At 29.1% G+C, this 144,179-nt stretch overlaps 5 protein-coding genes across 5 annotated transcripts; 3 read left to right on the forward strand and 2 right to left on the reverse strand.

The window, feature by feature from the left end:
- Positions 1 to 33,969: 33,969 nt before the first annotated feature.
- Positions 33,970 to 34,909, reverse strand: LOC134834886 (uncharacterized). The gene is made up of 3 exons (XM_063849689.1): positions 34,828 to 34,909; positions 34,545 to 34,765; positions 33,970 to 34,360 (listed from the first exon to the last, which is right to left on the reverse strand). Exons 1-3 carry the CDS (start codon positions 34,907 to 34,909, stop codon positions 34,040 to 34,042), a joined length of 624 nt encoding a protein of 207 aa, XP_063705759.1. The 3' UTR covers positions 33,970 to 34,039.
- Positions 34,910 to 38,450: 3,541 nt separating this feature from the next.
- LOC134834977 (protein artichoke-like) lies at positions 38,451 to 39,784 on the forward strand. The gene has a single exon (XM_063849814.1). It carries the CDS (start codon positions 38,469 to 38,471, stop codon positions 39,735 to 39,737), a length of 1,269 nt encoding a protein of 422 aa, XP_063705884.1. The 5' UTR covers positions 38,451 to 38,468; the 3' UTR covers positions 39,738 to 39,784.
- Positions 39,785 to 49,579: 9,795 nt separating this feature from the next.
- On the reverse strand, positions 49,580 to 52,237 carry LOC134833032 (maltase A3-like). The gene is made up of 2 exons (XM_063847186.1): positions 50,967 to 52,237; positions 49,580 to 50,352 (listed from the first exon to the last, which is right to left on the reverse strand). The coding sequence occupies exons 1-2, from the start codon at positions 52,128 to 52,130 to the stop codon at positions 49,633 to 49,635; spliced, it is 1,884 nt and encodes a 627-aa protein (XP_063703256.1). The 5' UTR covers positions 52,131 to 52,237; the 3' UTR covers positions 49,580 to 49,632.
- Positions 52,238 to 59,256: 7,019 nt separating this feature from the next.
- On the forward strand, positions 59,257 to 118,932 carry LOC134835030 (uncharacterized). Its single transcript, XM_063849881.1, has 5 exons — positions 59,257 to 59,800; positions 77,332 to 77,379; positions 105,636 to 105,689; positions 108,857 to 109,132; positions 118,226 to 118,932. Exons 1-5 carry the CDS (start codon positions 59,633 to 59,635, stop codon positions 118,799 to 118,801), a joined length of 1,122 nt encoding a protein of 373 aa, XP_063705951.1. The 5' UTR covers positions 59,257 to 59,632; the 3' UTR covers positions 118,802 to 118,932.
- Positions 99,226 to 100,901, forward strand: LOC134834398 (putative serine protease F56F10.1). The gene is made up of 3 exons (XM_063849046.1): positions 99,226 to 99,552; positions 99,666 to 99,962; positions 100,022 to 100,901. Exons 1-3 carry the CDS (start codon positions 99,248 to 99,250, stop codon positions 100,827 to 100,829), a joined length of 1,410 nt encoding a protein of 469 aa, XP_063705116.1. The 5' UTR covers positions 99,226 to 99,247; the 3' UTR covers positions 100,830 to 100,901.
- Positions 118,933 to 144,179: the final 25,247 nt, after the last annotated feature.

The raw sequence follows: 144,179 nt of genomic DNA on the forward strand, positions 1-144,179 counted from the left end.
TCAGCAGATAAGAAACGTTATAAATAAACAAAAAAGACGAAGAAATCAATTTCCTGTCATTTTTCTTCCTCTCTTGGAATGAATGAAGGAACAACGAAGAATATTTATGGCCACATGTCACAATGGGCCTCGCAGTGCAAAAATCTCCATATGAATCAATTAACCAGACGTAATTAGAATAAATTTATTTTTTTTTTGTATTTTCTTTTGTGTCTTCGTTACGCATAAACATTTTAGCCGAGAGGAAATCCCCCCAATGGACTTTTTAATTGTGAAAGATTTAATTAACTTAAAGCTCTCAATTGCATGCGTTGCATGTCCACAAAGGACACAAAGCATTCGCGCGCATAAATAACGACGACGCAGGATCATAAATTTTATTCCGAAAAAAAAAAATGCGAAACATGTTAAATGTATTTTTCTTGTTGTTCATCTGCAAGAACGAAAAAAAATAAATTCAAATGTAAAAGAAAAAAATTGAGAAGAAGAAGAAAAAGAAGTGCAAATGTTAATATTTCATAAAATGCTGGACGACTGAAATTTTATGATTGCTTAACTGCCAAGCAACTGCCAAGTAACCGTCAAACAGGAGGCGAAATATCTTAATAACTGTTACAGCTTTACTTTCTAGCATTCTAATTGGCATGGCGTCTGTTGTTCCGTCGTTGCATTCGTCGTGCAAACCAGCTGTTTTGCATTTATGTAAAATGTAATAATTACGTTGGTAATGAATTTGAATGTCTTTGAAACAGACGCTAAATTTGCAGAATTTTGTGTTAATAGAAATTCTTGTCGAAATATAGGTCACAAACTTCTTGCAATGTGCAGGGATGTAACTTTTGGACAAAAATTTATTTTTTTACTGAAAATTAAATTATTTTAATAATTTTTATTATTTTATTCAAACAAAAATTATAAAAATATTTTTTTTTTATTTTTTATTTAAAAATTTATTTTTGTTTGAAAAAAAAATAATAATATATAAATTCTTATTTGAGTTTAAATTTTTAAAAATTATTTTAAAATTATTTATATTTATATTTTAATTAAATAATTTTTATTTTTTATTAAATAAAAAATTAAATAAAATTTAAATTAATTTTAAAATAAAAAAAAATAAAATAAATTATATTTAATTCATTTTCATATTTTTACCAATTTTAAAAAATATTTTAAATAATAATTTTTCTAGTGATTTTTTTTTAAATTAAATACAGAAAAATATTTTAAACTTTTTCAAATATTTATTTATTTTCTATATTTGATAAAATAAATTCACTCTGTCACACAATATTTCAACACCCACAAATATTTATGCCTCTGTAACGAAATTGCATATCAAATATTTATAAAATAGTTTAATGCTTTGTATTTACATGACAATGTAAAGTAATTAAAATTCAAATATCGTTTAGTTTTCTACTGATACAATACGAAAATAACGGAACGAATGGGATTTTGCGTTATTGATTTCCACTAAATATCCTTTATCATGGATCACAAGCCAAAACTAGTGGTCGTAAAATGTCGCATGAAAGCCCGATAAATTCCATGTGTTTCCATCGACGACGAACAGTGAGCGAAATTTAATTTTTTTGTGATAAAAAAAATTAAATTAAAATTTAATTTAAAAAAAAAATTAACTAAAAAAAAATATTTAAAAATGAAATAATATCAAATTTAGTACAAGAAAAAAATCTTGAAAATAATTTTCGGAACTTTCCCATAGTGCCTCTTCGTTCGCCCAGTTTAGTTTCTGTGTAATTTATTTAATGACGTCAATAGATGCACGCACACAACATATTAAACCAAAATATAATTTGTAAATTGATTGCTGGTTTAGTTTTAGGTTTCTGCAATAACAGGATAAAATTCACTTGCATAGCGGCAGAGGCATGGCAGACACAAGCCGACAGCTTATGGGAATAGTTTGAGTTTGGGATATTTAATTTATGTTTGTGTCATATGTGTGTGTATTTGCACATTGAAATGACGAGAATGACGCTGACGACGATACCGCATCGAGCAGGTTGTCACGTTAAATAATGATCATCATTATTATAATTTATCGTAAATTCATTAAAATAATAATTATAATTAAAATTGTGAATAATTTTTGGTATTGGTTTCACGTCTCGTCGTTGTCTCTTTGTTGTCGTGGTTTGTAAGCTGTTTGAACCATTTTTCACGCAAACTTTTGGCGACAGCGTGATTGTTTGTTTATTGATGCCAAATCAATCATTATTATTATTGTAAATCAAAAAAAGGGGGAATAAATTTGATTTTTTTATTGATGAGTTTTATTTTGACTGATTATCTGCCTGATTTGTGAGTATTTGATTTTTATAAAAATATTTAGTCGCTAGATGGCGCTTTATTTTAATTTTCTCATTTAAATTTCCCAAAAATTACTTTTTAAAAATTGCCATAAATTTTTTTCATAGTATTTAACCTTAAACTTTTGGATTAAACTTCCTGTGAAAATAAAATTGTGAAGAATTTAGCCTCCAGGTGGCGCTTTAATTTTATTTTCTCAACAAATTGTACCAAAAGTTTAAGTTTAATTAAATTATGAAAAAATTTAGTCGCTAGATGGCGCTTCATTTTTATATTTTCAATAAAATTTAGCAAAAATTACCGTTTAATAATATTTTTATCAAAAATTAAACTTTAAGCTCCAGCCTTTTGTCATTTAATAGAAAATATTTTAAAAATTGTGAAAATATTTGTCATTTGAAACAAATCAACTTTCCATCAAATTTTTTGTACAAAGACATTTTTGACATTCCCCAAATTGGAGAAACAAACAAAATTAGCAAACAATCATAAAAATGTTGCAAATTCCGTTGAAAATTGCTCATTAGCGTAATTGATTGTGTTGAATGATTAAACAATTTCAAACAAAGTTCAATTACCGGAATGTAGGCGCGCATTGTTAAATATGAGTTGAAAACTGAGTGGAAAAGCATGGCAGGGAAAATTAATTAATTACTCGAGTCCGATTGATATTGGAAAATTTATTTGTATGAGGCCCATCCCATTTCCTGTTTATTTATAGACAACCCTTTTTCTGCTTCCCATGTTTATTGTTTTGAAAAAGTAAAGAGTTGAGACACCCCAGTATTTTTTTTTCTTCCTTTTCTTTCTTTCTCTTGCAAAAAAAAGTACTTGAAAAAGTGCATGTCATGCATGTGCAATGCACCGAAGGTAAATAACATAAAACAATTACTTAGCAAAAAGGGTGTTCTGCCATATAAATACTTCTGCCATGAAAGAATTGTTTAATCTGTCTTGCATGGGGGCAAAATTATGGCGTTTTTATAAGTGCTTTTTCATTAGAATCGTTACGAACTTTTCTAAGCTTTAAAGCAGAGTTCTCGATAAAAATTTCAAGTGAAGTGAATCTTGAAGCAAAATTGAAAGACGTTCAAAAGGAGCATCAAGAGAACACACACTAAGAAATAAAACGCAGGGCAAAGCATGCATGTCTACACTTTTGTGCATTTTTGTATCTCTCTCTCTTGCTTTTTGAACAAAAAAAAAAGAGGAAAAAAGGCAAGAAGAAGAAGATATTGAAGTCGTCATGACCTTTAGCATTAAAATGTAAGGCGAATATCGTGACCCATTTATTTAACCGTTAAAAAAAAGAATTTTTTTGAAATATTTTTTGTCCGTAAAGACAAAAAGACTTGTAGCAATGATGCGAAGACGATGATGATGAAGGAACTTCCATAATTTTCATCATCTGTCGTTCCTTCATCTAGCATGGAGGTCTAAAACGTAACAATATTCTCAGGTATTATTCCTCTCTTCTTCTCTCTCATTTCATGTTGTATGCGCTGCAAAACAGAACGCGTCAATCAAACTTGAACAAACTGTAATCTTCATTACTTTTGTTGTTGCTTTCAACTATTCTCGCTCAAACCATGACATAATAATTATATCATTCACCACAAAGCTGGCGAGCTTGTAAATTTTTCTCGTGTGTTTGTTTAATGTTTATGCAATATAATAAAAATAATAATAAGGCTCGATCGTTCGTACTGTTACAGGTGAGATGATGCTCGTTGCTTCGTTCAATGTCTGTGATAAAAAAAATACTTTCATTATTTTACATCGATTTTTAATACAATTATTTATTTCTTCTTCTTTATTTGCAGTGCTGGGACCAATGCGCACAAAACAGCAAGATAAACACAAATTTGAATGCCTGGCCATTACGCACAGTGTCAATGGTGCGAAACGAGTCACTTGTTACCGCGGACGTTGCCTGGCAATTACTGAATACGCCGTGCCAGTACTTGGTTACCTGGGAGATTTCGGGTGGCGGTCTCAAAGGAAACTTAATTACGGAGACGCCGAACGTGCAGCTTTCGTTATGGCCTGAAACGGTGTATCGTGTGCAAGTTACCTGTCGTAATAAGGTGAGTTACTTCCTTTTGATTTTAAAGATTCAGAGCCTTAATAAGCTTTGAAAAGTCTTTTGTACGCTTCTTCTTCGAAGTTCGTAAGGTTGTGATTTTTCCACCGTTATCAATCTTTCTGTCAAGTATTCCGAGAGCAGACCATTCTTGGATTTGTCTATTAGTTTCAGCGCATTAAAATAGACTCTTTGCTTCACGTCAAGTAACTCCGTTTCATTGAGCATTAGTATCTCGATCCTTAAGCTGAATTGCTCGCAGTGCTTTATTGCATGTCCTTTGAATAGCCTTCATGTCTTCGTCCTTCATTAGCATCATTATCGTACTGCAGTAATCAATGTGAGGCTACTTGAGGGATTTGTACAGCATGATTTTAGTGTCTCAGTCCAGCATCCTTTTCATACGTATCATAAAATAGACTTTCTTTGCAATTTTCTTCATAACAAGCTATGCATGCAGGTTCAATCGAAGCTTTTCATCAATCAAGATTTTCATTTGTCGTATTTATTTCCAAATTAAGCTTCAAAGCTTCTGACCTAAAAAAAAATATAAAAAATTTATTTAAAATAAAAAACTTACCTTTAATTTATTCTTTTCTTAACAGGAAACTGAAGTTGTAACTCACTCCCTTCCTCTCACCCTCGACACCGCACAAGCAATCAGTTTAACGCAACCTCAAACCGAAGCTCCAGTAGCCATTCAAACCAAAGACAAAGACACCAGCAGCCAACATCCCCAGTTCCACGCAAACTTCCACAGCGTCAAAAGTCACGCTTTAGGCGTCTGGACCATCTACGAAAGTCGTCGCGAAATTGTTCTCGGCATCTGCATCGCCGTGCTAGTTTTCTTCACAGTTGTCGCCACAGTGCTCGTGGTCCGACGCCGAAAAATCCGTTACGTGACAGACAAGCAGATCTTAATCGAAGCTGACACGTCATCAGCATCATCGTGTGAATCGAATGCTAGCACGCCCGTGCACTCGCCGCAAATACTACACTTCTGATCTGTGACAGATCTACTCTTAGGTATTATTAACAATAATTAGGTAAACCAATTTAAAAGTTTTTTTCTGTGCGCGCGCGGAAGAAAAAATACACTATTAAAATAATTACAAGAAAAAAAAAACTAGAAATTACAAAAAATAAGAGAATGATGTTCCAAAACTAATTGTGTGAGTGAGTACTTTTCGGCGGTACTTTTGTCGGTCAAATTATATTTTTTACAGTTATTAATTGAGTGACACAGCTTCTTTTTAGCGATCAGAGAAACTTTTTTTTTATAAAAAATATTTTCTCGCGTAATTCTATTTTTTCTCCTGATTCATCAGAAATGCAACAGTTTTGAAATCAATCAACACATGAAACAATTACATGGCATTACTATGCGTAAAGCATTTAACGTAGCTACACATCACAACACAACGTTTTGATAATAATTTTTTTTTTGTTGCTGCTGCTCTGTTACAGAATCCGCAGTTGTTAAAGTAATAACAGGTCATAAAAATGCAGTAATAGTAATTATTATTGTGTTGAAAGTATTTCTTTTATGCACTTTTTGTTGTTTGTTGCTGTTTTATGTTCGCTTGCAATCCTCCGCAAAAGTACACGGACGACAACGGAGACGCGACATGTAGTAGTAGTTAGTGCCCAGTTAGAAATATAAGGGATAGTGAGGTGATTCTCATTGATCTCTAAGATTTTGAACGTAAGAACCTAAACAAAAGGATTGCAAAAATTTATGAAATTATATTAAGCTTAGACTTAGACTTAAACTTAAACCTGAATAAAAGTGAAAAAAATTTCTTTGGTCAGGCACATCACCCAATATCAGCATTTCATCGAAAAATAAATGGCATTAGATTTTTTTTGATACTTTTGTATTAGTTAGGCCTGAAGTAGTCCAAAATCCTAAATTCAAAATTCTAGAACGATCTTTTGAGATCTTAGACATTTTTTAGTGCATTTGGGTATATTCAAGTACCTATTTGACATACCCGATCTCACTAAAAATGCATAGAAAAACTTTGGTTCGTTCTAGAATTTTAAATTTAAGTTTTTTGGACTACTTTAGGCCTAACTAATACAAAACTATCAAAAAATCTCATTCCATTTATTTTTCGATGAAATGCTGATATGCCTGACCAAAGAAATTTTTTTCACTTTTATTCACGTTTAAGTTTAATTCTAAGCTTAATATAATTCCATAAATTTTTGCAATCCTTTTTTTTATTAGGTTCTCACCTTCAAAATCTTAGAAATTAATGAAAATTAGTTTTAATTTTTAACTTAAAAATAAATTTTTGAAGTTAAATCAGTACTTACCAATAAACAATACGCCTCCTAAAATTTTAAAGTGTCACGATAAAAAGTTACTTTCCACAAAAATTTCCATCTGGGCACTTTTCAAGCAACATAAAATTGTATTGAACAAACATTTGAAAAGAAATGTGATGACAAGCTACTATTATTTTTATATACTTTTTTTGTTGTTGTTGTTATTATTATTGCCATGTGTATGTTACACCACATCCCTGTTCATTTATCTCTGCGATAGATCCGAGAAGAGCAAAACATTTATTTGCGTTGCATTCTTATTGCCTATTATTTTCATTTTATCATGTATTTTTTTGTGCTGCTCGCTGCTCGTCAAAATTATTAAAAACGTCGTTCCTATGAATGTATACAACAAATGCCGTGCGTTATTTGTGCATAGATGAAGCAGAATAAAAAAAGCTTGTTTGTAAATATATATAGAAAATAAATATAATGTACTTGTAAATACTTTTGTAATTATTATAAAGAATATAGTTTTTTGCGCTTAATTTTTTTTTTGTAAACGAGTCAAGAAGCGAATAAACTTAAACATGAACGCGAATAAAAAGAGTACAATTATTATTATTATTTGTAAATAAATATAATCATAAATCTTACATAAAATAGGAAAAAAGGAAGTTACGTGCTATTTTTAAAATTAAAAAAATCTAGATATTTTTTTCGATGTCAAGATAGATTTTATATTAAATTCTCATCCGTCATCGTTGTATTTATAAAAAAAGTAGAAAATAATTAATAGTTTAATAAGAAAAAGCTTCCTATTAAAAAAAATGATAAAAAAAACTTAATAATAAAATAAATATTGCTCACGATTTTTCTTATTCAGACTTTCTATGCTAATCTATAGATCTATTACAATTATATTAAAAGGCTTGATATAAAATGATTTTTATTTTCGAAATTATTATTATCAAGTACGCGAAAGACTGATTTTATTTTAGAGCACTACTTTTTTCTATAATTGGTTCGAATCTGATAAAATTAATAAAAAAAAAATAGCATAAATTTAACTATTAAATTTTTGAATGAAAACTACTTAGAAATTTAACATTAAGAACTATTAGATTTAAAATAAATTAAATTAATAATTGTATTTAAAATGAAAAACGTTGTAAAAAATTAATAAGAGAAAATAAAAAAAAATAATTGGCTAAAAAAGCTAATGAATAATTAAAAAAAAATATTTTTTTTTTGTTTAAATTAAATTTTGGTTAATTTGGAGGTTTTAATGGGTAAGTTTTTCCTAACTTTTTTTATATTTTATAAAATTATTTTTTTTTTATAATTTCTATAGTTGAAAAAATGTCTTCAAAAAATACCGTTAGAATTTTTTTTCTGGCAACTAAAAAAAAAATAAATTGCCAGATAAAAAACTGTTTATTATTATTATTTAACGATAGAATAAAGAATGAAAACAGTTGCTCATAATGTGTTATGATGACGGTTATGATACATATTAACAAGAAAAAAAAATCGAAACATGAAACAGATGCCATGGACAAGACATTTAGATATCCCTTAAAATATAATGCATTTAATGGTCTCACTGCATATACGAGCCAAGACAAAATAAAAGAACATAAATAAATAAAATACTTTTACTTGGAAATCCCTAATCTAATCTAATCCCAAACAAGAATAGACCATTTATTGCGTTTTAATAATCGTTTTTTCTCGTTTTTTACTTTCACTGGCGGCGTCAAATGCGTAGATAATGCGAAAAAATTGAAGAAAAATATGAGGGTTGACTCCCTCATACTAAATCTCTCCATAGACTTCTAATCTTACGTTATGATGATGAACTGATTAGAAGTCTCGACTTTCTCTGCATCCTTCATGGTGCAATAAAAAGGGAATTAAACTGGTGACAAGCGTCGACAAGTGAAAGAAACAAATGTGAGATAAACGAGTCGCCATGCAGTAATAAAATGTTGGAAGTGTATCCAATGTAACATAAATTGCGCAGAAAAAAATCAAGTGGCAATTTATCGCATTTTATCAAACGCACGTGCAACTCGATCCAGTTTACTATTCAAAAAATCAACGCAACAATAACGCCTTTTCCGCTGAATTTCCTATAAATATAAAGTGGCGATAACGTAATGCGACTCCGTTTATCGAATTTCACCGGCTGTGGTGAATTTGTGTTTCGCAACTTGATGAAATCGAAAATTTGCTTCGTTTCAATTTCCGTTAGCGAAGCGCTAGTTCCTTACAATGAAGACTTTTTTTATTTATTCACTAGAAAAAAAGTTTTTTCGAGTAGGTTTTCTTGTTTACCGTCTGACGTATGGCGTGTGTTTAGCATATATATTAGAACTACTAAAATGATGTTTTTTATAAAAGGATCTACCACACAATATAAAAATGCAGTCAATTTAGAATCATTTGTTTGGAGATCCTCCTCTATCTTCTTTTATATTTTTTTGAAGTTTTCATGTTTTAACAATAACATATGACGAGAGAAACTACCTGTTTCATCGGCATTTTTTTATGACTCGTCAAAACTTAGACATTTCTACAAAAAAAAAAAAATCGTAACAAAAACTTCAAAACAGGTAAAGCTGAACGAATAAATTGTTCATATATGGATTGATTAACGATCTGTTTTTGTTGATTTGATTAGTAACGCTCTACTAAGATACTGAGAGAAAGAAAGAGCCAGAGCAGGAGATCCATTGCCATTGTTTCCGCTTACTTACTTACTTAGTTAAGAACACAGCAGAAGCAGATGCACAAAAAAAGGTAATAATATTATTTCAAACAGAGGCTTACTTTGTAAAATTGATTTGTAACACTCAAATTTTATACTTTTTTTCCTTCTTAATGTTCTAGGCGATAAATAAAGTTTGAGGTAAGTAAGTAAGAAATATTAGACAGCAATGCAAATTGATTACTTTGATCAATTAATCTTACTTTACTGATTCTCCAAAACTTTTTGTCTTGTTACGAAAATTTTACCACACAAAAAGTTTGTTCAAAAGAAGAGCCAAAAACTGATGTTTGATGGATAGATGATAACTTTAGGAGGAAATAAAGATCATAATCAACGGAGACGAGACGAGGCAAGACAAGAGTAGACGACAATACCCTTTTGAAAAAAACTTTACCTTAGATTATCGGGTGTGTTATCTCCGTGTTCCGTTCAGTATACGTATAATTATAGGTGTGGCAGGAATAAAAGGAAGAAGCAACGACGGATATTGCGTCCCAATGGACTGTGTGGTTTAAAATGTAGTTTGATGAATTTTTGCTATTCTATGGTTTAATTTTGTCTGTCTGAATTTTGTAGTTAAACTGCTGTAATTGTTCGGGAACTTCCGAAGACGATACAACTTCGAACTGGTTGAAGAATATGGCGACGCAACTATCATCAGCGTCGTAAAATCTAGTCGGCTAGCGATGGCAGGCCATTTAGCCCGCATGGAAGAAAACAGACCACCATCACAACTGTTCCGCAATGATCCTGAAGGCAGACGGGGAGTAGGTCGGCCAAAAATGCGATGGATCGACGGAGTCCAACAAGACCTTAGGGCTCTGGGAATCAGGAATTGGTGGAACGTGGCGCAAGACAGACAACGTTGGAGTCTCATCTTAAGCTCGGCTAAATCCAAGTATTGGATGTAACGCCAGCTAAGTAAGTAAGTAAGTATGTTATTCGCACATTAAAGAGCTCTATCGTGGAGTTCCTTCATAGACACATCCTTTGACAAACCTAAGTAGAAGTCGCAGGAGGAGAGAAAGCCCATGTAACACTTGGGTAAGAACACAACTTAGCAAATATTAGATTATTCTGATAGTATGAGGACTTTTTATAACGAGGGGTCTAGATTGTTCCATTGGACTTTTTATAAACTGGTCAACCCTATTTTTTCAGTACCACATAATTCACTTTTTAGATCAGATTAAATCAGATATGGGCTTTTTAGAAATCATAGTCTTGGAATTATATTATCATTTCTGACGCTATATCTCACTTTTAAGTTCTACGTAATTGATGTTGTGACTCATTTCCGACAACTGTGAATTATTAGCAGGTGAACTACCGTTTATCTTATCGTATTGAAGTAATTCCATCTTTATCAAGCCTTCAATTTAAATTAAGTAATCTAAAAAAGACACATTTACGCTGAAAAATTTTCATGATAGAAACAAAACTTTCATTTTAGTCAGTTTCTGTTTCTTCAATTGAAATTTTATTTCAAAACTTACCTTAATCCTGATTTGTATTAATTTTCTTCATCAATTTTGAATCTGAAAAATCAAAAATGAAAAATGCGCTTTAGTAATTAATTTCATGAAAGTCATTTACCTTTGTCTTTTGATAGGTTGATCGAAAAGCATCTTGCAAAACATAAATTATTAGCGCGAATTCTAAACTTTATAAACTTCTCATATATGTTGCTAACCCATAATTATCCTTTTAGCCAACAAAACATTCCTTTGCACACCCATCTTCTATACCTACATTTATGATTAAAAAAATTTAAAATTCATAAATTCACAAAAGTTTTATAGTTTGTTGTTATTTATAAAAATCGTTTTTTATTTTGTATTTATACATATTTAAACATAATGAAAAGACGCACGAAACTGTATAATTTAGATACAAAAGAATGTTTTTTTTTTTGTTAATAATAAATTAAAGGAAGGACGAAAACGATCACAGATGGTGCTAAACTGGGGCTAATCTTTTATTAATTGGCTTGTGCATTTTAATACCTGTCGAACCAAAAAAAAAGTTTGATGAAATTTGATGCGCGGAAACTACTGAAACGAAACGAAAATAACATAGATAATAACCGTATAAAATATTTTATCGAAATTTGACTGACGTTCTAATCTTCTTATAGATACATTTTTTCTTTTCATAAAAATAAAATTGGAATAAAATTTCTTAAAGTGCTCTTCTCATTCTTTCTATATTTTTTTTTTCAAGTACGTTTCAAAGTACGTCGAATGTGGTCGAATTCGAAAAACAAGCAAACAACTTTTAAACTTTTACATCTGTTTTTCATAATAATTAATGGCATTGGCAACTTGAGATTCGGTTTTGACAGTTTTAGGTTAAATAAAATATCTTACCCACTTGTATACATTTGGTGTCGTCCTTACTCATTCGCTGCTTGCTTATCTCATATACGCATGGAAGGTCATCTGTCTTGTGAATTTAATCTCTCTTTTCTCTGTATGTGATAATTTTTATTTTTTTTTCTTTCTGAAACGAAGAAATATGATAATTGGTTGATCCCTTTCATCGTTAATATCTCTTACTGGTTTACAAGAAAATCCTTTTAAAAGTTGGTTTTCATCTTTCATCAAAACGAAATGAAAAAAGTGTATCGTCTTCAGTTTACGCTTCATTTGATTTTTAGCATTTGTCATCTTTTCTGTGGTTAAAAAAAATAAATCATGAGAAATTTATCTGATCGAAAAAAAAAGTTTTTAAATAAAAATGAAATTTAATTGTTTTTTCACAAAACGATAGGATTGAAATATATATTGAGTTTCCATTTATTATTGATTTTCACAAAAGGAAAGTCCTTAAAAACTCTCCATTGTACTTCAATACTTTATGATAATGGAAAGAGGTTTTATTAAGTGAACCTTTTTCCATTATTTAATATTTTTTGTTGTGAAAATATGTTTTTATATTGAAAATGAAATGAAAGTTAAAAAAAAGTTAAAGTGTTGATAAGAGCTATTTTGTAGTTTTAATAACGTGACAATTAATCACTTTGATGATAACTTTTGTGATCTTTCACAAAAAATACTTCTAATCTACAGATTTATCAAATTCTGTGAAGTGTTTAAAACTAATTATTTAATGATAAGAATTTAAAAAATTCTACAAAACATGTGACTAAATTCATTAAGAAATTTCACAAACCTAACTGTTTTTCAAATGAATCTCAACCCATATCAACTCGTTGTTGCTTTAAAATAAACTTGTTCTTGTCATCCCATAGAGGCGTACTCGGTGTGTGGTTGCATCAAATTTGACACATTTAATTATATTTTGAAGTCATTTTATTAGATTTAATTGAACATCCGACAGAGTTTCAGTGATTTTAAATTTTTTCGACAAGAATGAGGGAATAAAATATGGCAGTGGACCAAAGACTGCTGGTGTTACGAATTTTTGGCTGAGGGCATTCCAAACTTAATTTAGGTTTATTTGTTGAATGAAGAGTTTTGCCGAGATTTTTAAGAAAATGGTAAGTGAAATTTTTTAACATAATATTTTTTATTAATTTTCATATCTTTTATAGGTCTTGTTTATAGGTAAGTAAAAACTTTTAAAACTTTTAGTTGGTTATCCTAACCACTAGACAATATGGGAAAAAACTTTTATTTTCAGGTTATTCTTTGAGTTATGAAATTTGTTTGAAGGCTTTTAAAGCTAAGATAAACAAAAAAAAAGTTGATTGTGATTTTAAACTGTAGCAAATTTATAAAGACAAGTAAAAAAAAATTTAATCGGGCTGTATCTAATGGTGAAATTAAATTTTTTTAAATTCTATCTTAAAAATAACTTTAAAAGACTTAGAAGTTTATTTGGAAGAAATTTGTCTTTCTGTGGAATCTTTTAAATAAAGCTTTACTTTTGATACGCTAAAGGCTGTATTAAATATTTTGTTTAATTTTTATAAAATTTATGTATAAATGTTAAAATTCTGATTTAAAACAAAGTTAAATAATTAAGCCACAACTTCCTTGTGTATATTGTTTTCTTTCAATTTTAACTTTGAAGTTATTTACAAAAAAAAAAACTTTTGTACAAACCCCAAAGTAGTTTTATATAATACATGTGTACTTTTGTACATGTAATACAATACAAACAAAGTGTGCTTATTGATTTAACCATTTTTTTTAGTATTCCATTTTTTACATTAAAAACCAAGTCTTTGTACTGCACTCTTCATTATGCAAAAAAATGCATAAAGGGGTAATTCTTTTTTGTTGTGGTTCAATTTAGCAGCACTTTTGTTCTACATTTTAAAAAGGTAGTTAATTTGGAACAATATGTGTAAAAAAAATCCCTGATGACGAGAATGATGATGAGTTGAAGCAAACAAATAAACATTCAGAGAAAAAAGAGATGGAGTTACACATGAAAAAATTTATTATGGCGTAGAATTAAGCGATTATTATTATTTTAATTTTAGAGAGAAGCCATTACTTTAATAAGCTTTTTCTTTTGTTTTTATGTGAAGTAATAACAATAATACGACTAAATATCAAAGAGAAGGCCGTTTCCTGTATAAATGTATGCGACTTCAATTGCATGCAATTATTCATCCATTTTTTTCCTTTTTTGAAATGATGAAAAAAAAAGATGAATTTATCATTTTAAATGATGATTATGTCGGCATTTTATTTCATTTCCAGCAAAAAAGGGTTCTAAATTGTGTCTAATAGTGATGAAACTTTGCTTCGGAAATAATTTTTTATATTTTTGGTGAACTCTCAATTAATGTTGAGTGTCGACATTCCTTTTGTTCTCTCTCTCTGTTTTTTCATTCGCTTCATCGGCATATTTTATTTATGTAACAAAACAATTATAATTAAGAAGAGTTGTTGTTATAATGTTACTCGAACGTAACTTTATGAGTTAATAAAGAAGTCCGCTCCCTGTTTGTTGTTGTTATGTTATTTCACTTTCTCTATTTTTATTTTTAAAAATAAAACTTTTTTGAAAAACCCCTCCTTGTTGTCGATTTTGTAGTATTTAACAGATTCATAAAGTTCCTAAGAAAACAAAATTTGTTCATTGTTTGACGCGCTCGAAAAATTAACACATAACTACACCTTTGTTTTCGTTTGGCGCATTTCGACGAGTTGTGAAAAAAGTGCGATAATGAGCCGTTATGTTAAGGATTTTAAAACTTAAAAAAAAATTAAAAAAATATTATATGATTTAAAAATAGGTTAACTAACGAAATATTTAAAAATTAAAAAAAAATGTTACAAAAAAAAAACAAATTATTTAATTAAATTCTTTAAAACAAAATATAAGAAAATTTGAAAAAAATTAAAATAATTATATTATGAACATTTAAAGATATTTAAATAATTTTTTTAAATTTAAATAAATTCTATAAAATGATTTCAAAATAATTTGACTTACGAAATATTAAAAAAAATTGTTAAAAAAATTTAAAACTTTAATTTTTTTTTAAACAAAATTAAATCTTAAAAAATGTTTCAAAATAAAAATAATAAAATTAATATTTTTTTTTTAATAATTAATTAATTATAAAAAAATTTTAATTTAATTTTTTTAATTAATTAAAAAAATCTAAATACTTAATTGATTATAAAAAAATTATTAAAGTAATTAAAAAACTTTATAAAAAAAATTACCTAAATTAGGTATTTAAAAAAAAATATTTTTAAAAAAATTAAAAATTTTTAAATAAATTTATGAAAATAGAATTAAGTCATTTCACGAAAACTTTCAAAATCTTCAATTTTTTCCTTTTGACATGAAATTGTGATATCTAAGAGTACTGTACAGCACATAATATTGGCAGACACAATACTCGTGATGTTGTCTGACTCCACGCCATGGCACTTTCGAGTCAATGTGTAGACAAATTAATAATTTTAACGCGCGGAGTAAATGCACCAAACATAATATAATAATATAACAATTTGATGTTAAATCGAATAAAACAATATTTTAATGAAAGGTGTGGCAGGCGCTTGTTCTGTTCAATAAACAATAATAATAAAATGGCAAATATCTAAATTTAAAATTGTGTATCGATTTTTTTTCTCTTTCTCTATCATCGTCGTCGTCGTCGTCGTGATATGTTTTATGTTGTTGTGTAGGATTATTATTAGTTGAAAGAATCGTTGTTTTCTCCATTGCCATGCCGAGTCGATCCCAATAATAATAAAAATTCACATAATGATGATGTGAGGGAACTTTTTTTTCTGTAACAAGTCCCATGAGACACACACATAATTTTTTTTATGATGATGCATGTTATACACCCTCAGCCTCGTCGCACACGAGAAAAAATGAAGTGCTAAGTAACTTTTTGATGTTCTAAAGAAAGAAAATGCATGTGACCATATTTTGACATCACGGCACGACGTGATGATGTTTGCTCGGCGTTGCCTTTTTATGCGTTTCTGCGGTGGTGACGTGAATTTTAAGTGGCGACGAGGGTAGAGAATCACTCATAAACAAAAAAAAAAGAAAAGTATAAAATTACAAGAAATGTCTCCTTTCATCACATCAAAACATAAAATTTCAATTTCTAGAGAAAAAGTTCTTTTCAATAAATAATAAAAATGTGTCAAGAAACATTTTATTTATTAATGAATAGAAGTTATTGCGATGAGTAGAGCAGATAGTTGGAAGAACAAAGACGCTATTGATTTATTTCTTCGTATCTGGAGCAGTAATTGAATTTAAATCAATTTAAAATGAAATATATTTGACGCGTGAAGCATGGAGCGAGTTAGTATATTACTTGAGTTTGTGCCAAAAGTAAAAAAAAAGTTTAAAGATTTACTGTCTTTACATGGAAATGTCCTGAAATTTAAAATTAAAAAGGACTATTGACATTTTGAACCTAAAAAATTAAATATTAAAATTGTATTTTGGGTCCAGTTGATGAAATTTAATAATTTTTTTAAAGAAGAAATATTTTTGTGATCAAAAATCAATCAAAAATTATCCAAAATTAATTTTTATTTCTATAATTAGGGAATTTTAATGTAATGAATTATTTTGAAAAAAAATATTCAAATCTCATATTTTTCAATCAGGGTCAACAAAAAATATATTTAGATTTAATTTAAAAAAAAATATTAAATAATTTAAATTTATAAACTAAAAAGCTTTGATTGTTAAAACTTCTTGGGTAAAATTCATTTTCTGTAATTTTTATCAAATTAAAAAAAAAAATTACAATAAAAAAATTCATAAAATTATTTAAATTCCATTAATTTTTTATTTTTTTTTCACGTTTTTTTTTTTAATTTTCTGCCATCTGGAGACCAATAGTTGAACTTAATTGAGGTACCAATAAATTTTTGATAAGATTTCGCAAAAATACCCGATCAATAAAACGATCCGAGTTTCTCAATAAGTTCAATTCCACAAATTTATGAATTGATTGCTCTTATCTTTCGCACTAATTTCGTATCTGCGGTGATTTTTCAATTAAAAGAATTTTATAAGCCATAAAACAAAATTTTTTGTAATCTTCAATACAAATCTTATCTTTTCTACTATAAAAACGATTCGGTCCGAGGCAACAATCATCAGTTTTTGTTCAAAAATCAACCAAAAAACAATTAAAACCTAAAAAAAATAAAACATCATGAAATTCACAATTGCCTTAGTTTGCTTATTCGCTGTTGCCGCATCAGCCTGCGTTCACGACGATGGAGACGGAAGACCCTTGTGCAACGACAAAACCTCATTCGTGGGACAAAACTACCGCAACAACTTTGATGCCACCACATATTGGAGATGCGAATCGTTGAATAATGCTGTAGCGGTCAAGTGCCCCATTGACCATCCGTTGTACTATTCCGTGTTGGATCAGTGTGTGACATCGGGCGTTTGGAGATGGACTCCTCCATGCAAACCAGATGCTTAAATAAGGATTTTTTTCATGAATATTTTTCAACCAAATTTTTTCAAAGAATATTTTCAAAAAAACCTAAGCTTAGTGGTAATTAATGATAAGGAAAATAAAGGAAACAACAAAAAATGAGATAAAATTTATTCATTTTGTATTAAATTCAATTTAAATGTCGCTATCGTTAGGTACATCGACTTCCAAAACTTGTCCTTGTTGCTCGTAGAGTTTATCGATGTCATTTATCGTATCTTGAGCAATTGCCTTCATAGCGGCATGAACCATGTCCAAGATTATTCCACGACGTTCTGGAGTGATTTCTTCAGTTTCTAAAAATTAAAATAAATTCAAAATAGGATTAGATGGTCTGTTTTTTTTCGCAAAAACTTAAAAAAAAATAATTTTAATGATTTTTTTATGAAATTTTTTGAGACTCTCAGAATCTAAAAAACTCATACTTTCTGTAACATTCATTTTTGCATTTTCTGTTTTATTGGAAGCTTCTGACATTTCTAGAAAAAAAAATAAATAAATATAAAATAATGAAATTTTTTAAATTTTTTGATTGAAATTTTGCACTTACCTTCTTTATTATTCATTTCTGGAGATTCTGTTGCATTTTGTGACATGACAAAATCCAGCAAAAAGGCAAAAAATATCACGTAAAGAATTTTCATCGTTTTTGTCAACAACTCTAAAGTTCATGAGAGTAATAAAATTTAAAATATTTCTCCAATGTCGCATACAGAAGTAATCAATAAATCGCATATCCAATCAATTTAATCGATTAATTCTTGCAAAATTGGAATTCCTTGAGTAATACAAGAAGTTTATAACGATAAAAGTTATTTTTATGTAACGACAAAGATGTGGACGATTTTTTGTTTGATTTTTTTCATTGGACTTGTCAAAAGCTCTCCAACAGGAGATGAGGCTGCCCCACGGATTGAAACCGTATGTGATTATGCTTAAAATATCAAATTTTAGGAGCTAGATTAAATTTTTAAAGTCAATTTTTGAACTCTTGAGTCAAAAATCTAACTAATGAAAAGGTCATCTTAATTTTCTTAGAATTGATCATCTCCAGTTGACCAAAAATTATTACTTTAGGAAACTAAAGTAATTTAATTAACCTTCTAAGAGATGCATTTTTGGAGCCGCAGATGGTCAATTCTAAGAGAGGTAAAGGTGACCCCAAAAAATGACTTAAGAGGTCAAATATTGACTTAAAAAGTTAATTAAACTACTAAGAGGTATCCCTAAAGCTTTAAGGGTCACCCTACGGACAAAAAACGGGTTCTTTAGGATTCAAATTGATCCCTTAAGTTCCCAGTGGGACGAAATTACCTTTTCTAAGGCCCTGGGGTCTGAGGGCCTTATTTTCAGGACCCCATGGCCTTAAAAAAAGGTCATTTCGTCCCACTGGGTTATTTTTCTGATCTCTTAAGCCTTAAGGGATCATTTTTTTCCATAAAGAGATCCACCTTACCCAGGCCGAAATAATCAATCCTTATAAGAGGTCAATTTGATACTTTAGAAGATATCGAATTGACCTCTTCCAATGATTGATTTTTTGGGCGTTAAAAGAGATCAATCTGTCCCGTTCTTTGCCCGTAGGGTGAAAGGATTAACCTCGTGCTTTTTTAATCCATAGGCTAGAGATTTCTTAACTGACATGATCAACAAGGAAATTCATCAATCCTTTTCTGAAGCAAAAGCTGAACTCGAGAAAAAAGTCCCGAAAGAAAAAGTCTCTGAAGCTCTTCAAAATGTCGACATTGCGGAAGATGAAGTTAAAAAGGTTTCAAGACGCTATTTAGGAACACTTTTTGCTCAGTTCGCAACCATGTTTCAACAGTCAAATTCACTTTTGCAACAAACTAATTCGCTGCTAGAGGAAAACAAGAAAATGCAATCGTTATTCAGCGAAAACGCTGGAATGTAGGAAATTATGAAAGGAACAACTTTTTGCTATTCGTTGATTTTAATAACTGCACACCTTCACTTATAAATTTGTTTAACATCAAAATTTTCCTTTCATAACATAAATAACGTCGGGACACCTCAAGTGCAAGCAAGTATCACTTCTTCCTCTCATTCGTGAAAAGTTTCATAAATAAAGTATACGGGAGAAAATTAATTACTGAACTTTATGTTCCAAACACTCGTCGCTTATCATTTTATGTTTCGCTCTTCAGACGACTTTGTTGCAAAGAAAAATTTTAAATTCAAATAAATTTTTTTTCTGTATTTATTTTTTAAATTACCTCGAACTGTTCATTTATTTATATATAAATTGATGATTTTCACAAATTTTTTGAAAAATTTCGCAATGTCGAAAGTCACGTAGGTCCGTGAGATGAGATGAGCGAACATTTAATCGGTCAAAAAGTATTTTCAGCAGGAACGCACTTAATGGACAAAGTTAAGAATGCCGCCTGCTTGTAACGATGAACAATTAACCAGCAACAAGAGGCACAAACAAAACGAGTCACAAAAGTTTACAATGAATTTGAGAAGAATACCGAGGAATGTTGAAAGAACGCGCGCACTCAGCAACAGAAAATGAGTAATTGAAAAAAATAAAGAGTGACATATGAATCGTTAACTGATTGAGCGTATTTTGTTAAAATTTTACATTTTTTTTTTAAATTTCCATTTTATTTTTTTTTTATAAAAAAAAATTTTAAAAGTGATAATTTATTTAAATTAAAAATTTTTTTTTCATTTTTTTTAAATTTAAATTTAAACTTAAATTTAAGTTTTAAATTTAAAAATTAATTTTCAAATTAAATTAAATTAAATTTTTTAATAAAAAAAAAATAATTTAAAAAAATTAAATTAAATATTTAAACATAAAAAAAAATAATTTTAAAAAATTAAAAATTTTATTTTGAATTTTTTGAATATTTTTTAAAAATCTTTGAAATTTTTTAGTTTTTTGCTCAGACAGACATTGAAAAAATTTTCTCATATTTTGTCAAAAAATGTTCGAAAAAGTACACAAAAAAATTTGAAACAGTACTCGAAAAGCAACGTTGTTGATTTCGTCGTTTGAATTAAAAATAACACAAAGAGAGATTATTTAGAAAAATTTTTGTCGACATTAAAAAAGCATACCGACATGAACTTCGTCATTATTGTAAAGTTTTTTTTTTATTCACAGAAGTATTCTTCGCTCGACTTCCAAAACACGATGACGCTACCTGGGTGGCTCGTCAATTATTGCTGCTATTTCAATTAACGATTTTTCATTGTGTATTTACATTTTTGTTATTCGAGGGAGACCACCCTTTCGATTTAATTCCATTTTGACGAATGAATCAAAATTATTTTAATGAAAATTTTGAAGTGTTTCTAAGTTAATCTCCTCGAATGTCATCGAGTCCAGTTGATTATAATAATCGATAACTTAATTATTTCAACAGTTTTTTTTTTCATCTTAAATGTTGAGTAAAAAGGAGAGAGAGACAAAAATTAACGACAGATAATGGCGTCATTTTTCGAATAAATCGGCCTACACACACATAAAAATGCATTAAAATTTTAATAAAGCAAGACAAATATTTGTATAAAAGCGTGCTTGCTTACTTGTGACTCGCTCTCACTATAAATCTTATTAATATGTACAGGAAAAAAGCAGCAAACAATCGCGTTTCACTCGTTTTTTTTGTAGTTTAGTTCTTTTTTTTTCTTTACTTTACTTACAAGACAAGACACAATCTCGAGATTTTGCATTAATTTCAATTAAATTATATCTTGTTTTATGTAAAATCACAAAGCATCTACAAATAACGTCCTACGACGACGACAACAACTAGAAGAGAGACACCATTTAGTAGTGAAATGCAATGTCAGCTCAAAGAGTTAAGAGATGATGGCGTGGCAGAGCAGAGCAGCGATGCAGTGTGTAAACAATGGGAGGTTCGATAAACACTTGAGAAATGCATTAAAAACTCATTTTGGGTTTGTTTTGATTACGTGCGTAAGTTGTTTTGCTTACGAACAACAATATTTATCTTCACTCAACTTCACGTTTGTCGTTTGCTCGAAGAAATTTTACCCTACCTAATCACGCTCCGCCGAGAATGAGAGATGAGCGACGATGACGACTCGTCGCAGAACGACGCTTTACAATAATAAATTTCTTTTATTTTAAATACATGCGAGGAGCAAATTAAGAAGATCAAATTTCATGAGGTTTATTGTATTGTTTTGTCTGCTTTTTTCGGTTGTACAGACCTTCGGTCGTAATTCTGAATAATTTTATTTCATTTAATTTTTTACTGCATTCATAAGAGTTTTACGAAAAATAATGAACGGTTTCTTGTCCGTCAGTTGGAAAGAAACTTAAAAGATTGAGGAGTATGAAAATGATGGACAGAACTTTGGAAAATGTTAAACATTATCTCGTTAATAAAATACTTTGTTCTAAATTTGTAAAAAAACGATTTTGATAGAACGACAGCTATCACAAGCTATCTTAAGGAACATTTTAACCCATCACGTCATGGATTTTCTTTAAATACAAATCAATTTGGTCCAATTTCATTATTTTCAGTAATGATGATGTTGCCATGATATTTCTGAGGATTGTATGGACGTTTTTATAGACGTGATGTTTGCAATTTGTTCTATCAAAGACCGTGACATAGCTTCCATGTAAACTAAGGATTTAAACATTCCACAAGTAGTTAGAAATTGCTTGGCTCTTCTTGTGCGCCGGCAGTTTATTTAAAGCCGGGATTTTTAATTGGTTTTTATTCGCAATATTTTAATGTTTTTTTTTACTAAAACCATGTCCACGTCCTTTTCAAGGGATGACATGTGGTTCTAAACCAGGTAATATTTTTGTAAGAGATAGTGACTTGGTCGTTGGTCAATTTGTTGTTTTCCCCCATTAAAACGTATTGGCAGCAAAGAGCTCTGTGCAGTCAAAGCTTTGCAGATTTCAATAATATGTTTACTTTTTAAAGCATTTAAGTTAAAAGAGTTTCCAAGTGAATTTATACCTTAACAAAATTTTTCTTAGTAGATATTATTTCTCTTTCTAAACCAGCCGAATTACACAAGCTTTCCTAGAATTAAAAAAAAATGTTATATCAAATTAAAGGATTGACTTTACTTACTAGAGACTCCAATTACTCGACAGTTTTCACTACCCGGTTTTCGAATCCAAAAAATGCGAGTACCCGGGTACCCGAATCCGAATATCTCAGAAAAAAATGACTTGATTACATTACCATAAGCCTGTATTAAATTGTTTTTTTAAATAAAATTTTTGAAATTTTGAGTTTTCTCAATAAAAAATTGAGATGGAAATCAATAATAAGCAATGAAAGAAAAATTAATTTTTTTTTACTTAAACCTTTAAAAGCGAAATTTCTCAAACAATGACAAAAACAGTAAAATTTTAGTGAAGATAATTTCCCAAAACCCTGTCACGACATCAAAAATGTGAAAAATAAGACTTAAAGAATTGTAAAATTTAAAAAAAAGCTTTGAAAAATTACATTATTTTACATATTTATAAACTTATTGAAAAATAAAAGAAAAATTTCTAAAAAAATTAAAGTTTTAAGCACTGATAATCTTTACAAAAAAGACGTATTGCATCAATTTTGCACGAAAACTTTTGTTGAAATTTCGAAAAACCAAAAAGTTTACATGGAAAATGTAGTTTTTTAAAGTATTTTTCACATTTTTTTCTAAAAAATTACTCGACTCGAGTAATTTGAGTAATACCCGGTTTTCGAGTCTTAACAAAAACCGGGTACCCGGGTTTCGAGTACCCGATTCTGGAGTCTCTATTACTTACTTTAAAAATGGTTTTTAGAATTTTTTAGATAATTTCAAGATTCTATAAGTACTTACAAAAACTTCAGCTACAAATGCACTAATGTCTGTCGTCTCACAGGTCCTTGTTTACTTTCTCCTTTGTTCATGCTCTCGCGTACTGAAAAAAAAAATAATAATAATAAACAAAAGCAAGCCAGTTAAAGAAAACAACTTGTGAGCTTGAAAGAGAAGAAGAGACAAAGAATATAATAATAAATAAAAATACATAAAACGTAATAAAATAATAAACAAACATTTTATTATTCATTGACATGTTTCTCTGTTCTTTCATCCGTTTTGTTAACTTTGCTTGATGATGATGATGCTGCTGCTGCTTGCCTTGCCTGCCTGCCTGCCCGTAGTTCTCTTTTTATATTTTTTAAGAAATGTGATTTTCCAAGTCACATAAATTAATTCTCTCGTTGTCGTCGTCGTCGTCATCATGAAGCTACGAGATTAATGACAAGAATATGATTATGTGAGAGACACTGGGAGGATGAAACATGATGAAGACGAATAATTTTATGGATTGCGAGTCTTTTGATTGACAGTTGTTGGTTTTTTTGTTCTTTATTTTTTTTGTGTCCAAGAAAAAACAAAAGGAAGAAAGAGTTTTTTCGGTCAAATTCACCGACGACGACTCTTATTACAAAAATCGTTCATTTTCCGTGCTGGTTTCAAGTTCAAAGAGACTTTCTGTGTCGCTAAAAAGCCCTTCTAGCGTCGGTGTCACGATGCGATCTTCATCTCGCCGGAATCGATCCATGCATTCAACTAGAAAGGCATTAATTTGATGCAAATTTTCCAGAGATCGATCATCGTTGAAGAATTGTTGCGTCACTTGACATTCGTGCAGGAGCTTTCTGAACTTTGATTCGAGGATATTTCTTCGTTGCCGGAAGATGACAAGATTGTCGCAGGGCAGGTGCTCGAAAATCGTCACGAACGTAATTGTGATGGCAAAAAGTGCTATAAGGACTTCCAACAATCCACTGCTTTGTTGCAACTTTTTGATCACTTCGCCCAGTGTTTTGTGTGGTGACGTGCTAATGTGCGCCGGCAAGTGATATGTCATGTAGGAAAATATCGTGAGAAACCCAATTATCGTTATGATTTGGTTGTTTTCCAACACAAATTCGTGCAAACGACGAAACAATTGTTTGATCAACATTTTTTTTTTTTCGTCGTCGTCGTCGTATATTTTGACAAATTAATGAATGGCTACTTATCTGAAATCTTATTAACCCACAATTGACACTCCATGATGTGCAAGAGCAAACGGATCTCTTATCAAATTCTTTTGTGCAACGTCTCACAATAACCATAAATTAACTTTAACGTTTCCTCTTTGGTGCGCTGCAGGCTTTTTCTGCGAAACAATCAATGCACTTTTTAATTTCACTGTCCCACAAAATTGTGGCTAATTGTAAGTTTTCTTGAAGAAGTGACCACGATACGCGACATAACACGCAAATCGATAAGTTTTTTTTTTTGCAAATTGGTGAAATTAATGTCGCATGTACTTTATACTTTGTGAAAAATTTGCGTTTCGCAAAATCAAAAGTCCGCGAGACACAAATACCTAATTTTAAAAAATTAAAGTTTTTATAAAAGAATATATTTTTTATCTCTAAAAATAAAAATTTTGTATGAAATTATGGAAAATATATTTAGTGATTTTTTTTGGTTTCAAATTGAAGGAATTCAAAAGGATCGAAAAATATATTTTGTAAGATTTAATAATTTATTCTTCAAGCGATTTAAAGTCACGTGGTTAAAAAAAATCACCTGATTTGATTTTTTTTCAGTTCACATGATTTGATAGATTTTATAGGCCAAGTGCTTTGAAACATTTTATTAGGTCACGTGGTTCAAAAATGTTTCTTCAGCTTATCTAGTTTAAAATTTTATAGGTCACGTGGTTGAAAAACATTAAGATATCGTGGTTTGAAAATTTTTTATCAGGTCACTTGGTTTGAAAATTTTTTATCAGGTCACGTGGTTTGAAAAATTTTTATCAGGTCACGTGGTTTGAAAAATTTTTATCAGGTCACGTGGTTTGAAAAATTTTTATCAGGTCACGTGAATTGATTTTTTTTTCAGCTCATGTGGTTTGAAAATTTTTTAAGTCACGTGGTTAAAAAAAAATTAAGATCACGTAATTTGTTAAATTTTATCAGGTCACGTGGTTTGAAAAATTTTTATCAGGTCACGTGGTTTGAAAATTTTTTATCAGGTCACGTGGTTTGAAAAATTTTATCCGGTCACGTGAATTGATTTTTTTTCAGTTCATGTGGTTTGAAAATTTTTGAAGTCACGTGGTTGAAAAAAAAATTTAGATCACGTAATTTGCTAAATTTTATCAGGTCACGTGGTTTGAAAAACTCTTTCTGTCACCTGATTTGATAATTTTTCAAGGCTCATGATGGTTAAAAAATTATTTAGGTCTCATAATTAATAACACATACAAACCACGTGGTTCAAAAAAAAATTTTATATGTAAGTTTTTTTTCAAAAATGAAAATGTTCTAAAAACCACGTGGTTGAAACAATAATGTTAGATAATGAAAATTTTCTCTAAGTTCCTTTGTTCTAAATTTTTCCGTATAACTTTTCTTGAAATTTTACATCTCGCAGATTTTTTAGCTTGCAAAACTCCAATTTTTCACAATGTATAAAGTAAACGTTGAACGCAGGGCGAAATCCTGTTTGGTTAATTTTCAGACGTTTATTAAGTTAATTTGTGAAGAGTTAAGACGTTTTTACTTCCAATGACACCTGCCAAACTTTCTACTGCGAATCTACTAAAAATCTTGTTCTATAGATTCTGCGAAACCTGAAAAAGACTTGACAACTTGTGAAAATGTTAATAACTTACCAAACAATGGACTACAAGCAAATTCCTTTGTTTCTGTAGAACAACAACTAGAAACACCTGTGTACATGTGTATCGTCACACGAGAAATGATCCAACAAGCAAAGATGTTAACGTGAATGATATTTTTTGGCCTGCGGTATTGATGGTTAAATTTTTTTTCATTTTTTAACATTTTACCTCAGTTACGTCTTCTTTTGTCTGCCATTTATATTTCGAGCGTATTTCGATGCGTGTTTGACTAATTGTTTTGTCGAAATATTTTTTTTTTTAATAATAATTTATTCAACCTCATTCGTTCACGGATCAACGCATAAAATGTGCGCTAAAGGTAAAAAGTTGGCATGACACATGATTGAGAGGCGTACTGTCACCTATATATTTGTTTGCCAGACAGATTTATTAATTAATCAGTTGTTTGAGGAGACGCATGTTTTAATTCACGAAGACTCATGTCGCCATGAAGATGAGATTCTCGTATTTATAGACGAAAAAACACACACTCAGAACTTTTCTTATTATTATAATTATTCATGAAATATAATTTTATTTTTGTTCAGATATTTTATTCAGATTATATGGTGCGCAACTTCATTCACAAAAATGTAGTGTAATGTAATAATAAGAGGATTTTCTAAATGAATGTTCTTATTCAATGAATGCAATTCGCGTTTTATTTTATTTTTATTTGTTTGGAAATGCGATGTGATGTGCATTTGTTTGAAAATAAAGACTGTCAATTAATGCATACTTTAGAGTTTTAATTAGCTTATGTGAGTCGTCAGTTTCTCTCTTTTTTGTTCTGTTTTTGGAAACGCTGCGTTTGACATCGCTTTTATTGAGTGCGGAATTGTTTGTGAAAGGTTGCATGGGAAACAGATGTGCTTAATGGTACAATGCGATTTTATGAGAAAAGTGGACGACTATTTTTTGAGCCCATTTATCTCAACCGATAAGAAAAATTTCAGCTAATTGAAAAAAAAGTAAAAAAAATATTATTTAAATAAATCAGCTGATGAAATAGAAGAAAATATTTTTGAATAAAATACAATCCAGCAAAAAAATTAAATTTGTTCCGAAAATCTAAAAAAATAAATTCTAAATAAAATTTGAATATATTTCCTTCAAAACATACGAAAAATGACAAAAAATCATCAAAAATTGGTTGAAATCTATAAATTTTGTTATATTTTGCAATTTTTCAAAGGGTTAGACTAATTTTCACAGAAAAAAAATTAAAAAATTTATAATTTGGAATTTGCCAAAAAATTTTAAATTTCAAAAAAGTCGTTAAAAATTTTTTTAAAATTTTTAATGTTTTTTTTGTTTCCAAAATTGTCCAAATGTTAAAATAAAAGATTTAAAATGTCTTTAAAGCACACAATTGAATATTAAAACTCTTTAAAAATAGTGAAAAAATGGAAAAATCATTAAAATCATTGTTTTTCATTATCATTATGCATTACTCCCACCTCCTTACTTTTTAAGGTTCAAAATAATGTGAAACATTTTTTGAAATTGTACCTGCCTAAAATTAAAAAAAAAGTTCTAAATAAAATTTTATATTTTAAAACTCAAAATATTTAATTAAATTTTCTTTAATTATTTTAATTGCTTAAAATTTATTTATTACTTAAAAAAAAAATTAAAAGTTTTTTAATAACTTTAAATAATTTTAAAATTTCTTAGCTCATTTTTCAAAAAACATTTTTTTATCACATTTGTTAAGTTTTTTTAAAATTAAATACAAAATATTTCACATTCGTTCCAGTTTTTAAAAATAAGTGACCTACCTCCGATAAGATTGAAGTCAAGAAAACCTTTCAGAATTCAATTTGAAGAATTTTAGAGCTTTGACATTAAAACAATTTGAATGAATGAAACTCGTTAAATGTACAAAATTTGTCAATTGTGATGGATTGTACTGCCGCATTGAAGGATTCGATCAACCAAAGGATATATGGACGAAATTAAATAGATTCAGGACAAATTGTGGTCGTTGTAATTTTCTCCTCAATTTTCCGCAAATGACATCTTCGCCTCTATGTGATTACGGTATGCAACATACAGTCGAAAAATGCCCAAATCGTAATTTTTCAGGAGGAGTTTCAACACTCAATGAACTAAATTAATCATCCATACATTGGTTAAAAATTTTAGACTTATAAATATAAATTTTGAAAATCCATAAATTTATTGAGAAACAAAAATTACATATCATACGATAAATAAATAAAAAAATAATAAAAAATTAGATTTCTCTAAGCCTGAATTTCCTTCAGACTATCAATTTTACGTAGTGAAGAAAAAAAATATTTAAAATTTTATTATGTAAAATACTTAAAAAAAAAAATAATAAAAAAAGCTTTGTCGAAAAAAATTTTTTTTTTAGTCCAATAGTTTTGCAAAGCAAAAATATCCATTACCAAACCACTAAAATTCTTCTGAACTCAAGAGCATGAAAAAATTTAATTAAAAATAAAACTTGTAAAAAATGGTAAAATTCCTCACAATTCTATTTTTAAAAAATTGCTTTTGATGAATTCACCGTTGGATTAATTGCTCTACAAAAAAGTAGAAAAAAATTCAATTATATTAAATTATTTTAGTAACATGAAACTTTTCATTCAAAAAATATGTTTCTCTATTCAATTAACTAAAATTCGTCTTTTCTTCAAAAACTCACAACATACTAGGTAAATTTAAACTTTCTTCTTCATCTTCTTCGCAAAAACTTTAAGTATTTTATTTATAATGAAAATTTTTGTGGTGCATGTCTTTTGAAATTTAAATGTTTTATTATGTAATTTTATTGTGAACTAATATTTAACTTTACAATAGTTTTGTTATATCTTGTCAAACTCACTCACACACTCCGGTGTCTCACTCGGTGTTCTATCTAAAAAGAAAAGAAAGAAAAAAGTTCTTACAGCTTTGTATTTGCATGCTTGAGCAAAATGAAAATAAATTGAAAAGTTTTCCGTTTCCAAAGTTTTATTATTTTATTACTGCTTTTGACTTAATTTGATAGCTAGCTAGAGTTCTTTCTCTCCAACTATCTTTTGCTCTTTTGACTGAAGTTGAAGACTGTGCGTTGAGTGAATGAAGAAAAACTTTTACGTCTCGTTTCTTTTTCTGTAACTTATTAATTTTAATTTAATTTAAAAGTTGTTGATTTCTTACAAAAAAGAACATTGATTAATCATAGTTTTTAAGTTTTTCCCATTTTTTTTGAATTGTTTCATGGGAAACATCCAGCACGACACACTTTTTACATTAAATCGTTTTCTCGCTAAAAATGAAATAAAATAAAACAAACAAAGCATTTTGGTTCAAGTTGCAAGAGCGACGAGTATGTGTGCATGCCGATGCATTCATTGCGAGAGATGTAAAATAAAATAATATCTAATTACACAAAGGATTTTAAAATAAAATAAATTATGTGTAATACAAATATTATATCTTTTCAAACAAAACGCAGTCACATAAAAGGAAAAAAAAAGTACAGAAAAAAAACGACGACGACGAGGAAAGACAAAAGACATGGCAATAATTAGCATGGATTATGTTTTTTGCACAAGACAAAAATCTCGGTGTGTGCAAGCAGGCAAGCTCGAGTTAATGGATAATTTTTGTAAAACTCATTTTTTTCCTTGTATATTGCAAATTTTTAATATTAATTAAAGCGAATGAAGTGAACGTCCCTTCCTTTCGCAACCGAATGAACCTTATGGATTTGCCGGGCAGCATGTTACAAACGCTCATTCGGGCAACTTCTTGCCATGATAAAAACATAAGCTGGATGGCATGGCAAGGCATCAGGTATGCAAATGGAATAAAATACACACACTTTTCTGTTTGTTTTTAATTTCCTTTTATTTTACGGCATTTTTTGTATTATTTAAAATGTTTAAGAAACGAAACGAAATGTGCGTTACAAAAGAGCGATGAAGTAATTCGGAATATGTGTGACCGTTGTTATGTTTGTGCAAATTTTTTTTTTTCGTTATGATATTCAGAAGAAATACAATATATGTGAAATATTCGAATTAGAGTTGCTATGCGCGCTGTCTATGAGGCTGTGAGGGAGATGATGCGCTTGCAAGTCATTTGAATATAAAGCTTTGCAATACGCGACTAAATTAAAGGAATTTCATACATTTTGCAGTCCCTGCTGTTTCGTTATTGTTTAAAAGAAAAGAAATAATAAAAAAAAGTAGCTGATTAAGCAACACGATACGTGAATAATATTTATAAGTAAAAAAAGGAGAAAAACGCAAGTGGAATCTCGGTTACATCTCTTAAAAAATGAGAATATGAAAAGTTGGCATGAGAAAAAAGATTTGAGTGTATTTTTAATGTAAATAAATTAGAAAATTATTTTTTTTATTTTTAAGAAAATTTTATTTATTTTTTTTTAAATAATTTTTTAAAAAATTAAAATTGAATTATTTATTTAAATATATATTTTTTTTTGAGTAAAAATTATTTTTAAATTTTTTATACTCAAGAATTTTTTTTTATTTTTTGTTTAAATTTTAATTTAATTATTAATTAATTATTTAATTATTATTCTAGTAAAAATTAGTTTTTTTTAAATTATTATTGTTTATTTAATTTTAATATTTTTTTTTAAATTTTATTGAAATTAAAAAGATTTCTCACTATGAAAATTTTAAAATACAACTAAGTAATTTTTTTTTATTTTGATTTTCTTTTCCTATTTATTTTTTATTTTTAATTTATCATATTTGTAGTTATGCAAAAATGTAGAAAAAAAAATTTAAAAAGGAGAAAATCAATTCTTAAATTTGCATTTATATTTGTAAAAAAAGTTTTTTAAGTTTTTTTTATATAAATTATATTAAATATTTTTTTTCCCTACATTTTAGACAAAAAAAGTTCTAGAAACTTTAAAAAAATAATTTTCAAAATGCAAATTTTTCTTTAACTTTTTTCCTGATTTTTTTTTTTAATTATTATGAATTTAATTTAATTTATTTATTTTATTTTATTTATTATTTTGAAATTGAACTCCAGAGTAAATACCTACCAAAAATTGAAAAACAAAGATTTAAATAATTCAATAGTTTAAGATTTTAATATTTTTTTTTTGTTTTTAAAATATTTCTAAACCCTTTAAATATTTTTAAAATTTTTTATAACTTATTTAATTTTTATAATTAATTTTTTATAATATAAAATTTAATTTTTTTTAAATTTTAATAAAAATTTTTAAATTTTTTAATAAATTTTATTTAATTTATTTTTATTTATAAAATTATAAAAAAATCTAAAAAATTTAAATTAATCATAAAAAGAATTTTTAAACTTTGTATCCGAGATTTTTCTGACAGACATCCATAAAAGCGCATTTTTATTTAAATTTTCAAAATGTCCTTAAAATATGAGAATAAAAGCCTGATGTTGCAGCAACAGTAGCCGCAGCACGTATCCAAGCGAAAAACAGTAATAATAACAATGATTAACAAAAAATTAGTACTCGGGGAATTTTTCATAATTGCTTAGAATAATGCAAATACAATCAGATTATCATCAGTGGCGAGAATTTCTTGGGAAATTTGACAACAATGTTTGCTCATATTTTTTTTCTCTCTCTCTGCTTTAATATCCGAAATCTTTTAATGCTTTCAATAAAACACTTATTAAAGCCGTTCGTGGATTAATGCACGGACATTGTTCCACATAAAGTATTTGCAGAAAGTGTTGTCGTGGATCTACACTGCCTTGGGTCGTGCTTGTTGTGCTAGACGTAGAAGGCGATGGATTGCCCGGAGGACAAATTGTCGGAAAGGGCGGACACGTGCTCGTGCTTGGAGGAACAGTTTGTGGCGGAATGGGAGCAAAAGTGAACTCGTCACTTTTTGTCGAAGTTGTTTCCATTGTTGTTGTTGTTGTTATTGGCGCAAATGTCATCGAAGAAGGCATTGTCCTCGGTTCGTCAGTAAAAATTGTAGTTGTTGTCGTAATTGGCGGCGGCTCTGTTACTGTCGTCATTTCCATCGTTGTCGTCGTCGTTACCTGTAAGGAAGTCGTTGAAGTAGTAATCGGTATCTCAGTTGTCGTAGTCGTTACAGGTGCATTCGATGACGTACCCTCCGTCGTAGTTGTTGTCACTTCTTCCGTACTCGTCACCATTGAAGTGGTTGTAATTTCGCCACTTGTTGTCGTCGTCGTCGTCATCATCATCGTCGAAGTCGTCGTCGTCACTTCTGCCATCGGTGTTGTGGTGGTAATTGGACCGAAAGTGTTAGAGGTTTCTGTCATTGCTTCAGTTGTTGTTGTTGTTGTCATTGGGGTTGTTGTTGTCGTAACACTCGACGCCGGAGTAGATGTTGTCTTTGTCGTTTTCTTCGTGGGGAACGTGGCATTCGGCTTCAACGTGATGATCGGAAATTGCGTCGTCTTGTGATGATGCTTTAATTTGAAAACCTTAAGCAACCAGAAAGAATTTGCGGTTTCTAACAAAACAAATAGCATCAGAATTCGATAAAAATGCATTTTCTGTATGAACGTTCGACCGTAACTGATCCAAATCGCAACCAGAACATGGAGAGAGAAAATGTTGCAAAAATTTTGCAAGAGACACGCAATTAAAAATCGCATTAGATAAAAATCTGCAAATGACAACGTCAACAAGTATTGCACCGTAAAATAAATATTTATAATAATTATCAATGTCACAACAGTCACTAACTGATAAACTGTTTGAGATTAATTATTGTAATATGTGTCATCCTCATTTATCGGTTCGAAATTGTTTGTAGCTGGAGTTGCAGTTGGAAGTTTTGGAGTTGCGCGGATATTTTCATCTTGCTGAATTTCTTCTTCTTCTTCAGAGTCGTATTCGTCATATGTCACAGAAGGATTTTCATTGTAATAGTAATGATCATCTCTGGTATTACTTTTCAATTTCTGTGGAACTGGAATATGTGCTTTTGAAGAAAATCGATCATTTTTGAAATTTGTAGTTTCTTCTTCAGAATTTAGTTCAGATGATTCATAATCCAGACCTTGATATTCGTCGTAAGGTAAGTTATCATCAGATTCTGATTCTTGATCATCCTCATAGTTTGATTCTTCTATATTAGAGTCCATATTATGTGATCCCTCTTGATCTTTATAGCTTTCATCTTCACTTTCTTCTAAGGGAAACTCATCAGATGAGCTTTCATTGTTTCTTTCAACGTTCATTGATCTTTTAGTGCCACTTTCTTGGTTACTCTCATCATAGGTCTCCTCAGAGATTGAATTTTCTTCCTCTAAGGATTCATTTTGTTCATCAGAATAATTTGTAGAAATATTTTCGGTCACTTCAGATGATTTTTCATGACTGCGTTCAACACTTGGTGATCCATCAGCGTAACTCTCATCATAGATCTCTTCACTAGCTGAATTTTCATGCTCTACTGGTCCATTTTGTTCATCAGAATAATTACTAGAGCCATCTTCTCTATTGGATGAATCATTTTGGTCAATCAAATCCGTGTCACTTCCTTCTCGAATATCATCATAATAATAAACCTGATCATTTTGTTTTTTAATAATACATCGATATTCACACTCATCGAATGTCCCAAATCTATTGAAGCCTGGACATGTATCGTCATATACTTGAATGCACTTCTTCGCTACAAATTTCCACTGAAACCGCTTTCCACACGTGGATAATTTTCGAGATTGTTCTTTACATGGAAAAGCGTGAGGATCAAAAATTGCATTTCCAACAACGCTTGCTATTACAAGAAGTGAACATGTGAATAATGTAACAGTCATTGTCAACTAAGAAACGCTTACTGAACAATTTTGAAGGTAGAGCAAGAGTTATATACAATCTCCATGGAAGAAAAATACTAGAGAGACATGATTTGGTAATTAATCAATGACATAAATTTGTCTTCGTTTCTCAATTAAAATCAAAACAGATTTACAAAAAGCTTCTGCTTAATGCTTCTTTGCATTGTCTGCTCTTACAATGTATCTGTGACGACCGGATGACAAATTCCAGTTGCACACATGAACGCATTCCTCTTTTGATTGGAATCGATTGCGTCCAAGGCAAACATTGTCTTTCGCTTCAACGCATTGATTGGTGTCCTTGTTGAATTTGTATGTGGGTGACTTTGTTGTTCGACCACTTCCCTTTTGGACACCGAGTTGAGTGGGCTCTCGACAACGATTGTCTTTGACGTCATCGGGAGCATCACCACGACTTACTACACGAATAGGCTCGGACATTTCTTCCTCAGTTATGGGATTGTTGCACTAAAAATGTGTAAGTAAACTTTTTTAATTTTATTAAAATTTCAATTTTTTGACTTCAATAAGCCAAAAAAATTGAAATTTTATACCCTTTGGGCGAAAAAGGGACAAGATTAACACCTCATTGGATAAATCTGGTCCCTTTTACGCCCATAAGGTAAAAATTTTATTAGAAAACCATACTTACTCCATCCACGTTCCTTTTATCGAACATCTTACGATAATCGTAACATTTGTAAACGCATTCATCTAACGTCGTAAAACCTCCACGGCCTAGACAAAGTCCTCCACGAGTTGTTGCGCTTACTTCTTGACAAATATTTTTCTGTTGAATATAGGCGAATCCAGGTTCCTTCTTACATTTTGATCTTTGTTTCAGATTAGGCGATGTACAATACCGAGGAAGACCTATATTTAAAAAAAATCACATGTAAGTCTTTAAAAAAATGTTTAACACTAATTTTTAATACTTGGATTTCTTTTTGCAGCCACATCTCCAGTACTAAGCAGGACTATAGCAGTAGTTAACAAGAAAATCGTTGCAAAATACATTTTATTGCTCTTACCTGACGTGGAATTGCAGTTACTTTTATATGGAATGGTTTTAGTAAAAATCGCGACAAAACATCAGTCAGCTGTGAGAACTTAATTTTTCTTCAATCCAAGACATTTATCACTTCATGGTAAGTTAATTAACTGCAAAACAAAGGTTAATTACTTCACGAGTCCTCAAAAAAGGCCATTTTCCATGGTCCATTGATTAGGTAGTCCACAAGTGAAAATCTATCGCAACCTTTCTCTCACTATGCCATCGCACAATGTATCCATTATACCGAAAATGCAACAATGTGAATAATTCACTGAAGCGAGATGTAAATACAATTTCATTCCAGTCGTTGTTGTTGTTACAAGTAAACGATAACCATGTTCAATTGAATTCATAAAAAAAAACAATAATAATAATATTGTTTAAGAGCGAGCAGCGAGAGTGCAGTGTGGAGAATAAACATACATAAAAAAATAGATATATTTATATAAAATGTAGAAAGGTAAACATTTCGTGACCCATAAATTAAAGAATCAAATTACTGGGTACTGAATGGGCACAAACGGGCAATTGGACAATTATTTTAACAATACACATTGCGGTATAGAGTCGTGTATGAGTCACATACACAGAAACCAAACACAAAAAAAAAATACTAGATAATCTCTGTTTTTAGTTGAAATTCAATTGTTTTCGCTACAAATATATATTTTGCTTATCGGCAAAATGCGATGCTCGCTTATGTTATTTTTGCTGTGGTTGTTGTGCTGTTGTTCCATGTCAATAATAAAATATTTCATGCAGGTCATGAATAATTGTAACGTGTGTGCGCTTCAGATTTATTCGTCTTGATAAAGTCATCTTCATTTTTCAATTGAAACTTTTTTATTATTATTACATGTTTTGTTTACTTTCTTCGGTATTTTTTTCTCTTTCTCATCATCATCCTCCTCCTCTTTTCCCATCCTCCGTCGCTTCATCATCGAGTTGTCGCATCAGCAAACACTGCATCTCATTCTGCGAAATTGGTGAAAAATTATGTTTCGCAAAGAGGAAAGTTATGGAGAGGCACGTGCGAGATTGATTTTTTTTTTTCAAAACTTTAGGTAAGATTTTACAAATTCTTTATTTTTAATTTTGAAACAGGCCGGAAAAATCTTTTGACTGAAACTTAAGCTTCAAAAACTGAATTAAGTTTTAACTTAAGTTTTAGTCAAAAAAACATTTCGGCTTACTAGACTTTTGAATATATAGATTTTTAACCAAATTTCGGTAGAAAAACTATTTTTTTAATTTTTCAAGAATTTTGTAAATTAAGACAGTTAATTCGACTTAAGTCAAGTTTTTGCGATTTTTGCTCAAGCTTAAGTCATAATTCAAAAGCTTTGACTTAGAAAGTTTTGTAACCTTATTTTTAAGTTTTTTCTTTATTTTTTAGATTTTAACTAATAAATTAAAAATATTTCTAGATCATCATTCAACGAAGTTTCTGTGAAGTTGGACAATTAAAAAACATGTAAGTATGACTTTCAAAAAATTTTTTCCTGAACTCTCAAAGAACAGATTTAAATCTAAACGTTAAGTCATCTTTGTAGAGTTCAGGTCAGTAGATTTGATGCTACTTTCACGTGCTATATGATTTTTAAAGTTTTCTTCGACTTCTTATATTTCCGATGCCGCAAAACGTGATTTTTCCACAATTTCTGGCATTGCACTGTCATAAATTATATTTTGGCGAACAACTTTTATTATTATTATTATTATTTGGAATGTTTATTTTTTTGTCCGTATTTTAATGAAGATTTCATGAAAAATGAAAGAAAAGAAAATTGTTTCGTTATAAATTTACGAAAAAACACACACAGAAATAAAGGCAAAAATATGTATTTTTATTCGGAATCAATTGCATGTTTGTTTGTTTTTTTTTTGTTCTTCGTAAAGTTATGCGCGGTGTCTGTTCGTGGTCAAAAGGTTACGTTCGATATATACAAAAAGAGATACTTTTACCTCAAAAAATATGAAAAAGTTTTCGCTGCATGTGGGAGGTCTGCGTTGCGATGTACTCTCAACCGCTTGAATGACACCACATTTCAACTCAATGTCGGACAAAACAAACAAACTGCCTTGGTATGCGTTCGGCAAGGAAAAGCAACAGAACAGAAGACGAAAATCAATAATTTCGAGTCTCAAACACGAGTTAATTGCTAATCATTTGTTGTGGATGCTGACACTCGAATGTAGTTAACGCACGTAAAAATCTATAAATAAAATGTCCATTTATATCCATAAAAACATATAAAAATAATGAAAATAAATTCAAATAAGCACCCAGCTACATATGGACAACAACATACATATCAAATGAAGCAATAATAATGAATGCAAAAACAGGCGAAAGAGCAAAGAGATATCGTTCTACGTGGATACTGTGTAGGAAAAAAAGCAAAAAAAAAAAAAAATTCGAGCACCCAGGTAGTACTTAAACATATTTATATAAATTTTATAGTTGTCAGATGAAAGATTTATTTGCTCATTATTTTATTTAATACACAATCACTTTTGTAAGTCTACGTGAGTCGTTTATAGAATATGTTCTTGCACTTTGCTTGCATTTTATTCTTCTTTTTTTTTTAATTTCTCAATTTATTTATGACTATTGCGAATGTATTTGTAAAAAGGTACAGATATGGAAATAAAAGCCTCACTAACTTAGATACCGGACTACAACAAGCATCGCGACGGAACGAACGTGGACGACGACGACGACCAAGAACGAGATTCTAAATTATTATTTATATTTGCAAGAAATAATTTTGTGTATGAATAATAATAATTTACCATCTCGCTCTGTGGTTTTTGCTCGAGACTTTGTTAATCACTATTTTATTCTGCAAAACGAATAATAAACAAGATAAAATAGTTTTTTATAGTTTATGATCAGGCTTGAGCGTATTTCGTTCTATTTTAATTTTGTATATACTTGATGGAACTCTACGAGTTGAAAAGTGTCCAGCCTAATCCTTTAAGGGGTGAATTTAACCTCTTCTGTAGTTGGTCATCAAAACAGCTAAAAAAAAATTGCTTCAGTGGTTATTTTAATCCCTGTGGAGGTGAAATTAATCCCTAGACTTTAAATAATATTCTAAAGGATTAATTTAACCACTTGAAGGGATTAATTGTTTTAAGGCTGTTGATGATCAACTCCAAAAGAGGTTAAATTAGTTCCTGATGTAATTAGATTAATCCTTTTTACAAAATAAGGGATTAATTTAATCATTAAAAGGGTTAATTTAAACACTTTCAAATCCATAGAAAACTATTTTTTTTTAAAAAGATCAGTTTTAAAAACTTAAGACGACAGACATCCGAGCCAATATTACAAGTTTTTGTTTTCAAAATGCTTACAAAACATGTTAACTGCTTACAGCATCATTTTTCATCAAAAACAGAGCACGTTCAGTCATTACCTTGCTAATCAGCAGTTTTTTTCAAACTTATCTTAAAACAAAAAAGCTTCATTTAGTACCGCTTTAAACATCTCAAGAATCAGTCAATTGTTTCAAAATGTTCCATAAATTATTCATAATCTTGTATTTGTCGCTGTTAAACCAAAGTGTCCTTGGAAAAACCTTCAAGTGCACGGAAAAGGAAGAAGGAATTTGTCTCTTCAGTCATGTCTTCTTAGGAGGACCTGACAACACCTTTTACGCCAACACAGATCCCGAAGTTGTTGAAACTATAATTTTCCAGGAGAGTGACTTGCAAATTTTACCAAACTCGATTTTCAAAGCGTTTCCATATGTGGAGACTTTTGTCGCTATCAATGCTTCAATTAACGCTTTTAACTATCACGCGTTTGAGCATGCGACTGAAATGAAGACCTTGAATGTGAGTCACAACGAGATTCAATCTTTGGTGAAAAGTAGCTTTGATGGGGCACGAAAGCTGGAGGTGATTAATATCAGTAACAATGAAATTCGTTCGATAGATCAGGATACTTTTGCGAGTCTGAAGTTCCTGAAATGTTTGGATTTATCCTCGAATCTACTACAATCTCTTCCTAAGAAAGTTTTTTGTCACAATTCGCATTTGATGCATCTTGAGTTGGGTCATAATCGATTCCATAGCATTGAACCTAGCATCTTCTTTGACAACCCGAATTTGCATTATCTCTTTCTGGAAGGAAATCGCATCAAAGACTTGTCTCTGATATTTTCCGTTAATTCTTTGTATCAAATTGAAACTCAAGCAAATGGGATGAAACATTTAGCTCTATCTGCAATGGAATTTTCCTATCCAATGCTCAAGCTGAATATCATAGCTTCCAATAACGAACTTGAAGGAGTTGCTATAAACAATTTCCACGTCCAAGAAGTATCTTTATTCAACAATTCCGTGAAAAATATCAACTTTTTGTGTGATGATGCCTTTTTAACTTTGGAACGTCTTGACTTGGAACAAAATGAGGTGAAATACATCAACTACGACTGTCTCAATCGGATGACTGGGCTAACTGAATTGAATCTCAGTGAGAATCAAATTACGGATTTTGAGCCAAAACGTTTGAACTTGCTGAGAAATTTGCAGATTTTCTACACTTTTGGTAACAAGTTGCCGCAAATGAAGGCGAAAGAAGTTGTAAATGCCTTTCCAGACATCAAGGTCATCGATATCAGTAGCGAAAAACTTCATAACAAGCCAATTATTGTCCATACCGAGTACCGTAACGAGCCGTTGATGAAAAAGACAGCAGCAGCAATGAACGTGGCTTCGACGAAAGCAGCAACAAAAATACTTGTTAGTATTTTTATTTTGCTGAAGATGTTTTATTAACAATATTTTCGTATATAAATATTTTTTTAGATGAAGGTTAATTTGCATGACACAGCAATAAAAAACTAATAATTTTAATGCATGTTACATTTTTTTTCGCTTGATATTTATTTATTTAAACATTCTTTTGATTTAAAAAATATTATAATATCGCTTCATAAATCAAGCGAGATGGTGCGCTCATTTTTTTTTTATCTTTCGCGCAGTTATTGTGTTTTCATGATAAACTTTTTTTTCTTAATTTTTTTTTTTTTTAAGATGATAGAACCCAATTTTGTCGTCTTTCAATTTTGTGTCTTGTACATTTTTTTCTCCGTCTTGCGGAATAAACAACGAGGACATAATTTATATAAAGTGGCACAAGTTAGTTGTTTCTTTTTTTGCACAACTAAAAAGCGAAACATTATAAATTTTAATTTACGCAACTAAATCCTTTGAGTTATTTAAATGGCATGCAACTTGTTCGCTTGATGAGGAATGAGGAGCAATAAAACATCGAGACTTCATAAAATCACTTTATTATTTAACATTACATTAAATATTTTTGAGGTCAAATAACAATGACAAATATCTCATTTAAAATTCATGTACACGAAAAAAAAACATTTTTATTATGCCATTTTGCAACGCTAGATGCAAAAATATGCATTTACATAATAATAGTGGTAATCGGTGCCTCGTAAGTCAAATGAATGCACCGATCCCGATAAATAAAGTTATTATATATATTTACTATTTTTTTTTTCTACTAGCATGTATGTAAATTTAATAATAATAGAAGTTCTATATGTCGCGTCGTCGTTTGTGATCGTCGTCGTCGACGTCGATGTTGTCGTTCGTTCGTTTGGAGCTAGTTGTTGTTGTTGTTACTCTTGTCGTAAAATCACATAATTTATAAAAAGCAACAAAAATTTAATGAAATTTTCTAGTTGGTTAAATGGACATGAGCGTATTTTGGCTTTTTTGAACATAAAAAAAATAATTAGAATTTTTCACATAAAGTTTAAATTATTTTTTTTAAATAAAATTTATAATTTTTATTTATTATTTTTTTATTAAAATTTAGAAGTTTTCAATAATTTTTATTGAAATAAAAAATTAAATAATTTTTTAATGATTTTTAAATAATAAATTCTTTAATTAATTTATAAATTTTTTTATAAATAACATTAATAAAACAAGTTGACTAATACTATTATGTAGATAAGCCTATAAGAATTATAAAATATGTCCTCTGTTCGAAATTTTAACTACCTAATTCGTATTTTTATTCTAAAATAAAATTTAATTTATTTTTTCAATAGAAAATGGAGAATTTTTTAGGAGAAAAATTTCAACTTCTCGTAAAAAAATAGAAAAAAATAATTTTTCTTCTATAATTAGGCCGTTCCAAATTTTTTCCGATGTTTTTGCATCAAAAGATTTTTTTCAAAATGGGGAAGGGGCAAAATAAAAAGAAAGTTTTGAAATACTTTTTCATACAAAATGACAAAATTTAAACAATTTTTGGTCATTTATGAATAATTTAGTTACTTTTAAGTACCTACATAAAGATTTGATAATTTAAAATTTTTCTCAGAGTATTTCAAGTTAAAAATTTAAACAAAAAAATTTCATAAAATAACTATCAAAAAAAATTGAAAAATAATATTTGTTTACTATTTTTAGACAGGAAAAATCATGTTGAATTTTGTCTCTGAATACAAAAATTATTGAAAATATTTAATTTTTTTTTTTTTTTAAATTTCTTGAAAAAATCTAAAAGTCGAAAAACGGTCGATTTAAAGGATATTTTTAACTTTTTTGTATTTGGATTGGATTTTCGGCTTTTAAAATGGGGCATGGGACAAAAACATAGAAAATATTTGGAGCGGCCTTAGGATTTTTTTTAGAAATATTTTATTTTTAATGCTTTTTTTTGTTTTCATAGTTCAACTTTCAGTCATTTTTTTTTTCAAATTTAACATTTTTTCTTCAAAAATTTTAAAAATAGAACATTTTACTGATTTCAACCTTATTTTATATTATATTTTTATATTTTTATTTATTTTATATTTTTTTTATAATTTTTGTCCAAAATTGGCCAAAATTTTACAAAAAATTTAGAAAAAAAAATTAAAGAAAATTAAAATTCAATATCCTTAAATAAATCTCTTAAATATTTACAAAATTTCAATTGAACTAAAAACGGACAGACAAAATACTTTTCAACGTCCCTAACGAAACTCCCATAACTCATTTAGAAAAATGCATGTGCACTTTTATAATAAATAATTTTATAGGAAAAACGTTAGGTTGCTCGAATGTGCAGTTGTAAAAAAAGTGAATGTTTTACATAATTGAACATTTTTTTCCTATTGACTTTTTTTTGTTGCTGTTGTACTCTGTGCAACCAACAACACGAATAATAATTCATAATATGGGTAATAATGATATTGTTTGAACTTAATAGTCGTGTTTGAGAGTTTTTTTTTTCGTATGCGCAAAACCCCTTAGGGTGGATAGAAAGCCAATAAAATTGATAATCATAAATTTGCATTACTCGGCACCCTATTCCGTGCATTCAGTCAGCAGTATCAATATCGCAAATAATATTAATAATAAAAATACAAAAAATGCACACTATCATCTTTTTTTGTCACATATTGGGCGCATACCGAGTTTTTTTTTAGTCAATAATTTTGTTTTGATTTCATGTCTCGTTGCTGGTTGCTGTGCGCTTTGCCACAAAAGCTGTTATTATGAAATTTAACAACATGTTTAATAATAAAGTATTAAAAAAATGCATGCATGTTCGATAACTAACCATACATACTCTTCGAACAACACCCACTAAAATGATAGTTTTATGATGTTGCTGCAACAACGTGATGGGAAAAACTTTTAAAACTATTTTTTTTCGAATTACGTAATATTTAATGGATTTTTCCGAATCAAGTCGGGATTTATTCGGCAAAAAAGGCAACTTTGTCAATTTTTTTTTCATTTTTGGCGAATTCCGATTGCAATTTCGATTGTTTGTAGAGTGCTTCTGTGATGTCATTATTAAATTTATGTGTTCCATTTTGCTTATCTTTTAATTGCTGTCGGTTTTGTATATTATTTTTATTGCAAACACAACAAACCGTTTCAGGTACACATTCATTTTTTTTTGTTTGTCGAAAAAAAAGTTTCATTTATTTATGTATTTAATTTGTCCGAATAACTTTTTGGAATCTTCTTCGTTATTTTTTTTTTATTTTTGCGATGATGCCATAACGCAAAAAAAAAAACAAAATAAAAATCGAAGAGGAGTCTACACGTAAATAATAAATATCAAATTGCAATAAATTAACGAGATATTGTCTTCTTCTCAAAACGCTCAATTATTAACAATTTATTAAAATATCAAAATATTGTCGTTTCTCTGTGTTTATCCGCATTTGCTACTCATTTCATAACATGTACCTAATGTTATGAGAGAGTACGAGTCGTTACTTGTTTTATGTTCACAAATCCTTTCATCTGACAGGCACGTATTATTATATAGTAGATTGGAGGTTGTTAATACCTACCACACAATGCAAAAAAAAGCAGCAACATCAAAAGAGATAGAAATAGTTTTTTTTTCGTGGGAGAGAATGAGAAATTACTGTATCGCATTTTTGAATTGTTTTAATAACCTATTTAAGAATTCTTTACTAATTTCTATTGTTTTCAATAAATTTGATTTTTTTAAGATATTTCAAAATCTTGAAAAAAAGTTTTAAAATTTGGTCTCCTTTCAAAAAAAAAAAAAAGAATTTTTTTTAATATTTAGATATAATTTTAGAAAAAGTTTTTAACAAAAAAATGTAGTTGAAAATTTACTTTTTTTTAAATTTAAAAAAAGTTTAAAAAATAAAATAATTTTAGAAAATTTATAAAATTAACTCTGAATTATAATTTTTAATTTTAGTTAATTAATTCTATATCTATACTTTTTTTTCAATTCAATTTCTGAAAGATTTTTTTTATTTATTATTTATTAATATTTTTTGCAATATTTAATTTTAGTTTAAATTTTTTCATTAAATTTATATTTTTTTTCTTGATTTTTAATTAATTTTGAGGTCCAATTTCATTGAAAATACTCAACTTTAGACTTAATAAAAAGTAAATCTGAAACTTAAAGAAAACAAGAAATTTAAACATTTAAGCCTAATTTAGGAAGTTAGTCTAAAACTCTAAAGTTAACTATTTTTATAGAAATTCGAATTAATTAAAATTAATGTTATGAAAAAAATAAAATTATTTAAAAATAAAAATAAAATTTTAAAAAATCTAAAAATAATTTAAATAAATAAAGAAAATCTTTCAGAAATTGAATTAAAAAAATTAAAAAACAAAATTAATTAATTAAAATTAAAAATTTATTAACTTTTATTAAAATTTTTTTAGCACTGATTTTTTAAAATTTAAAATGATTAATTTAAATAATTAATAAAATAAATGAATTAATAAAAAAATAAAAACAATTTAAAGTACCTTGAATTAGCAAAGCAAATTCGAATTGTAGTATATGTTTGTTACATAACCCGTTTGTGTACCGAGTCATTGTTTAGTTTAAGAGAAATTATTGCCAATTCTTGTACTAAAAATTACAAAAAAGACTTTTTCTAAATTTTGCGTTTTCGATGTACAGGCGACATTTAAAGATGTTAGCGAAAAAAATTGATTAAAAAAAAATTAAGTTAAAATGCTCTCATTATGAGGGCTCACATACCGATTTTTCAAAATTAAGCTAGATCACGGTTCTCCGTCTCAAAATGAAGGTTTTAATGTTAGAAACAACTTTTGTTTTGGACTTTTTCTAAATTTTGCGTTTTCGATGTACAGGAGCCATTTAAAGATGTTAGCGAAAAAAATTGATTAAAAAAAATTTAAGTCAAAATCCTCTTATTATGAGGGCTCACATACCGATTTTTCAAAATTAAGCTAGATCACGGTTCTCCGTCTCAAAATGAAGGTTTTGATGTTAGAAATATCTTTTGTTTTGGACGTTTTCTAAATTTTGCGTTTCCGATGTACAGGCGAAAAAAAAAATTTTGAAATTTTGAAAAAAAAAAATTTTTTTTAAAAAACATTTTTGAAAAAAAAAAATTTTTTGAAAAAAAATCTTGAAAATTTGAAAAAAAAAATTTGAAAAAAAAAATTTTTCAAAAAATTTCTCGGCTATAAAAATAAGGATACTTTTTTGCCCAAAAAATGACGTTTTTTCGTCATTTTTTCCAACTTTGAGGCCTGGGCTCGAGATTTTTTTGTTCAAGCCGGGAAATTTTATGCCTGATTTCGAATTCCATGGAAAGTTTACTCTCGTTTAGCACCTTACCGCCTTTGATTCTGACAATTTTTCGACGTTTTCTCGATAGGGTATCACAAAATGGGCCTTTTTTATGCACCAAAAACAAAGTAGTATATGGAACATATACTACAAAAAAAAACAAAATTAAATCTCTTTAGTTAAAAAAAAATTAAAAATTTTAAATCTTTAAAATTTTTTTAAATTAAATACTTTAAATATTTATAGAATATTATGAAATACAACAGAAAATAGAAAAATTTGGAATCAAATTTCATATTTTGAAGTTTGAACATTTTATAGATTTTTTGAACTTTTAAAGCTTTTTTTAAATACTAAATAATTTTTTAAAACTTTTAAATATTTTATTTTAAACAAAACAAAATTATGACAGACAATTTTTCCATCAATTTTCCTCAAAAATGCACTCAAAAGCTGTAATATCGCTGTAATATACTCGATTCAAAGGTACACTGGATAATATCCAATAAATGGATTTCTTTTACAATTATAAATAAATTACAATATTAAAATAAAAACTCTTGAAGAGAGAAAAAATTATCATTATTATTCATTTATATTGCAGCAGTGCAGCACAGCACAAAAAATGTGTAGTTGATACAGTTGACAGTTTTACGACTTAATAAGTTTTTGTAATATTTATATTGATTGTCTTGGTATCGAAAAGTGATTAGTGTGTGCCTATGCTGCCGCCGCCAACCAGCAAAACTTTGAAATTTGAATAAACTTTTGCTTGCCACGAGGCCAATCAGTCGCTCCTCCACGGTTGTTAATAAATTTATAAATTATCCAAACAGACAAACACAAGCCTACGAGCATTTTATTTATTTTAATTGAAAGATTTGAAACTGCATGCAGCGACATTTGTGCAGCAAAAGTAAAAGTTAGTTACCCGAAGACAAATGTTACATGAATAAATAATTGAATTTGGAGGCAAAGTAATAGATTTTTTTATTTTGTTTGTTTTTTGTTGAATTAAGCGAAATAACAACGTAACTCATGTCGTTTTGTTTTTTTTTTGCATGTACGGGAGATGCAAAAACTATGAGTTATGCAAACGGAACGACATCACGTTCCTCTATCAGACAACTATCAGCAGCGAAACATGAAAGGAAAAAGCGGCGCGGCAACCATTGTGGATTTCGGAGATGCAAAAATCATTAAAAATGCACTTTTTTCGAGGATGCCTAACCCAATCACAAAGTCAGACATGATGTCACGCCTCTAGCAACTCGTAATTTTCACAAGTAGACGCACTTGTAGTCATTCGCACCCATTATTTTCTTTATTTTTTTATCGTACGGACATCGTTGTTGTTTCCAGTCTGGTGCATCTCATCAAAAAAAGTGAATTTTTGCATCAAAAGTCGTCACAATGGATGTCAACAGCGCCATTCAAGCAACTTGAATTGCAATCCAGACTGAAATTATGAAGGGGAAATACTTAAGTAATTACCTTTATCTACGAGTTTTGATTTTTTTTATTTGTATCTTTTGAGGTAACAGCCTTCCTCATTGTTCCTCGTTGAGCTTAAAACATGCATTCACATATCATCCACTTATCCAGATTTTTATCATGAATCTGTTGTGATGTGGAGTCACGTATAGAAATATCAACTTTTGTTCCCTTTCGCTTGCACCGACTCCCACACACGATTTTAACGCTTCTCGAGACTTTAATGCAAACATCAACGCCTTGATGAGTTTATTTACGACAAGTCGACATTTTTATTTATTTATTTTTTTTTTCGTCAAAGAGGAAAATTTTGCATGGCGCGGTAAAAACAAAACAAAAACAGGGGGTTCGATGCACTTTAAGAGTTTTTATTGCACCGCAGATAAAGTGCCCTTGTGTTTTTCCTCCATTTGTGAGAAAGGTTGGTGTCTAGCCATTTTAAAGATGGTGTGAGGTAAATTGAAAGATAATTATTTCAATTTTGTATGAATTTTTACTTATGTTTGAAATTTTAATAAAATAACTAATAATAAAAAAAAGCAAAGCAATGCCTTTTTGGGAAAATTTAAATTTTTGGAACAAAATTTTGAAATGTTTTTTTCGTAATCCATTAAACAACCTTTTTCTTTCGTTTTTGAACCAACAATGACTCAATTTTGTTTTAAATTCATAAAAAATCAAAATTTAGAGAAAAACTTAAGGCAACGCCTTTTATTTAAAAAAAATTATTTTTGAACCAAAGTTTTGAAATTTTCTTTTTTAATAACGTTTTAGACACATTTCATTTTAAGACTTAAAAAATTTTAATTTTAAGCCTTCAAGTTTTTAAAATATCAAAACTTAGAAAAAAAATTAAGGCAACGCCTTTTTAACTTTTACACTTTACAACATTTTTAAAAATTTTGACTTTGAAAAATTATCTAGTTTGAACTCGAGTTTTTTTTAAGTTTCAAAAAAAAAAATTTCAAAATTATTTACTTATGTTTTTTATTCCATTGCAATAAGTCCATTGCAATTGTTTAAAAGTAAAGCAACGCCTTTTTAAATATATTTTTACCTAGAATCAATGTTAACTTCTAACTTTCAAAATATTTTTACCGAATTTAAGCCTATTTCAGAAATAAAAATAACATTACTGTTAAGATTTGACAGATTTTTTCTTCCAAAAATAAAAAAAAAGTTAAAAGGCTTTGCTTTACTTTTTTGTAAATTTATTTATTTTTTTTTTTTTTTTGTTTAAATTTAAATAAAAATTTTAATTAATTGAGTCTTTTGAGAAAACCTACTTCGAATTTTGCATTTCTTTACTTTTTCTGTTAACAAGTCCCAAAATTTTCCATAATGTTAAACAAAAAAAGTCGATTTTCCACCTGAGACAACGCCCTCAATCGCATAAAATGAAACAATTTCAATAAAAGCCAATAAAATAAGGTTCGATTTGATGTCACTTACATACAAACACACACACGACACGACACAACCGAAGCCAAACAAACAAACAGCAATATGAACTCGCAAGGAAAAATAAGTTAATTCACACTATTATTGTCGTTTTCTTGCACGTTGTTCTCATATATTCCAATGGAGTGTTAATGTTGAATGTTTGTATTAAATATATTTGACTTTTTGGTTCATGTTCACGATTTACTCGAAAAAAAAAATTTTTTTTTTGCTTTTCGATCTTTTGCATTCACACATTCATGTGTAAGCTACGTGGCACAGCGAGCAACAAAACGATGTGATGGTGAAAAATGATAAGAATTCAATTAAGATCTTAACTTTTTTGCCTTCTCTTTTGCGCCTTTATTTTCATGCCATGTGTGTTTGTGCCTTTGTACCTTCGTCGTCATCGTCATCGTCGCAAGAGGCAAACAACAAAAAAAAAAGTTAGGCAGGATTCGTGAGTCACACATATGACGATTAAATCACAACCGTTATTGCCGTCTCCTGCCTATTTCTTCTGAGATTTTTTGTTTTCACCGCATTTCAAGAATTTTTCATGAAAATAGCTGGAAAGTTTTTTGAGGGTCTATCCGTTGGATTTTTATTAAAAAACTAAGTTTCATATAATTTTTTTTAAAAAATTCATTAAAATTAAAATAAACATAAGAAAATTAAATTAAAAAAAAATACAAAAATGAAGAAAAAAATCTACAAAATTCAGGAAAATTTATAAAAAAAAATTATAAAAAAAATAATAAAAATTTTTAAAAAATAAAATTTTACTAAAATGGAAAAAATTTCTAAAAATAGAAAAATTTTGACGTAAAGCTGATTTAAAAATTTTGAAAATTCAGAAAAAAATTAATAATTTTGCAGAAAATCTTGATTATTAATTTTGTGATTTTTCGTATCGAGTTAAAAAAAATGCTGAGAAAAATTTTAAATTTTTGGTAAATTTATTTTAAAAGTTTGTTAAATTAAAAAAAAAATGTTGAAAAAAATTTTAAAAATTAAAACACAAATTATCTTCAAAAATTATAAAATCCGCTCAAGTATTTTAATGATCCCACAAAACCTTCATAGAAAAATCTTGTCTTTTTGTTTACTTGTTTGTTCATGTGACTTTACTTGACTCTTTATTTTTAGCAAAAAAAATTCTAAGTAGTCTGATGGACCAATTAGATTAGAAAAATTATTGACTAAAAGCATTAAAAATAGAAAATCTCTGTTCAGAATCCGTTCATCGATGTTATTTATGAGATATTTCCTCTCGCAATGGAATTTTCTTTGGTGACATTTTGTAAAATCGTCCCACACGCCATTTACACGGCGTAAAAAGATTGAATTTCAAGAAAATCGAGAAAAAATGAAAAATCCGGAAATGACAGTTCTTGAAAGGCAGGAAACATTTTGAGAAATTGATGAAATAATTTCGTTGAAAGACAAAACAAAGTCAATTTAGGTTAGGTTAGAAATCCGTTACAATAAAAAGTAAACTCGTTTCACTACATAACTTGCTCAATGAAGTGTGACTTTACGAGCGCGAGATATTCCTACACATTCTCGGGGAAAAGTCATGCAGAAAGTAGGATAACACGAAAAATTATAATTTCTTTTGTAAAAACACTTTATTGCGCGCCGTATTAATGATCGCGATTAATCTCTGAAGAATACTTCATAACGATAATTATATTCCTCGTCATTAGCTTTCTCTCCTTTGTATTTCAAGACAAATGCCTCTTTTGGCTCGAATTTGATCTCACGCGCGTCTACGGTCTCACCAACGACATGTTTTGAGTTAGAACTGACAATCTCGTACGTTAGTGCTTTCTGAAAGTTGCCCATGTGCGAAATATCGACAGTTTCATGCTCATTCCAAATGTTAATCAGCGTGATATAGGTGTCGTCGCCAGATAACGCTCGCACGACGGCAAAAATGTTCTGGTTCACTGATTCCGTGTACAACGTGCCATATTGAAGCGTTTTTGTCTCACGTAGCTTCATGAGTTGCTCGTAGATCTTGAGATGCGAATTGGCGGAGGTTGTTTCTTCATTAGCGGCATTTACGTCTTTGTACTCGGGAGAAATGGGAAGCCAAGTGTGATTGTTGCTCGAGAAGCCAGCAGATGTGGAGTTGTCCCATTGGAAAGGAGTCCGTTCGGGATCACGTGAGTATTTCCAATAGACACTGGAGTTGGTGTTACAAGCTTGTGGGTCTTGTGTGTCTTTCCATGAGATCCAAACGTCAGTCATGCCGATTTCTTCACCCATGAAAGTAACGGAGGCGCCTGATAAGGTCAAGAGCATCATGTTCATCATGTCGATGCGATCGGTGCCGAGACGAGAACCGACGCGGTTTTGATCGTGATTTCCCATCTGAAAGAAATTTTTGAGATTTAAGAAATTATGTCAATTTTTATTATTTTTTATTAAATCATGTAAATTAGCCCAGTGCACATTTTGAAGTGTCTGATTGTAGAAAATTTACGGTATTCACTTTTCATAATTTTAAAATAAACTTCAATTATATTTCAAGTTTCAGATTGAATTTGAATGTTTTGACCCAATGCACATTTTAAAAATTCTATCGTTCGATTTTTTTTTTTTGTTTTTACTCGAGTTATTACTTTAAATCTCCCCCATGACATAGTAAGATTTATGTCCAAAATATACATTTAAATTTTTGTCCCAGATCGCATTTTAAATTTTCGACCCAGTGAACATTTACAAAATTTTCAGTACAAAAATCGTTAATTGTTATCTCATTTTTAAATATGCATTTCTCTTCAGTTGTCCAAAACAATTGTTTCCTCCCATAGTACATTTTAAATATTAGACCCAGTGTGCAATTTAAAATTTCTGCTTAATACATTTTTAAATTTTACACAAATAATTTTTCTTCAGAAGTTATTTGAGAAAGAATTTCAAAGTTTAAAAGCAAAGTCTCTGTCAACAAATCATAACTACAAGAGAGAAAGAAATGAACTTACGACCCAATTTGGCGTCCTCTCCTCCGGCATATTCAGCATCCACGTATCACATGTCCTCTTAAAGTCATACGCATTCGAATTGTTATTCAAATTTATGATAATCTGAAAATTAAATGGCATATGTGCGCCTTCGTGTGTCGCATTGCCATAGTATTGCATAACAATATCAATTGCCGAGTAGGCTTCCGTCATAATAACTCTCGTGTCGCCACCAAAGTCCTTTTGAAAGTCATCCATGACGGCGCGCCACTGATAAACCATATCAATTGTCTCTGGTTGGTCTTGCGTGTAAATGTGTTGCAAATAATTCCAATCATTTGGATCGTTATTCCACGAATTCCGTGGCTCATCTGGGAAATTTCCCTCAGCATCGGGAGAAACTTCAAACAATGATGGGACAGCGTCGATCCGGAATCCATCAACACCTAAACTCAACCAATAACGCAAAACGCCTTTCATTCGTTCAACCACTGCCGGGTTGCGATAATTTAAATCAGGCTGTTTGTAATGAAATTGATGGAAATAGTATTCTTGACGAGTTTCATGCCAACGCCATGCACTGCCACGAAAGAGGGAAAGCCAATTGCAAGGAGGTAAAGGTCTTCCATCGTCTCCTGTAACATTCCTTCCCGGATGCCAAATGTAAAAATCTTTATATTCCGGATCTCGTGCTGCAGACTTTTTAAACCATTCATTCTCATCGGAGCTGTGATTTGGTACAAAATCCAAAATCACTTTCAAGCCAAGTTTTTTCGCTTCTTGGACAAGACGCTTAAAATCCTCCATCGTGCCATATTCCGGTGCAACGTTGTAAAAGTCGGAGATGTCATACCCAAAATCCGCCATTGGTGATGGATAAATGGGCGATAACCAGAACGCATTTATCCCAATTTGTTTGAGATACGGAAGTTTTTCCGTGATTCCAGGTAAGTCACCGATTCCATCCCCATTCGAATCTTTAAATGATCGGGGATAGATTTGGTAAAAAGCAGCTGTTTGCCACCAATCTTTTTGTACTCGATTTTTTTGAATGAAATTTTGCTCTATTTTTATGGATTCCACATCGAAACTACGTACCGTGCCGAATGAAAGCAGAAGAATGGGAAAGAACACAATGAAAGTGCAAAACGATTTGAAAAAATAATCCGAGGAACGCCCGTTCATGTTCGGCCAATTGTTCGTACTGACGATCAATTCTAACGCAAAAGTTTATTGTGTGTATGAAGGCAATTCTATTAATAGATCAGTGTCGAACAGTGATGAGTATTGTCTCGTTCTACACAATAGACGCAAATATTTGTTACAAACTGCAGAAACGATCCCTTTTCAGAGAATTGTTTACCAACAAAATCTCTCAGTTGTTTTTTTTTGTGTCCCATCATTGCACAAACACGTTACTAACACATTGGAAATTTTTAACAATAACACGAGAAATGAATGAAATGATTTTTGTTCGAATGCCTTATCATCGTGTGCATTAAGCAGCATTTATTGCCGTCAATAAAATTTCATCTAACTTCGATTTTCGCGATAAAATGCATTTTTTTCTTGCAGGAGATGCAAAAAGCAGAACAAGTGAGGCATTGACATTAAACGTCAACGGAGAATACAAGGCAGAGGAGTAGAATTGAAAGAAGCAGAAAAGGGGCTTCAAAAAAGGTAAGTTGAAATATTAGCAAAAGTACATAAAAAGAACCTGAAGGTTGAGAGACAAAACAAGTGTTGTCAAAATGAATTGTAAGAAGTATCGAATTTCGACCATTACATAATAAACTTTTTTTCTGTTCTTTACAGGACAATAGAGGACTAAATCCAGAACCAGAAATGTAAAATTCTGATTAAAAGTGGTCAACTTCTAAATAAACTCTAGTCCTATACAACGTTCTTCTACAAAAATTCCTTTACAAGCGTTTCTCTATTAAAAATTTTGAAGTATTAAAAGAAGATATATCGTCCATTTCTAAAAAAAAATAAGGTGGGCTCTTGAAACCACGTACTTTACTTCACAAGCGTTACTTAATTGAGCAAAAACTACGAAGTTCTTGAAAGACTTTTACTGGAATGTCGTTCGTTTTATGTATAGAGGTTAGAAGCTACAAAGTGCATCTCTTTAGAAAGCAAATTAGACGTTTAGCGATAAGTCAATGCCAGTCCAAATGAAATCAGTACAATTTTAAATCCTTATTCAACCCATAATGAAAATATTAACAAACCATTATTTAACATGAAAATATTATTTTGTTTAAAGACGTTCGATAAAATTTTGAGAAAAGTCAAGAAATCAATAATTGAATCGTCTCTTGGATTTAATTTTAAAATTTGAGCTATTTTTTAATAATTCCTAATTATTACTAACTATAATTTTTCAAATAAGTAAGCAAAGTATAAATTTCTTTACTAAATGTAAAAATGCCCCCTTAAAAAAATATTCTAGCTACGTCCCTGATTCAAGATCATGTCTCGTCTTTTTCTTGCTCATGTAAGCTCAGTCGCGCAAGTAAATGCCGTAAAGTAGACCAGACAGAAACACTTGCACTCATAAAAATGCAAATTTAACTGGTTTTTTGTTTTCACGGCACTCTCGTATTATTACATTATTTTTCCCTTTTTTTTTTGATATATTCGTTGTCAATTTATCGATGGACTTGGACATGCAAGAACCTTTAAATAAGTGACATCAATTGTGAGCATCGCATCAATTTATCGTCGTTTGTTCTGCATCGTCTTCGTCGTCTCTTTACCTTTCGTCTTCTTGTCGATGATTGATCAACATATTAGTATGCATTCTTCGCGCTACTATTAAATTATTCAGCAATTTATTATCAAATGAACGCGTCACATGCCTGCCATACATTTATTTATTATTTATTCGTTGCGAGATACGTTGAGATAACGAAGAATCAGAAGCGGGCAAAAATTCTTATCATTTTACAAAGATTATTAATAAATAAATTTATGAGATGAAAATTCAAAATTCATGTTTTCAAGATTTTTTCTCTCTTTACTTCAATCTCGTTGATGACCGTTTTGTTTTATTTTTTTGTGTGTATTTTGTACAAAATAACAATATTTTATTTATTATTCATAAAGATCCACCTTTTTTCTCGTCGTTCTCTCGCACATTCGAAGAATCGACGAGTAAATGTTTTCTTAATTTTACATCAAAATAATTTTTTTTTTTCAAAAAGAAATAAACACGAAACCAACGGTTGACAACGATTTATGTCGCTGCAGGACGTCTCAATAATAATTTATTTATTTATTAGGTAAAAATAAATAAATAAAGAAAAATTAGAAGAAAAGACATTTGTTTTACGATTATTATATTTGTTGGTTTTAGTTTAGAACAATGTTAAATATGACATCTAGTTATCATAAAATAGTAATACGAATGATAAGAAGACAGTTATTTACTTCCGTTGTGATGTCTATTTCCTCCTCAACTGTGAAAAAAAATTTTTTCTCACTGTTGAAATTGGTGACAATTTTTTTAAATAATTTTCTTTTAAAAAAAAATTTTTTTTTAAACTCTAAAGCTAAAAATAACTTTATTTAAAAATTAAATAAATTATAATAAAATTCATAAATAAATAAATTAAATTAAAGAATATAAAATTATTAAAGAATTAAAAATAAAAATAATTAAAACAATTTTATTTAATTATTTCTCTACTGTTTATTTTATTTAAATAAATAAAATTATTTTTATTTTAAAAATTTTTATCAAAAAAAGAAAATTATAAAAAAATAGATAAAATAATTTTTTAGCTCGCATTTTTTTACTTTGAATAAAACATTTTTCACAGTAAAAAAAATATGACAGTTTAAAAAATTTTTTTTTTCATCAGTACTCTCCTTAAGAAATGCAAGGACTTACCTTCCTTTATTTATTTGTAATAATTTTTACATTTTCCTCTTTTCCGGCAAACTCAGGACATTGCAAAGTCTTTGGTAGCTGCGAGCATGAACTCAAACTATGGAACCGAGTAAATATTTATTTATCCTTATCAATTTTCTTGGAAGGATTTTTTTCATTTTCTTAGACTCTCGTGAAAAACAAACAAAATTATTGGACCTTAACCGTAACGGTATTCGCTAGAATCGACAAACGGCTGTCAGAAATTCTACAAGACGTGGCATGTTTTGGAAATGAACTTGACTCGGAACAAATTAATGAAATAATTTTCGATGGCAGTTCCTTTAATTATGGAAATTTGTATTTTGATGCAATTGACAGGGAAGATATATTACTCGCGGGTTCGTTCAAAATCATTGTCAAGAATTTGTATTCCGTAATTTTCGAAAAATCGAGTCTAGAAGGTAAGAAAAAATTGGTGAAAATTTTTGTTAAAATATTTTTTTCAAGGTGAAAGAATTGAAATTGTCACAATTGGCAGTAGCATGATTCGAATGAGCCCAAATTGCGTCAAAAATGTCGATTTTTTGAAAATTAATTTATCGTCTCGTACATATTTTCATGCAAACGAGACTCAAATGTTCCGTCTCAATGCCAGGAAGGTGCTTATCATAAGGGAAACTGGTGACGAATACAGTTTAGCTGGCTTTAAAATTCTAACAAGCGATATCAATGAACTTCACCTTTCGTTAAAGGCCACATCCGTAACGGAAAATCAAAATTCCCAAAATTGTATCGGAGTTGTTGTTGGATTTGTCGCTTATGTTTTATTAACTTTGCTTATTTTCATCTTTATGATTACAAAAAGGTATCATAAAAGTTCCTCCAGCATTGACACAAGAACTCGATTTCACAAATCATTGATCTCTGCACCGATATCAACCAACAACAATCGATTGTCAAAAAAATCGGTTGACTTTTCGTTCGAAGAAGACGACTACGAAGAATCGCACAATGAAAATTCCTCCAGCAACAAGACAGCAGTGTCGAAGGTCATGAAAAAGGAAATTACTGCATTCAGTACTGTGGAAAATTTGAAAAATTTGACTTAATTTCTACGTCATTTCACATTCCGCACTCTCGATGCGACCCGAAAAATGAAAGAGAATCGATTCTCTTCGTATCCCAGATGCCTGGCTGGGGAAAAAAGTTTTCTCTGTGTACCAATTCTACAGATATTTCGATTCTCTTTTGTTGTCCAAACTCTCACCAACTATTCTCGTTCTCTTTCATTTCGTTCTCCATGCTTTTGTACAGCTTTATATACTGGCTCTCGATATACAAGAGGAGCAAATACAGACAACAAACAACAACAAAAATATCGACTAGAAAAGCAAAACAAATCCATTTATACCTCTGATGAAGTAGCTTCAACGATACTCTTCGTTTGTATGTCAATATGACACTCTGACAGCAAACATAACATAAATAATGTTTATATAACAACAACAACAAGAAAGAATAAAAAAAAAACACAAAAAAATGTACGAAACAGAGAATCAATTAACTGAAAATGAATGAATTTTTTCGTCCGTACAGTTGCTGGAGATATGTTGATGATGATGGCTATTTGTCTCGAGATATCTTTAACTCTGTCTTTGGCGTGGAGAGTTGCCCTATGAGAGGAAAGACGGTTAATTTTATCACCTACTAAGGTTTCAAGTTTAGGGCTTAAGAAGGCTTTGAGGCTCAACAGTTTTGTTTAAAGAGCTGAGAGCTTTAGAGCTGAATTTGAGACTTAAGGAGTTCAGTATTATAGATTTAAAAATAAATTTGAGACCTATGGAACTCAACTTTGAAGCTCTTTATTTGAACTGAAAATATAAAGAGTTCAAGTTTAGAGCTTCAAAGTTGAATTTAAGACTTATAGAGCTTAAACTTAGAGTCTTAAAAATGATTTTTTACCTATAGATCTCAACTTTAGAGCTTCAAAATATTATTTAAGACCTATGGAGCTCAAAATCAGAGCTATAAGGTTGAACTTAAAATCAATGGAACAAACTTTAAGACTTATTTAAGATTTTAAATTCAGCTGTATATTGAAGCTCCATAGGTTTCAAATTCAATTCTAAACCTTTAAAACTGAATTCCTTAAGTCTCAAATTCAGCTTTAAAATTTTATTCTAAATCAAATTTGAGTCTTTAAAGCCTACTTAAGCCCTAAATTGAAACCTTATTAGGTGATAAAATTAACCGTCGAGAGGAGTTAAATTTCAGATCTATAGGGAAAAATGTGAGTCCTATAGAGAGCTGCAAAATAAAACTCCAGAGATTTTAACCTCTAGAGCTTTGAATTGGAGCCACATAGGTCTTACCCTACGGATTGAAAAGTGTTGAAATTAATCCCTTAAGTGATTAAATTAATCCTTTATTTCGCAAAAGGGATTCATTTAATACCTTAAGGGATTAAATTAACCCCTTAAGTGATCAAAGTAATCCTTAAGGGATTAATTTAACCTCCTTTGGAGTTGGTCATCAACAGCCCAAAAAAATTAATCCCTTTAAGGGGTTAATTTAATCCCTTGAGTGATTAATTTAATCCCTTAAGAGGTTAAAATAATCCCTTCAAGTGTTTAATTTAACCCCTTGAGTGATTAAATTAATACCTTTTGATGGTTCCCGGGACATCGATCACTTTTTTAAAAGGTATTATATTAATCGCTCAAGGGGTTAAATTAAACACTTGAAGTGATTATTTTAACCTCTTAAGGGATTAAATTAATCACTCAAGGGATTAAATTAACCCCTTAAAGGGATTAATTTTTTTGGGCTGTTGATGACCAACTCCAAAGGAGGTTAAATTAATCCCTTAAGGGATTACTTTGATCACTTAAGGGGTTAATTTAATCCCTTAAGGTATTAAATGAATCCCTTTTACGAAATAAGGGATTAATTTAATCACTTAAGGGATTAATTTCAACACTTTTCAATCCGTAGGGTACATTTTACTCCATAGATCTGAAATTCAACTCTAAAGCTCTAAAGTTGAACTCTATATATTTAAATTTTAACTCGAAAGTTTTAAAGTTAAACTCCATGAGCTTCAAATTTGATATCTATGGAAAAAAAGTGGGACCTATGGAGTTTAACTTTAAAACTCTAAAGTTAAAATTAAAATCTATAGAGTTCAGTTTCAGATATTTAGAGTAGAATTTGAGACTTAAAGTTAAAAATTTAAGACCTCAAAGACTAAATTCCATCTTTCAAAGAGTAAACCTGACCACAAAAGATCTTAAACCAACTCTTCATAAGTAAATCTCATCTCCATTCTTCTCATAGTGCCTCCTTATCGCCTTCTGTTTGTACAATATGGGCGTCGAACCATACGAACGACAAGTGGATAAATAAATTAGAAGAAATAATATTCATTAAATATACAACAACACACACAAAAAAAAATATAAATGTATAAAAAATGGTGTTCCTAGGTGGTCACATTAATTTTCTATGTTTTTTCGAAACTTTTATTTTTTAATTCCAATTTTATTACCTTTTTTTGTGTGCGTTGTGTTACTTCTCAGTTTTGTATCATTATTATATAGATATCATTAATTTGAATTTCAGATGTGACTTATATCGGCAATAACATGCCAAACTTAATGATTAAGCAAATCCACTGTAAAGTAGCTACTTTATGCATAAATTTGTTGTCGCTCTTTTTTGACAAAAAATAAAATAAAATAAAAGGTAAGGAAATGTACAAATTTTTCTGCACTTATTTCGGGTGAGCTGAGCAATTACTGAAATGAAAAAATTTTTTTCTTTTTTTTTTCGTCAACAGAGTTATTAAACATGCTCCAAAAGTCTCATTAAAAGCATAAGAAAAAAAAATATAAAAAATCAACTTTTATTTCGTACTTACTCCTTTTATTTTGTCTAGCATGCATTAATACAAGAAACGGTCCTCAACAAATACGTCGACGATAGCAATTAAGAAAACATGCATTTTTTGTGTGTTTCAGTCTCTCAGCGATTCTTTGTACATTCTTTTTTGTTTACTAAAATATTCATATAAATTCGTTTTTTTTTGCATGTTTTGGGTGACAGGATATAATGGTGTGTAAGGAGACAAACGGGCGCGCAAACAATCTTCAAGCAACGACTCACCCCCGTTTCAATGCACGAAACGCATTTTCCATACGGAATATTTTGCGTCGTTGCATCCAAGTTTAACGAAATCCCATCCAAGTTTTATTGTTATCTCTTTCCCACTCGCGGACTTCTCTTTCTCTCGCAACGTTAATTGTCGATGTAGTTGTGAGAATTTAAGGCGACGCCTTATTTCACAAATTGTCGTGTAAAATTTCGTTAAAATACACATTCGGGAAACTCCACATGTTTCAGTCTTGTTTTGATTCCCGACGAGTACGGTATTTTTCGTCAATAACACAAAAACTTGCACCGTGAATTATTTTTGCAGATACCGTAAATAGTAATAACATAATAAAATATCATTTTTTGTGCATTTCATTCAAAAATAGTGCAAACGAGAGGGTCTTGTACAGAAAATTAAACAAAATTAAATAAAAGGAGATTATTTTTAGTTTTTTGAGTGAATCCGATGGAATAAAATTTTCAACAAGACAACGTCGGTAATACCGGAAAAAATACTACAAAATAATTATAAATAAATAATTGCAAAAATTTAAATTAATTTAAAGTGGAATTGAAATTTAAAATAATGAAAAATATTCATTGAAAAAAAAAATAAATTACGAATTATTAAAAAAAAATAAAAGTGAAAAAAAAAATGCAAAATCACAAAATTCTCGTTATCCTACTAAACACAGTGCTGATAACGGAGGTACTTTCACGCAGTGGATTGATTGTTGAAGATGTGCCTCCGTTACCGCCATCGCCACCCCCCAGTCCCGCCGTCTACCAACTCCAAAAATGCCGCGACGGCTGCTTAGAACAGGTAAGTGACAGTCACAGAGATTTCATCAATTAACGTCAATTTAATTAAAATAATTATTATATTGGTTCATGTTCGGCTCGTTGTTCGCTCGAGATAATCTACAAAAACAGTAACAAAATCATGTCTACCATAAATCAAGTGGACGCAATTAAATATACTTCATACATGTTCGTTTCGTTCGTTTCTTGCTGCTGATGGTATATTGCTGCGACGAGAAACGAGAGAGAGAGAGTCTGTGAGTTTGTCTACGTGATCGCGCGCGAAGCAGAGCGCAAAAAAGACAATAATATACGGTGCACAGCGGTTTCTTGTTTATAAATTGATTTATATTGACTTCCCACGCAAACGTTAAGGACAAAAATTTTGCCATCTAAAAAAATCAAATGCAAAAAAAAAATTAATGAATAAAAGAGGTTTAATGCATGTCTGACTCTTTCTCTTGTAAGCAGTGACGGGACTAACGGGCTGACGTTGGGTTTGTTAAATTTTTATGCTTGGTTTGGATTAATTGGAAAAGATTTTCCTCAGTTTTAGCTTTTTGTGAGTCCTCCTAATTTTTTTTTATATTTTTATGCTTGGTTTGGATTAATTGGAATAGATTTTCCTCAGATTCAGCTTTTTGTGAGTCCTCCTAATTTTTTTTTAATATTTTTATGCTTGGTTTGGATTAATTGGAATGAGTCCTCCTAAATTTTTTTTTCCTCAATTTTTATGCTTTTTTCGAAATAGAAAATTTTTTTCCTCAGATTTAGCTTTTTTCGAGTCCTCCTAAAAAAATTGTTAAATTTTTGTGCTTGGTTTGGATTAATTGGAATAGATTTTCCTCAAATTTAGCTTTTTGTGAGTCCTCCTAAAAAATTGTTAAATTTTTATGCTTGGTTTGGATTAATTGGAATAGATTTTCCTCAGATTCAGCTTTTTGTGAGTCCTCCTAATTTTTTTTTTAATTTTTATGCTTGGTTTGGATTAATTGGAATAGATTTTCCTCAGATTCAGCTTTTTGTGAGTCCTCCTAAATTTTTTTTTAAATTTTTATGCTTGGTTTGGATTAATTGAAATAGATTTTCCTCAGATTCAGCTTTTTTTGAGTCCTCCTAAAAAAATTATTAAATTTTTATGCTTGGTTTGGATTAATTGGAATAGATTTTCCTCAGATTTGGCACTTTTTTCGTCTTCCTAAAACAAAATCTGTTAATTTTTTCTTAAAATCAATTTGAAAGATTTAATTTTAACTTAAGTCTTATTTTTGAAAAATTCCCTAACTAAAAAAAAAAAAATTTCTCCCAACAGGATGTTCTTTGTAAGCCATTAAGATACTCCATCACTGCTCATAACTAACTTTTAAAAGTTTTTCACTTCCGATTATCATTCCATTCATTCATGCCATTCAATAATATTGATCACATACAATATTAACTGTCACCGGTTAGTTGCCTGTACCTCCAACATGGCATGCATTTATTTATTATTATTAGCGTTTGTTCACTTTTATAGACACAACAACAACGCACAATAATATATAATAATAATCATCTCCTCGCACATTGTTGGTACCTAATAAGCGGTAATAAAATGTGTTAAATTGACAGTTATGACAAGCTTATAAATATTATTTTTTGAACTTACCTGGGACGGCACGCAGGTACAAAGATTATTTGTGGATGTCTTCATCAATTTTTTTTTGTAGTATAGTTCTTCTTTTGGAAGTAGAAGATGAGCTCGTTCGGCAATCACGTAACCCCGTAATGGAATGTAATTTACTGTCGTTCACTCGTCTTTCGTCATCAATTGAAGCATTGAATGTAATGTGAAAATTTTGTGTTTCGCAACTGAAAAAATTCCAAGAAAAGTTTAAGCTCATTTGAGATTTTTTTTCCGAAGTGTCATCAAAAAATTACAGAAAACAAAAAAAAATGGAAATAAAAAAATTAAAAATTAAATAAAAAAAAATAAATTTAATGGAAAAAATTATTAAATTATTGAAATAAAAAAAAAATAAAAAATATCAAATTAATTAATTAAAATTTTTAAAAATTCTATTATTAAAATATTTAAATTTAATAATTTGAACAATTTAATTCGCTTGAAAATTCGCTTAAAAATTTTATAAATTTAAATTTTTTTCATTAAAATATTTTCTTTTGTTTAAAAAAAAAAAAAATAAAAATTCCGAAAATTAAAAAAATTAGAAATTTGATAATGAAAATTAAGAATAAAAAAATTGATACAATTCTAAAAATATAAAAAATTTCTTTAAAAAGAAAATTTTTTTAATAAAACAAAAACTTTTTGATTGAATTTAAATTAATAAATAAAATAATAAAAATAATTAATAAATTTAATTTAATCCAAGCTTTTTACTTTTTTAAAATTAAAAAAATACATACGATTTTTTGAATAAATTTTTAAATTAAAGAAAATATATTTCTACAAAAAAAAAATATGTGCACAAAAATATTCGAAAAAATTTAATTTTGCTGCAAATTTAACGAAACTCAGGAGAAACTTGACTTCTTTACATCTCATCAAGTAATCACTCTTTTCACAAAGGAAAATTCATTGCACGTGCCTTCTTTCTTATATTTTTTCTGGTCAATCCACGCGCGAAAACTAATCCCCAAGAAGAAGAAATCGATTGCCTCACTTGAAGCAAGATAAAAAGCACTTTTTCCTAATTTCATCATGTTCTTGATTTTAACCTGGCGGGCATGCTGAACTCTTACCATAAAGAAGCTAAAAAGTCCCACCTTCACTAATTAAAGATAAAATAATGAAACACAAAAAAAGGGAGAGAATTAACAAACATAAATAGGTACATAACGCAGAACGACAAATGCTTAAATTTAACGATAAAATATGAGAAAAGACTAACAGATAACATAAAATAAAAGAAAATGGGCAAAAAACACGATTTGAGGGAAAGTAAGTACTAGTGCGAACGAACAGCAGGAAGTATTTCAACCCCATTCATTTCAGCAAAGTGAAAAAAAAAATAAAAAAGACGACGCAAAGTAGTCGATTAGCTGTGATAAAGACCGTCTTCATTCGCAGTTAAATGAAATTAGTGTTCATAAAAATAATGTTTCGGCTTGAAATTTAATAAAAAGCCGCATTTTCTTCCCTCTCGCATTTTTTTTTCTCGTTTTCTAATGCAATTTGCTCGTATATGTATTAGGGAATTAGATTAATTCTTTAAAATCAATATAATGATTATTACAAGCAATTTCGCGACCGTTTCGCGGCTTGCTTGTCTTAAATGTCTTATTTTATTTAACACTCTTGTTATTCATTTTATCGCTTTGTGTGCCAAGTTTCGTTCTTTCTTTTTGTCTTTTGTACAAAAAAGGACGCTTTTTAAGAAAAAGAATCTCTTCTTCTTCGCTTCATATTATTAACAATATGTCCCACTCCCCCCTCCGCATCCATCCACACCAGTTGTTGTGATGTCCTTCATTTTACGCCTAACTTAATTTATTCAAAGAAAAATTTTCGCAGTAGTTCAACATCAACGAACGAAGTGGAGTGAATGAAAGAACGAACAATGCGGAACATGATGCGGACGGGAATTGAGAAAACAATAAATTATCATTATTCATCTGGAATTTGATTGACAAATACTTTGCGCATATAAACTGAGAATCGCCGTCGTCGTTGTCGTCGCTTCGTAAAGGAAAGGAGAACAGAAAATTAGAAAGGAAGACGAATAAATGAGCATCAATATGGTGATGACAGGCTTGACGCGGAAAAAGTTGAAGCAAAAAAAAAAAGTAAAAATGATGAAAATGACAATAAATAAAAATTAAAAATAAATTTGAATAAATCAACATAATTAATTTTTTGTTACCGTTTGTCATTACTTTATTTATGGACAAATTGGGAATTAGTTGCTTGAATGCCTTTTTGCTTTGTCTGAGAAATGATTCGGCGAAATAAAAGTTAATCCTTTGGAATTATGATTTATCGTTTGCGTGTGGTGGAAAATTTTCCCCGGAGATTTTTTGGTAATTTAAAAAAGGTTAAGCTTAATGGCTCAAATAATGATGAGAAAAATAGACATTTGAGAGGATAATTTTTTTTGAAGAAGAAGAAGATTTTACAATTAACATAAATTTTCTCAATTTTTAAAAAATTTAATTTGCGGTTATCTAAAAAAAATGAACTAAAATTAAGAAAAAAAATAGAATAAAAAACAATTAAAATTTTTTGTAAATAATTAAAAAAAATGATCTTTTAATTATTCGATTTTTTTTATTTCCTTACTTTTTCTTACTTTAAAAAAATTGAATTACAAAAAAAACATTTTCTGTTTTTTCAAAAATTTTAATAATTTAATTAAAATTTTTTTGGTCGTAATTTGATTTTTATTTAGGTATATATAATTTATTCAATTTTAATTAATTTAATTAACTTTAATTAAATATTTAATTTAAAAAATGTATAAAAAAATATTTTGTAAAATCTATAGAAATTTTTTAATTCAAAAAATTAAAAATAATAAAAAAACATGAATTATAGATTTTTAAAAAATTTAAAAATCCAATTATGATCTTACTTTCTTACTTTTTTACTTTGAAAAAATTAAATTACAAAAAAAAAACATTTTCTGTTTTTTTCAAAAATTTTAATAATTTATTTAAAAATTTTTTGGCCGTAATTTGATTTTAATTTATACATAATTTATACAATTTTAATTAAGTTTAATTAAATATTTAATTAAAAAAAAATGTATAAAAAAATATTTTGTAAAATCTATAGAAATTTTTTAACCCAAAAAATTAAAAATAATAAAAAATAAATATGGATTTTTAAAAAAAATTAAAAATCCATTTATGATTTAATTTTCATACTTAAAAAAAAACAAAAATTAAAATATTTGTTTAAAAATTATTCCGGGAACATATTTCAAGCCTTTTCACAAGTTGAACCATAAAATATTCGTCTATTTTTTGCTTCAACTCAAAAATATATGTCGTCACATAACAGATAATAACAAAGTTTAATATAATAATAACAACAACTGTTTTTCCGAAATACAAAAATAAAAAAAGAAAATTGTGTGAGAGTGCCAAACATTCAACAAAAAGGTAGCCAATTGCATTAATGTCGTTTGTTCCACACTCTCGCTCTGATTTTTTTTTTTGTGTAATTTTTATTGTACAAAAATAACAAACACAAGGAAAATGCAATTTTGAAACGCGTGACAGTAGAAAATCGATTTGAACTCGCTCGTGAGTCTGCTGGTTGAAAATCTGGCTGTTTCAATTGAATTTTCTTACAACATTTTTTTTCCTTTTTGGCAATAACATCGTCATCATCGGTGAAAAGATAAATCGCAAGTATAATAATAATAATCAAAGAAGAACTTTGGGCAAGTTCGTAGAAAAATCCAAGCACGCTTGTATCAATTTTATTGGTAGCAACTGTTGTCGAGATTTTTTTTCATACAAATTTCTAAAAAAAAATATCTTTTACTTGCGAAATATGAAGAGAAAAAAAATCACCTCCAGCAAAATATTCCAAATTTCAGTAGTTATTTTTATTTTTATGTGAAAATAAACGGAAAATCTCTCGAGTGCTGGAGTCGCACACACGAAAACTTTGTAAAAAAGTACACTTTTCGTCCGACATACGGGTTTTCGTGTGTGTGAGAATGAATGAAATCAATGATACGATGAAAATATTTTTAAGAAAAGTACAAGATATTTTCCATGTTTGAAAAGAAAATCATATCATGGAGAACGACTGTACGGAAAATTTTGTTGTTTTGAAAAAAAAAATCATAAATTCTTGGCACGTATTTTGACATTTTTTTTTTTTTTCATAATAAATATGACAACATATATGGATACACTCAAAGTCCATTTGTACGTAGATGATGATGCAAGAAGGAAATTCTTTTCTCATTTTTGGGTAAATTTTTCCCTTTTTTTCCTTATTTTATGAGTGGGACACAATTATTACTTTACAAGGAACGATCAATAGCAGTTAAAATGCGCGACATTAATTATTCATGAATATCTTCACACACATACATACCACTGCCAGGCACGTTAACATCACCGAGGATGACGAAAAAAAAACAACAAAAGAGGGTGTTCAGCATCATTGCAATCGAATCGTTGTCATTTTCGGAAAAAGTACAGAAACATAACACACGCAAGAAGCGTATGCTTTGCAAATTTCTGTTCAATTATTTGATTATTTTGTCGTCTGCTGCATAAATTTGATTCCCGTTTGTAAAATAAAACGTAGAGTAAGAGAGAAACTGAAAAAAAATCTGTAATATCATTACACTTTTGAAGGCAAGTGCAATTGATGGAAGTGTTTCACTTTTGGAACTAATTTTAAGGCGCCATCCATTTATGGCGTCGAAAGTTAGAGGGGAGGTGGGGGTCCACGACGTCGTATAAATTCTCTATAGTTAAGATTTTTTGTTTCAATTTGTCAGGAATATTTAAGTGCTTTAAACTTTTTTGATCTGTTTTTTAACTTACTGAATAAACATGTACAATTTTTCACAAATTTCCATATAAATTTGAGCTAATTTTTAACAATTTTTCTTAAAAAGGGGGGTTTCCAACGGTTTTCGATTATAGGGGGGTGGGGGTCAAAAAATGGGGGTCAGCTTTCCTGTTTTGGGTACTTTGGCGTACTTTCGATATTTCATACTATCGAAAACATTTAATGGATAGACAATGCGATATCAAAAACGCTCGGTCATACCAAAGTTAAGTAAGCATTTTTCCTTCTTTAGACTTGTGACTCACAAACTCTGTGTATACCATGCGTATTTTTTTTTTCAAAGTTTTAAACTCTTTTCTTTTGGTCTTATGCTTATGTGCCTTAGGTCTTATGCGTATGCCTCTGCATCGATTAATAGTCATTTAATTTCTATATTTAAGTTCTATTCTGCTAAAAAACATATCAAATAAAACCCTTTGTGAAATTTAAAGACCTGAAAAATCTAAAAAAAACATAAAAATAAAATGAAAAAAAAAATAAAACCTACCCTTCCATCTCAAAACACTGTTTGTAAGCGTCAACAAAATGCGATAGATGATTATAAGCCATTTTGACCTTGTCACGATAAGCTTCTAGCTCAACAGTCTTTCCATTTATGTACGCGATTGCCAATTGTCTGGAGGGATGATTTGGGGGAACTTCGAGCGGAGGAGGCGGTGTTAAGTTTTGATTTTCATTCATTGTAAGGCGACGAATTCCTTTTGTTATTGGCGTGGTCATTACTGTAAAAAAAGATACTTACTGAAAAATTCTTCCTTTTTGTAACATGAAACACTTCTCCAATTTGCATCATCCTAAAACAAAAAAGTAAAATAAAAAAAAAGTTTTTTACCGACTGACTTGTCTGTATTTACTTACGATATATTTAAACAACTCCCAACCAAAGTTGACAAAGAAGACACACAAAAAAAAAATTGTATTGCAAATGAAAGCGAAAATAAAGTTTTTAAAATTCTTCTGGCAAACTTGAGTAACTCGAGTCAATTAGCATTTCATTATTTAATGGGACTCCATCATGAATGAATCTTGATGTGCAATTTCTCTCATTTTTATTTTATTTTATTTTCTTCTTTTCATCGCATGACCTGACCTTGTTTCATTAGCTTTTGACACTTTCTGCTGTGCAGTAAATTATCGCTGTGATAAAAATTATGATACGACTTGAATGAGTTTTTTTTCTGTCGCATCGTTATTTACCCTTCAAAACACTTTTTTTGAGAGACATGTTTAATTATATTTTTTTTATCTACATAATTCAGATTTTTTTTGTTGTTACCTACATTTATCACGACGAGCACGTTTATTGACATGACAGTTGTTGCCCCCAAAAAATATATGTATGTTTAAATAAAATAAATTTTTTTTTGGAGACAGTTTTTTTACGTTTTGGAGAAATAAATATATATTTTACAGAGAGAGAGCGAGATGAAACGGAGTGAAATATTATTGATTTTATCATCAAAATTAGATTTTTTTTATTTAAAAAAAATTTTAATAGAAGACTTTTGTAACATATATTTTTGACATTTTGGTCACGTATTTGGGACTCGTCTCCATGTTACTAGAATTTATAAAAACTTTTGTTATCTTAAATTTCAAAAAAAAAAAAAAAAAAATTGCCAATATTTGAAAAAAAACGCCTAGTCTCGAGAGTGATTCATGCATGTGTGTGAGTGTCAAAAATTTATAAAATAATTTCGTATCTAATGCACTGAATTTAATATTCTGATTTTGAGTCATTTAAATAAATAATGAAATAAATTTATATTATTATAATAAATTTTAATTTAATATTAAAATGTGCCGAAAAATTAGGTCAAAATCCTAAATGAATTGAGTCACACAGGAGGTCAGTTATCGTCGCTCGTTGTCGTTTGCGATTAAAAGAGTAAAGAAGAGACGAAGAGGACAAAAAAAAATAATAACGAGTGTAAAACGACACAAATGCAATAAAAATCAATAATGTGTCAAGTGTTGAGATATTCAAATGTCCATCTTTATTCATTTTGAAAATTTTCTGCTTCGTTTTGTTTATTTTTTTATATATTTATTTATTTATTCCTGCTATTAATTTGAAACTCGCTCCTTTTTGATGTGCTTTGCTTGCATTCTTCTCACAAAGCAAATTTATTTTAATGAAACATGTTTCGATGCACGACGACGACGACGTTCGATGTCCATATGCGATGTGAGGCAGACAACAAGAACAAAAAACTTTAAAACGGATTTAAACAATATTTCAATAAATATTTTCTCATTTATTATAAAAGTCTGCACATACGGAGCGGAGTGCAGAGAATCATTAGTGCCATAGTGAAAATTATTTTAAAATAATGATGAAAATTAATTTTGCTAATTTTATCCAAATAAACATGCATATTGCCATAGTAAAGTTAGCCATAGATATTTTGCATGTGCGCGCGAGAAATAGGATTTATTATATTTCGTGCATTTTATAAATGAAGGAACGTTATTTATTTAAAGCAAAATTAAATACACAACGAGCTCTATTGTTGCTACGCTTGTTTTTTTTTGTGTTATTTATTTATCTCTTTATTATTATTTTATTGTTATTATTATGATTATTGTTCGTGTTCTCTAAATAAAAAAAAATTAAAAAAATATATAAATGTTAATTTTTATACTAAATATTCTTTTTCGGATGGAGTGGGTGCGAATTTGCATTTATTTATCGTTTATTAGTTTTTTTTTATCAAAAGGAAGTAATTTATTCAATTTATTTCAAAACTTGTCAAAATAATCGTGGATTTAGGTTTTTACGCAAGAAATGGTGAAACAAGGAGAAAATAGAAAACCAATTGATTTAATCCTTAAATTCATTTTCTCCCGTTCCTCCATTTGCAAATAAAGAAGAAAAAAAGAGTGGTTTTAACGAACTAACAAAGTTTACACAAAAGCTCTTGTACATGACTGAAATACAATTTTCTAATGAATTAAACATTTTTTTTCTTGCTTTGGCAACCACGCGGGACCGAGACTGCCAAATGATAAGAGAGAGAAAAACCAAATAAACGTGATCTGATTAACCCTTTTATTCTACATTTTTATCTATTTCACGCAGCTTTTTTCACGTACTTTGATGTTAATTTAAAAAGTTACTGATTCATAGAAAAACTTAAATCTCATGTGGAAAAAATGTGTAGTGAGATGAGGAAAAATCGCGTGTTCGAGTTTTGGTGAAGGAAATTATTTGAGCGTATTTTATTAATTTTTGTTCAATATTTTACTAAAATAAATAAAAAAAAAAAATTAGAAAAAATGGAAAAAAAATTAAAAATGAAATTTTTTAATTAATTTTTGATCTTTTTTTATTATTTTTTATAAAATATAAAAATTTTATTTATGAAATAAAAAATTAAATTAAAATTATAAAAAATAAATTAAACTGAAAACTAATTAAAATTAAATAAATCTTAGAAAAACCAAATTTTGATAATTATTTTAATTAATCATAAATAATTATTAATTAATTAATTAAAATTAAGTTTTGGCGCTAACCCGTGATTCCTCATTAATTTTGGCGAAACTTTTTTTGAAACATATGCTCGGAAATTGTTACTCTAATTTTTTTTTTTAAATTAATCAATATTTAATTTTTTAATTTTTAATAAATCTGGTAAAAAAATTAGAAAAAATGGAAAAAAATGTAAAAAAATTTTTTTAATTAAATCTTTTTTTAATTATGAAATAAAAAATTAAAAATTATAAAAAATAATTAATTTTGATAATTATTTTAATTAAATAAATAAAAAAATATTTTTAAAAAATTAATTTTATTTAATAAAAATTTTTTTTTTTTTAAATTTAATTTTATAAAATTTGAAAAAATTAAAAGTCTGGCAAAAACTTATAAAAACAGACGAAAATCCGTTTTTTATATTTTTTTCGCAATTCCCAAAAACGTTAAAAATAAAACGTTGAAGTTTCACTTTTGCATTTAATGAAAGAACTTACAAAAGAACGTAAGCTAGAAGGGACCACATTAATAATAAACAAGATTTTTATCAAAGAGGTAATCTTAATAGAAAGTCTCCACATAAACTCTCACACACGGGACTCCATTGAAACGCACACCTCGCACATGTTTGGGATAACGAAAACTTTTTTTTTTTTGATATTAAAACATTTTCTTCTTTCTCCTTCTCTATGGCGGTCCCGATTGCCTCGCGCTTGTTTTCACTCGTGTTCCGTATAAATATATATTTAATAATAAACACAATGATGTAACCCACAACAACTTGTCTTGATACGTTTTCTTTCAATAGCGATGTAATAATAATAATAAAAGTTGTACAAGAGAAACAAAAAACAGAACAGAAAATGAACAAAGTTTTACTAAACTTTTTCTTCATGTTCACGAAAAAAAAAGGAACGAAGTTGAAGCAGAAAAAGTCCTGAACAATAGAGAAACAATTTGACGTAGACGACTAACAAACAATGAATGAAGTCTCTTTTTCAACATTCGCAAAAAAAAAGTGAAGCAAACCGCGAATGTTTAAAAAAAATGTTTTTTGCTCATTTTTCGACGTAGGTGCAGTCGCGAAACTAATCGCGCATCCGTCGACGTCTCCTCGCCATCACCATAAACAAGCATCATCATCGCATTTTATCACACATAATGATAAAATGGCAACCAGAAGTTACCTGTTTAATAAATGCAATAATCCCGTCATAAAATAAAAATTAATGAACTTAATCTTGACAATTGCACCAGTGTCTGGCCTGCCTTGCTGTTGGTAGTGCGGTGATGCAGCAGCAATTTATTACATGTCTACTTTAGCAACTCTCTATAAGTAAACAAATGCCAACAAACAACAGAAACCATTCAACAAGGTTTTCTGTCTCTCATCATTATTCATCATCATTTTCAAGCCATCTCTACAAAGATGCACATTTTTGCATATAAACAAGTTGCCAGGTCTCGTGGAACGGAAAGCCGTCAGAGAGAAAGAGAGAGAACAAAAAATAATAAAAGATTACATCATTTTACACTTTATACTCAATATTTAACAATCAGCGCATCAACAGCTACTGTATGAAAAAATTCTTGATTCATTTTTTTTTGTACTTGCTTCCTACCTTCTTCCTTCAAGACGCGATACGAACTTTGGAAGATTATTAGTGACAAAAGATTATATTCGCTTTATTACGCGCAATTGCGGAATTCAGTGACACTTGTCGAGATAAGGGATGAGAGTGCTTTTTGATGTAAGGAAGAAAAAAAAATCTTCAAAGATTTTTTTTCGGACTTCATTTTTGATTAATTGAATCGATGATGATGATGATGATTCTAAGTTTATCTTTACCTCAGCTGGTTTAATTTTGGTGATTTTTGTGGAAGAATTGAATTTTTGTCCTTGCTTACTTACTTAGCTGACAGTACATCCAAGACTTGGATTAAGCCAAACTATTAAGATTGGATTAGTTTCAACGTTTAAAAAGTTTAGTACAGTGGTTAGCGTATCTGACTGATGAGCGTAAGAGACTTGAAATCATGAAAAACTTTTCTGAATCCAATCATGCTCAAAATTTATTGAGATCTTTTAGAAACTCTTTGGGACCTTCTGGGAGAGCTGAGTGAATTTTGAGGGCGCCTGCTTGGGATGACAGGTTAAAAAAGCTAAGACCCATTCCTCGGCGTTTACTAAGAAAGCTTACGATTTCACAGTATGAAGTACAATAGGACTCTTTAGAGACCGCGGTGCGAGCCATACTAGAATAGGTCTAGTAAACCCTACCCTACCCTAGTTTCAACGTTCCACAAAGTTCTTGATGAACTAAGTCAATCTGTAATGATAGTAAACACTTTTACCTCTCCATGTTGACTTGACTTTATGGGCTTTAAGTTTTTGTCCTCTTATTTTTTATCCAGCTCAGAGCGTCTTCGGAAGTTCTCAAGTTTTAAGTTTTGCAGGAGAATAAGGAAGGACTCTAAGGTCAGTTTCTCGTCATTCGCTTCCATAAGTGAGAACTGGTTCGTTGAGGGCAAGGATGAAGGTCTTGTAGATGATGAGCTTTGTGGCTATGATTAGTTACTGTGACCTCAAAGAATGTATCAATGCTCTTAGGTATACGAACTCTTCCACAAAATTGAATTCTTGGTCTTCTATTTGCCAATTTTAAGAACCTCTTGGATTATTTGTCATCATGAACTTGATATTCGCCTCGTGAAGTTTAATCTAATTCAGTTTCATTGCATTTTTTTCTTCTTTGATACTTACTTAGGTTTTAATAATTTTATTTGGACCGTTAGAAAATTTTAAACTATGTAAGGTTTCCAGCTAAGACTTTCCACAAACCCCTTTAAGTATAATTTATGCTCTAAAAAGAACAGACAGACTCCAATTCGGCTTCACTTTTCACAAGCAATCTTCCTAAAGAAAAACCATCAACAAGAAAGTTAAGATAAAAAAAAAATCAAAAGAAATGAATAGAAAGAGGAAAAAAATCGCAGAAAAAAAATTATGCATATTATTAAATAAATCAATGTCTTGCACTGTTTTGCCACTGTTTTTACCTTCATTTACCTATCAAACGAACGATGTAATTTTTCTTGCAACAGATAATGTCACTGCAGAATCGAAAAAGATTTATTGACTTCAATATCTTATTTGCTTTTCGCTTCTTTTTTCTCTCGCTCTCTTTGGTTTACTTCAGATGTCTTTCGTCTAAATAAAAAAGAAAGAAAAAAAAGTATAAAATATTATTCTTTTACAAAAAAAAATCAAGAGAATTCTTAAATATGTATTATGTCGTCGTCTTAGCCGTTGTTTGGTGTAAAGAAAAACAGTTTTCTTCTTCGCTGTCAACTCGTTTCAAATAAGTGTCGTTATTACATTATCTACAATATATCAAAGCCACTACCCACTACTACTTAACAGCTTCTGGAATTTAATTTTGCTTTTAAATTAAAGTTTAAATCATTTTTTATTTTCATTTATTTGCAATTGATGGAATTTTATTTATTTTTGGTTTAATTGTATTTGTTTTGGCTCGGTTAAAAATATTGGCTGCAAGAATTATTTCAAACTCATTTGTTTTTGCTGCATGTTCGGTTCACCGTTGATGAAAAATATTCTTTGTAGGTGTTCTATTTTTTTCTGCTGTCTTTCGAAAAGTATAAATAATATGTGGAAACATGAAGCAATGAATAAATAATAACAAAAAATAAAATAAAAAAAGGGAAGAATAAAATGGAAATAAAATACACACAAGTTTTTTTTTACCAAAATAGGCGGAGCTAACAAGATTAAATATATAAATAAAATATATATATAGATATAAAAAAACAACAGCAAGAATCAAGTTAACAAAAAAAGGTTGGGATGATGATATGATAACTGATGCGTGATGAGCAATCAAGTAAAATAATTTAATTTTCATCCATTTCTGTGTGTGTGCCGCGTTTTTTTTTTCTTTTATTTTTCAATCTAACGCAATCAAGACTGGATTCCGGCTTAAGACTCCTTAAGATCAAACAAGTTGCCACGTTTATGATGACAAAGCAGTTTGTCTCAAAGAGACACCTCTTTTGTTGTCTCAAACCAACAAACGCACGAGGAAGATTTTCAAACAAAAAGTATTAAATTACGGAAATAAAATTCATTTAATGGGTAATTAGTGTTTTTCATCGTAAATCATTTTCATGGATTTACGTAAATTTCACATAAATTAAAAACATCTGAATTTCATCAACATCAAAAAATCAACACATTTTGTTTTTTTGATTGTTGGTCTTTGCTCTCTTTGAAATGCGATGAAAAGTCGTGACAAACTAATTAAAAACCACTTTTTACATCATATTTCAACGTCGTATAACGTGAAATAATTTTAATCTTTATTCATAGGAGATTTTTAAGCAAAAAAAAAACTTAAAAATTAACTTATTAAAGTTTTTCATATGCAAGTTTTTTTTTGCGCACGTCTAACCAATTTTTTAAAGCATTTTAAATTTTTATGAAAAAATTCTTTGAGACGTTTTGATGTCTGTCTGTTATTACAGGAGCATTAATTTGTAACATTTTTAACTTTTTTATTTAATTAAGTCTTAAATTTCAGAAGGACGTGACTTAAATGTGCCAGTTTGGAACGTTGGATTTCGGGTCTTCAGTCATTTGATCACAAAGTTAAATACAGAAAAATTCGCTGATGCGATATGAAGCCATGTTTCGAATAAAGAGTTTTTAAAGGCGAACTTGATGTGTTTGTGTATCCAGATATGAAAATCCAATGCTTTTGAGATGGCCAATTGAAAAGTGTAAAAAAGTCCATAAAAGTCCATAAAGTCCTTACTTTAAGAATGATAATGTCAGTAAAAAATTTCAAAGGATCCATAAATTTAAGAACTCTGTCAAGTCCCGCTTGGCGAGAACCTTCAAACGGATCGTGTTGTGCGTTTCTTTTCATTGGGCTGAGAGCAAGTTGAAAATTTTTGATCCAGTATAAGAAATGCTGTGCTTACCGAGCTCGAGTCTGCATCTTGGGCGAACGAGATAATCATTTCTCGTGTTGTAGTTGTTTGATCTTTGCGAAAAGACGACTTCGCAGTGAGCCTCGCCGATGATTGTTTGAGAATAGCTCGGTAAGTAGGGTCAAGGGCGGCAGATTCAGCCAACACATCAACAAACAATGAGCGCTGAAAAATTGCTTTGCGGGAGAAAATATTCTTTAAACTATCAAGCGTAGTTTGAATCCAATAAAACAAATTTTAAATAGATTCAGTGAAGAAGAAGAACTTGATCACAACCTACATTAATTGAATACCTCATTGGAAAAACCAATTATATATTTTTCGACATATTTGACATATTTTTTCGAGACATGAAAAATAAAAAAAAAATAATTGTTTTTGATTTAAAAATATTTTTTATTAAAACTTGGGTATTGAACCAAAATGCGCTTCTGTCATTATCTTCACGAAAACTTTCCACCTTAAATTTTTATTTTGACAAAGACAAGGAAAATGAAGAATGGCTCAAGATAGTTAAAAAGCGAGCGAATTCATGTCAAGTCGTCATTCTTCATTTTTTTTTGCTCAAAATTTAATAGCCACCTTTACGACTAAAAAGAATACGAGCGACGTTTCTCATTGTTAATTCAAGTCAGCCACACAATAAGAAGACGACCTCCCTTTTAATAATAATGATAACGATGATGATGATGATGATAAAGGGAAGCTTGATGACGAAGGTGGGACAGGTTGAATTAAGAATTTCTCTGCGAAAAAAAAAGTTCGAGTGTCACCCACTTTTCACCTTGTAACTTGGATGGACAAACTCTGATGTCAGCTTGATTAAAAGCATATTAATAATTTTCTTTCCTTTCTCTTCTTGGTTGATTTGGATTCCAAATATTTTTCAGACATTTTTCTGCGTGATGTATAGTTTTCTTACGTCGCACGTGTGTGTGAGTGAGTGAATGAGATAAAAAACCGGAAAAAATTGTATGACTTGGAAATAAAGTTCGTTCGACCTTTTTACTCCTCTGCTATCTCTAAGTTAGCTTCTACATACAGACAACAACAATAATGTATAATAAAATGAAAAATGGGAAAATAAAAGCGAAGTTGTGAAATGAAAAACGTGATATGTGTAAATAAGCATCCGTATTATTTTTCTTTGTGTATTTTTTTTTTCGAAGAACGATGAAAATATTAGAAAAAATTTGGTGTGTACAAGTGCATGACGATGAAGTCTTTTTTCTTTCTCTCTGAATACTTTATCGATTTTAACGTCTATTAAGGTTGAAAAGTCAAGAAAAGTGCGCTTTTACTTGATTTTCCTCGTAAAAATTGTAGAAAAGTTTTTTTTTAAACTTTACTTAAAGTTTATTTATAGCTAATCATGAAAATCCTCGATAAAAATTGGAAAAATGTTGAAAAATATTATTTTTTTTAAAACTTCAATTTATTAAGCAACAATGCAAATTTAAAAAACAAAATAATTTTGAAAAAAAAAATCTGTTCGAGAAAAACAATTAAAATTAAAAATTCATGTAAAAAAAATTTTTTTTGGTCTTAATGTGAATTTTGACTTAAAAATGGGAAAAAAATTGTGAAAGACATCGGAAAAATTTAAAAATGTCTTTTAAAAAAAATGCAATCAAGCTGTTCATTCCAACAAATACTTTTAATTCTTGTTATAAAATTTTCCAATTTTTTTTTGCTGATATGACAGTCAGATTACTTTCGTTGGAGTCACAGCATGACCGTTAACTGTCGAACACTTGTCATAAAAATAAAAGAAAAATGTGTAAAAGATCAACTTTTATTCCTTCCTCGTCTTGCTATCAACGACAAAATTAATTCGGGGAATAAGATTAATGAGATAAGGGAAATGTGCGAAGGAAATGCCAACACCTTATTGTCACATCACGCACTCCCAAAGACACAATGTAACAGTGATTAAATGTTTATTTTCGGAAATAAATGAAAAAGAATTTTTTTCTGACCGAAAAAGAAAAATCACTCGCTCTACTTGAGACATCTCCAAGAGTCCTTGTGTTTATTTAATTTTTTTATCCAACTCTCTCTCTCTCGTCACTATCTCACATATGTGGTGGTAAGGAGGTTGTCGGTACAAACAATAACAAAACGATTTATTATAATATTTTATTTATTTATTTACAAAAACATTCATCTTCAACATGTTATATTGTTATTTGTGTGGAGATTCATGGCTTTGGCTTCTTCTTCGTTTCTTCCTTCGTACCTCCGCACTAAATGAGTGTACTAACTAACTAACTAAGGCAGGAGAGAGAAACAGAATGATGAATAGTTTTTTAAAGATTTTGTTTACTTTGGTTAATATTTCATTTGTACTTTTTTTTTGTTACAGAACTCATGAATCACTCTGCTCTTGTCTCGTCTTCGGTGTGTGCTTCAATCAATTTGCCCTCTTTAAAAAAATAATCACATTATCTCACAAAGTTTTAATTAAAAACGGAATTCGATTAACAACTCTTTTTTTTTTGTTATTTTGTCTTTTCAGCATGCAGCTGACGAATTCACATGCTCGGAAGGAACCGATTGTCTTATGGTAAGTGTCGACCGTTTTCTTTTCTACTTATCTTTGTTATGATTAAAACTTTCGAGAGATTCACTCAAGGATTAAAATTTTGTTCTACTTTATAATATTATTTTATTGCGTCATGAGGCAGATGCAATGGGGGAGATTATTTCACTTTTAATCCTAAACAATTTTTTTTTGGTTATGAAAAATAAATAAAAAAAAACATTTTAACTTACCTAATTTAACAAATTGAACCGTATTTAAATTTTAAAATATTTTTTTTAGATAATAAATAATTTAAATTACTATTTTTTAATTACTTGAACAATATTACCTGATGATTTTTTTGAAAAAATTGCCCTATGAACAATTTGATTTAGATTTTTGCGCTAAACGTCACAAAAATTAAGAAAAACCTCACTCTGAAAGAATAAGCGAACGAAGAAACATGTAATTTTATTCTTCTAGGTAAAATTTAAGAAAGAGAATCATTTATGACTTTGAGAATCATCAATTAAAACAATAATTTTTGTTATCAGGAAATTGGATCCACACTTGGATCCAGTGTGGCATCCATATTATCCCCCATTTTGTTTCATCCAAAACTTGTTACAAAAATCAAACAAAAATATATAAATATTTTTTTTCTCTTATATTTTAAATAAAATATTTATTTTTTTATTTAATTATTTAAAATAATTTTTTTGTTAAATTTTTAATTTAATTTAGTTTTAATTAATTTTAATTTATCGATTTTTACATAAAAATTAGTTCAATTTAAAAATTAAATTGTAAAAAATTATAAATATTTTAAATTGAAAAATTTCTGCAAGAACATAATTTTAAAATAAAATGTAAAAATCGATAAACTAAAATTTGTTAAAACTAAATTAAATAAAAAATAACCAAAATTCTACTCTCAATATATAAAATAAATTTGAATTACTATTTTTTAACTTGAAATACTTAAGAAATTTATTTAAAAAAATTAAAATATCGATTCCTGGTTATTTTTTATTTTACATATTTTTAATTTCAAAACTAAATTTTCTTTAAAAAGAGAAACTTTTCTCCATTGTTCCATCCTAAATTGGCCTAAAAAGGGTTCAGATCCGTCGGTTGTCAACTTTTCCATGAAACGTCACATCTGTTCGTTCATCGTCATTGCATGAGAGAATCACACAGCAAAACAAAAAAAAAGTACAGAAGATTATTATTTTTATAACGATAAAAAAAATAAATAAAAAACAGAAAACATCTGTGTCGAGTCAAGTCTCAAGTCATGTTCTATCTCATTATTATAATTATTAATTCTTTCTAGCGAAATGAACGATCGTTAATAATCTCCGCACACAAGTTATTCATAAAGAAAAACAATTCCCTGAAAATTATGCATAAATGTTGTGTTAATATTCTTAATTAGATGATTTGTCTTGTCTTTTAATTTGATGTGCGCAGAGAGCAAATTGTCGCACGCATTTACATTCGCACAAGAAATTTTTCATTGTGGTCTCGTTTTTTTTTCGCAATCTCTTTTTTGCATTTATTATTCAAAAGACGGATTATTGCATAGCTCAACATCTTTTCCACTCAAAAGCGTTTCGAAACGACAGAAAAAATGTCTCAGTGCAATTACATTTTGTAACCATCGTCATACCTTCCTTTGCAAATTGAATTATTTTCGTCATCTTCAAAGAAAATAAAAAGGCAAAAAATGAGAAAGAAAGGAAAAAATAATGATAAGGAAAGAAATTTGTATGACAGTTTCTTTCTTATCATTATTATCTTCGTTTTTCTCGTTTTTTTTTAATTTTTTATTACAATTTCTGTCGTAAAAAGAAATCTCTTGTCTTTGAGTGATTTTGTAATTTATATGACCTGTTAAAGGAAAATAAAAGAATTTTTAAATGGGATTGCAATTAATTCACAAATAGAGATTTTTCATCAAAAAAACCTCATTATGCAGTAAATTAAAAGAAAAAAAAATTAAATTTAATTAAGAGTTTTATTTGAACAGTTTTAGTTGAATATCTGATTAAAATTACATACTTTATGTTATATTTTTTTTTTTTTGTTAATAATTTCCCATATTTTTGTCAATTAAAAATTTTTCATCGTCAAAACGATAATTTCCTCTCAAAAAAAAATCATAAAAATGCACTAAAAAATTTATTATTAAAGCAAAAGCAAAAAAAAAGTTTGCAAAATTAAACCAAGAATCAAACCTTCTTTCATATTCATACCGCAGACTTTTCTCCCATGTTGAAAAACTTGAAAATTACTCCAACTTATTCATACAGGAATTGCCGAATGGATACAGCATTAAAATAAACCTTAATCAAGCATATGAATATTTGATTGAACATGCCTAGAAAAGAAGAAGGAATAAAAAAAACTTTTTTTTATTGAAAAACCCGAGAAAAAACTGTTCGAGAGATTTTCTTTCTTTCTTTCTTCATGAATGAATAAACGAAAAAGTAGAGGAAAAAAAATTAATGAAAAAGAGATTTTTTCTTTTTCTCTAGAAATTTAATCAGAAGTGGTCTGGCTGTTCATCAATAAAATTGTACAAGCTGCAAGCAAATCTTGTCGGTCGGCTTTGTTTATTTAAATTAAAATTTTCAATGGTTTTTCTATTTTTAAATCAGGTTATTTACATTGATTTTATTTTGTCCCAGTGCATATTTAGAAATTTTGTCATTACAAGTTTTTTGTCCTATAATGTACTTTTTTTTATAATTTTAACCCAGTAACAATTTAAAGATTTTGTATTGTTTTAAAATTCACTTAAATGCTGTAGATTTATCCCAGTGAACAATTTTCGATCAAATCCCAATGCATATTTTTTAAAAATATTGCCCCAGTAAACATTCAAAAGTTTCTGGACAGAGTTTTAGTAGTTTTTCTTCAAGTTTTTAAATTTTCAAATTTTGGTCCATTTTTAATTTTTATTTTCGCCCCAGTAGATATTTTAAAATTTTTTCCCAATGCAAATTTTGTATTTTTTTTTAAATTTGCACGTTAAAGTTTATTAAAATTTTAATAATTTTCACTAAAATTTGAAAATATAATTTTTTTATCCCAATGCACAATTTTATATTCTTGTACAAAAATTCCCAGTGCACATTTTTAAAAAAATTACGAAAAAAATCGATAAAAACCTAAATTTTTAATATGATGGACGAAAAGTAGTGGTTAATTCTGCCTTCTAGCTATCAATGGTTTTGGGAACTTTTGCAACATGTGTCGTTGTCGCGTTGTTCGTATATCACAAAATGTCATAGAACTGCAAATTATTTCTTGTTTCTGTGATTATATTTACGCTTGTCATGTTTTTCGTGCATACGACATGCCATCGCACACTGCGCCGCTTTAAAACCCGAAGACGGAAAGGGAGAAAAAAGACATTCATGTGTGAAATTTGATGTAATTGGAATATAAAGCAGCACATGTCGAGTTTAGAATAGGATGATATTAATAATCGCCTCTTCGCTTTCCAACGTCGTCGTGTGTGTGTTTTCGCTCGAAAGACATGAACAAATATTCCATGCATTATTTATTATTTAAATTCATGGCGATTTCAGGCAAAATACAATATTTTATGTCTTACTTACGGGCAAAAATGTTGCTATCTCGGAACAACGTTTATATGACACTTGACATATTATCCCGGTTTTTCCTCCCCCAACAAATTTTTCCCTGTGTTTTATGTACTTAGTTCATTTATTTGGGATTCCGGGGTTCATTATTCCGTTTCGCCTGGAACAACATCGGGGGCAAAAGTACTGGGGAGATAATTGCATGCATGTCACCATGAAATATTTAACGCTTTTTATTGCATTTATCATCATTGCCCCGAAATGGCAAACTATATACGCAAAAAAGATTGATTTGAAAATTTCGCACCGCATATCTACTCAGTCGCTAAATTATAAAATGCTCGCCATTCCTTTGTGACACATTTCCAATTTAACTGTCAAGTGTCCCCACATTTTTCAAGAGTTTAATAAATTCCAACATAGTTTTCCGTGTGTAGATTATCATTTTTATTCATATCCAATGAAAAAAAGTACACACACCAAATCGATGCCCGACTAATAGACAGAGGTGGAGGCCTTTGTCGCACATTTCTTCTGTGTGTCAATCACATCCAATCAAACAATTTAGGGGAACATTTTTTGTCACATACACGAAAAATCTTTTTTTGCTTTGTTTTCACACAGCGGAACATTCCAAAACTGACCAAATTAAATACTTTTTCTACCATTTTTATTGCTAGTGAATTTTTTGGGAAAATATGATTTTTTTTTTGTCTGTCTGTTTTCAAAATTTTATTAAATTTTAAAACAATTATTAAAAAGTAGTTAAAAATTGGGAAAATGAAAAAAAATTATAATGCATTTTATAAAAAAAATTATTACCTAGTGGGACAAATTTGTAGTTGAAAATAAGGCCCTCAAACTTTTGCATGGAGAAATTCCGAAATTTCTATTTTTTTGAAAAAATAAAAAAATGAAAAAAATTTTTTCAAAAAAAAAATAAAAATTTCGGAATTTCTCCCCAGGGCCTTAAAAAGGGTTATTTTTGTCCCACTGGGTACAAATTTATTTTTCATGAGGAGTTTGAAATGTGAATTTTTAAGTTAAAAAATTAAATAATTATTTTTTTTTGCAGAAAGAAAATATTTTAAAAATAGGAAATAAAAAGGGCCTTAAAAAGGGTTATTTTGTCCCACTGGGTAAAAATTTATTTTTCATGAGGAGTATTGAAATGTGAATTTATAAGTTAAAAAATTAAATAATTATTTTTTATTGCAGAAAGAAAATGTTTTAAAAATAGGAAATAAAAAGTGTTATTAAAAATTCATTAAAAATTATTTAGAATAATTTGAATTTCCGTTTTTAATAAATGGCATAATAGCGATGTTTTAAAAAATATTTAAAAAAATTAAAGACTTAAATTAAGGAGTATAAAATTGAAAAAAATTTGAAAATTAATGTATTTTCAGAAAAAACCAAAAAAATCTATAAAATTTGTAACAATAAAAAAAAATTAAATAAAAAATTTAAATTGTTAAATATCAGTCTTTTTTTTAAAACGAATAATGGTTATAAATTCTTAAAATTTAAAGTAAATAAATTCTCTAAATTTGAAGAAATATTATTAAAACGCCTTTTTTAATTAAATTTAAAAATAAATAAAATTTATAAATCTCTTAAAATATGTTAAAATTACGGAAAATTAAAAAAAAATTAAAATAATTAAAAATTGAAGATATTTTGAAAAAAAAAGCGCTAAGGTTTAATTTAAAAAATTATTTAAGGACGTATGGGCGCGCTAATCAATGAATTTTCCGTTGTACATTCGCTTCAAATATATGACCAAATCGAACTTACACTCCCTCATTCTCTCACTCTTTTTCCGCAATCGCTTTCGTACAAACACCAATCAATTTTAACTGTCGAAAATTTAATTTTACCTCTGCAACGGCGACGGCAATAATATTCGAGAAGTGTTCCATGAATAGTACATAAAGCACATACTCGTACACACTTCTCAATTAAAAATGTGTCCTCTGCACTGACAATCGACATTTAATTTAATTATTGGATAAATTTATATGAAACAAAAAAAACTCTCGAAACGAAATGAAATTTCCGCAAAAAAAAAAGTTATTCTATTCAATCTAAATTCATGGCTTTGTCGCCATCAGGATAAACTTCAACGGTGGTGACTGACAATGAGAAGACAATGCTGAATTCTGTTTAAATTCCGTATAATTAGAATAAAGTTTTTTTTTTGCTAGCAAAAGTTTTTGATAATCCCCTTTGCCGTTTGATGTGACGTGATGTGTGTGGTGGAAACGTTTCCGGGCACGAAAGATGAGATATGATGATAGTTATTAAATTTATCTTGATATTTGTCTGTGTTTGAGAAATGGGGATTCCAAAGCTGGGGTTTGAAATGAAGCTCGAAACTCGATAGAAAACGGTCAAGAAAATCATGAAAGTTCTGACTTAGACTAACTCAGAAATCAGACTTCAAATGGTTGATGGTCAAAAAATCCGATACTCGAGCTTCAGAAATCACGATTCTCGAGCTTCAAAGATCCGAGTTCTCGAGCTTTATAATTATCAAAAAGAATCTCGAGCTTTAAAAGTTTCGATAAAGTTTTTGATTTCAGTCGTAAAAAACTCGCTCATCTGGAAGCCTCAAACCTGAAAAATTCAAATCGTCGAAAAATCTGAAAGCTGGAGTTCCAAAAATTGAGTCTAAGAAACTCGAAACTTTAGAAAGTTCAATCTTCGAGTCTCGAACTCCAGAATTTATTTATAATTTAACTTCTGACTTTCATCTTTGATAAAATTTGACCCTTCAGATGAAATTTTTGAGTAATTCAAAGCTCAGATTCGAAATTTTGAGTCTCGAGCTTTAGAGACTCGAAATCCGAGCTTTAGAAAATCCAAAAATTTAGAAGCCCTTTCCAAAAGTGATTTCATGCCCGAAATTCCTCCTATATTTGTCCATAATGTCCGCCTAATGGGCTTTGGTAAACATTTAATAAATTTAAAAGCCATTTAGGATGTTTTCATATCCTCTGTTTCTCTCTCGTTTTGCACTTTTTCCCTGGAGTCCCATACACAATCATCATCATTCATGCGAGGATGGAAATATAAATTTTACGTTTCCACATAAATGCAGAGAAAAAGATTACTCGGATTTGCTCGAAACGCTTTGGTCGATTGAATTTTCTAATTATTAGTAAAACTATTTCCATTCACTCGTGTTCCGCTTTAGGCCAGAAAAAGCAACAGGAAAATTGGTTTTTCACATTTTCGCCCAAAAAGCAGCAAGAACAAAAAATTTTACTCACACACACACACACAGGAAGAACAGGAACTGTTGAATACACACGAGAGAGCAAAAGTAGATTTTTCAGTAGTAGAAAAGTTGTGTGGAACACAAAATAAACACTGTAAAATTAATTACAAACATTTGTAGGCGCTCCGCCATCATCATCATCATCCTCGTTATACTTTCACATGGAGACGACGACGACAACGATATGATGATGCAAAAGATGAAAAAGTAAGTGTTGGAGGGAAATCTAGCAAACTATATTTTTTTACGCCGCCGTTTGTTTGCTTTGGAAATGGTTCTGACTTGTATCAAATGCGGTGAAAACGAGGAAAAAAAGTTAGAACACAATATTAAATGACGGAAAAATGGAGTTTTACACTTTTATTTCGCTTCTCTCGCAGTTGATGGTGTTGCACGATGGAGAAAGGCCATTTAGATATCTAAATACAAATAAAAGGAAAATAACCTGGAAATATTTTTTTGCTTATCGACTAAATCGCATTTTTTATTTTTTTAGCGATATTTTGATTTTTTTTTACTATTATAGTATTTTTAAATTTAATTTTTTTTTTGTATTTTTTATTATTTTATTTTAAAAAATTTAATATTTTTTTTGTTTTTTAAAAATATTTTTAAAAAAATATTTCACTTTTAAAAAGATTTAATAAAAAAAATAATTTTACAAAAAATTTTTAGATTTTTATGAATTTTTGAGAATTGTTGAAAATTTTCTATACAAATTCTGTTTTACTTAAAATTCGATTTCTTTATGAAAATTTTAGTTTTTAATTTAATTAATAACTAATAATTTAATTTAACAATATAATTCTTTAAATTATTAATTTGAATTTAATTTAAAGAAATTAAAAATTTTAAAAAATTTTTTAAAATATTTTTTTAAAATTTATTCATAAATTTTACATTTTTTTTATAATTTACAGTTAATTAAAAAAAATAAATAAAAATTATACTTTTAATAATTTTTAAAAACTTGTAAAAATTAAGAAAAAAAATTAAATTTCTTTAAATTAAAAAAAAAAATAAATAATTTGAAAATTATTTTTTTTAAATTAAAGAATATAATTTATTAAAGTTCTTCTAAAATAATTTTAAAAAAATCCGAAAAGACATCAAATCACGATAAATTCCACAATTTTCGAAATTTCCTAAAAAATGCGTGAAAAATACGACGCTAACCAAACAAAGACAATAAAAATATCCATTTGACCGACACAAACACACAAAAAGCCAACAAAAATAAAAGAACGCTCTTTTCGTTCTTTTTATTTTATTATCCAACGTCTACGTGAAATTGCATCAAATTCTCCCTTAAAACACTCTTTTTGTGGTTCATTTTCTTTCCGTTTTATGTCCAAATGTCTTTTGTTTACCGGATTATGCTAAATCAAGGTTGGTGGACATTCACGAGAAAGGCGACCAACGTTAATGTGTTTTTCTCATCTCATCTCGTCTCGTCACACAATGGACAAACGACTAGTAATGGGCAAAAAACAACCCTCAATTTATGTCAAAGAGCATGTCATAAAAATGATTGTTTTGGGTACGATGCGTCGTCGTCAATAAGCAGAAAAATACGAAAAAAGGGAAAAAGTCATTTTTTTTCCTCAGAACTGGTATTATTACATTTAGCTAATTTACAGTTCGTTCCAGGATGATTTCATTTCACCGAATGCGAGACAATATTTTTCAACATCTTAATGCCAGCAACAACGGGAAAGCCAGAGCCAAAGAATTGATAGAGTGTGAAATTGACGCCACATATGGTTGCACATTAGCCACAAGAAGCAAATAATTTTTCACAAGAGTTGTAGTGTATGCACTTTTGTATTAAAATGACATTCTGCCGTGCAGCTTGGCAAGAAAACCGAAAGAAAATAAGCCTTTATTTTATGTCAACAATGAGACGGAGGATGTTGCTGCACCGAAATCCCGTAACCGTTAAAGGATTGTGTGACACTTTTTTCATGGCGTCACCGGTTTTGCACTTTGCAATATTCTTTTTGGCACCGTTTCACAAAAGGAGATTTTGTCGTCGTCGTCGTACATCCAATCCATTGTATACTTGTTACATTTCACAGGATTAACGTTGGAAACAAAAAATGCCTATTTCGAGTGCATATGAGACATGTCTAAGTATGATATCGTGTTCGTGTTAAAAAATAAAAAAAAATATTGAAAGTTTTCTTCGTAATATTATGATAGCGCATTTTAGCCCAGTGCACATTTTAAAAATTCTGCTCAATAGAAATTTAAATTTCTTTTTCACGAAAATACTTTCGATGAAACTTTCATAAAAATTTGAAATTTTGACCAAATTTACATTAAGGATTATCTACCCAGGGCATAATTTAAAGTTTTCGACCCAGTTCACATTTTCAAATGTCTGTCTTATAAATATTTTAATTTTTTACCCTAATATGTATTTCGAACCTCGTCTTCAAGTGATTTCACACAGAAAATTTTCAAATATTTACCCAGTAAACATTTTTTTGCTAAATTTTTAAAAATATTGACCCAATGCACATTTTAAAATGTCTACATAGTAAAAATTACGAATTTCTATAGCAAAATAAATACTCTAGTTCATCTTATTACAAATTTTAAATTTTTGTCCCAATGCAAATTGTGAATTTCTTCACAAATTGATATTATCAAAACGATCCCAATGCAAATTTAACAAATTTTGAAAATTTCAATCACATGAACAATTTGGCGCTTAATTTTAGTTCAAAATGCGGAAAAAATCTCATGACATTCGAGAAAATTAAAAACAATGTTAACAATGAAACGAACGAAGTGAAATGGAAAATATGATTCAACTTCGATTCGATCTGATTTTTTTTCTGTATTGAGCTGTAAAACCACACAAAAACAAAATAAATCTTCCATTGTTTTTCCCACATAAAGATTTTTAACCAAATATTTTATAAATATATTTTGATTTATGAAAAACTACTTGTTTCAATGGAAATTTATATTTTTATCGAGGATCGAGAGAAAAAGAGCGACTGTCAAATATAAACAAGGGATTAAATTAAGCCTGGATTAATGTTTTTCCTTTTTCTGACTTTGTTGTGTAGTGTGGTTGATGTCGGTGGTGGTCGACCGTGGTTGTTTCGGCTGAATTTCACAACATATTTCATGGTTGGCATTAAAAATATTTTGTTTTTAATTCTTTTGGGATTTTTTATTTTTGATTTCCTTTCCTTTTTAAACTTTGTTAAGTGCTTTTGCCATATATCGAGTTTTTATTTTGTAACTACCTGTGCAAAATAAAAGGAAACGAGGGAGTCTGTATCCTTTCCATCTTCTTGTCATGATGATATGGATATAAGTATTACGGAAAATGTTATGGGGTTGTTTATTTATGAAACTTATCTGAATATTTTATGACGACAACAATAAAAACCACTAAATTCCCCAAAAATTTTACAACATTATCATTAACAGTATGTTGATGTGTTTTAAGGTTTCTTTCGTGTAGGATTTTATAATGAAATTTTGTTGAAAGGTTAAATGAAAAATTTTTTGATTCTTATTAAAAGAAAAAAATAATATTTAAAAATTCGTAAATAAAATTTCAAATTTTCGAAAATTCGTTCGAAATTTTTTTTTTATTTTTCGAAAATTTTTAATAAATTTTAAAATTATGAAATAATTCAAAAGAAGTTTATTTTTATTTATTATTTTTTTAAATTCCAAAAATTATTGAAAATTTTTAAAATTGAAAATTCGAAGTTTTCGAAATTAAAAAAATCAAATTTTCGAAAATTCGAAATTAAAAAATAAAAATTTTCGAAAATTCGAAAATGATGAAAATTCAATAAAAGATTTTTCGATGAGAATTTTTTGTCATTTAAAATTGTCATAAATTCTGACTTACTTTGATAAATCAAAATTTAATTTATTATTATTTTTTTTCAATGGAAAAGCTGAATAAAAATTTTCCCACGAGGAAACTTAAAACTTACCACAATCAACCTTAATAAAAAAAAAATTGAGAAGCATACGGAAAACGCTTCATAATGCTTTTTCAATTTCTCCTTTCTTGCATTTAATAAGAAACTTTTCGGAAAAACTTCAAATTCATCATTAATTAAAAGTTATGAAGCACGATCATCGACAACACAAAAACTTGCATCAATATTTCCATCAACGCGCGACGACCATCGCCAACGACGACGTTCATTTCCTGCCACACAAACACACATTTTCCCTTAAATTGACAAAGTTTATCACTTAAAAATTTTTCACTTAAAATAATTCTCAATTGCTTCCCGTTTATCTCGCATGCCGTTATACCGGTTTTGTTCGAACGAAAAGTCAATAAATTCGATTACAATGACGTCGTTTTCGTTCGCTAGCTCACGACGATAAATTATTCATTTACTCATAAAATGGGATTCTGGCTTCATTGTGTTTTATTCTATCGTCTCCCAGTTAAAGTAAAGCGCTTCTCAAAAGTTTTTCTATTTTCTTATCATCGCACTTAAATAAGTCTCCCATAACAGCAGCTACTGATTACAATTTGATTTGATTAAAGTTGATGCAAGTAACATAGAAAAGCGATAATCTGGGGGGTTTTTCGCATCGTTCGCACATCAAAAATATTGAACCAAACTATTCCACCATGGCGATGATGATGACGATGATGGTACTCTGTCGTACCATAAGACATATTATAATAGTTATTTAATCATAAAATTTATTATTGAATGATGAAACTTTGTGTGTTGTTGAAGAAAGAGCCAAATTATATGGAGGAGTAAAACAGCAAAGATAAGAGAAAATTTATCAAAATTTCGTTACATGGGGAGACAAAAGATGTATTGTTATCTCAACAGATGCTTTTAAGTTAAATTAAATCATATTTAGTGAACAAGTTTGGGAAGAAAAAACAAAAAAAAAAGAAAATTTCTGGATAAATTTTTCCAAAGAACTTGAAGAGAATGACAAATGAGGATGTTTTTGCCTAAAGCCACATGTTGCTTTTTTTCTGTGTTATTTTTATTTTACCACATTTTGTAGAAATGTTTTGGTTTTACTCAGAAATTTACGTCTGTTTGGTTAAACAATAATTTTCTAAATGTGCGTTAGAACAAAAAAATTTCATCCCAGTACACATTTTGAAATTTCTGTCAATCGAGGATTAAAATATTGATCCCAATGAACATTTTCCTTGTCTTCTACTGAAACAACAATGTTCATTGGGATCAAATTTTTAATTCTCGATGAACAGAAATTTCATATCCCAGTGCGTATTTTGAAATTTTGGTCCATTATGAATTTAAATTTTTAATCCCAATGAACATTCGAATTTTCTTCTACCAAAAAAATAAGACCAGCTTGATAAAAGAACTGAAGAATGTTCATTGGGATCGAAATTTTAAATTCATCATGGATAGAAACTTTATCCCAGTGCAAATTTTAAAATGTCTGCTCATTGAAAATTTAACATTTTGATCCCAATGAACATTCTTTTCTTACTCTACCAAAGAAATAAGACAATTTCGGTAAAGAAAGATAAGAATGTTCACTGGGATCATAACTTTTAATTCGCAGACATTTCAAAATTTGCACTGGGAAATATCACTTTGCAGAAAACTCAAAATGCGACTAAGCCTCATTTCTAACGGAAACTTTCTAAATGATATTTTTTAACAACAATATTAATTTCATCTAAAAATATTTACTTTTATGTCCGTTTTTAGACATCCAACATACATATCGCCAGCAGTTGTAAAAAAATACATTTTTTTTGTACTTTGTTTAATTTTCCAGCCACTGCCTTATTTTGCGTATATTTCTTTGACTTGGACACAAAAAAAAAGAAAATATTTTTCAAGCAGAAAATTCTCGCTAATTTTTTTGTGTGTTTTTTTTTTAGAAATGTGGCATTGCAATGAATGAAGATGTAAGGAAAAAGAATGAAAAAGGAGACATAATGGAAAAGCAATTATTAGTCGTTATGACTGCTTAAAGGGATTTTTGTGTTTTTCTTTCCTTTTTTAATAGCTTTTTAGTTGATTTTTCGGAGAGAGCCTTCTTTCTCGAGAACTGCCGGAGGACAAGAAAAAAAATTATGATAATAAAAAAAAATCGCGCGAAGAGAAAGAAAGAGCGAGTTGGAGAAAAAGAAACTTTTATAACAATTTATCGCCAGCTTTGTTCATGTTCAGTAATTACTCTTATTATCATCATAATCATCATTATTTTGTCATCAACCGACTCCTTTTCTCCACTTTTTTTTCTTGTTCTTCGTCTTTTTCTTTTATTATCATTATCAGTGTTGCGTCTAATTTAGACTTTTTATGAATAAAATTGCCCGGAACGCTTTTTCTCCTGGTGTTTATTTAGCACAAACTTTTTTAATTACCGCTATCATTCCGAACTGATTTCAAAATTGAAACACCAAAAATGCTAATATTTGTTTAGTTAAAAGCATAATTAATAACTATGTCTTGTCGCTAATTTATTCAAATTTTTATCTAATCATTAGCTAGAAAAAATTTGAATAATGCTACCATTAAAGCAATTTCTACGATAAAATATTTTATTTTTATTAAGACCACCAACGATGAAAAATGATGAAACATATTGTTAGATTTTGGCTGATTTTAAATCTTGAATCAGGTTTTAACGATTTATAAGAATATTTTTACTAAAAAAAAGTAAATAAATATTTTGACATTTTTCGAAAATATTTTTTTAAGGAATTTTTTAAGATTTTGTAAACGGATTTTAAAAAAATAAAAATTATGGAAAATTTAATAACTTTTAAAAATATTCTCAAAAATTAAAATAAAAATTAAGATTTTTTAAGATTTTTGAGATTAAAAAAAATGAAAGGTTTTTAAAATATATTAATTTTTTTTTTAATTTTTTTAAAGATTTTTAAAAAATATTTTTTTAATCATTTTAAAAATATTTTATTAAACATTTAAAAAAAATTTTTTTAAAGGTATTTAAAATATTTTGGAAAAAAAATATTACGGATTTCGAAAATTTACAAGTTTTTCGATAATTTAAGTAACTGTTAAGAAAAGTTTAAAAATTTTAAAATCTTTTTAATAAATTTTATTAAATTTATTTACCTTTTAAAATTGGTGAATGAATTTTCTTCATAAATTTTTAACGGATTTGAAACAAATTTTAGTACACTTCTAGCTGACCAAAGCCTTTTGTAATGAAATACAGCAACAATAAAAACTAATAACGCTCTTTCATGTCGATGAGATGCTTCAACAAAATTCGAAAAATAAGTAGGCACATGCTATAAATTGTTTGGCATCAGGCACGACAACGAAAAACGATATTTTAATAAAAGTTTAAAATTTCGATCTCCTGGCAAACAACTCCATACCGCTCAGCAAAGCGACTGAAAACTCATCAAAACAGGATTAAAAATCCATTTTAGGTGCTTTCCCTCGCTCTCTCTCCTTCTCACCAACGAACAATCCACGTCGCTACATATTTTATATCTGATTGTTTGCACATTATTTATCATTAATGAGTAATAAATTATGTATTTTAATACTTTTGTTTGTACACCCAAACAAACTACGAGGACTACGCACGACATGCTTACTTTTAATGAAATATTTTATCATCACCACTGACGATGTTGATGATTCCGATCGTCGTCGTGGCATGCAAAACGACTGAAATTGTTTACAGAATGTATTACATAGCCAATATTAAATAAATATGTACACAACAACAAACAAATTTTTCGTTCTCTACCTCCGGTTTTTCCTTCTCCTCGATTCGAATATGCAGAGAGTCGAGTCACAGCATTTTCCGATAATAATAGTCGAGAGACCGGAGGAAAGGAGTGGGCATTGTAATTAACATTTATTTGTATCATGGTGCCGTTTTTTGCCGTTATTGTTATTGTTGTTGTGATTTATGATGGAAAAATATCATTTTCCCATCCGATAGACATCCATACGTTTGACGTGCCGATAATCCTTTGGACGGATCACATGACAAGTTGGTAATTTTAAATTATGGCATGAGGAATGGCATTTAGGCTCCAGCTCGGGATACAAGTTAGTGTTCACGTGATAAGTTGGAATTGAGCCTTTAGGCATTGAAAGTTTTTCTATTCGAGGAGTTGCTAAAAATTAGAGAAATATTAAAATAAAAATTAAATTTAATTTCTAAGAAATTTCTGTTTCTAAAAATTTTTTTTGAAATAAAATTTAATTTTTATTTTAATATTTTTTATATTTTCAGTATTTTAATAATTTTTCTCTAAGTTTAATTTTTTTTAATTAAATTTGAAAAAATATTTTTTTTTTATTAAAATTAAATTAAATAATTTTTATTAAATTAAATTTTGAATTAAATTAAAATTTGAAATTTTAAATTTAAATTAAATATATTTTATTTAAAATATATTTTACGATTTTTGTTTTGTTTTTTTCTTTTTAATTTAACATATTTTTATAAAATTATTTTATAAAATTCAAATGATTTTTTGAGAGTAAAAATTATTAAAAAAAAATTAAATTATTTTTTTTTTTTATCGTATGACTTTATTATCAAATTTTTTAAATGAAATTTAAAATTTTTAATAAAAATTATTAATAAAAATAATAATTAAAATTCAGACAGACGAATCTTTTAAAACAAATCTTCGAAATTAACCCAAAAGAGAAATTAATAGCTGATAATTTAAAACGCACATGCTGCTAATGGCTTCACAATATTAATTGCTACCTTTATAGTTCCTTGCGTGATACGACACAACATGTGGCAGGCACTCTAATGGGTCATTTTCCATATAAATGCGTCCCACACAATAAGGCTTCGGTTTACTTAGTTTCATAATTCGCCTTGTTGGGTAATAATGTAAAGCCTTTGTTGAAACGCGTGGCATTGAATTCCTTGAATTACGACTTTTACGTGGAGGATTCTTCGGAAGCGAAAGCCATAAAGTTCGGACTAAACGTTTGAGCTTTTTACCACGCTTTGGAAGCTTAAAGGAATTTTCAATGAAAATTAATCAAAAATATTTTGAAAAATCTTACGATTGTAGAAATATCCTTTTTTGGTTTAGAATTTTGATCAAGCCATTTTTCATGAGAACTCCAATCTACAATTTTACCCGGAAGATCAGATTCAGGTTCTTTAATGTATTCCCGTTTCTTTAATGGATTCTTTGGTTGACTCAAAATATTTATTCTTTCTTTAAGTTTTGATAAAGGAACTTTTTTGCTACTTTTCGCTTGACAATTTTCATTAATTTTCTTTGGCGATGCCAATGTTTCAAGTTTCTTACAATGTTCAATCCAATCTATTTCAGTACAAAGCCTCTTTTGAGGTTTTCTAACAGAATTGTTTATTAAAATACTTTCTAATTTTTAAAAATAACTTACTTTTTACACTTTTTTGAATCCTTTGAACAAAGTTCTTCCGGAAATCCCACTTCACAAGGACATTTCGAGAAAGTTGTATCCAAAACGGGAATTTCAAAAGCCATCAACTTTTCACGATTTTCAGATTTTCCTTTCATCATTTGATTTTCACTTAAAATTTGGACAATGTTTGACGTTTAAATCCAAACTATCTATATGGCTTTGCACATTAAGCTAATGCATTCATCAAAAAAGCAAACAAGTTCTCTTAAAACCAAAAATAGATGAAAGCAAGAAATGCGGGATTAAATATACAAAACCTGATACACAAAGAAGGGAAATTTGCCTAAACAAACCGAACACTAGCTTTGTTCACCATGTCAGGGATGTCATATGGAAGGATTTGAAATACGATCGAAAAAGGCACAAGTCTTTACGTCTCTGGTTCATCACACCCACCAGCATTGAATATTTCCACATTTCCTCTTGTTGTATGCCTAGTTTCGGTTAAAATAGTTGCAACCACTTTGTTAGTCTTTTAATAAGCTTGAATAAGTTAGTTGGTCGTCTGTGTGGTTAGATGCGCATGAAACCCGACATAAACGAACGAAAAGAAATTCCTTTTGAAATGAATTTCGTTTGAGCTAAGAGTACGACGACAAAGGGAGTTGCCTCATCAACACTTTTGGAAACCATACTCAACTCAAATCATTTTCACTAAATATTTATTACCATGTTTAAATTAAACGTGAAACTGTTTATTTTTGTAGGAAAATCGCGTTGTTTCGTGTCGCTGCTGCTGTTTCTTCATCCTCCGCAATAAATTTGCAATTCAATTCAAAATTTCCTAGGTGGAATTTTTGGGTGACATGAATTCGTAGAGAGAGAGAGAATAGAAGTAAAAATAACAACACTCTTGAAAAAAACACTCGAAAAGTATAGAGAGAAAGAATTTCAAAGATTATTTTCTGGAAGAAATATATCGTTCGACTGAAACGAAGAGACAAGAAGGAAACAACGTTCATCTAATTTGAATGTTCTGTGAAAATTAAGATGACAAAATAAATTTTACTTATGCAGCATTTATGTGTTTTTTTTTCTCAGTTGTCTGAGAGGATTAAAATTTATTATTATTATTATTACGAGAACGATATTGTTTCTCGAGCGCTATTATTACTCTACGTGAAAAGTACAAAAAAACCTCTTGTGCGAAAATTTCTCGAAAATTTAATATAAATAACTGAAGAATTTGCATAATTAAGATAAGTGATTTCTGTTTATTTGAATTTGTATATTTTTGAATGATTAAATTAAATTTTTGGTTGGAGCTTTTTGCTACGCAACATTTCACGCCAACGCCGCGAGTTAACGAGTTAAGAGCGTTTAATTACCTCTTATATGCTCTTGTTGTGTTTACCTTACCTTGCCTCCCTATACCGTATGTCTTCCACCTAAGTCACATCTAATCGTTATTTGCCTTGAGGGGCGCGGTCTTTACATCTATTCCGTCGTAACAAGTATCAACTCCCGTCTTTATCATTATTATCATCATTCTTTGCCTCCACGCTATATATTCTCACAGAGGGAAGGCAAAAAATGTGAATGCAAAGAAATGAAAAGTCAAGTTAAAACTTAAGTGTAAACACTTATTACGGTTACAGTGGATGGAAAAGTGCTTCAGTTTAGGCATTAAGAGGTTAATTTTGTTTAATTTGCTTTTTTTCTGCGTGAATCGTTTGGTAATTGATGAATAGAATAGCTTTGAGAACTGACATCGATGAATGTGTTAAGAGAGAAATCAAAATTGATTTCTTAGAAATTTTCCCATATTGTCTAGTGGTAAGGATACCAGCTAAAAAAAAGTTTTAAATCTTACCAATCCATTTTCTTAGTTTTTCTTCTTCTGAAATTTTACTTAAAGCTTCACGAGATTTCTTCAAGTAATTATTTTGACCTAAAAAAAATATTTTATATTAAAAATTTTTATGAAAATCAAAAAATACTTAACTTACCATTTAAAAATGTTAAACTTACCCCTTTTTCATTTCTCCACAAGTCACAACGACACACAGCTGGAATTGTTGTCAAAAGTCACGGAAAAGTGTTGTTTAAATAAATTTCCCATCTTCTATTGTTGTTCTTGTGGGTAAATAAAAGTTGTGAAGACGCGAAACTCCCCTCTGTTTTTGCGCCTAATAATAAAAAAATAATGGCTTGTCATGTCACTCGAAGAGTTGGAACACACAGAAAAAAAAATCAATTTTGCTGGCTGCCTCGAATTGAACTGAATGATAACAATGAAGATCCACTCGACCCATAAACAGACATCAATTGTCCATTTCCAATAAAAAGTCATCCAAGCAAATAACCAACAATGTGCATCATGCAAATTTTCCTCTATGCATGGGTTTTATTAAAAATTATGGCTTAGAACGTCAGTGATTTCCATAAAATGAACAAATGTCGATTGGATACCGTGTAGCTATGCCGTGTAGTTGAATGTCCGATTGAATGATGCATAAAATTTCACAACATAGAGAAGATTCAGAGCAAAAAAAAAATTAAAATTGCGAAAATTTATGCTGATTTGCCTTTTTTACAGTCACAGCTAGAGGATACATTAGAAAGTATGGAGAGAAAAGTTTTGATGGTAGAAAAAATTTGTTCCCCAAAAGTATCTATCATCATCAGGGGACAATAATGAAATTTATGGAAATTGTGAGTGAATATTTTGCTTCTCTTTCTCTTCGGTTTTTCTTTTCACATTCCATAATCACACACCGACAGTCTTCACTGCTTTTCTGCATGTTAAAATAACAAACAGATGCTAGTGCAAACGATGTCTAGAAAAAATAGTTTTGCCATAAGCCATAACATTGTCGTGCGTCGAATGGAAAATGGTCAATGGCCAGTCAGTTTTGGTGATGTGGAAAATAATTTCATGTGACAGTGCGTCTACTAATGCGAACATCCTGGCTTGTTGTTTGACAAACGGAAAATTTGTCGTTAGAACAAATTTGTCTCCCATTCATCTCCCTTTTTAACGTTTGTTTTGAGCTACGATGAAAAGTAAATGTGTCAAAAGCTGTGAAACTATTTTTTTTTTGTATTTTTTTTCTGAACAAGAACGAGATACGGAAACAAAAGTTGACATGACAAACACATGTAAACAGATGGCTAGCATTTTTTCCTCGAGTATCTGTATCCCATATGTGTGTGTGTGACGATAAAAGCTTAAAAGAGATTTGCCACAGACTTTTTGATAGCTAATTTGCAAAAATTTTCATCTGTCAAAATCATGCAAATATACTAACTTTGTGTGTGTGTGTGTGATGATGTAGTAAAGTCGGAAACGTGACTCAATATGGGTCTACACTCCGATATTGTAACAGCTTATGTCTGTCAATTTACTCCACACTTCCACAGATACACAGTGTGATACGAAAAGCCTTCAAGTGGAGATAGAATGTTGCATACGAAGCAGGAGTTTGCATGATTTGAATACGAAAAAAGGGACCCAAATATCCCAACAATGCTTGTAAGGAATGCCTTGCAAGATAAATATGTAAAATCAACATTGTCGACCTATATTAATAAAAGATATCTGATAGATTTGCAAAAATATATCATCGACGGAGATTTTGTTTCGCAGAAAGAAAACATGATAAAAAGAGGGATTTGCAATGAAATTTGAAAGAAGCGCATTTTCATGCAATTTTCGGGACTGCCAAAACTTATGACTTAAACTTCAGCTTAAAAAAAATAGTGTGACTTAAGCCCTTAAACTTAACTTAAGTCAAAAGAATATTTTGACTTGATTGAATTTTGACAAAAGCTCAAGATTAAGTAAAAGTTGAAATACTTCAAAAACCAAGTATTTTTTGACCCAAAAAACTATCTTTTAAATTTTTTAATTTTTTTTTTTTGTAAATTAAGTCAATCAATTTGACTTAAGTCAAGCTTAAGTAATTTTAATTCAATCTAACTCATAAACTTTGATTTTAAAAATTGCCAGAAGCCCTAGAATTTTTTTTTTCAAATACTTAAAAAAATTTTACACAAATTCACAAACTTTAAAAAAAATCTTACAGATAAATTTGAACTTAAACTTTTTGCTCTCGGAGCTAAAAAACTTTTGACTTCAACTTTTGAAAAACTTAAGCTTCAGTTTAAGTTTTAATTTTAAAAATATTTTGACTTAAAAAGCTTAAAGCTTAATTTTTAGTTTTTTAGGCTTTTTGATCATTTTTGAAAAAAAAAATCATTATTTTATTTTTTAAAAATATTTTTGTAAATATAGTTTTAAAAAAAAATTTAAGTTAATAAGCTTTGATTTTTTCTTTAAAAAAATTTCAGCCTAATAGTATCTCGAAATATTTTTAAAAAATTTCTAGAAATTTTTATTTTTTTTTAGACAAAAATTTTTCTTGGCTTAGAATTTTTTAATAAAAACAAAAGACGTTTTATACTTTTTCCGTGAAATGCGTTAAAAAAACAACTGAAAAGAGGATTTGAAATATATTCCTCGATGTTTGATTTCTCACGATTTTCACTACTACTTTAGAAGGAGTAACCAATGAATATAAAATTGATTTAAATTGATATCTTTCTTTTTTTGTCACTATGTGTCTGTGATTGAAATGGCACTCAAAAAAAGCTCACTCTCATCCGAATATATTTTACGAAATTTTTTGCATCACTGAGTAAGTACAATATAAAATTGATATGATATTTGCACACGTACTTAAACTTCTCTGTCTGGAGATGAAATGAAATGTGATGTGATGAGAAAGCGATGCAAATGCAACTACTTCACAGTTTCAATCATCTTTCCCCGAAACGAAGATATTGCTTAAAATAACTATTTGCATTGCGATTGTGTTTTTCTTTTATATTTTCAATTCATTCATATTTGATTGTTATGCCAAGGTCTTGAGATGATGCCGTCGACGTTTTATTGTTATTGCTTCTTCTTTTTTCTTGCGAAGATAAACTTTTGAGAAGCGATGATGTAATGTTATGAGCAAAAGTTTTTCCCCAAGAAAGGTCGTTAAAAGCAAAACTATCGAACAAATTGACCCTTCAGCACGTTACGTTACTTTACGTGTTGCCGTAGATGGAAGTAAAATGCACAACTTTTATGTTTTATGACTTTCGAGTTGATGCCTGGTAATAATAAAAATATTTAGAAAATATAAAGTTACCTGGCAAAAGTTTTCTAGCAGCTCTTGATGCCAATAAACAGTGACGGATTTTCATTTTTTGGGCTTTTGGTCGTCTTTGGAAGAAAAATCGTTAATTTTTTGCTTGGTTTGAATTAATTGGAATAAATTTTTTGAGGCCTTTTTTCAAAAAAGGCTTTCTCCTGGTAAGCCAAAGGTTCATCCCTGCAAAAAAAAAATAATAAAAAAATATTGTAAAGTTTTTGCTGTCAATGGAGATCATCACATAACGTACGTGATCCTGGATTTTGTTATCTTATCTCACAGTAACACAAGCAGTAACCACAAGGAGATAGTGGCAAATAAACAAGTGAATAACTTATCGATTGTAGTCTTATCATCTAATCTCACACATATTTCTGACACGCTTTATTGTCAAAAGCGGTCAATTCAGTCATTAATTTGTCTTCGACGTGCAAAAATTATATCATGAAATTACTCGTTGCGTTATTATTTCTTACCTTTTCTGCCGTTTTTGCCCAAAATGGTCCACAAGAAAGGTTTTTCACGCAACCCTTGAATCATCATGTCAATATGAACCACAAATGGGAACAACGTTACTTCGTGAATAAGGATCATTTCCTCATTGGAGGTCCAATTTTCATTTATGTGGGCAAAGGATTTGAATATTTCGAGACCATGTATCGTGGTGAAGTTTTTGACTTTAGTAAGTCTCTGAATGGAATAATGTTTGCGCTGGAACATCGCTTTTATGGAGCTTCAAGGCCATCAACGTGAGTTTTTTTAATCGAAAAGTTCATTGGAAATATTTGATAGTTAAAAAATTGTCAAAATAATGAACTTACCTTTTGTCAAAAGCTAATTTTAAGTTTTTTTCATGAAACAGGGATGTTTCTCATACTTCCTTGGAACACTTGACTGTTGAACAAGCCTTGGCAGACATTGCTGAGTTCATTCAATACATCAAGGACTTCTATCCTGGCACTGAAGATTCTAAAGTAATTCTTTATGGCGAGGAATATGGCGCTGCACTTGCAGTTTGGGCTCGTCAAAAGTACCCACATCTAGTTACTGGGGTTTGGGCTTCAAGTGCCTACATATCGCCTAAGATAAATCATCAGCAAATGGCAGTTAGACTTGGAGAAGCTTTCAAGCGTATTGGTGGTCAGGAATGTTATGATGTGTATGTAACTTATTCACTTTTTTTCTGCAAAAAAAACTTTAAATCATAAATTTATACAGCTTGGAGAACGCTTTTCGAACTATAGAAATCCTTGTTTGGCTTAATGACACCCAAACCATCAAAGAAAGCTTGAAGCAATGCAAGGACCTTGACACTGAAGATCCCACCGAAGTTTCCTGGCTCTTCCTTAATCTAGTACAAGTCATTCAAGACTTTGTTAAATACGCTAGTTATGGTCAATTGGAAGAAAGTTGTGATAAACTAGTAGCTAATGCTTCCAACGACAAATATTTCGAAAGTTTCAGTAGCTGGTTACGATTTGAAGTTCAACCGAATGTCTTCTGTCAAAACTTCAACTACAAAGACATGGTTCACTCTTACTCACAATGGCAATGGGAAACTGCAGGAACCGCTGGTGGCGCTCGACAAACCATGTGGCTTCATTGTAATCAGCTTGGACAATTTGCAACATCTGATGCTAATGGACAACATCCCTTTGGACATAAATTTGATCTTTCCGTGTTCCAAAAATTCTGTAACGAATTGTTCCCAAATCATCGTTTAGTTGAAGAAAATAAGAAACTTAACACGACCTATGGAGACTTAAATCCAGCAGTTACGAACGTTTTCTTCACCAATGGCGAGTTTGATCCAAAACTCGAACTGGGTTTAACCAAAAAAGACACGAACGCTGAAGTTGTTGTGATTCCCCTTCATACCGCGGGAAAAGATCTCAAAGCGTCCACTCCATCAGACAATCCAGCACTTAAACGTGTGAAAACCCAAGCAAAGTCAAATATGTTGAAATGGATTCTTAATCTCGCAACTGAGACCGAAGCAATGGAAATTTTGTTATCTAAGCATTAATAAAAATTGCATCCATTGTAATAACAGACAGATAGAGAAAAAAAAGAGAATAAAAATCTGGCTTATAATCAACCGCAGCAGTAAACCCTCCGTAATCCGTATCTCGCAAAAAAAAAAAATAATACAATACACTGCAATGAATTGACAACAATAACACACAAAAATATAAAATCCGGTGAACAAATTAAATCTCCGTCTGGCATTTAGTTGACAAAGGCTTAAATTTTAGATCCGCATTTGGGCATTATTTGCTTTATTTTATTGTCATTTCTCACAATTGTCATCATCTACTCCTCAATTTAATTTTCTTTTTTAATGCAACTTGTGTGTATACTTTTTTCGCTGCATTTTGAAAAGTTGTTGAGAAAAAATACGGGTTTTTGCTGGTTTTGAGATCTGTCCTTTTCAAAAATTTGTAAAAGATCTTTAACAAATTCTGACCCAGTGCACATTTTGTAAGTTTCACTTAATTTTTACGTAAATTAAAATTTTTATAGTAAGTGCTTTTGAAGTTTTTCCTTATTGTCAATTTTGAGCCAAGTGCAAATTTTCAATTCTTGTCCCAGTGCACATTTATTCCACATTTTCCTGGTGTTTCAAAATTTGAGATTTTATCCCAGGGCACATTCTAAATTTTCAACTCATGAAATTTTTAGGTTTAAAATTTGATTTGATCCTAATGCATATTATAAATTTTAAAAAATTTCTATCCATTGCCCCAGTGCACATAATTTTTCAATTTGCTTGGTTTGAATTAATTAGAAAAGATTTTTTGAAAATTTTTAACTCTGAATGATTTTTGTCACTTCTTTCCTGAAAAAAATTGGAAATGGTTAGTTTTTTTCTGATATTTAAAAGTGGGAAAAAATGACCTAAAAAAAGAAAAAAAAAATGTTTTTTCTAAAAAATAAGGCATTTTGTTCTACTGGATTAGAAAAAATGCGCTTAAGTGATTCCTTTGACGACAACTTTGTTTTCGCTTTTTTCTGTTGCGCTTCATTCTCCTTTATTGTATTGTCGTTCCATTCATTTATGCGCTGCCGATGAGATAATCTCAAATGCATTTTTCCTTCTGCCTGTCCCACAATCGTCGAACATAAAAGTTTTTCCACACACACAAAAATATTGTCGGCACACAAACATTTTTTAAAACAATATTTTTTCTGACTCTAACAAAAATAATATAAAAGCATATGTGGACTTTTCTGTCCATCACATCTCCATAATCATCATCATCATCAACAGCAATGTGCCATTTTATATGTTTGTGAAATTATTTCAATCACAACAGATGTTTATGCGCCTCTCTGTGTGTTTTTCTGTAAATTTTATTCACTTTGTAAAAAAAACATAAAAAACTTTGTGCTATTTGCTTTTTCATTGTTTTCATTTTTTTTTTAAAGTTGTGTGTGGAAATTCATTTTTCTCCCTCTCATCTTCTAATTTCACCGAGAGGCTGGTGTAAAAACGGATGGTCAATCAACATTCTCGGCAAAGACTGAACAACGACGCGTCAAGAGATACCACACAAAGTCACAATTTGTGTGCATTTTCTGCACCAAAGTGGTATCTTTCGAAAAAAAAAGACAAATTTATTGACCATGTTTGTACTTGAAAGTATAGAGATGGGAGAAAAAGGACAAAATTTGGTCACATTTCTCATTTAAATTCGTGTCTGGCATCTCTTCGTCTCGTAATGCTAGTGTTGTTTACTCAAAATGTTTGTCTATCTTTACGTCTATTGCTCGAGAACGGACACAACTTTGTCATTGTGAAATCAGATTGCATCAGATTTCGTGTTATCATTGTAATAGAAGTGAATGGAATTACAAAAATCCAATGCTTTTTGTGAGAAAATGAACAAATATGGAATTTGTTTGGTACAAACTTCACGTTTTTTTAGACAAAAATTTGTTGTTTTAAATTTAAAAATAAAAATCATTAAAAAATTAGAAGGTTTTGCTGAAAATTCCTTTTTAAATAAAAAAAATAAATTTAAATAAAAAAACTCACCTGAAATCCCAAAATTAAACAAAAAAAACATGATGCTGATACGAAAAAATAATACAAAACATCTGTCTGTTTGTGCCGTATTAAATTTGTATGCCCGCTGGAAAAGCGCCTTTTTTGTATTAATGAGAATACGAAAAAAGTAAGGAAATTTCGTCGGTAGAGAAAGAAAGCTTTATATTTCTCTCCATGAAGCCTCAGGTTTATTCATTACGTTCTTTCTCTTTTTTTGTTTGTCTTAAATATTTTAGTTGTCGTTCCTTTTCTTCTTCTTTTGTGACGATGACGCAGGCATATGAACACATTACCTGAGAGTTTTTGCTTTGCCAAAAAAAAAAGAAGAAATTTTGTATGATGGCAAAACGAAATCAAATCTACATAGTTTTTGTTCATCTTTAATGCATTTTGTTTTGCTTTGGGCGCTATAAATATATTTACGGGAAAAAAACATGTATTTCTTGGAGTGTTGAGTCTTCTCGTTTTCTCCGACGACGACGATGTTGGCCTATACAAATATAAATGCACGAACGTGTATGTGGAAAAACAAAAGAACGAAATGAAGAAAATGTGTTTTATTAAGGTAATTTTAAGGAAGAATATTTTCCTTTCCGGAAGGTTTTTTCATCATGCATATATACCTGTGAATGGACAGTGGCGTAGTATTGAAGAATTGAAGTGGGAGAAATATTGACTAGATCAAGTACGAAAATCAAACCCTAATAAAAAAACGCCTTTTTTAATTAAACACTTTACATTACATAATCCTTGGAAAGTTGACAAGTTGAAGGTTTAAGTTGAAATAAGTTAAGGTTTTCGGTACTAAAATATAAAAACTTAAATTTTTCAAGAAGGATTCATCAAATAAAAGGTAAGTTATAACAAATTTCTAAAAAGTACCCTATATGCTAAAGTATTAATCAATTATTGCCGCTCTAAATGAACTTAGAAGTCATTAACTGATATAAAAATACCTCAATTTGTTGAAGATCAAACAAATTTTTACTCTAAATTTTAGAAAAAATCAGATACAATGAAAATACGTTGTTCCAGAAGCCTGAGAGATGTCTGATAAGTAGCAGAGCTGTAATATTCTCAAGTAAACTCTCCGCTGAAAAGTCAGCCAAGAGTAATCCTTACGGTACCAATCGTTACGATCACAAACAGTACAGTAGATTGGATCTTCGAAAACTATCTGAATAGTCAGCCCACGTCTTATGATCTTATGAAGGGGTCAATTTCCTATCGGACGACACACCCAAAATGGTTCAACCAAAAAAACGACTTCGTCAAATTCAGAATATATATTATTCTTATTCAGTCAAAACAGTAGTCAGTTGAAGCTCAAGCTCAGTGACAATCAATTAAGATAAACATTTAACATCTAAGACAGTTTAGTTTCTAGCTAACCGACATAAACATTTAACGAAAAAAATGGGACATTAAGACCTTTTTGATGCCACGGTATCTCACAAACAAGGTCTTTTACTTTTTAAATGAAATTTTTCTAAAAACATCGAAAACAAAATCTTTTAAAACTTTTTAAGAAAACTTGAAAAGCCTTATTTTCAATCCTCGAGTGTAATTAACAAAGCCTCATCGTTTCTTTTGATATTTAATTAACTCTTAATTGAACAAAGACGCTTTTAAGACCCTATCTTTAAAAAAAAACTTTCCCTTTCAACTTTTTATTAGTTTTTATATGCCCCCCTTTAAAAACTTCATGTAACTACGCACCTGTTCTGAATAAAAGTAACAAGAAGCAAAAACATAAGTTACGTTGAAATATGTTCTCCAAGTTATTTTCTTGCTTTTCGGGATAAATATTAGTGAGTAAAAGTTTACTTAAGACACTTTATTTGCGCTTCAAGTTTGTTGAAAGTTGAATTGTTTAAAGCTTTCACACCCATTTCCTTTTTCGAATCGCAACTTTAAAGTTGATAATTGCCCCGTTTCTCATTAAATTGCGTAAAAGGGCGGAGTGTAAAAACCACTTGGAGTGTTTATTCCACCATAAACTACTTGTCATTTATTTTTTATATCTCTTTTTTGTTGTTTTTGTTAGTTGTTGTTGTTTTTATTTGTTACACAGCAGAAAAAAAGTTTCATTTTTTTATGTGTGACTTGTTGTTGTTCGCACAGCAGCATAGAAGAATAGTGAAATTGTTTATTTATATTAATACAAAAAAAAAATTAACTGACAAAAAAAAGTCTGTAAAGCAAATGGCGAAAAAATGTTTTATAGCCTTTTTGTGGGGAAATAATAAAAAAAAAATGTGTAAAAGAGAGAAAGAAAGAGAAAAACACACAACTCGTTGATCAAGACGATTATTATTATTATGGGACCATAATTCCGGTTGCATACCCTTACTCTCCATACTTTGTCTTTGGACTTCGACGTAAAATGGCCTTATCCACGCATTTAATTTAAATATGAACGGAACAATTGTGTGAACGAACCATTTACTGCTCTGTTAGGTTTTAACAGTAACACAAACTCACATGAATAATAATTTAATTATTTTTTTTCACATTTCTCGTTGCAACAAGACAACAAAGTTTGTTCTTATCGCGAATTATGCACGAGAAAGATTACAACTTAATGGCAGTTGTCACGCCTGAAGCATTTTCTCTCGCATTTGATATCTTTATAGAGTAGTTTTATCACTGATCTGACCACACATTGACACACATTTAATTTATTTGTGCGTCTTATCTCTTTGTCTAACTCACCTAAATGCTCATAATAAATTTTAAAACTTGAATTATAATTTTTTTCTTATTTTTTTTTCTTTGCAGAATGGATTTTTAACATACAACTTCAAGACGTTTCCAGTAGCGCTGTATCTTATGGTAAGTAGTTTTATCATTTTTATTTCAATTCTACTTGAGAAAAAAAACATGGATCTAGAAATAGAATAAAAATAATGATGTCCAATCAGGAATAGGCTGTATTTGCAGTAATTGCTTAAAACTCGTTCATGAAAATGATAAGAGTGCTTTTTACGATTTTTTTAGAGTTTTTAAATTTTAGGTATTTTTTTTAATAATTTTGAAAATTCAATTTTAATTTAAAAAAAATAATTTAACTTAATTTAAAATTAATTTTAAAAATTAATTATTTATTAAAATTAGTTAAAACCAATTTTAAAAATATTTATTTAAATTTTTTTAATAATAAATATTTAATTATAATAAAATTAAAATTAAATTTTCTAAAAAAATATTTAGGTTCAATTTTAAAAAATTAATCAAATTTAATTTAATTTAGAAAAAATATTTAAAATTATATTTTTTTAATTTATTTCCTTACCTAAAAAAATATTTTTTTTAAAAATATTCATCATTATTTTACAAAAATTTTTAATAAATTTTTTAAATACATAAAATTAACTAAATTTAATATTTTAATAAAAATTAAATAAAACCTTTAAAACTTTTTAAAGTAAAATATTTAGACAGACATGAAAATATATTTTTTCTCTCGAACGAAATGCTCTAAAAATAATAAAAAAAGGAAATGTTGATGATTGAAAATGGTAGAAAATAGTTCTCTTCATAAAAAAAATATTATTATAAAAAATTGTTGAAACATGATTTGAATCCGATCAGTCCAATCAACGGCAAAAATACAACTAAAACAGAGCAAAAAAAGGAACTTTAAGCAAACATTAAAAGAGTGGAAATTAAAACTTTTTGATCAATGGAAGGGACATGCTATTACTGATGATGATGTTGAAGATAAAACTAACAAATGAAATAATAATAATAAACATTTTTGGGACAAAAATAAATAAAAAGCCCATTTAAAACATATCAAAAATCCTCATAAATGCATGACGAAGACAAATAAGTCTTTCCTCTTTATTTCTGTACTGCTGCCTGTACGTTTTTTAGCTATAAGCTGGCAGACATCACGTAGACGAAGGATACATTTTTCTGCTGAGTCTAAGACAAAATTTGAATTTTTTATGAGATCGGACATATTCACTTTGCTCGCATGCATACTTAGATACATATCTTTTATGAATGTTTTTAATATGTGAATTGTTTCCTTATGAAAATTTGTCATCATTTTTGTGTGTGTGTTTGAGGATTTATGGAATAAAAATTTTATTTCATATGATCTTGGAAATTATTATAAGGAGGGATTTTTAAATAAAAAAGATGTTAAGGATTTATTGCTCTAGCCCTCTGACGGAGCAGAATCCTTGGCTTAAGGATTTTGTGACGACGAAAATTTCCTTCGTACATCACTTGTGCAAGTTTTGCTGTATAATGAGATACAAATATAATAATAAAATATAGGAGATACAGATAATCGGATAAAAAGGAAAACTATTCTATGCAAATAAATTGAAAATTTTTTTTTGCCGCCATCTTATCCGGGTAGAAAAAGTAGCGAGAAACAAAACACTCTCGAATGGAAAGGAATGAAAGGCGAGAGGATACTAATGAATAATAAAAAATGTTTATCTATTTGCATTTTTTTAAAGGAAGACTCTGCTAGAGTATTGAGAAAAGCAGACGAGAACAGGGAAGTGTTTTATAAAATGAACAAAGAAAATTTTTTAGAATCAATTTTGATTAAAATAAGAGCGCATTTTTCTTAATTTCAAAAAATTATTTTTTTTTATTTGCCAAAGTTTTAATTTTTTTTTTTTAAATTTTTAAATTAAATTTTAAATTTAAATTTAAGTTTAAATTTTTTTAATTATTCTATTTTTCTTAATATTTTATTTTTTCTATAATTAACAGTAAAGCTATTTATATTTTTATTTTTTTAATATTTTTTATTAAATTTTTTTTTTAATTCTTTTCAAATTTTAATTTTCAAAAAATTAATTTTGAAAAAATATTTAATAATAATTTTATTATTTTAAATTAATTTAATTTAAATTAATAATTTAAATTAGTCTTTTTTAATTTTTAAATTTTTTTTAAAATTAATATTAAAAAAAAATTATACATAAATGTTAAAATGTTAAATTATTAAAATGTTTTACAAATTTTATTTTTTTTCAATATTAATTTTTTTTCTATAATTCTTTCATTAATTTCTTTCAAAAAATTTTTTTTTATTTGTAAAAAAACCAAGAAGGTATTTTTTTAAATTTTTAATTCTTCAAGAAAATTGCTAAGATTCTTGAAAAATATTTTTTTTTTATATATTTTTTTTATTTTATAAGGTATTATTTTTTGAAAGACTAAAACTAAAAAAAAATTATTGATTTTGAAATATTGATTTGAAAAGTTAAAAATATTTAAAATATTTTTTCATACTAAAAATTAAAAGTTAGAAAGTTTTCACACTTAAAAATATCAATTATTCAAATTTTGAAGAAATTTTACAAAAAAGGCAAATGTAATAATTTTGTTTCAAATTTTCCTTAGGTCTCAATACTTAACAATAATTCCAAAAGCCTTTATATTTCCAATTTCCTTTGAAATGCCTTACAAAACAAAAAGAACAAAGAAATGCAACTCAAAAAAAACTTAAAAAAATGCAGTGCATCGTTGTCGGGCCTCTTGATTATGTTGATAAGGATAATCATAAACTAGAAGAAAATAATAATAACAGATAAAGTTTCTTATAATTTCCTTTTCATATCTTATTTCCTTGTTTCTTTTGAAGTTCGTGGTAGGCTCTTCTGCGCCATTTTCTTCAGTCAGAAAAAAAATATTTGAACAGCAAAAAATAACTATTACAGCTGTTATCCTTATTCTAGAACGAAGCAAAAAAAATGTAATGCATGACATTGCCGGTTAAATTTTTTATTTGTACAATTTCATTTTATTTTATTACTATTATTGTAATGCCGTCTGGCTCGCATGCCTTCATATCATCATGAATAATTCAGGCAAAAAAATCCTTTTAGTAAATATTAAAATCATAATAACAAGAAATTCTTTGTATCAAAAAAAAAAAAAAATTAGACATGTCTCACTGAGTTTCGTTCATGTCCTCGTTCAAAATTCATTTTTTATTTAATTTTTTTTCGTTTTTTTTTTCTTTGCAGTGTTGGAACCAATGTGTCCCCGAAACGGAGTCCAACGACATAAACCACATGGTGTTCGATGAGTGGCCCTTAACGGTCGGCTCAATGGTACGACATCAGTATCTCGTGAATACCGAGATCACGTGGCCGAAGCAGATCCCGCCAATCGATTGTCTCGTGACGTGGGAAGTGCTCGGTGGTGGCTTGATGGGAAGTCTCGTCACCGAAACAGCAGATGTGGAATTGTCGTTGTGGCCCGACACAAAATATAACATCCAGGTCACGTGTAAAAATAAGGTAAGGATCGTCAGTTTTTTTAACATTTCACAAAAAAAAAAGAAAAACAAAAAAAAAATAAAAAAGATTTAGCGAAATTTATCTTACTTTATAAACAAGCAAAAAAAATATGAATGAAAAATGAGCAAAAAAAAAGTTGGTTTGAAAAATTAGTTGGATTCGTTTTGTTCCTTCATGCTTCTTTCTTTTGGCAAAATTGTAAAAAAAAAGAAGAAGAAGGTAAATCGTTATTGCACGACAAGTGAAAGGTTCTTCTTTTGTTTGTCGGAATTTTAATCAACCATGTGCTTATCAAAAAGTGCGTGACCTTCCACCGGTACCCCTCGAAACTTTTGCACGACATTCGCTTATCTTTCTCTCTTCAAAAAAAAATTAAGCGTCCTTCGCCGTAAAAAAACCCGACATGCGAACAAACAAAAAAAAAACAAGGAAGATGGTCATAAAATAATAAATGAAGTTTAAAAAAATATAATTAGCCCTTTTTATTGTTATTTCACTCTGTAGAACGTACCTACTGCCAACCACTTGCAAATGCATATTTTATAAGGAAATCGCGGGGAGACGTGTTCCGACTACGTCCTACGCCATTTGAATTATATGACATTTTTATAGTCTAATTTTGTTTTAATTGCAAAATGAAAAAGAAGTTTCACACAGCCACTCTCTCGCTCCGATGGCTAATATTACAACATAATCATGTACGACGACGACGACGACGCACACGAAGAAAGGCTGGCCAAACAAATAAAAAATAATATTCTCTGCAGTTATAATATTTCTGTCCCGACCACGCTTGTAGTGCTTAGTTCTACTCTGGTACAGCTTATTCTTTTTTTTTATGGCGTTTTAAGATTTTTTTTTATAAAAAAAAATTGGGATTTTGGAAGAAATGTTGTCCGTTTTTTTTTCAAGAAAAATTATTTTGTAAAAGTATAAGGAAATTCGAGAAATTTCCAAAAAAATTAAAATGCTTTAAAAAATTTAGAAATGTTCGATAAATTAATATACGTTTAAAAAAAAGTTTAGAATAACTTTAAAATTTAAAAAAAAAATATTTTCAAAAATTTCAAGAAAAAAAAAATCTAAAAAATAAAATAAAAATCAACTTTTTACTTTTGTAATTTTTTTTTATTATTAATTTTTAAAAACATTTGAAAAACATCATAAATTGATTTTAAAATTAAAAATGATTCTTTTTAAAATTTTCAAAAAAATCTTAAAAATAAAAGATAATTTATAAAAATTTAAAGTAAATCGAAAAAAAAATAAATTTTTTGAATTTTAAAATTTTTTTTAAGTTCATAAATTAAAAAACATTTTTCTCAATTTAGAAAAATGTTACAGAAAAATTATAAAAGATGACAGCAAAATTACAAATAAATCGAAGAAACATTAAATTTTAAAAAATTAAGAGAATACAAAAAAAATCACTAAACAATTGAAAAAAAAATAATATATGAATAAGAAGAAAATTTAAGAAAAAATAAAAATATTTTGAGTAAATAGAAGTAAATTCTAAAAAAAACCCTAAAAAAGCACAAAAAAAATCGGAAAATCTTAAATACTGAAAAAAAAACTGCAAAATTTAATTCAAAAGAAGAAAAAAATTCGATTTTTATCAACTTCGATTCGATAAAAATTTTAAAATAATGAAAACTCAAGATAAAATAACTGAAAATACGTTAAAGTTTTCCGTTTCACAGCAACTTTTATATTTCATATTTTTTTTTATATCAACATAATTTTTTATCCTCTCGTTCTTTCTCCCTCTTTCTATTCTATCTCGCTCTACTTTATATTTTATTTGTTTTAATTCACTTTTTATTGCCCTTGTTATTCTGCACTCGTTGCTTCTTTCATCCATTTTACTGCTTTTTTTGTTTGTTTGTTGTTCTTTGCTATCTTTGCCTCCCCGATGCTACCAACAACAAAAAGTGCTCGCTTGTCACATGAATTATGATCGCTTGTTTCATAAATAGTTCTGACGTTCACTTTTGTGTGCAATGAGCGGAGGAGCAAAAAGGAAGTAATATTCGAGAGGAACTTTTTTATTTTATGTGAGAATTGAACTTTCAAAAAAATTCAACAACTTCATAAAAAAAAATTAAATAAAAAAAAGTTCAAACTCATTTAAATCATTCATGCAAATGAATTTCGAGTTTATAAAAAAAATATCTCAAACAATCAATATTCTCATCCATAAAACTAAATAACAACAGAAACGATGGTCGACAGACGGCCTGCTGTGTTCGTTTATGTCAACAAATTTTATTATCACAATAAAAAATATACAAAGCAATAATAATCACATACAATAAATTGAGTCCACCGGTCATTGCATTATTATTTTAATACTTTTTTTTTTGTTTTTTTGTTGTTGTGTGTCTGTAAATTGAATCATTATAAAAATTCAAATTAATAAACGTAAAATAGTTGAAATTTTTTTTCGTAAAATATATAAATTAACATAGAACAAAATTAATTATGTAAAATAAAAATATTATATGGAGTGTGACTCGCGCGGTGTGTGAGAGAATTTCAGTAAATATATTTAAAAGAATTATTGTTTTAAATAATTTTCTGTAAAATAATGAATGTAATGATGACTCGTCTGGATCTACTGAGGGGTGGCAATGTAACTTGGGAAAATTTATGGATTTTTTTTTATTTTAATTTGTTTCTTTTATGAAAAAATATTTATTTTCAGCGAATTTTGTAATATTTATTTTTATTATTAAACTTTTTAATTTTTGAGAACATCATAAATTATAAAATTTCATAATGATTTCAGAATTATTTTTAAATTAACTTAAATTTATTATTTTTGAATATTGTTTTTAATTTTCAAAGTTGACTTTAAGAATTACCTATTTTAATTTTAATTTTTTATTTAATTTTTTTTAATGTCTTTTGTTTTTAAAATAATTTATTTTTATTTTAGAGAAATTTAATTTAAAAAAATAATTTTATCTAAAATTAAATTTAAAAAAAATATTTTAATTTTTTTTTGTTCTTTTTTAAATAGTAAATTTTTTAAAATTAATTTATTCATTTAAATATGAGATAATTTGGCCAAAATTCATGAACTTTCCATTCCATTTATACAATTATAACAATAATCATCATTATTATTTAAAACAATAAGCAGTATCCTCGCAGAACTAAACCATTTTAAACTGTAAATATTTTGACCTCCTATTAATTTTAATCCTTGTATGCACAAAATTGCTATAATATTTATATACTGGCGGTTTATTGTTGGTCGAATTAAATACAATAAATAATTCAGGACAAAAATGACCACAATAAACAATAAAATAATAACAAACGCACAGTGAGAATAATAATAAAACATATACACATGTAGGTATACTAATAATATTAAAAACGTTAATTAATTTCAACTGTTTTGCTTGCTGGAACACATTTTTTTCAATAAAATAACACGCCGAGAAAATCAAGTGTATTTCATTTTTTATTATTTTTTTGTTGTTTATTGTTTTATTTTTATTTTATTTTACATAACATAATAATTCTTATAACTTGCTCGTATAAATATACATAAAAATGACCCATTAAACTTGATATTATCACTATTTTCATATTATATTATTATCATCATCGTAACGTTATATTATATATGCATATACGCGTTTATCGGGTTAATCAACAGCGTCATCTCCGCCGATCATCTGTTTGTTTGTTTTTGCGAAATGAAATGAAATGAATATTAAGTGAGGGAGATAAAGTATGCGAGATAAGCAGAAACAGAACTAAATATTTAAATGTATATATTTTGGTAGCGCACTACTTGCTTGCTAGTAAAATAAATAAATAAATTGCAGAGGAATTTGATCACGAAGCAGATAAATATTACACACCACTTGATGATAAATGATGTCATATTGACTGTATTTTTTTTTCTCTGCGAGAATGAAATTAATATCTGCGTGTTGCAATTCAATTGAAGAAATGTTTATATGAGTTTTAAAAAAAAGAAGCTGCCTTTATTACTGCTAAAAACATGAGATATAATGATTATTTGATTACCCTTTCCATGTAACTGTACGGTACACACAAGTAAAAATTGATATAATTATATTTATTTTCGAATGTTATAAATGGTATAAAAGTCGCTGCAAATTGTTATAAATTTTTAGCAATATCATAATGATAATAATTTGTACAAGACTTTCTGCTGATGCACCGTAATTAAGGCCAAGACCAATTCATCTCTCTTTTACCTTTCGTGAACAAAAAATTATTTGTAATTGAATTTTATGTTATCATCATTAAGTTTTTATTTATTTACTTTATTTTTTTTTTTGCTTTCTCGAAGGAGAAAAAATTGGTCTTGAGGTCATTCACGGACCAGGAGATTGATTGATTTCGACTGTGATTGCGCGAAATTATCTGAGACGAGTTTTTCACGATTGTACAGAATTTGTGTTTCGCAACTTAAAATTTTTGGCGAGCATTAAATAGAACAAGGCGAGCACAAACTGGCCTGAACTGAAAAACTAAACTTGCTTAAAATTTACTTAAAAATTAATTTTGTGAGTTCTAAAATCCTAATTTGGCTCTTTACTTTAATTAATTAAAATGTTTCCCGGTTCTTTTTCCAAAATTTTAATTCATTGTTATTGACAACACTCTTGCCTAATTGTTTCCATAAAAGGTTGTAATAAATCCAAAGGTCCACAACATAAACGCGAGAACTAAATTTTATGAATATCTAAATTTTTTTGTTCGACTTGTCTTATTGCGATTTAAGTACAGAATGAATCTCTTTTTCTTAAAGTTATGCCAATGTCAACTTGACCTTCTTGGATCATCATAAGGTTTCAGTTATGCCCCAAATGAAGTCGTGTTATGGGTTTTCCAACATCCCTTTCCTTCTTTAAGATTTCTTAACATGCAGACCTATCGTCTCTTAAGTTAATTCGAATTTTTTGTTGGATAGTTTAGTATAAACTTAAAATTGGTATTGGCATTGTACTTGATGTTAGTAAATGACTCTTCAGTAAATCGTAGAACGTCCTCTTAAATTATTTCTCTCATGTAACGATTTTAAAAAGGCTTGAGCGTTGTTTTATAGTGCTGTGAGTTGTTTCATAAATAGTTTGCGCTTTCGGTATCCATCATTTTAATAATTGCATTTCAAAATTCTTGTTTAACGATTGCGTTTATTACTGATTTTTATGCATTTATCCAGGGAAATAGATATACTATCTGAAATGAAAAAATATATACCAAAAGCAGCAGCTTTAAAAAAAAAATGAGCAAATTTAATTTTCCATTGTTACGTCTATATGACTAAATCTCAAACTGCAACCTACCTCAGTAATTTTTTTGGACCTAGTGAATAAGGTGAAATTTATTCTTTTTTCAAAATAAGTGATAAATAAATAATAAGACAGATAAAATATAAATAAAATTGATCTCACCTGATAACCTTCAATACCTGACTTCGCGAAATCTTCCAGTTCCGAGACACGAGTCCTTTTCACAGTTCATAATATAATAATAATCTTGATGGCTACAAGGTAATTGTAACACGACAGAACATTTCAAAATATTTTACTACACTTTGTCTGGATATGTTCACAACATTTATATTTAAATGAAAAATAATCATAATAATAATAATACGTGGTTGTTCTTCACTAATTGCATTATGAATGCCGCACACACACTTTTTTCCCTCTTTTTTTCGTCTTTGTTTTACCTGCATATACAATGGAGGTGTGCAGAAAAAAAGTGCGAGAGAAATAAAAACAACATCCTCCGAATGAAAGCCGTATCTAAAGAAGCACATCAAAACTTCACACCTTTTAAAATACTTATTATTAAAGTCAAGTTGCGCGCGGTACATATATCAATAATGATAACAGAAACACATGCAATGGAATGTGTGAAACAATCCAAGTAAATATTTCTTCTTTATCGGCGGTATTCTTGTTATATTCGCATCAATAGCTGCAAGTAGCAACTACAAAAAGGTGTTATATAAAAGCTCTCAATAATAATTGCAAAAAGTGCATTTGTATTTATTTCAAAATCAATAGGGTTGACAGTTTTCAAGCAAAAAGACAGGTCAAAAAGTCACGTTTTTCAAAATCAGGTAATTCGTAAGCAGTGACACCACAACGAATGTACTTAAAAAACGATGGAATGCCAACCGTAATGAAGAGTTCGTGTGATAACAAATAGAATCAAGACCAATTGAAATGTTAAATGAACGTGAAGTGTAATAATGAGGAGCATTTAAGATAAGTGCTCGTACACTTTCTTTCGTTCCGAAGAAAGATATATATTTAACAAGACGTTTTTACCTATGTTTAAGTATGTATTTTGCTTGCTCGCTCGTTGCTTGTTAATGAATAGTGCAAATAAATGTTCTTTATTATATGTTTTAAAACAAAATAAAAAAAAAACCTTAAGTACCCTGAACGTGCCATTTTTAAAATGGTTTCAATTAACAAAATGGAGATACGTTGCTAAAGTGCGGCTGTGTTTTTGTTCTTTAATGTACTTTTTTCTTTAATAAGAGTCTCTAATGAGGAGATTCCATTGTACCTACTTGACTTCATAGTGTGAAATTTTTTGAAGATGGTTTCGTTTTAATCATTTGTTTGCTTTTTTCTTTTATTTTTATTTAAATGATTTTTTTGTTCAATTCAATTTACTTGAAAATTTTTAATTATAACTTACCAGTTTTTTGTCACAAGTTGAGCATAGAAGATTTTTTCCCATTTTACGCCTTTTTTATTAGCTGAAAAAGTTATAAATTTTGTTTTAAAGAGTTTTTTAATTTATTTTTAGAGTAAAAATTTAGAAAATTTGATAAAAAAAATTTAAAATTTTATTTTTTTTAAACTTTAGTAATAATAATTTAAAAACTAATTTAAAAACATAATATAAAACTTTTTAATAATTTTGAGAAAATTTTCGAAGAGTCTTAATTTAAAATTGCTTTCAATAAATTTCGAAAATTTTTTGAAGCACCTTGATAAAATAGAATTTCTTTTTAATGAAAAAAAAAATAAGTTAATTTATTTTTTTTTTAATTTAGTATTTTTTTTTTGCACTCAAGAGAAAAAATAAAAATTCTAATTATTTTAATATCCTCAAACATCGACATTTTACTCAATTTGTCTCATAATATTTAATTAAAAAAAAAACAAATAACTCATAAAACTACCAACGAACCAATCCCATTCTTAACATTATTTTAAATAAACATTTACTTACTTACACATGTAGTGACAACTCTTACTTTGCCATAAATTTTAATTAGTTCTTGCTTAACCTGATGTTTGCCTTTTGCATAGTTACTGCAACTTTATAACTTTTTTCTTGCTGGTTCTGGTAATAAAAAAATTTATGACTTTCAACAACTTCATTAACAAACTATCATTTCAACATGATTGGAGACGAAAATCATCGTGAATCGCCTCCAAGGGAATTATTTTAGTTTTAAATGCATTCCAAACCTAAAACGAGACAGAGAAAGAGAGAAAATAAAAGAGATAGAGGCAATAATTGTCACCATTCCACATTCGATGTCCGAATAAAAAAAAAATTACTCATCCTGGTGGTGCCTATATGCATATTTACCGAGTGGATATCGCCTCAAACAAAACGTTAATAGAAAATAAATATTCATTTAAATTTTAATAATGTTTGTTTATATCCGCGTGACTATTAACTCGATGCACTGAAGGATTTTTTGCGCCGCTTTAAAACGTAATAATAATAATAATGATGAAAAAAAAACGGTGTTGAATTGATTACGCACGCATGTTCTATTATCGTTTTCTTGCGAGGCGTCTGATATGATGACGACACGGTGAAGTTAATTAAATATTATTTATATTTATGTTTGTCTCTCTTTTTTTCTGCGTTTTTAACATTCCAAAGAAAAATGCAGGCATTAACATCTGTCTGGTGAATAATTTTTTGAAATTTGCACTGGGATTAAAAGTTGGATTGTTGTTTTGGAAAACCCTGTAATAGAATATTTAACTCAAACATTTGAATTTTTATTCAGAGGAACTTTTCTAAATAATTTGGGAAGAAACTTTTAAAGTTTTATTAAGATAGACATTTCAAAATTTGCACTGGGATTAAAATTTGAATTGCGCTTTTGGACAAATATTCAAAATAATCTTAAACTCAAATATTTGTATTTTGATTCAAAGTTACTCTAAGATTATATCTTGGGAAAAACATTTACATTTTGGTAAAGACAGACATTTCAAAATGTGCACTGGGCTAAAATTTTAAAATGTGCTTGGGACGAAATTCGAATAAAATATTAAATAACAATACTCGGACTTTCATCGATACAAACTTTCAAAATTTATTTAGAGGGAAATTTCAAAATAAGCCCTGGGCAGACATTTCAAAATGTATACTGGGCCAAGAGTCATAAACTTTTATTAGGAAAAAAAATTACAAGGTAAAATTTTAAAAGTTAAGTTTAAGAAAAATTTCAAAAGAGTGAAAGAAAGAGAAAAAATGAAAGAATTTAAAATAGTTTCTGGCTAGAAATTTTAATTTGTGCACTGGGATAAGTCACAAAATGCACTATCGTTCTTTTAACAACAACTTTCTAAAGATTTTTTTTTCTATTTATTTACCGTACAATTTTTTGCAATCAAAGTACTAACGAGTTTCTGAAAAAAAGAGAAAAAATTATTATCACTCATAAGCATTTTTTTGTACTCGTAAGTGGATGAGCACGAAAATCGGTGAGATTTATAGTATTTGTTAAAGTTTACGGATAAAATTCACGCACAACCGCACACCATAGATAAATAAAAGTTCGCATTATTTATCGACGGAACACATGCCATCGTCGTCGTGAATTTTATTGGAAAATAAGTTGCGAATTAATTTATTATTCAAATCAGTTTTTCGAAAAAAGAAAAAAAACTTTTGCTCATCGAATTGATTAAATAGAACATTAATTTTTGCTTGAAAAGTTACTTCCTGCTTAATTATGCGCTACACAATAAGCTACAACAAAACAGCAATTACGCCATTTTCTACTAATTACTTCCTTTTATTTGCTCTTCCCTCTTCTAGGAAACAAAACAAATGTCACGTTCGTTACTTTTGACATTGGATACAAAGCATGCCAAAGACGGTGATGAGGCGACAACACCAACGACAACATTAATGAGCGAACCAACAACAACAACAACAATATCAAATGAAATTCCCATTGAACCGTTCGACGAGCAGGACATAAAAAGTGATGAGATCGTAATAAATGACAACAGTATACAAGCACATCGTTTGCATAGCGATAAATCACTGCACGAGTACGAGACATCATCTTCCTTACTAGGTATAAGAATAACGTTAATTAGTAGTCAGCGATTAGAGTATATCTTAGGTGTAACTAGTGCTTTTGTTATTTTCGTCTTTGTCGTTCTCGTGATCGTCCTGAAGCGACGCAATATTCGTCAAAATGCGCAAAATTTGGCGCGCATGGCCTCCAATGGCACGACGCAGCTCATTGTCGACAAACAATTGCTGCTCGAGCACGAGTGCATACCGCAAGTGGATCACTTGACGATGACGATCAAAACGACAGACGATCTCAGTTTGAGACCGCCAACGATGAACACAGGGAATAGCGTACGGATAAGTTACTAATTCACTAGGAAACTGATTAATTTAAAAACTAGTCTCAATATATAGAAATTTAAATTTAAAAAAAAAAGTTAAAAATAATTAATGATATTTATTGAAAAAAAAAAATCATACTCATTATATGGCTTAAAAACAATTAAAAAGCATTTATTTTGTGACCAAAATAGGCTTGAATGCATTTTTTTATTATTTCTTAAATTTTCTATTTTTAAAAAAAATCAAACTTTTGATTTCTTTTCATTCTTTTCAATTTTTTTATTTTATTTTTATTAGAAAAAATTAAAAAATTTCTCATGAAAAAAAAAATTAAAAGAAAATATTAAATAACTGTTTTTTTAAATTTTTTTCATAAAAAAATTATTTTTCTTTCAAAATTTTTATTATTTATTTTTATAAATTTTTTTTCAAGCCAATAATACTTATTTTTCTCAAAAATAAAATAAAAATGCAATTTATTAAAAAAAAAATAGTTAAAAAAATAACAAAGTATTAATAACCAGCTCAATATAGTCACTGATCCGATGAGGCATCGTGATCACTGCAGAACTGAAATCTTTTTATTTTTTCACTAACAAATACCAGAAACGGACTTCAATCAGTTATAATAAGCAATATCTTTGCATGTAAATAAATTAGAATGCTTAAAATGGAATGAATGTTAAATGCATAAATTATATTTCTTTAGCAAAAAAAAAATAAGTAAATAAGTGATATACAATGTTTGTTTGTATGAATGGAAAAAACGACACGAAACGAGCCAGCCACCACTCAAATGAACGACAAATCCCATTAAACACGCGTTTTAGATTGTAGCAACAACAGTAAACATGAGCACGGTAAACTTTCGCACTTCTAACTGTTAAAACAATTTTTGTTGAATATTTTTTCCTACAACAATATCAAACAATATTGGCAATAAAAATACAATAAAATACAATAAAGACAACTGAGAGTTACTAAACTTTAAACTACTTATAATTAAAGCAAAAAAAAAATATTTTTTTATCACAGATTATAAAAGAATTTATAATTAACAGTTGAATAATAATTATATGGTAATTTTGCAGACTATTACATGGATAAGTATTCCTTATTTTAAACTTTTTTAACAATTTTTTTATTTCAATCATTTTTCGAATTTGTTTCACATGTTTTTTTATTAAAGCTTTTGAATTTGTATTGTTCTTGCGAAACGCTCAGATAAAGAAGGCAAGAATACAAGTTAAAGCTTGAACAAAAAAATATTAGCATGAGACAAATCTTGACGCCAAAAAAGTTCAAATTAGAGGTTAATTAACTTGATAGACTAGCACACAGCTTATCTTAATTCTTTGTATAGTAGTGGAGAGTTCGATCTTTTTAATTTGAAATCTCGAGTTTCTTTCAGATTACTTGAGGTTGCACTATCCGAACTCTTTGTAAAGTAGTGATGATGAGAAGTTTTTTGAACGATATTTCATGTATTTTTTTGTTTCATGATGAAAAAAGCCGCTCCAACCATGTCAAAGAATAGATCCAAACATGAGTCAAAATCCAATTTAATCTAACTTGATCTTTTCAAATTGAAAAGATCTTATAAAAATTACGAAAAAAACGTTTAACAGATTTCTTTCTAGTTAGACTTGATCTGTGGAAAATCGACTGATCAGTAAAATTAGAAACAAAGATGGCGGCTAGAAATTAAGATCTGTAGGATCAGATCAGGAAGATCCAACAAGATCAAGAAAACTATTGTTCAATTTTGAAGTGATCAGTTAAGATCAGACTGAAATATTTCCATGATCTCTTGATCTTAATTTATGATTCATATTTCCATCTTTGATTCACAATTTAATGATCCGATCTGTTGAAAGATCGGAAAGATCATAAAGATCTGAAAGATCGTAGATCTAATCGTAGATCTAATTTTGGCTGCCATCTTGGTTTAAAATTAAAATTCAAAGACAAAAAGATAATTAGAGTGGTTTTAAAACTAAATGAAAATAAAAAATACAGAAATGTCGCAAAAATATAGATAACACAAAAAAATAATAGGACGTGTTTCGTGAGTAGATTTGTTGTTGTTGTAATGGTGACCCGAATATATGTAACATAAGTATGAGCCAAGAGATGAAAATAAGGAAAAAAAACTGTACAGCACAAAGTAAAAATAATAAATAAATAAATGTATTAAATAATAATAAATAATTTTTAACATAAATTTTCGTCTTACTTACTTACTTACAAGCACACACAGAAAGAAATAAACAACACGTTAGAGTAATTATTTATTTTAAATTTAAACTTAATGTCACCGTACTTTTCATGTAACGATTTTTTTTCACATATTTACTAGCAAACTGTCACCCAGACAGAGATACAAGAGAGACCGCAAACCGCATTTTTCTTTCAATCCCATGAATATACCACTTACTTATGACAAAAAAAACGAAATAAATCAGTGTAAATAAGCGTGTTCTTCTTTATATTACACTTATACATTTATTTATAAATAACTTCATAATATTACGATTTTTACGTGTTTTTCGGAATAACGATAATCGAGTGAAACAGGACACCAATCCCTTGTAAAAAGTTTCAAAACAAAGTAAAAATGTATGCCAAGTAATGTACGATAGAAAATGTAATGGAAATTTTTTGTATTATTTAAAAAAAAATTAAAATTATAAATTATTATTATGAATATTATTATTATAAAAATTAATGTAGAAATATCAATCAATATACAAAGAAAATGAAAAAGATTACTAAAAATAATAAATAAATAAATTATAAAAATTAAACTATTTTTTGTTCCTTTCACAAAAAAAACTATCAAATCAACGTCCATTAGCGTCGTTTAATGTTGAAAGGTAAGTAGTTGTTGTTGTGTCACGTAAAGGTAACTTTAAAAAAAACTAGTGATCGCTCCAGTCAAAGAGAGACAGTTAAACTCACATGCTTGTCATCTGCCTTAAAATGCTGCAAAAAACGTAAAATAAGAAGATTTCAAATAAATAAATAAAAAAAAACGAGAGATAACCATCAATTGAACTGAATATTTATTTGATCAGCGGGCACGTACAAGAGCGAAAAACGACGACGACGTCGACATTTATTTATAAGAAAGAACCATTTGATGACATCAATAATTGAACATTTATTCGTCAACAGGTAGTTTATATAATGGATTTATATTTTGTAAATTTATTGATTGATCAAATATATTAAATGAAGAAACAAATGAACGAAAGACAAGAAGAAGACATGAAATGTATATAAAAAAAAATCAGTTGAATCAGATTTTTTTATTGATTTAATCTGGAAAATATCAGTTCGGTTTTTTCTTGTGTGCTCTGTTGTGCTGTGCCGACAGTGCAGTGGCGTAGAAATACAGAAGCTTGAAAGGGTCTTGATAAAAAAAATTAAGAGAAAAAAATTTAAATTGATGAACTTGAAATTTTTGCTTAGTACGTAGTTGTTGTGGTTGTTGTAGCGGTAAGTCAAGCAGTTGACTCTTCCGATTCGAGTCCCAAGAATTTTGCCACTTCCAAAGGATTCTGCCATAGGTCAATGATAGAGAGGTCTGTTGGCTTTTCTCGACAGTTGAACAGGTGGTGTACGTCATGCGGCTTAGTACGAAGTAAGTTTTGGCAGTGAGGTTTTCTTTCTTATTGAGATATTTCCGTTAGATCCTAATATTTCCAAATAAAGAAAGGTCAACTTGTGGTCACGCAGATTTCATACGTCGTCATACTGCATGGGGTCTACCTAGGATGCGGACCTTTTGTATAAAATTCAGTCGAAAAAACAAGGATCCGAGACGTGTGCCAAGTTCTGCATTATCGGCACCAATTCCACAATCGGCAAAATACAGCGCGATGGAGGCAAAAGAAATGGAAAAAAGCGGTTCCAAAAGCGGGTCCAAGGCGAGGACGCCAGAAGCTTCCCAAAGGGTTACCAATGTAACCGGCGACAGATTATATCAAGATTACCTGTCGTCGGTTACGAGAGAGAGATGTCACTTTTGTGGCAGAGAGAAAAGGAGATAGACGTGCTTGCGATATTCTGGATAATTTTGGAAAAATAAAGCGATTGTTTAATTAATTGATTGAGTTTTCATAGTTATTGGGGTTACAAAACTAAACCATTGTTCTCTTTTTACTTATGGACTTTTATTTTAGTTCTCTCATGTTCTTCGATTTTCCTTTATAACCGTTCTTTGAACTTAACTCGCAATTGTAGTGTTTATTTTTTGCTTTTTTCTATGTACTTTCTCTGCTTTTTAGAAGGTACACTCAAACTTTCGATTTCTTAGACATACATTTTCTTTATAGTCTCCTTTGCCGACCTTCTCTTGTTAATTTTTTCAAAGCGATGACTTTATTAATATCGAAAGTAAATCATATTCTTCAAAATTGTTTACTTATGAACTTCCTTATTTTTTCATTGATTTTTTTCTTTTTCATAACTTGTTTTAAAGCAATAAAGGACAGATTTTTAAACAAAAATTTTCTAATTTTTTAAGTTTGAAAAAAAGTTACGAAAAAATTTAAAGAACTTATAATTTCGCCATAACGCCTCCATTGAACCTACACCTCTGCTTGTCTTTAGCAAGTAACTTAACCAAGTATTGTTGCCTCGATAAATTACGTATTTTTTGTCGTCCCTTGTAGAAATACTCTTTGAATCGGTCTGCAACAGCCGCTCTCTTCCAATTCCATTAATCTTCGAATACCTATAATGAGAAATGATTGAGTGATCTCACAATTAGATCAATTTAATTTGTTTCGAAAAAAAAACAAAAAATATATATTTGAACCAGAAACAAAATTAAACAGAATGAATGAAAGGAAGGAAGAAGAAAAAAGAAACTTTTTTTTATCAATTCAATATCACAACATTTCGTCTGAAAACTTTATCTCAAGGAAGTTTGAGTTCTGTCAGCAAACTTTTATTTTTATTTTTGCTCTTCTGTTCGAAAGGAAACTAGCCAAAACCATTAAAAGCAACACACAATCAATAAAATCCATTATGAACACACATGCTGCGAAATTCCATCCGTTACTCACTTAAAATAATACAATTTTGATACATTAGACGACGATTCGAGTAATCGAAATGTAACGAGAAATTACTAAACCAGAAGCGGGAATTTAACTGTTTTATGTACACCAGTTTTGATACAAATGACTCAAAATAACGCAAAGTTATGATTTTTTGTGAAAATTTTATGTTTCGAATATTGTAAAGTCTCGCGATTTTGTGTCATTTTAAAATTAAGTAAGACCACTAAAATTTTCAAAAATTGAGATTTGTCTGAAAATTCTTATGTTTCAACTTGAAAGTATTTGAATCAAATCGAAAACCAACTTTTTTTACAAAATATGAATTTTTCGCAGTTCTACATGAATTCAAATAGAGGAAGGAATGGCAAGGGCATAAAATGTAACAAATGTACGGAACACAGTGGGTTTCTTACTTCCAATTTATTGCACGTCCATTAAAGAAAGTCCCGGGTAGCAATAATAGATTAATGCTAGCAAAGAGTAATTTCAATGCTGGAGTTACAAGTTTGCGGTCAAGTCCAAAACCATATAGTATCCAACTACGAGAGATGCAGTGAAAGAGATTAAGGACCCTTTTCCACATTTTTCCATGCATTCAATCAAAGTCAAGTCAAGCACCGAAACCAAATAGAGCAAGACTAAAATATATGTTAATTAATATCATTATTTCAATTATTATTTGTGTTAAGTTATTTCTTCTTATTCATTTCTCTTCTATACAACGAGAGACATAAGGAGAAGTAGATGGATGTGGGATAAAAAGCAAAGCAACACACACACTCAGTTTGTTACAAAAAAAAAAGAAGAACAAGATCTTGGCGCACTATATTTGTTTCGCACAATATACAAAACGACAAGAACGTATAAAGTACAGTACAGTCTAAAAGTAAAACAAGAAATAGAAAAATATATTGCAAGGATGAATTACATGACATTTGATTAAGTTTTGTACTTAATTATATTTACTTTTATAGTTTGCCGCTCACTCCACTTCCATCCACACAAACACACGACATCAAGTACTTCACATGAAAGTTGACTAGGCAGTTTTTCATGAATTCATACGTGTTACTGTTTTTTTTTTATAAAAATTTATATAACTTGTTCACATGTTCAAAAAGAGAGAAAAAAGAAGGAGAGGAATGATGGCGATGACGAAGACATTAAACTTTGGAAAACAAAATGTTTAGACAGAGGTATTTTTATTTGAAATTTTCTTGAAGAAAAACTTTAAAGTTGGTCTTTTGGCTCAAAGCAAAAGTATGTTTTTGAAACTCATCAAATTAGAAAGTACTACAAATATATTTTCTTTTAACGAATTGGTTTCTGTTCTGTAAATAAGGGTCAAAAATTGACCCAATGCACATTTTGAGTCTCTAACCCAATGTAAAATTTGAAAAAATTCGATCTAAACGAAATTTGAATTTTTGACCCAATGTACAATTTAAAATTATCGCCGAAAAGCGAAATTCAAGTTTTTGACACAATCTATATTCTAAAGTTTTTGACCTAATGCTCTATTTAAAATTTCACCCCCAATGCACAAACTTTTTTTTCCAAATGTACATTTTTAATTTTTGACCCAATTTACTTTTTGATCAAAAAATTCGAAATTCGATCTGAAAAATTTATTCAAAAATAAAATTTCAATGCACCCCATATTAAAAAATTTCGCACAACTCCTACCTAACTCGTACCCATTGTACATTATAAAATTTTTTTTTCCCCAAATGTACATTTTCAAATTTTGACCCAGTTCACATTTCGAGTTTCTTACCTGATGTACAATTCAAATTTTCCCATGACTTGTAAAAAATAAGTTTTTGAACAACTCAAACCCTTCAGATCAAGAGATTATTTTTTAAATTTTAAATTTATTGGCATCCTAAGCTAAAATCATCAAAAACTTACGATAAATGCAGACGACAATTTTCAAATTAGTGCAGGAATTTCCAACATATTCTTCGCATGTAAGTATTTTCTTTCTTATTTTCTTTTACGCTCTTGTTGTTTAAAGTGACAGCTTCAACACATTTCCGTAATGATGTGAATTAGTGTGTAGCGCGTTTGTTAGATGATAACAATATAATGAGGATGGCAGCAATTTTCTCACCGACAACAGAGTTCGCTGGGGACTGATTGTCATCAAGTCATTGCGGCAGTGTGAGATAAGAGAATAAAAGTTCCAGCAATCAAACGAGTTTGCGTTGAGGTGACATAATAATTATATCTAAATAACTCGCAAAGCATTACTTTAATCACTTTTATGTCACAGACAAATATTATTTCATTTCTTTCATTCATTCAATGATGTTGTTTCATGATATTTTGCAAAACTTTCTTCGTATACGTTTGAGAGAGTGGGAAATATAAAACATTGACATCGACAAGCACTTGTTAACATTTCTCCGAGAGACGAAGAACAAAACTTTAGATATATAACAAGAATAAAATTATAACGACGTAGCAAATATTTATATAAAATCATATTCTCTTCTTTTTGGCGTCGACGTCGTTGTCGTCATCGCATTCGTCGTTTGCTTGGGAAATGTATGACACAGAAGTAAACTTTTATAATCTCAACAATATACAGCAACATAACGGGTTCCTATTGACATGTTTTTCGAAAATTTTATTCTAACTATGTTTACCGTGAGTTTACCTAATTTTTTGATCTATTTTTTTATTTTACAAAACCATAAGGGAATTTTTGTTCCATTAAAAGTTTAATCTGATCCTTTAAGGGATCAATCTGATCCCCTTTCAAATCGGTCATCTGCAGACCCAAAAATTTAAATCATTCAAAAGATCACTTTGACCCCTTAAGAGGTCAATATGATCCCTTAAGAGTGGTCAACAATTGGTCAATTTCATCCCTTCAAGTGATCAATTTAACTCCTCTAGGAGATCAATCTGATTTCTTAAGGGATCATATTGACATCTTAAGGGGTCAAAATGATCTTTTGAATGATTTAAATTTTTGGGTCTGCAGATGACCGATTCAAAAGGGGATCAGGTTGATCCCTTAAGAAATCATATTCCCTTAACGGATCAATTTGGGGTCAACCTGATCTCTTAAGGGATCAATCTGACCCATTTTTCGCCCATAAGAAGATTTTTTCCGTAAAAATGCTGCGAATGATCCTTAGAAGGAAAAGGATCAATTTTGAGTTGAATTACTTACCTAAAATACGATCTGTAGTCTCAGCTTTGAATTTAAGAGCTCTTGCTGATTTTATACATATTTAATCTTCAAACCTTTAAAGCAAAAAAGAGAAAAATTAAAAATTAGTAAAAAAAGTTTGAACTCACTGTACAATATTGTGCATTTGCTTTTATCAAGCAGACTAGATCCTTGTTAGGGAAAACTTTTAAAATAAACAGAAAATGCAAATCATAACAAGGAATTTCAAAATAAATATTATGTCTCTCATTCCTGTTTCAATAAAAATTATTGCTCAAAATATGTGGTAGATAAGTTGAGACATTTCCACTCTAATTCCTTGTGACCTTAAATACAGTTTTGTTTACCTTTTAAAAATTAAATCGTTACTATTTCAGATCATTTCCTTTGTTTAGATTTCAAAATCACCGTAATCATCATCATCAATTTAACACGTATGACGCGCTATTTCCTGTTCAAATTAAAAGCTCAATATGATTTTTTTTTGTGTCAGACGTCTATCAGAAAATGTTGACATCAGTTTTGTTTGGAGTTTTGTCAGTTGTTTTTATTTTAAACTTCAGTCAAATATTTTCTATGAGACTTTATACTTCGCTGGATGCCTTGAAGCTTCATACCAACCCGAAATACATGATTGGAAAGGCTGAAGTGAAATACATTGGAAACACTCACAATCAGTACCTAGTGAATATTGAGCAAGACTTTCAACGAAATGTCAGTAATGTTTGGGTAATAATTTTTTTTTAACTTTTTTTTAACAAGTTTTATTAATTTTAAGATTTTTAGGCCTTTCTGAATTTATCAAGACGCAATATAAACGAAACAAAGTACTCAACGATGTTCGATACCAAATTCAACGTTTGCAAATTCCTGGATAAGAAAAATGGCGCAGCTTTTATAATCAAATTCATTCTCGATATACTTTTGACGAAGCGAGATGCCTTTATGCAATGCCCAACAATTAAACAAGGCGTTTATCGCTTGGAAAACTTCACTTTTAACGGACTCGACATCCCCATGGCGGAATATATGTTGAGCAAGGAACACCTCCAAAATTTGTATCTGAAATTTCATGTCGGCTATAAAACAAAAGTTAAGAGAAAATTTGAAGATATTGCCTACATCGATTGTTATGGGCAATTTTTCAGGCAAACTTGATCCCTTTATGACGAATAAAAAGTTAAATATTCGTTTTTTTTTTGTTCCACAACAAGACAAAAAGGAAACATTAATAAAATATCGAATATAAATTTATTTCCATAATCGTAACTCTTGAACCGATTTCGATTCATAATTCGGAATAAATTTAAAACAAAAAACGGCGGAAAAAGCGTGAAAAAGCAATAAAAAATATACAGAAAACAATAAAAACGGCCCCTTTGTATGTGATTCATGAATATGAATGAAAAAAACCGGAGAAAAACGATACAAAAGTGGCAATAAATATTTTTAATTTACAACTTTTATTTTTCATTTATTTTTTTTTTTTGCTCGTTATGAAATCTCACAATCCTTTTTAAAATATTTATTCAGATAAACAATTAAGTTGTGTCATTCGCATTTAAAGTTTAAAGTTGTCATTTTCTTGACGTTCTTACTTCAAATAAAAGAGAGGATTTTAAAATTATTTATTTTTAAAATGTCTTGCTAGGACATATTTTGCCAATCCAAGTGACCTAAATGACTTTTTCTTGTATAGTGGAAAAAAAGAAAGAAAAATTCCTCGATAAACTTCGTAAAATATTTTCTTTTTTCTCTTCTTTTATTATTAGTTTAATGAAAATTGTTTTCTCTGTAAATTTTTCTACTTTTAAATAAAAATAGGATGTGAAAGTTTTCGTGAAATTGAAAACAGAATCGCTTTTTGAACTTTTTATTACTTTAATTTTTTTTTATTAAATTTTTATTCATAAGATTTTTTCATTTTTCTAGGTTCATAAACATCAAGAATAAGAAGAACGATGATCGTTGGTTACGATGCTTAAATCCTATAAAATGTATTACACCAGAAAAAGAGGAAGGTGGTCTAATAATCTTCGGTAGAGGAAGAAAAAATGAACCAAATAATTTTTTTGGCCTTTGATACTGCATTAAATTTTACTTGAGCCGCTTTCTTCACGGTATACACTAATGACATATAAAACACGAAGCTTATGCTATCTAGATGTGTTAATTTTTGTAAACGGACCTCCAAAACAAAAGACTCTAGAAATCGCCGATGCCTCTTCTTTTGGAATGGGAGCAGTTCTGCTTCAATTTGATGGAAATAGTCTAAACGTCATATCGTACGCGGCAAAAAGCTTACCAGAAACCGAGAAACGATACTGTCAACCGGAGTATAGAGTAACGTTTTCGTCAATGGCAATGAATTCGAAGTCTCAAACTTATAAAAATTAGAGAAGATGTATATTTGGTTTTCGGAACAGCGATACTAAAGAATGAATTGTTACCCCTCTTGGTTACTTTCCTGCACAATCTTATATGAAAACAAAAGGAAGTAATTTTTAGTGAACAAAAAAAATTAAAAAGAGGATAAAAATATCAACTTTGCGAAAATAGAGAAAAAAAACAAGAAAGAATTGTATAACAAGCCACAGACAGACGTCAAGTCGTTCAAGAAACCCGATTTTTTTTCAAAATCCTTTTAAAATGCGTTAAATAAAAAGTACTTTCCCAACATGATACAAAACTGTAAACAACCATGTTCCGTTCGGATAGTTCTTCGACTGCTAGTTGCGTTGTAAATATTTTTGTTTATACCGCTCTGTGATAGCTCAACAGCAAAAAAAATCAGGTCCAAGAGACAAAATAAAAAGTTTTTTTTCTGCCGATAAATAAAATGAATAAAAGATAAGCCACCATTTCAGCATTTTTTTTGTGTCTGTTCGTGCTCATGACACCCACAACAATCATTTTGTTGTTTAACAAATCACTTATTAAATAAACAGAAACACACAAAAAAAATGCCTTTGCACCTATCGCATCGCCCGCCATATAAAGCAAACACAAATCAAAAGTGCATGTAATAACATTAACTTATCTCGTTTTATGCTTGATGTAAATATTGAATTTTTATTTTTATTGAATGACTATTTAGCTTTCGTGCCCTGCTGTTGATGTTGGTTGATGCTCCGGTGTCGACGACAACAATTTTGCAGTTTTTTGTATTTTATATTGTTGACTGTTTTGATATTTTTATTGCCATTTTTTTTTTCTGTCTCTGCATCCGAGCAATTAGAGATACAACAACGCCATGCTTACTTTTTAATTGATGACACAAAGCAAGGGTAATTCAATAAATTAGTGACCGAAAACACGACGAAGAGCTCATAAAAATCCATAATCACTTTAAAAACTGCCAATTTTATTCATTCTCGGCGACGATAACAGTAAAACAATCTCTTTATTGTTCATGTCACTCTACCGTTTAAACTTTATTTTTTTTTGTTCGCGATTCTTTTTCGATTCTTTGAGTAACGAAAAATTGGAAATTCTAATTTAATCTTCTTAAGTGAATTAATTTAAATATAAAATATTCGTTTTTACAGAAAAAAAATATCTCAATTTGTTTTGTTATATTTTTTATTCATAAACGAATAAAATAAAAAAAAACTAAAAGGATAAGTGCCCCATTTCGTCATAACATCGCGAATTATATTCTCTTCATTTGCAGACATTGAAAAAAAACGCGCATGGGGCAAATTAGAGCAATTTCCTTCCATTTGGATGGCAGACCTTACAAGAAGGCAAAAAGCTTTCACCATTAAAAATAATGCAAATAATAAAGAAATCGAAAAACGGAGAATATTTTTTCTCCACAGAGATTTATATTTATATTCATTTATCGGAAAGACGGCACTCACACACCAAAAAAAAAGTTATAAGGAGATAGGTACGCAATGCAGTGGCAATAAATTCTTGAAACACAAAAATGTAATAATACACATAAAATTTTTATTTTTTTCCTCTTTTCTTTACAATTTTTCCAATATGTGTGTATAAAATATGAAGCCACCACGAAGTCATCTTCAATATCTTTTTTTTAGGTCGTCCGCATCATAAAATATGCTTCATTCAATTGTTTCTCGTGTCCCACCGATTATCGTGATAATGCTGTAGTTGATGATTTTCCGTTTGATTTTCAAGTAAAACACATAATGGATCTCGTAATCGGCACTTTTGAGGAAATATTGCATCATTGGGATTTTTACTCCGTTCAAAGTGAAATTACGAATTTTGTAATCTCCCTGAAAATATCGAAAAAGTAGTTTTTTTGATTTGAAAAAAATAAATTTAAGGTACAAACTGGCATAACGGGACAAGTAAAAGGAATATTTCCAAATTTTTCGTAGAGTGACATTAGGACTGCCGTGTAAATATCTCCTTTACGAGATTTTGCCTCTTTATTGTTTTCGCAAAGGTTTTGATGTACTTCCATAAAGGTTTTTGGGTTAGTCCAGTTACCGATTTCGGGAAATTGTTTCAATATGAATTTTATCTAAAAATAGATTTTATAATTAAAGTAAGGTTTAATATTGAAAAAATGTTTTTTAAGTTAATAAAATTAACTTTAAAAAAAGTATTAATTAAAAAGTTTTATTTTCAGTTTTTCAAAAAAAGCAGTTCCCAAAAAATAAATAAATAAAATTAAAAAACTAATTAGGCGAACAAATTTAATATATCCATTTTTTGTAAAAATTAAATATAAAATAAAAATATTTTGACATTTTTTGGAATTTTTTTTATTCAAAAATCATGAAAAATTACTATTTATGATAAATTATTCAAAAAAACTTGCTTTTTAAAGACATTTCCTATTAAAATGTAGAAGATTTTTTTTTGAGTCACGTGACCAAAATAATTTTTATCAAAAATTTTTATTTCAGGAGATTTTTTTAAATTTTTGTTAATTTTTAAGCTCAAATTTGAAAATAAAATTGACCAAAATTAAATAAATGTTAAAATCAACGTTTAACGTCTGAAAACGTTTAAAAATCAATAACAAAAAATTCAAAAATATTTATTTTTTTATTTCCACCGAAAATCCTCATGAGACAAAAAATGAAAATATAAATTTATTCGCTTATTAATTAAATTTTTCGTTAAATGTTTTTGATTTAAAAAATTTGACATTTAAGATTTAAGTATAAAAATAATTTAAAAAAGAAAAAAAAACTCAATAATTTCTGACATTTTTTCAAAAATTGAAAGTTTTTAAAAGAAAATAAATTTTTTGAATAATTAAATTTTTAAATTATGTTAATTTCTAAATTTATTTTAGAAATTATTATTTTATAATTTTAGATTTTTATTTTTTTTCTATTGATTTTTAATATTTCAGTAATTTTATATTTATTAAAAAAAATAAACTATTCCGATAAAACTGAAATTTTAAAGATTATTAAATAAATTTTGATGAAATTTTAAAGAATTCATAAACCTTACCCCATTAGTGTTTAATTTTTTTAATTGAGTAAAATTCACATTCACACCATAAGAACTTTTATCGCCTTCTTTAGCATAAGTAACATTGATATCTCCTTTTACATACAAAGGATTATTTTCCATTTTCGCTAAATGCACAATTGTTGTCATTCCTAACTAAATAAAAAAAAATTAAAATTTTCTCAAAATCGTAAAAAAATTACAAATTACCTCGGAAAATGGCAGTAAAACCAAAGAAAACAATAAAACAAAAATAAACTTGATCATAATTTAAAAGTTTCAATAAGTCCTGACAGAACGTCAATTCAAAACTAAATTAGAAAAATACTTGAAATTGTTTACATTGGATTCAGAGGAAGTAAAAATATTTTGCCTCATTAAACTTTTTGGACGAATTTTACTAATGAACTTAATGAAATGCCATGACACGATTTCCGAAAATATTTAATAATAAAATCAAAGTGCAAATAAAAAGTGCTTGAAAAGTTTTGAATTTTTAAAATTGTATGGACCGTAAAAATATCTGTTTGCAATATTGTGCGGTTTAAATTTATTGGAAAACTTTTCTGGCCATCAATTGTGTATTTTTTTATACTTTATATGTATTTATGGTTATTTACAGACTTAAAGTTGCTTAAGAGGGAAGATTGGAATGCTTTTTAACGCACATACGTGTCCCCCCACATTGAACGAAGCTCTTTGAAAAAACTTTCACTGTGCATTTTTCTCGATTTCCATGCGGCTGCAAAACGAAAAAAAAATTGCTTCCATTTGCAAATTGATTCCATTCAACATTATTTTCTATCTGGGACAAAACTTTCTCTTCTTGAACGCGACATCCACAAAGTACTCGAAAGAAGGAAACATCATGAGGAGGAAAATTAGTCAAATGCATCGCCCAACAATTTATTAGCTAATTTACGGTGTGTTAAGTGTCTTTTAAATGTCTTTCTAGGTCAATTGAGTGAAAAAGGAGAAATTATTTTATTCTTCTTTTTTTTTCATTTTTGGAAAATCCAGACTCAACAAATTTGCCACTTTTGTGTGAATTGTAATGCACGACCATCTATCTCGAGTTAAATGGTGCGTACACAAATAAATTTATATACGTTTTGCATTGTCATGTCACTAACTCTCGGTTAAAAGCAAATTTGTCGGCGTCAATTGGAGTGCATTTTCACGCCCGTGAACTTTTTCAATGAACTCTCAACCGTGCAACTTCAACATTAATGATAAAAGTTAGACACTTTGCAGTAAAAAAAAATTATGCGGCTTTTTCAGCGAAATAAATAGCAACTTTTATGAAGACAATAATTTGTAACCCGTTTTTTTTTAGTTTTGCCACAGTCATGAGTGAGGGAATGAAGCGCAATATGTGAAAATCGCATGTGAAACGTTTATTTTTTAGTTAAGGTATGTACAATTTTGAAAAATGTTTCCAATATTTTCGAGTTTTAAAATTTTGAGAGAAAAAATATTTTCTTATGTGTATATTTTTTTTTATTTTTAATAAAATACTTTTAAAAAAATCGATTAAAATAATTAAAAAAATATAACTTTCACTAAAATAATAAAAAACTAAAAATTTTTGAATATTTGCGATAATATAAGATTGAATGAAAAACATGTAAAAAAATAGAATACGCCAATAAAGACATATTATTATTATTTTTTATTTTTAATAAAATACTTTTTAAAAAAATCTATTAAAATAATTTAAAAATAATTACCTATAAAATATTAAAATATTTTAAAAAATTAAAATAATTAAAATATATTTTTTTTTTATTTATAAATTCAATTAAAAAATTTTTAAAAGTAAGTTAAAAAATTTTAAATAATTTTTTTGTTTTTTGAAAGAAAAAAAATATTTTCTATCAAATTTCTTTCTTAAAGTGGTAAAAAATTATTGAACTCAAAAAACCCAAAGCAAAATATATTTTCAGAAAATTGAACTATTTTTTGTCTTTGTTTTAGGTTTTTGCAGAAAATTAATTCAAAAATAAGTCAATAATATTTTGGAATGTAAAATATTGTGAAAAAAAATTTTAAAGTTGCACTTACCTTAGCAGAAAAAGAGCACGAACTTGATTGTTTTATGTTTTTTTTTTTTGTATAGGATGTCGTCATTGTACGAAATGGAAGTTTTTTGGTTTTTAATGAACACTCGTAACGTCAAATTAAAATTTGTTTAAAAAAGTACTGCATAAATTCTTTTATTTTGCTTTTTAGACATTTCATGAAACTATAAGTTTTTTTTTATGAAAATCCTAGTGACATATCTTGATGAATTTCTTTAATTTTTTTATATCTCTTAAATATTTATATTAATTTTTAAAAATTAAAAAAAATGAAATAGAAAAACTTTACAATTTAACTGGACAATTTTTGGGCAAATAAAATTTTATACCAAATTTTAAATCAAAAATTTTAATTTTTTTAATTAAGAAAAAAATAATTTATTTTACTCGAAGTTGATTTATCGCTACGTAAATAAATCAAAATTTGGTGAATAAAAACAAACAAAAATACTCAATTGAAAAATAGCGGAAATCATTAAAAAACGTTAAATTGAAAATTTTTCATGCTAAAATTTCCCGAAAATTTAATTTTAAATTTATTTTTTTCTACGTCATTAAAAAACCATTTAATTTATTTTCATAACAATTCACAAAAAATGCACCAAATTATTTTCTGGTATTTTTTTATGTCTTTTTTTAAATAGGACACAATTTTTCGTTAATCTTGAACATTGCATGTCTCTGTCATCATCCCTGAGGACATTTCTTTTGTCTCTAAACGAAAACTCATTTTTGTTGGTCCTTTTTTAAAAAAAAAAAAAGAAAAATTCGATACTCACTTTTTACTTCGAGAAACATGCAAAAAAAAAACAAATTTCACTATTTTATATCCCTAAGAGCAAACAAACAATGCAAAAGATAATAAAAACACGAAAAAAAATCATTTCCATTCCATTCAAAAGATTGCATTTGGCGTTTTTCGGTTTTTCTCTTGGGTTCTACTGTTATTTAAATTTTTCTTCAATTTGAATTCGAATCGAATCTCGGAAAAAACTGTTTAAATTTGACTATTTTTACATTTTAATTAACCACAATTTTATTACGCTTTTCAACATATATGAGATTCAACTTCAATTTATTTTGCAGCGCAACACCATATTACAAAAGTATACATGGGATAAAACAACAACCGAATATTATTAAACAAAATTTAGTCAGGACGTGTATGATTATTTGCCATGAAAAATATAAAACGGACACACATGTGATGCTATTAGTTTTGTGCTGTGAGCTGAAAATTTTAAACAAAACCACGGTCAATGTTTGAATATTAACGTTGAATGAATGGTTATTGCATGGCCGTTAGGGATTTTGGAGTGCTTGCACTTTACTATTTTTTAGTTTCCGCATCTCACATGTGAAAATCCGTTGTGATTCGCTGCTTGGCGACAGGACACGCGAACGTTTCCGCAATATTTGACCAATAAAGTTTTGATTAAATTCTAACAGAAAATTATTTCTGGTATTTTGTTATTATTTTTAAAAAAAAACGACTGAAAAATATTGCTTTTTTATGATAAGCTACTCTGCTTTGTTACCTTAGATCTGCCATAGATTCATGTTGAAATTGGATTTTTTAAATTAAAAAATTTTTAAAAAAATATATTTTTTCTGAAAAAAAACTTCAAAAAAATAATAATTAATTTTTGAAATAAAAACAAAATTTAATTAATTTTTACTACAAAATTTTGTAAAATTTTTTATTAAAAAAAAAAATACGTAAAAAATTTTTCATTACAGTTACCCAAAAATTTATTCTTTTCACAAAGTACAAAATTTATGATTTTCACTCAACTAGAAAATCATTTGAAGCAAAAAATATAATTTGCCCAAAAAAAAATTCAAACATCAGAAGAAGACTTTATTTGTCAAGTCAAGTCAAGTTAAGTCATGAAAAAGACCTGAAATAATGAAAAATTTAAAAAATTGCATAGAAATTCCAGAACAAAAGCTACGTACGTTACATCACTCAAGCACACATTTTTCATTCACAAAGTTTATTCATACAGCCACGGAACACCAAACTGTCTGAAAAATCTTCCCTCATAACACAATGTGCTTTCTGGTGTAAAAAAAACCATCGAAAAATATTCGCTACAACATCCTTGAAATCCTTTAATAAAAGTAGTAACAAACGATTTCTGTACGAGAATAAAAAATTATTATCAAAAAAAAAAAAAAATGTAAAAAAGATAAAGAATGAAAATAATACACATGAAAAAAGAGAATATGAAATGTAACAAGAAGAAAAGAGTTTTGTACAGATAGAAAGAAGGATAAGTAGATAAAGGGCGCTGAAGAAAAAACTACATGAAATATAGATGTGGATAATGAAAGAGAGCAAGAAAAGTGAAATAATATCATGTGAACCGCTTTATGTTTCGAATTTTTCATTTTTTATTAGACATTTTATTTTTTTGCTTCGTTTCTTATTAGTTCGTTACGCAACGCCGCAGCCGCCGTTTTTCTCGAATACAACAATCAATTTATTTAAATTGGTTCGAGTCAAGGTCCACATACTTTCCTTATCGCTCCAACTTTGCGAGTTGCGTGATTGAACGATAATGTGACTCCTTTGGTTACTTTAAAAAAAAGCAAAAAGTAGATTTAATTCAATTTGGAGGCGTATATGGGAAAAATACTTTTAACATAACTCAGCGGTGCATGCAATCCAATATCTTCTTCTCGGCCATTTCTTTCTCGCTCTCTGTCTCAAATGTTAATTATTATTAGTTGTTAGTGTGTGCACTTTTGTACAATAATCATTCATTGCAAGAAGAAGCAGAAGCATGTTAATATAACACTGATTATGCAAATAAATAACGCAGCATGATAAAGTTGTCAAACGCGGTCAGGTTTAAATAAGAATTGAATGCAACTTCGTGAATTCAGTTTTGAGTTACGTGAGCGCTTTTTATTGCTGTTCCATTAGTCGATAAAAGAATTTTAAAAAATTCTTCAATAAATAGATTGAATTCGAGGTAATTGATCCTTTTTACTTTGGCTAGTCTCGACTAACTTCAGGATATTTTTAGAAGATTGTTGCTGATCTGGGGTTATTGATTTCTAGTTTTGTCACTAAACTCTATTTATCCTTTCTGCTTAACGACCAGTTTTGTTCTGAGAATCTTACGTTCAAAGGAGAGTAGAAGGTGTTCATCGTCCTAGGAAGGTTTCTGATCCATATAATATCACTGACTTTATAAGTGTTTTATAGATAGCAAACTTGGTAGTAATTGTCAAGATTTTTAAGCAGAAATGTCATTAACGATCCTGGAAAAAGGGCGGGAACTTCGTTCCAGGGAAATTTACAAAAATCATAAACCCAGTGGGACGAAATAATCTTTTTTTTAAGGCCCTGGGGTCTTGAAAATAAGGCCCTCAAACTTTTACATGGAGAAATTCCGAAATTTTCATTTTTTGGAAAAAATAAAAAAATTGAAAAAAAAATTTTTTTTTTTTCAAAAAAATAAAAATTTCGAATTTTCTCCTTGTAAAAGTTTGAGGGCCTTATTTTTTTTTATTTTTTCAAAAAAATAAAAATTTCCGAATTTCTCCATGTAAAAGTTTGAGGGCCTTATTTTCAGGACCCCAGGGCCTTAAAAAAAGGTTATTTCGTCCCACTGGGAAGTAATATTGAATTTTTAAGAGAAAAATGGGAAAATTTTATAATTTAAAAACTAAAATTTGTACAATTACTTAAAAAAATGTATAAAATTCACTTAATTTATGATTTTTTTTCAATATCTTGGGGTAAATATAATTTTGGGAAATGAGTCTCCCAGATTTAGCTCCCAGATTACCATATCTTTGTAAAGAATGATACTTATTTCCTTTTTCTGAATTTTATTTTAACGTCATCTGACCATTAAATGTTGCTTTGTTTTTTTACTGAAAAAAAATTATTATGGATACTTTGAAGTACTTTGAAGAGTCTTTGTTAAAATAAAAAAAAAATAATTTAAAAATACGAAGAGTTTAAACGGACAGACATTTAAATTAAAAACAAGGTTTTTCTGCTAAATTAACCTTTAAAAATTATTATCAAACCGAAAGCTACTTGATTCTCCATGTTTTATCCAAAAGCAATGACCAAAAAAAAATTTGTCGCTTGTTTCATTTAATAAATTATTCGAAAATGCTTACTACTGAAAATTGTATAATTTTTTGTGCTTGATTTATATTTTAAAATATTTAATTATTTCATAAGTGCTGCTTGTTCAATTTTCCGTAAAGATTTATTTTATTTGTGGTTTGCTTTGCTCTCTGGATTCTCGATTTACCGATTGAATTTCTGTGTTTGCCTTTGTTTTTTGTGTGTGTGAACATTTATTTTATCAAATGCTCAAATCGAATATATCAAGAGGTGCTTAGACAAGATTATTTTGTGGTTTATGTTGGATTAATAAGGATTTCTAGGTTAAAATACGATTTTTAAAAGGGACACCATTGACAAAGTATCTTTCAGAAACAAACAAATGTCCAGTGACACAAATTGAAGAGTCTCTCACTTTGTAAATGAATTGAGTTAACAATCATTTTCGGGTGAATGGCATAAATCAATGTGTGTCTATGGCTTCTGCTGGATTTGATAAGCTTCATGTTGCTGTTACGAAATGATAAAGAGATTCAAGTATTGACATGTGAGACTGACTAACATCCTTCGTAATCATCGTCGTCATCGTCATCATCATCAATGCAGGTGAATATAATGAAATACAGCACAAGCGACGTTTGATCCTACTCTTACCTTTATACCAAAAATAACACTCTTGAAAATTTGATACATGATCCTCTTAGGCAGTAAATTATTTATTTATTTACTTGCCTCTTGAAAATGTCTAGTCGTCGTCATCATCATCGTCGCTCAAATCCTTTTAGTGAATGTGATTTACGTTTCTGCCTCGTGTGTTTGCACAAAGCCTCAACAATTATTTTCAAAAAGTAAAAATTAACATGGCTTTCGTGTGTATTATGTGCAGTGAGTAAACGACAAAAGACATATTATATGGTGATGCTAGGAAAACCACAATCAACTATGTTGATGCTCACTGCGTGTGCGATGTTGCTGCAGTAATTTTTGAGTGAATGTTTGTTTTGTTTTATGAAATTTTGCGGTAGAGATTTAATGGGGCGTTTAAGCCTTTTACTTTTCATTTTCATGAACTTTTGTTTATTTAATATTATGACGCTCTCGTGATGATAAACACACGATGTCGTTTCATAATTAGGAGTGAGGTGCGACTTTGATATATTTTATTGATCCAGAATTCTCCTTCTCTCTTATTTCTCTTGTTTTTTTTTTGTTTTCGCTCTGTGTGAACGAAACCAAAAAACAATGTCATAAAATATTTTATTATCATTTTTATACACTTTTTCACAAGCACAAAAAATGTCTTTTCGCATAAATACCTGAGAGTAACCAATTTATTTTTATCCGTAAAAAAGAAATTTTTTACTGTTTCTCATCTCCGACAGCATGTTGGCATTGTGTAAATATAGGTAGGCCCATCTCCTCAAGGATATGTCGTCTTTTTATTTGTTTTTGTTGTTATATTTTTGACAATAAAATTAGTTCTGCTTCACCTAACTCAAAGATCCATTAGATGCAATAATGTTTTCCTTTATCATCATATCGACTTTTGTACACAGAAGCCGACGAAGAATCTCTTTAATGTTCAAATCTGTTTTGCATACTAACAAAAATAACGTGAAAGTAAGACGTTGTTGTAAAGAAGCAGCTAAATCGTATTTTAAGGCTTCGATAGTAGGCTTTAGTGTTAAAGTAAACTCTTTGTTTCACATCAAGTAAGTCTGTGTCATTCAACATGGTCTCCAGGCTCGCGAGATTGTTGTTGTTGTTGTAGCGGTAAGACAAGCAGTTGACTCTTCCAGTTCGAGTCCCAAGAATTTTTCCACTTCCAACGGATTTTGCCATAGGTCAATTTCAGAGAGGTCTGTTGGCTTTTCTCGACAGTTGAACAGGTGGTGTACGTCATGGGGTGTTTCGCATCACGCGAGTTTGTCTTAATGGCTTTTAATGCTTTGTTACAGATCTTTTGAATCGCTTTCAAGTCTTCGTCTTTCATTAGCATCAGTATTGTACTACAGTAATCAATATGAGATTTAATAGGATACTTACCTCAAAAAGCTTGCTCTAATTTTATCCAAATCCTAGCTCACCCTGGCTTTCGTTATTCGAAGGACTTTCATAAGTCCAACGGGTATCCTTTTTTCCAAGAAATTTCAAAATGTGTTAAAAAAATACATAAAAAAAAATCTTGTGAAACACATACACAAAAAAAGTCATAAAAGAGAAGATTAATTTTCCATATCACAAGGAGAGCATGCTTTGTAAAAGTTGTCAAAAACACAATCATGAATTTCTGCTCCTTCTTCGTTATCTTACCTATTGTTGGCAGTCAGTTTGTTCGATCGGACCGAAATCCCAATTATCGATGGACCGTGTTGCCCGAATTGGAAAATCTCGATGTTTGTAACAACAATACCTGCGGACAGGACATTCACACAACATGTCGTCCGAAAAACTTCATTTCGCCGAATTGTGAAAATTTTTCCCTGCTTCCACTGGAATTTGTTAATATACAAAAGTTTGTCCTGATGCACAACGGGCTAAGGAATCGGATTGTCCGTTCGAAGAAAAGTTACGCGAAAAACATGAACTATTTGGTGAGCTTTTTACTTACGATTTTTTGTTTTAATTGTTTTGGAGGAAATTTTTAGAGCATTGGGATCAAGATTTAGCGGCAATGGCAAGTAATTGGATTCATCAATGTCGGATTGGAGAAACTGATGTTTGTGACTACATTTGTAAGTGCTTTAAAGCCAAAATTAATGCCTTTTCAATCAAGTTTTGGATATTTCAGACAAACCACCTTACACGGTGGGACAGAATCATGTCTTCATCAAGGGCGTTCCTGGGGATGATTGGGAATTAAAAGCCATGAGCGAGTGGTTCATCGAAATACAAAGTCTAGAATCCCAAGATTTTGATTCAATAACAGCTGAAAAGTAAAATTTTCCTTTAAAAACCAAAAAATTTACTTACCCCATTGGATTTCAGTGCCAACAATTTCACCCAAATGATGTGGGCTACAAGTCAATTCGTTGGATGTGCCGGTGCCCGAATGTTTAATGGCTTTCTCGTTACCTGTTACTATCATCCAGCAGGAAATCAAATCGGAAGTCCCGTCTTCAAGCGTGGCACAGACGAAAACGATGCCTGTACGGAATGTTCCGAATCGCGATCCTCATGTTCACGCATCTTAACCGGATTGTGTGGATTAGACGATAAATATACATTACAGAATTGTGTAAAACCGACGACGACGACGATGAATTTAATTGACTTAATCCTACTTGAGTTCATCGTTTTTTATTTGATAAAATAAATAAGACTCAACGCCCTTTTGTGTCTGTATGTGTGCACGCTTTAATCGCATCAATCAAAAAGGCAACCGATTTTGATGTACAACCAAAGTGTAAAAAGAACGAGAACAGTCATTTCCGGATTCGTCGTCGTTATTATTAAAACATAATAATAATAGGAATTTTAAACAACGAAAAATAAAAATAAAGAAGCCGCTACTACTATTGTTTCGACACATTTTTTTCGTTCGTTCCTTTTAAGACGAGCGCGAGCTTTTGTTTTAAATGCGTTCTCATCATCAACTCATCTGAGACTAATTGTTTTTTAATGAAGAATTGTATTTTCATGTACCTCCAGGTATCTACGAGTGGAAAAGGTCGATCAAACTAAGAGATAAGGAATATCATTACTTCTATTACAGAATTCATCGTGAGAATTTAGACCAAAAAATATTTTAATGACAAGCATCAAGTGCGCTCATCAAAATCGAATAAAATACATTTTAAGTACTTGTTTTTTTTTTCTTGTCTAAAATAAACATTGTTGTCAACAGAAACTTATCACATTTTGGTGCAGTGCCAAGAAACATTTTTCACAAACGCAAACTAATTAACATTAAAATCATTGTGTTCACAAAAATTTCCTCACAAAAGTATGGAAACTTGTTGGCAGATTTATGACGTGACACTGATCCAAGATGACAGTCTCTTGATCTCTATTTTTAAATGCATTTTACAGTTTGAAAATTTTTTTTGATCATTAAAATGTCTGTCTGCTAAAATAAAATTTCAGAATTGAGGAGTATAAAAATGATGAGATTTAGAAATTTTAGTTTTTACTAAATTCGCAGAAGTGTCAGAACCGGAATTTCTTTACAAATCTAAAAATTTACAAAAAAATCTCAAACTTCTGTAAAATTTTTTAAAATGAAAGAAAATGCAAATATTACCAATATTGCAAATATTTTTTATTTTATCATATCTCGAAGAAAAATAGAAGAAATTTTAATTTTGAATAAACGTTGAGCATTTTGTATAATTTTACATTTAATTTCCCTAAATGCTTGGTTAGAGTTTTAAAAAAATATTTTGAAGATTTTTTTTAATAATATATTGATAAATCGATAATCAATTTTGTTATAAAAATTAAAGCTAAATAAAAAATGGTTTAAAAAATATTAAAATTAAATTAAAAGCGGTTAAGTTATAATTTCTCGTAGAACTTTCAATAATATTTTTTTCTGTATTTTTGTCATTCCACTTGATGTAAAGTGCATTTTATTTGCCCGCAAGACAATTTATTATATTTTTTATATAAAAAAAATATGAATAACTGTTTTCCGTGTTTTTCAGCCATTAAAATGCATGATAAAATTAAGAAAATATTTGCATTACCTTGAAACTCGAACGCGTATTCGAGAACATCATTTTAAACCTCCATTATACTTGCAAATTTTTGCTGTTTATTACAGTCAGACAGCAGATTCTTCGATGGTCAATGTTGCTGGTGCGCGCGGTCTAACCCACACATCAAGACATATTTTGTTTTTTATTATTTTTGATACATATAAAAAATTACTATTATCATAATTTTTGGAGAAAACACCAAAAATTAGCAAGCAACAAGTCATAAAAAAGAGGTATCAAAATGCGGGTCGTTTTATGCACTGCGCGATGCACGCTATTTAATATTTTAGTAATAATGACTACACACTCGAAAAATTTCTGTAATATTCACAGTGAAACGTAACTTTTCGTGAATATTTAATTAAATGCTTATTATTGCAACCTGATGCTTTGTGTTATTAAAAGGCAATTTTGAGTGCGATGATGTGCTGTAACATACCCTGCAGCTTATTATATTATACACACATGTGTGAGAAGCGAGTAATATTATTATTAGTGTATAATACGGAGCTAAATGTTGTTTTATTTTTTTCATTCGCTTCTTCATTCACTTGACTCTTTGGAAAACTTTTAGTTCAGTGACGAGTTTTATGAGGGCTTGCAAGTAGTTTTTTAACTTCCATTCAGTAGAAATTTATAAGAAAATTAACTTTTATTTTTCAAGCTTAAATTTAAGTTAAAATAATAGCAATGTATAAATATTTAAAATTAATTAATAGGCTATAAAAAACTTCAATGTGAGCTAAATAAAAAATTTGATTAAACTTCAAAAATGTGAATATAAAAAAAATAGTTTAGGCTGATACAATTATCAAAAATGTTTCAGA

Source organism: Culicoides brevitarsis, chromosome 3 (genome assembly GCF_036172545.1).
Source record: "Culicoides brevitarsis isolate CSIRO-B50_1 chromosome 3, AGI_CSIRO_Cbre_v1, whole genome shotgun sequence".
NCBI classification, from domain to species: domain Eukaryota; kingdom Metazoa; phylum Arthropoda; class Insecta; order Diptera; family Ceratopogonidae; genus Culicoides; species Culicoides brevitarsis.

Bases quoted from the DNA above. Each gene is read 5' to 3' on its own strand.
- LOC134834886 (XM_063849689.1), bottom strand. From the start codon at position 34,909: ATGTATTTTGCAACGATTTTCTTGTTAACTACTGCTATAGTCCTGCTT. The intron at 34,766-34,827 runs GTATTAAAAATT...TTTTAAATATAG, and splicing joins GGCTGCAAAAAGAAATCCAA to GTCTTCCTCGGTATTGTACA. The intron at 34,361-34,544 runs GTAAGTATGGTT...ACACATTTTTAG, and splicing joins ATAAAAGGAACGTGGATGGA to TGCAACAATCCCATAACTGA.
- LOC134834977 (XM_063849814.1), top strand. From the start codon at position 38,469: ATGTTCCATAAATTATTCATAATCTTGTATTTGTCGCTGTTAAACCAA.
- LOC134833032 (XM_063847186.1), bottom strand. From the start codon at position 52,130: ATGAACGGGCGTTCCTCGGATTATTTTTTCAAATCGTTTTGCACTTTC. The intron at 50,353-50,966 runs GTAAGTTCATTT...AATTTCTTTCAG, and splicing joins AGAGGACGCCAAATTGGGTC to ATGGGAAATCACGATCAAAA.
- LOC134835030 (XM_063849881.1), top strand. From the start codon at position 59,633: ATGCAAAATCACAAAATTCTCGTTATCCTACTAAACACAGTGCTGATA. The intron at 59,801-77,331 runs GTAAGTGACAGT...TTGTCTTTTCAG, and splicing joins GCGACGGCTGCTTAGAACAG to CATGCAGCTGACGAATTCAC. The intron at 105,690-108,856 runs GTAAGTAGTTTT...TTTTCTTTGCAG, and splicing joins CAGTAGCGCTGTATCTTATG to TGTTGGAACCAATGTGTCCC.
- LOC134834398 (XM_063849046.1), top strand. From the start codon at position 99,248: ATGAAATTACTCGTTGCGTTATTATTTCTTACCTTTTCTGCCGTTTTT. The intron at 99,553-99,665 runs GTGAGTTTTTTT...TTCATGAAACAG, and splicing joins GGAGCTTCAAGGCCATCAAC to GGATGTTTCTCATACTTCCT. The intron at 99,963-100,021 runs GTATGTAACTTA...AAATTTATACAG, and splicing joins GGTCAGGAATGTTATGATGT to CTTGGAGAACGCTTTTCGAA.